The sequence below is a fragment of the Poromitra crassiceps genome, assembly GCF_964638095.1.
Source record: "Poromitra crassiceps genome assembly, chromosome: 30".
Taxonomy (NCBI): Eukaryota; Metazoa; Chordata; class Actinopteri; order Beryciformes; family Melamphaidae; genus Poromitra; species Poromitra crassiceps.
The window spans coordinates 11,054,097-11,169,096 of NC_139652.1; the positions used below are offsets into that span (position 1 = coordinate 11,054,097).

Below are 115,000 nucleotides of genomic sequence, written 5' to 3' on the forward strand. Positions count from 1 at the left end.
AAAATCGTATCAACTTGGGGGTCCGTGGTCTAATCTTTGTCGTTTTAGGGGTCCTTGATGTGAAAAGGCTTGAGGAGCACAGCTGTTAATCGTCCCCCTCTTGTGATAAGTAACCTTATTACGCAGAGGGCTGCTCTGTGCTCTTCACCTGCCCTCGGTAATGACGCCACTGTATAGCCGCATGTAGATGGGTCACATGGCTTACATGCATGTCTTAGTCAGGTAGTCACTGACCCGAGAGACAAAGGTGGCCTCCGAGAGACAAACAGAGCTGCACTCATCCTCCATAACTCTCAGGAATGTCCTCATGGAGACAAGAAAGAGGCTCTTTCACATGGCAAGCCGTCCTAATCAGAGTCATGCACCCTGCACTTAATTTGGGAGGACACTTGTTGAACAAGCGCCTTGTCTTCTTTTCAAACGGCTGCGTGGGCTCGGTGTCCTCTTCACCCCGGCACAACCCGTTACAGGACAATGTTTATTCACAGCCTCGACAGGCTTCCTCCTTTTCCCTCGCACGCCACGCCCGTTCGTTTACCGCTTTTATTAATCACCATAATATACAACATAACATTCAGTCAGAAATTTCAAAGTACTTTGTGGTTCCTAAGACGTAAAAATTGCGTTTTTATATATCGAATTTGGTTCATTTCGACTCAATGTGTTGGGACACCCAACACGTGATACCCGTGATACACGTGATACCCGACGACGTGCGATTTGACTCCGGATTCAGCGGGCAAATGAGAGAATAGTGTCGAGAAATAATGTTACGTGGTTCGTATCGATGGTTTTAAAATACAATTCTATCGAGGAGGGCGACGATAATATTAAATAACACAAAGTGAGTATGTCAATCGGTATTATGACGTTAGTGACTGTCTGAGGCAGCCTCGTTTTGCCTATGTTACTAATAATCCAGACAAACGGCATGCGATACTGACTTAACTGTGATTTGTGGGTTCAGATGTGCTCTGAGCCAGCTGCAGTAGTCATCATAGCATCCCTCCCAGTCGGGAGTCTGTAACAATTACTGTACCAAAGCTTCACAGCGTAGAAGTTGAGAATGAGGCCTCTGGCTGCCCTACAGGCCTGTAGCTCTCACTGTCGTGCAGCAGGGTATTACTGTAAATCTACAGTATGGGCCTTCTTGGCACAAGCCAAGAGTCGAGTCTATCTTTAACAACGTGACGGGTTGGCAAGTGGACTGACCAGGCATTAAACGCACATGTCGGATAATACACTTGTCTACGCACGTTTGCCAAGACCGCGTCCACGCGAGGGAGCTTCTCAAATGGTGGCGAGAATTTCCTGACGTTTCTCAAATCCTCGGATCTGGAATTAGCGTTTTTTCTTTCATATTCTATAACCGCTTTTGACTTTCTGATCTCGCCGAGGGGCTTGTGTCTCTTTGGTTTCGTAATGAGCCGTATTTTACAGACTTCAGCTCCTCTGGGGTGACTTTGATTTAGCCTGAGAATTAGCAGACTTGAAGTAATTTATGGAACTATTTGACTGCATCACAGTAAAGCTATGGAGCGGCGGGGCTATTTCAATTTCATTTCTCTTTAGTACAATGCCAGCCGGTTCCTGCCAAATTTGCATGAGCTCGGGGGCAGATTGACAGTAAACAGCTGTGTGAGTATGGGACTTAATGGGTCCACATGCAGGAGTAATCTTTCAGACCCGGAGGATGAGCTGTGTCACAATTTGGAGTCATTTCACAATCCTCTGTCACTGGCGTGTTTGAATTCAAGGCTTTTCTTCCTTCAGTTGTTGACGGTAGTCAAATATCCTTTTCTTCAGCATCGGGGGCAGCATCATCCGATACGTCTGCTGAGATGGTTTCGGGGCCTGTTGGAGAGGGCAAAATGTACCCAAAGCTGGATGTATATCACAGCAAAGGGATTTGTGGAAACTCTGCTCTCAGACAATAATAATTGGGATGTTTTTGTGAGGTTGAAGCCGGCCCAGTCTAAAGATAGTGAACTCACGTGGCAGACACACAAGACATGGCAGCAGCAACCGCTAAACCTGCTAAACGCATGGTTCCTGAAGTGTCCCGGACAATTAGGGTGGTGGGGTCCATACAGGGCTGCTCCTGGCCCAGAGGCCCGGGCGAGTCAGGGGCGCGTGATTTAGACTGAAAGGTAGCAGCTATGATGGAAGGTCACGGACAAAGGCTCCACTCACCACTGCGCTTTTTGCTTTACGCCTCAAACTCACGCGCACACTGGCCCTTCGATTGCTTATTGAGTTACATCCAATCATTCAATTAGAGTCACATGGAGGAGCAGCACAAGTTGTCTCCGCCAAGCCACCCGGCCCCCAGATAACGAGCGCTGTGTTGTTGTTGTCGGTGGGAAGTCTCAAAGCAAGATGTCTGACGTGTTAGTGCTGCGATGGGGTGTCTCAATCGCCATAGCCGACAACACGGGGGGAAAGCACCGGCAAGAATCTGGATAAAACATTGACATTTTGTTATACTACCAAAAAAAACACTTTACATATAACTTTACGAGATAGGTTTCCAAATATACACAATTTGATTACGTTCATTTACCGTAAATTCCGGACTATAAGCCGCGGCTTTTTCCCCGTTTTTTGGCCTTTTTTGGCCCCTGCGGCTTATATAACGGTGCGGCTTATCTATGGATTTTTTCAAAAAAAAAAAAAAAAATCTCTCTTTTTTAGCACTCTTTCTAACTATAAATCCACTTCTGTTTTAATTTCCTCTCTTGCCCTCTTTTAACAACATAACATAACATAACATAACACAACACAGGTAAGCAGAAAGAAAAAGACGAAGCAATCACCGCCATGAATGAGGAAATGACTCACCTGCTGGAGGCTGGAGATACACGGCTTGGGCTAAACTTTTACTCCGTGAAACACTATCGATTAAGTCCGACATCGCTCAGAGGTTTGAGCAGCTTGAAAACAAGTTTGAAAACGTGCAGAAGTCCATCCACTCAATCACTAAAGAAAATAAGGCGGAATAATGCGGAAAAGCGCATCAGCGCACTGGAGGACAAAAACAACACAGTGAGTCCGAAAGTGGATAAAATGCAAAAACAAATCGAAACCCTGCACACGCAGGTTGATGACTTAATCAGCAGGAGTAAAAGAAATAACATTCGCCTGATCAATGTAAAAGAGGGAGCTGAGATTGGTGACATGGACGCTTTCGTGGCAAAATCCTGTGTTACATCCTGGACCTGAAGGAAGGCGAGAAACCACCAGAGGTGGACAGGGCACACCGGGCGCCTCGGCCACGTCCAGACCCCGGTCTGCCACCGAGGGCCATCTTCATCTGCCTACTCCGCTGGCCCGACCGTCAACTCATCCTCCAGGCTGCGGGGAAGAAGCCCCTCACCTGGGAGGGTACGCGCTTTTTCGTCCGGCAGGACCTCTCCGCGTTGGTGCAACAGAAACGCGCAACATACAACAGCATCATCGAAAAGGTTAAAGTCAATGGATATCGCTTTGGCGTACTGTACCCAGCGAGACTCGTCATAACCATTGATGGACAGCGGCGGAACAAGAGCTCAAAGTGAAACTGCCGAATATCTTTTGAGTTGGACTGGTCAATAGTACTGTGAGTAACTAAAATAAAAAAATAAAAAACGGAATTCTCTCTTCTTTAGCACTCTTTCTAATTATAAATCCACTTCTGTTTTAATTTCCTCTCTTGCCCTCTTTTCACCACACCGCGGACACTGTGTGCACTGTAAAAAAAAACTAAAAATACCATTAAAACACCCGCGGCTTATAGTCCGGTGCGGCTTATATAAGAAAAAAATAGTCAACTTTGAAGGTGCGGCTTATACACCGGTGCGCCTTATAGTCCGGAATTTACGGTAAATATTTGGAGCAATAGAAATTAGGGGTGCACCGATCACGTTTTTTTGCCACCGATCACCGATTGCCGATCGCCTATGGGAAATATCTGCCCAACCGATCACCGATTACCGATCACCGATTACCGATCACCGATCACCGATATATAAACTCCTCAAAAAAAGTTTGGAAACGTTATTTCGGTCTATTATTTCTCCCCTTTAATAATACCAATTGGCATTGTATTTTATATCGTTGGAAAGCCTGATTAGTGATAGGGCTTTTTTTAATAATAAAAAAAAAAAAAAAAATATATATATATATCGGCAATCAGCTGAAATATTGGCAATCAGCCGATCGCATATTTGAGGTCAAAATCGGCCGATACAGATTGCTTGCCGATCGATCGGTGCACCCCTAATAGATATTTATCATATGTGCTGGTGACATAGACTCAGTAGCCACTTTAATAGGTACATCTCCAAGTTAACAGTTTTTCCTACAAATAAATAAATATAATGACTATAATACCTGCAAACTGGGTCAAGAGATTCAGCCACTATAACTTTTGCATGGGCAAGACATGATTTGAGTGCCTTTGAACGTGGCTTGTGTTCACTGGTTCCAGCATCTCCGAAACAGATGTCTTCCAGTGATTTTGACACTAGTGTCCAGACTAGAATAGTGCAATAAACTAGAAGTCAGCAGCGATTCTGTGTGTGTGAGAAATGCCATGACTCATTCAAGCCAACTGGTGGACAGAAGTTTGATAACGGCTCAGTATAATGGTGATGTGTGTGTAGAAGGCCATCTCAGAACGCACTAGTGGACGGGCCACGTCACAGCAGCAGTCAGAAGACCATGCCAGCTTCCACTGCAGTCCGCTAAGAACAAGAAGCTGAGGCTGCAGTGGACAAGTGACTGTGATAAGTGGATGACTCAAGAGTGGAAAAATGTCGCCTGGCCCAACAAATCCCTGGTTCTGTTACAACATCCAGATTGGAAGGGTCAGAATTTCCATGATGGAGCCGTCCTGCCCGGTGTCAGCAGCACAGACTGCTGCTGCTGCTGCTGCTGCTGCTGCTGCTGCTGCTGGTGTAACGGAGGGTGACATGTTTTCTTTCTTTCTTTTTCCTTTCTTTTGAAGGGGGCACGTTCCCCCTTCGTGGGGTAACATTAGATGAAAATGACGAGAGACAAGAAAGGAACGGGTGTAGCATGCGAGAAAGACCCACACATTAGGCCCTTTAATGCTGTACCGACCGAGCATTGTTTGAACACTGCCATCTTTGCTGTGTAGCCCAGAGGTTCTCAAATGTTTTTCAGCCAAGAAAATATACCGATTCTGATTTGTGATTTTGGGCTAAGCTTAATTGTTTCCACGGTAACGTGCTCGACTTTTAAATTGATAGGTTTGAGATTAATCCATGAGCCATTTTAGATTTAAAGCATACAATATTTTCGTTGAAATTATGAAGCTTTTGCACACAAAAAAAGGATTTTATTTTTTATTTTCCTGAAAACTTTTCACAGACCCCCTGGCAAAGTGCCACGGACCCCCATTTGAGAACCACTGGTCTAGCCTTTTCTTCTCATGGACACTTCCAGAGGACGGAAGTGGTATCACCTCAAGGTTGTCACAGGAACATAGAAGAGTGACATTAGTTCAGTCCCCAGATCTCAACCCAATAGAGTGCATTTGGGCTCTATTATGCTTTGTCACTATCAGGTTGACATAAACCAAGATGTATAACATTTCCAGCACCTCGTTGAATCCATGTTGTGAAAAATGTGCGACTATTTTGACCACCTAAATATTTCAAATGAATGTTATCTACACGAAGAAATGTAATTGGGGCATTTGTTTTGCATTATGTTAAAACAAATCAGAAGTATATGTGAAATTGTTGTTGTTGTTGTTGTTGTTGTTGTTGTTGTTGTTGTTGTTGTTGTTGTTGTTGTTATGATCATTTATTTATTCATCAGTGTTCTCAGTAGGATTTGGTCATTATAGTTGATACAGCAGTTTTGAATGTGATACCACATAAGAAAATGTGCAATGACATCAGGGTTCAGTCAAAGTTACTCCGTGCTATTATTCAAACTAAGTTAATATTCAGGAGAAAATGGTCATTTCTTGGCACCGTTCTCTGCGAGTGTCTAAGGCCTTGTGCAGGGTCACTTCAAGGTTCCCCCCCGATCCATACACGTGCCATGTGGAGATCTACTGTGTCTGGACGCCGTTGGTCCATACAAGTTCCATGTGGAGATCTACTGTGTCTGGACCCTTGTCGGGTGTTGAGAGGCAGCAGTGAGTGAGGAGGAAATGGGGTCTGGCATGTTGACTCAGGAGTAAATCCCCCTGGACCTCTCAAAAGGCTGCTATTAGAGTTTAATCACCCTGCTATCCTGGACACACTCTGGAGCTGTGAGGGGTGACTGATGAGCAAGCAGCACGGACCAAACTGTGTAAAAGCTCCCACTCCTCCAGAAGCTGCAATCAAAGGTTTGGCTGGAAGAGTGCAATTTAATGAGGACACAGAAAATGCTCTGAAAAAGACTAAATTTTACACTGCCGTTTCCACATCATGCTTTCCATTTTGTAAAAAAAAAACAAATTTTTTTTTTTTTTTTGGACAACTGGTTTCTGAAACCGCTAAATTACAAAGAGCTGTAAATGATAGCTGAATGGCCAACATAATTGACTCTTCCTCCGAGTTACATTTCGCTACCTCAGATTTCCCAAGGCGTCCGCAACGATCTTCTCAATTTCCCCCAACAAGCCAGGCTCTTTTGTTTCGCTTCTTCTCAGACAGAGGCCTCGTTCTGTTGTCTGCAGAGGAAAAAAGCAGAGCAGCAGAGAATTGTCTCAAGAAAATCTACATAATGCTAAGTGATGGAGGCTCTATTTTAAGCAGAATTCTTTCCAGACATGGCTGTTTGAGCTACCAGAGAAAAGGAAAAAGAACAAGTGTGGAGAGAAATGGACTATCAAAGGGAGGAACAGAGCTTTCATGTGAGGACACTTTGATTGTGTTACAGATTGGTTCCAGGTGAGGCAACTCCGGGAGAGAGGAAACCCAAAGGAAGAGAGACGTTCTTAAGTAAGGATGGCATCGCCAGGATTTAAACGTTAGCCAAGGATTTAGAACAGCAGGTGTAGGGACTCGACGAGGCTCAAATATTCTATATTGTGGTGGGTGGCAACACAGTGGTTAAAACAGTCTGGGCAAGTGTTTTCTTCTCATTTCAATCTTTGCGCAGACACAATCCATACAAGGTCTGAAAATGTTGTTATTTAAAATTAGGGATGCACCAATCCACATTTTTTCACTTCCGATCCGATTCCGATACCTGAATTTGGATATCTGCCGATACAGATATTATGCCGATACCAATATTTTTCTTGAATATACAGTAAGATTTGGCCAATTAAAGATTTTTTAAAAATATACCTTGCAAAAAGCAGACAAAATTAAGAAAATATACAAGGCAAAGAAGGATACTATTATACATGGGCAAATTACGGCCCGCGCTGGAATTGCATTATTTATTTATTTTTCCCGATTCCGATCCGATCCGTGAATTAGTGCCAATATCGGCACCGATACCGATATCGGATCGGATCGGCCCCATCCCTATTTAAAATCCCTACCCAGACAATCTTAAATGTAAAAGTGAAATGGATTTCTGTTTTGAAGTTCAGCACGATCCGTGTGTCACTTGTGGTCCAGCATCCTCCTGCCTGGCTTCCCATGCCGGTGTGTGCCGGCGCTGCCTCTGCCTCTCTGGACTGATTGGAAGCAGGCATTGCGTGGGAAGTCCAATTAGAGAGGGAAATTGCAGCGAGCCCAACACTCTGTAGCCAAGGCTTTCCGCCTGGTCACTTACCTGCACATCTGGCTTTCCGCCTGGTCACTTACCTGCAACATCTGCAGCGCTTTTTAAAAAGCACTAGCCACCTTTTTCCACCACCTTAATTGCAGTTTCCATCGTTGATTGCTCGAAGGAGAAATGCACTGCTACGGTCTGCTTCCTGGTAACGGTCTGGCTTTTCACTGATGTCTGACGAGAAAGGAGGGTGGGAGTCGAGGTTTAGATTTATACCGGCAACAGCTCCTTTTTATGCTCATCTAATTGGAACAGATCTGAACTTGTGTGAGATCCCCGTGATGTGTGGCGGTGCAGGAGGTTGAGATATAGTAGTGTGCTATTATTAATACAATGTCACTGGAACAATGTGATCAGATGAAATATCACATACATGATGATGGTATTGTCTTTTAATGAAAGAAATGGTGATACTTGGCTGGATGAAAAGATGCCTTAAGATGGTCTAAGTAATCACTTGTAGAGGAAGAATGAATCATATGAAAAATGGGCTCGGTTATGAAAATGATTTGTCTACTTTACTGGGACAGGTTTGGTCTTTATAATGTGTAGCCCCTCCCCCCCCCCCCCCTTTCAGTGCAGAAAGAAGTTGACCTTTTGACCTGTAACACAGTCTCCACTCGCTCACGGTCATACCCTACTCCCAGGAATGTTTTCTTCTGTCATGTAAGTTAATTTATTTCCTCTGTTCAGCGTGCGGAACAATAAGGCCGTGGTTTTGGGCCTTTAGAAAGCATATAATTCCCATGATTGCAGTTCCTAATCCATATTATGTGGTCTTGACATACGGCTACATTTATTATCCCGAGTGAAAGAAAGGAGTGGCTGGCGGGACGCAATATTGCTGTTTGCTCTTGTCAGTCTTAAGAGGACGGATGGTGCACCTCTCACCTCACCCCATCCCCATGGCCAGTAGTGCTGCAGCAGTCTGCCCCGTGTGTCTTTGAGCACAGCCTCCTGTCCAATCACAAGCCAGGAACACTGCTCAACATATGGGGATCATTTTAGGGGGGGGATGACTTATGGCCCAAGAAACATATGTAAAAGACATACAGTAGATTGGCTCAAAACAGATTTACTACACAGTTGCATCACAGATTTTCAGCCATCTATACTATTTTAGCCTTCACTAACTTCCAACTGATTTCGGTGACAGTGTGTGATCTGTACAATCAATCAATCCAAAAATATGACTTGGGATATGAGTCACTATAAAGTGTTGTCGTTTGAACTTTGTGTTACACACCTTCAGGCCCGGCTCCAGACCCAAGTTACAGAGGGGGCCTGCCCCTAGCTTGGGGGGGCCAAGCTACCCAAGGGGGGGGCGGGGGGATTCTCCCCCGGAAGAAGATTTTGTACATTTTAAAGTAAAATTTGTCAACCTGGTGCATTTGAGAGCAAAATGAAGAGGCTAAATCTATGAAGAACTACACACATTTCTAATGTGATGTGACTTTACAAATAATTAGGTCTAAACAATTAATATTAAATGTATTTACACATTGTGCACAAATTGCATTCATTGTGACAAATTTACAATAGTTCATATCCAGCCAGAATCATTGCAAATGGATGTTCAAAATAACAGTTAGCAATAGCATTCAGTTAATCAATGCCTAATGACAGCCAGATTCCGTTTTAAACTTTAAAACAGAAAAACGGAAAAACGTTTTTAGCCACACACAATTTTCTTTTTTTTTCTTTTCTTTTTTAATGGGGGGTGGGGGGCAGTTTAGGGAATGGGGGGGCCCGGCCCGGTCAGGCCCCCCCCAACGCCGGGCCTGCACACCGTGCAGGATAGTGTGTGTGGCGTGCGCGTGCGTGTCTGTGTGTCAGTATAAATTGCTTTGGTCCTCAGGCCCTGCAGCTATCTGGACGGGCAGCAGCAGCAATCATCATAATAATCACAGAATCCATCACGACACACATCCGTACACATGGCGGGGGCAGAGTGGACAATGAAAGGGGAGGAAAGCTTTGAAAGGCTGAGACGCAAAAGGAGTGGGAGTGCAAAAACAGATGGAAAGGTAGACAAGAAATAGGTGAGGGAGATTGTGTGTGAGGTAGAAAAATAACAGAAGTTGGGAGAGAAGTTGGGAGAGCGGTTGGGAGAGCGGTTGCAAGAGCGGGGGGGAGAGTGTTCGGCCCCCGGAGCCTCGCAGGCAGCCAGGGGGCGCCCCAGAGGTCTTCTGGCTAATAAATCCTCAGCACATATTTAATCCAGTCAGAAGAAGACATATGCCCGGAGAGAGTTAAAGGATGCACGCTTATTACTCACCTATCCACCTCTGAGTGTGCTGATGTGCCCCCCCCCCCTCCTCCTCCACGGCCCTCACCCCCCCCCCCCCCCCCCCCCCCCCCCTCACCTTCTACTCCCACAGCCTCTCCATCCCCCCCCCCCTCCCCCCCAGACTGCAGCCAGGCACTATCGGAGCATCGGGGCAGGAATGCGACTCCTGACAGACACATCTCTCAGAGGGACCGCAAGATGGAATATGTTCCCAATTAGCGGCATCTGATAGAGTGCGAGCGCGAGTGAAACCCAAAGCGGGCCCGGTGATCAATAGTGGTTTGACCGGGTTCCGTCAGACGCGGGTCTGACGTTGACGGGCCACCGCTGTGATTAATCACCGTTGTGCTGCAGATAATTGTCCGACCACATCTTCCTCTGTAGGTGTCGCTGAACTCCATTGTGTCATGATGTCTGTGTGGCGCTTTGAATCACTTTCAGCTCCGTCGATGCTCCAATCCATCTCTGCTGCTACAACTGATGCACCCGTGATGCAAAGCCTGCTGCCAGCTTGCACCTTCATCTGACTTTCAGCTATTTCACACTCACACATGCTCTCTCATCAGTGTTGGGGGTAACTCATTACAAAAGTAACATATTACATGTAATATATTACTTTTAGCAGTAACTCAGTAATATAACTTTATAGGATTTCAGTAATATTATACCAGTTACTTTGTCAAGTAACTCAAGTTACAAATTGAGTTACATTTTATTAAATCAAAGCACATATTTAAAAAAGATGCAATCATTTCCTAATCAAACTGTGTGTTTTTATGCAAATAACCACTATAGATGACAATAACAAAGGAAAAGGATAACATTTAGAATTTTGGGCGGTTTACACTGACCTCAAGGCGGTTTAAGTTATTTTTCGGGTTGATTCCGGGGCGGCGATGTCATTCTGCTGCTGCTGCTGTTTTGGTGAAAGTAATGCAAAAGTAGTGTAATAAGTAACGAGTTACTCTACACAGAAAGTAATATTGTAATGTAACTTATTACTTTCAAATGAAAGTAACTAGTAATATGTAGTATATTACATTTTGAAAGTAACTTGCCCAACACTGTCTCTCATACACACACGCACACACACATTCTGTTTTTTTTCTCTCGTCAATTTCCCCTGGGACAGTGATTCTCAATCTCAACCTTTTTTTATAGCCTATCAAGGATAGGCTATATCCTATAGCCATAGAGCCACAACCCCCATTTAATGAGATTCTGCCTCTCAGCCCCAGGTCTGAGACTATGTTTATTGTTAGACATGATTTGATCCAGAACTCTATGACTCTCTGCGTTGTATTTGGAGAGATAACAGTGGAGACTATGATCAAAACAGTCATTCTACAGCTAAAGCTGGCTGGTGAAGCTAGTCAACCACCATGGCCTATTGCTGGTGTATCAGCATCAGTGTTGGGGGTAGTAACTCATTACAAAAGTAACATATTACATGTCATATATTACTTTTAGCAGTAACTCAGTAATGTAACTTATTACCAATAGGATTTCAGTAATATTATAGTTAGTTAAGCAACACAAGTTACAAATTGAATTAAAATTTTTTTTAATCAAAGCATAATTTAAATTTAAAATGGATTAAAAAAATGGAAATTTAAAATTAAAAAATTCCTAATAAAATTGTGTGTTTTTATGCAAAAGAAACACTATAGATGGACTTAAAGAGGGTTTAAATTATTTTTCGGGATGTTCCGGGGCGTCATTCTGCTACTGCTGTTATTTTGGTGAAAGCAATGCAATAGTTTAATAGTTACTCTAAACAGACAGTAATACTGTAAAGTAACTTATTACTTTCTAATCAAAGTAACTAGTAATATGTAGTATATTACATCTGGAAAGTAACTTGCCCAACACTGATTAGCATAGGAAGAAGCTATGCTGGTGTATGCTGTTTTTTCAGCAGGGAAAATAATGGTGACGTTTAAAAAAATCATCAATTTGCTGGGGGACCTCTGGAACTGGAACCACCTTGGACCCTGCCTGTGTTGTTGAGAACCACTGCAGGCCTCGATCATCACCATAATAATGCATCTACCTGGACCATAATCGCCATCTGCTGTTCATATTGAGCACTGCACCATAGATGGAGTGAAGGGCGATGTGTGGCGGTCGTTTCAGTGGGGTGAGCTGTTTGATAAAAACAAGCTGCCACTCATTGCGGTTTCATCCTCCCCCCCAAAAAAGGTCTCCTTGGTTTCCATGCGCCCAGCTGGATGTTTTTAGGTCTACCCATACGGGACTGCTGTGACATGGGCACCAGGAGATGAAACAGGCCTCCCTCTGCACACAAACACAGCACTACACTCCCGGCCTTGTGTACAGCTGGTAGGGATGACACAAGAGGCACAGGGCTGTATTGAGTCCCTGCCGAGGCTGCTGTGCGAGTCGGGCCAGTGCTCTGGCAAAGCTCAGCCTGCGGGGGCGACAGAGGGGAGCGGAGCCCGATGGAACACAGGCCCGCTTGGCCGGGCCCAGGCTCTCTGTGGACCCGCTGTGTGCTGCTGTGGGGATGCCGTGAGATGAGACCTGGCCTCTCTTCTCGGCTCCGCTCTCATTAAACTCGCTGAACTTTTCAGAGGTAAAAGCACTTGCCTACCCGCCATGGAGACCCACCCGGGTTCAGTTCACAGTAGCAGAGTAGTGGCCTACTTCAGGTCAGACATTCCTATCGACACAATTGGCCATGTCTGCGGGGTGGGGAAAGCCGGTGTTATGCCGAGTTTTGCATCCCCGCCGCCAAATGCATCCCCACCTCACGGGAGCATAATTGTAAATGATTGATACGGAAACATAACTGTTTGAAAATGATATAATTGTCTGGGTAGACGTGACCGCCAGGCCAGGGGGTCTGTCCTGCTTCATGGAGACTGACTTTGATGCTTAAAATCTGGGTACAGGTGACCTCGAGGCCTGGGGGGGTCTCTCCTGGCTTTATGGAGGGGGATGCAAGTCTCGGCGGTTTGTACGTGCCGAGATTTGCATCCCTGTTTTTTGAGTTAAAACAGCTCCAAAATATGGTGGGGATGCAATTCTTGGCAGGGATGCAGAACTCTGCATAACACTGGTGTGGGGTATGAGTTCTGGTTGCTGCACTAGTTTTTCCTCCGGTCGGTCGGGGCGCCTGTTCGGGGGGAGGGGAACTGGAGGGAATAACGTGATCCCTGTCACGCGATACTTCCTGCCGGTGAAACTCCTCGCTGTCAGGTGAAAAGAAAAGAAGCGGCTGGCGACTGCACATGTAGGCCTATCGGAGGAAGCATGTGCTAGTCTACTACGGTACAACTCTCCCCAGATCAGCAGAGCAACAGCCGGGACCGCAGGGGGAATTGGCCAAGTGTAACCTGTGTTGTCTTGACGGCACTCAGGCTACAGCAATCCATGTTAAGGGCTTGCGCAGGGGAGGAGCGGGATTCAAACTGCTGACCTCCCACTTCCAAGAGGGCACACGCTAACCGCTCTACCAAGAGAGCTAGCTAGCTCCATCCTTGGTGGCGCTGAAGCTGATTAACCGGCCTTCCCATCGGGGTGAGTCCCAGGACTCACAGTCATTCAGTTACACACATGTACAATTGGGGAGAAATGGGAGAAAAATCGGAAAACAAAGAAGAAAAAAACTCTGTGAACTTCCTGTAGCAGAGGAGGCGCAGATGTCCAGCGCACACACCTTCGACCCTCCTTCCACTGTCCTATGTGACCATGGTGTGTGTGTGTGTGTGTGTGTGTGTGTTAGACGTCTACACTCCTAAAGCAGCCTGTAGTATTCTATATGTTTATGTAGTTTACATGTTGCTTATCCACACATCCTGGATCTGGCGTTCAATATGGAGCTGATTTGTCGGCCAGACCACCGCGTAGTCGACTTTTTCTATGGAGCCATTCCTCGAGTATTGCTCAATGCCGCACTGATGATTCTTCAATCTGCAGACCTCCACAAACGAGCAAAGGCCCAGCGTTGTTCTTTGTGCCGTATATATTCCCATCTCTATTGTGGGAAAACTCATTAGTCGTGCCATAAGTATCTCTTTCAGCAAGGCCGTCATCTCGGCATGGGTGGGTTTTTAACTCTGCTCCAATTCGTCTGTCGCCTCATCCCTCCCTCATCCATGAATAAACTACTGTCAGATCTGGCTAAAGACATCATCCTGGAGCTTCTGTGCTGTGCCTTTCCCCTGTATCCCTCTCTCCTCTCCCCTCCTCCTCCTCTGCCTTTACCATGTGTTGCAAATTGTTTCCCGATCACATTCTTTAAACCACTTTTTAATGTCAGTTAACGCCGCTTCTCTCACCCCTTAATACGGTGTGGTCAGGCGCCTTCGTTCCCGACCTCACACGCGAGCGGAATTCATGGATTCAATTATGTATGTTAGGCCTGTAAAGATAACTGGGGATGGCAGGAGGTTGCGGGATGGGCACCGGAGGAGCACGCCTTGTGGGCCCAGTTCAGAGTGAGCTGACAGCTGGGCAGACATGAAGAAGAGAGAGCACAACCACCACGATGGGCACCAGCTTTGAAGACAGACGGCAGGGAGAAAATAATTCCAGAAACATTGCATGTCACCAGCCTAGAACATCCTGACCTCATTACCATCAATCTCTCTCTCTCTCTGGGATTTATTCTTTCATTTTGCCTTCCCTAAAAGAGGGTTTATACAACGGAAAAAAGCTGTACCCCATAGATATGTAATAATCTATTTCTTATTTAGTGAACTCTCCTCGGTTTGACTTGGCAAAACCCTCCGATAGCTCACTGGGAGGTGACAGTTCTCAAACGGATGGCAAACTATGTCAATGATGACATATAGAAAAGCTCTAGTGACCTCTTGTGGCTACAAACAGGTATGAAGAATATCTACACATGACATGGAAAAACACCAGTGTGAGGAATTGTATCTACTATTCTTTTTAAAAGGCAGTTATTCACCTTATGTAGCCCCGCCCACTTGACCCAAAACTAGTTGGACTCACATATGAGTCAGACTAGGTTTATGAGTCACAGGAAGTGTAAACACAATCAGAACTTCCGATTGTGTTTACACTTCCCGTTAGTCTCACAAGCCAGACTGTCTCATCTACGGTGAATAGGCTACACTCAGAAGTGTCCCTTTGAATTTAAAGTGTTTCTTTGTGACTCCCAGGAACACACTCAAGAACAAAGAACATCAATGTTCCCCTCAATTATATTTTATTTAATAAATCTGACATGCAGATATCCAAAAAAATATTGGCTGCATGTATAAAGAATTGTTACAAAAAGGGGGGGGAAGAAAACATCTCCCAAGTCGGTACTATTTGAATTGCATGGATTTGCTCCTTCGCTAGAGGGCGCCACCAGTTCAACCTGGCAATACAGTGCAATCATTCTGAGTAGAGCTTCCTCAGAATTGACAGAATTGTGTCCGATAAAACATTTGTTCCATAGAAATATATTTAAAAAAATATGTCAAGCATGACTGAGGTGATGCAACAGTGTTTTGACTACAACAAACTTCACAAATATTTTGTATTTGTTCATTGCTAAAATTCTACAATTCCAGTAGGCCTATGTAGCTATAACAAAAATGACAATTATTGCAAGTCTACCTATTTCCAGTGTTTTTGCATTCAAGGAGGATGCCTTGGGTAAGAAGCTTTCACTCATTGCTGGTGCAGCCTTCGTTAGTCTCCAGCAGAGAGCAATGCAGAGATGAAACCCCCATCCACTCCCAAACACAATCCACCCACACCTGTGGTCAACATGATTCCATATGGATATGAGATGCATGATAAAGCCTGTGCCATGCTACAAAAAAAGTCTGTGTAACACTGAAGATTCATTCATCAACCCCCTGGGAAGAGACAGGGGAATGCTCCGTCAAGTTGTGGAGGAGGTTCTCCTAGAACCTAGACCATACTGTTACTGTTGAGTTTGGTCCACTCAAAGATGTCCTGCTCACACACAATGTCTGAGTTGATGAGCAGGTAGCGGTCACCCACACAGAAGTGCTTCTGGCAGGCGGCGCACTTGAAGCACTCCAGGTGGTACACCTTGTCCCGCACACGCATGGTCATCTCAAATGCACGGATCCTCTTCTCACAGGACGCACAGAGCCCATCCTGACCGAAAAGCCTGGGTGGACGAGAAGATGTTGCAGCATGTTACTGAGCGGAACAGGAAAAAAATGTTCTCTGAAACGGAACCCTAGGAGGAAGCTTAGGTTAGGTTAGGTTAGGTTAGCAGCCCTGACAGCGGGGCAGGGCTGCTATTGTTTTCACCTTGTGAGTCTGTGTGTGTGTGTCATCTCTAGGCAAAATGGGGTCCTGGAGACATCTACTGTAGCGGGATCTACCACAGAAGCCGTTTTGAATAGCCTACTTTGCCAGGTATTTATATATGTCTGTGGACAGATTTTTGTCACCACGGTAGCGTCAAAACGTGCAAGATGCAGCCACGAAAAACTTTACAGGTGTGGAGTTGACATCAAAATGAAGGCCGAGTTCGAAAATGGATCCAAGCAATTCATTAATTAAAATGACTCGAGCCTCATATTTTGACTGTTCGCAAGACATTTCTTTAATCACTTTTACACCCTTGTGACACTTCACTGGCCAACTGGTCTGTGTTTTATGAACAAACTGGTTGATTAAATCATGATTTTATGACAACATAACTGGTTGCACGAATCGCTGCCTGGTGTGTAAAACCAACCTGAGGTAGTCTCTCCGGCATAACTTTCTTCCCAGTTTATAGTAGAGGCGGCGGCCGACCTCTCCCAGCCGGCAGCCACACAGGTCACAGCTCAGGCAGTCCTCATGCCAATACTGCTCTATGGCCTTCAGGAAGAACCTGTCACTGATGCTCTGCTGGCATCCGCCACACATCAGGAGAGACGGTGGCATCTGAAGGACCTCATCTACTGGCTCCCTATAGGACAAATAACCAGATATCAGATCATTATCAACAATGCAAGGTTTTACTGAACATAATTAGTTGGTTCATACTGAGGTAGCCCACTGCGAAAATAAAATGCCCACGTTTGACAACATAAAGCCATAGCCCTGATTGATTGCTGTGAAGTGTGACTCTTTGTAACATGTCGATACTGTCCACTTGAGGGAGCCATTTCATGTTGTTAAAGTAGGCTACAGTAGCCAACCACAAAAGGGTAGAAAGTCACTTTACAGAGGGAAAGAAGCAGTCACTTGTTTGCAAGAAGGCTTCTGACATGTATTGGCATGTGAAAATGTGCAGACTTTAAAAAAAATGAAAGTAAAAAAAAAATGCGTATGTACACTGAGGTACAAAGCTATCCTATAACTTGATCCTTTTTGTTGTTGTTTTGTCTTGCTTAAGCATGATTGTTGTTGTTGTTTTTTATCATATTTCCTGTGAGTTTGGTTGTCATGCCACTTAGGGTCCTTCAAATGTCATTCTCTCTCTCTCAGAAATGGCATCTTAATAACCTATAACAACATAGCCAAAATGCTAGTACTTACTCATTAGGGTCCAAAGTCTTTCTCTCTATTGTGGATGACATTGCAAAAACACGATGTCCAAGCTGATGAGATGATCGGTTTGTTGTTTCAGTCCAGCAGCGCCCCAGTTCGCTCTTGTCAGGACAGTCGGCTCTATACTTGTGAAGTCTATGGACAGACTAGGCGCGCTGCACCTGTTCTGTTCCGACAGCCTACAAGACGCCAGCCACACGCAGGTTTGTCTTCTGGGTGATTATTGTTTTAATGGAAATTGAGTCCAGTCGAAATAGCCGCAACAATACAAGAAGTCTTAACGCCCTAACCTAAACGGTGATGGAGGAGGACACACTGTCATCATTTCCTGAGGCAATAAACCGCGGTGGTGACATTTCCACGTCTAAGTATATTTTATTATCCTGCACTGCAGCGAATTTGATGATGCCATTAATCCGATCAAAAGGTCACAACAATTGCGTTGCGTGTGTGTGTGTGTCCGTGCGTGCGTCCAGTCACCAGACGCGCTCCTCAAATGAAGCCGCGGTCATCACCGTTATTGTGCAGCATCGTGTTTAAATACAACATCACCAGGCCCCCCTTCGGTCCGCTTTCGCTTCCCTCTTCCTGCTCACGACTGTTTGACACAATGGGGGGAAATGGCTCTTAAAGCGACACCGCTAAACACGGCGCACAGCCTGCCTGCTCAGTCATGCATGGAGGCAGACAGTCGTGACTGCATGAGACTATAATGAGCTCCTTTACTATTTGCTTTGCTACACTAAATTGCAGATAGGAGGAGGCAAGATAAAGTGTGTGTGTGTGTGTGTGTGTGTGTGTGTGTGTGTGTGTGTGTGTGTGTGTGTGTGTGCGTGTGCGTGTGCGTGTGCGTGTGCGTGTGCGTGTGTGTGAGAGAGAGAGATAGGCTGTGTACTTGTCTTAATTTACAAAGGCTTAAAGGAACACTCTGCCCATTTTCAACCAGCTTTGTATCATTAGAACATCAGTAGTATATCGGAAAACTGTAAACTGTTTTGAAGTCTGTCATTTAATTTGACAGTTATTGGGTGTTAAAGTGTGGACCAGTGACATCACTGGTCCAACACTAACTCAAATTAATAACTCATTAACTCAAATCAACTCTCAATAACTGTCAAACTAGATGAATGACTTCAGTTTGACAGTTATTGAGAGTTGATTTGAGTTAATGAGTTATTAATTTGAGTTAGTGTGGACCAGTGATGTCACTGGTCCACACTTTAACACTCGTTAACTGTCAAATTAGATGACAGACTTCAAAACAGTTTACAGTTTTCCGATATACTACTGATGTTCTAATGATACAAAGCTGGTTGAAAATGGGCGGAGTGTTCCTTTAACATCAAGCTGGCTAGCTGTTATACTGGTGGAATAAAACTCGGGGCTAATCCAGCTCTTCTGAAGGTGTTATTTGAGAGAAATGAATGCAGTGATATTTCCACAGTTTGTATGCCCCCGGCCACAGCCATCCATCCTCTTATCTGCTGCCAGGGCCTGGGGGGCTGCCTGCCTGCAGGAGGGAGGATAGAGAGGCAGCCGTTGGACTGGGCAGGGAGATAAAGCGGTGGCCAGAATCACTTCTTCAGCCAGATGCAAGGAAGGTCGCGGTGGGGCAAACTCTAAAATGTAGGCTGAAGCTGAACGCACCCTTGGGGCGAGACTGTTGTCGCCAGGCTGTGTAGTAATAGGCTCAGTGGATAGATACCAAGCTGAGAAGGCCCAGGAGCAATGGTGCCGTTTTGTGCCAGCTGCATAGAAAACAGCGGCAGGATTACCGTATGATTGGTGTTATTGTATTCCTTTGTTTTCACCATAACAAAATGCAAGGGCCATTGGGGGTGTTTGTGTTTCTCATCATCGCTGACCCAAAAAAAGCCATTCATTTGACTTTACAGCTTGGTACAATCATGTCGCATAATACCTCAAACTTCTCAAAGCAGCTTATGACACAAACAAAGAGAAAGCCGGTGGTGGTGCTGCTGTTGACGATACCCAAGTCGTCCGCTACATCCTGTGGAGCTGACAGAGAAGTGACAGGATGTGCAGTTTGGCGAGCAGAGATGATGCTTTCCTGCATTCACTTCCTACCCCCCATGATGGCACCACTCTCATGGCTTTCCTGATAGGCCAGCCGTCTCCAGATGCTTCAGTGTGATAGGAGTAGCGAGGCTTGCGGCGGCGCACCATAAAAACGAGCTGCTTGTCATTAGGCGTTAAAAGGGCCTTATCTGTCTCTGAAGGCTTCCTAAATGTCATCAGAAGGGAGGTGTAGCTCCACACACGGTGCTCTTTACTGTCGACTTGACATTAACATGCGACCGCTCCTCTACAGCGGGAAAGGGGGGGGGGGAGAACACACTTCAATGGTGTCTTGATTTGAATTGTGCAATATTTTAGCCTTCGTACGATTTTCCGTTAGAAATTTGATCGTTGTTGTACTTCATACACAGCTATTTTTGTTGCCATCTTTATCCCTTTCTAACATGGCATTTGGGGAGCAAACAGTTAAGCATCTAGACAACCTCATGGGAAGTGGTGTCAGTCGTGTCATGCGCAGCTTCCTGTTGTGACTGTTTGGTATATTGAGCGCATTATGGAGTTGAAAGCAGAGTGGAATTTGAGGGCAAGTGGAAAATGAGGGTCAGTACTTAAGCAAACATACTAAAACAGCTATTGTTCCCCGCTCTCATTGTCCAGTGATAGATGTGAATTTATGCAGAACTGTTTGAACAGTTTGTGAGATTTTTAAAGGTTGTTCTGTTGCAGGATACAGTATGATGTCACTGATAGGCAAGTGAAACACCATCTAGTTGAATTATAAGGGTTTGAAATAGTAAAAAAAAAAAAAAAAAGTTTGCGCTCTCCTAATTAGAGGTAGAACAAAGATGGTCATCCATCACAGACTATCTAAACACAGACTTGCAGGCCCACTTCCTGAAGTAAGAGAGCTCTGGGACATGGTGTTGACTCTTTGATAGCACAAACTCTGGAATAGCAATAGCTAAAACTACCACTTCCCCTCTAATCTGCCGTGAAGCGATAATTAGCTACTGTTCTTCGGAGCCGTGTCCCTGATCCCCGCCACAACTCCACAAAGCTCGAGTTATTGTTCACTGTCACATGGGTGTGAGCAAGAGAGCTGTGCGTGTTGTTGGGACGTTTATGGCTATAGATACGAGGGTCAGGGGTCAAACGATGAACCGCCCTGACTCTCCTGGGAGAAATGGCTGCTGGTGGATCTGTGCTGTTGTTCGACTGAAATACAGCAGGCTGCGGAAATGAGTCACTCGTTGGAGAGGGAGCTTCACTCACCCTCGGGGTCCTCCCATAATCAGTATTATCCCTGAAAGAAAACACACGTTCAATGGAGCAGCGCAATCAAAAAGCAGTGCAGCCATGTTAACTGCTTCCTGTATTTGCCAAAGCAAAAGCTGGTTCCACATTCTTCAGACTTCTGGTTAGTTTGCTGTCTTTAGACACTGACGCAAACATACTGTATGTGCTGGACGCTGAAGTGAAAACAGAAGAAGGTGTGTGTGTGTGTGTGAGCAGTTCCAAAGATAAGTAAGATCACCACATGGAGCCAGATTGAAGCAATCAGGCATGGAAACAAAAGGCTAAACACAGATTATGGCTGATTGCATGCGCTGTTATTCATACTTGCTGCCAATGCAATAAAAAATACCAATAATGATATTATCCAAGAGAGTGCTGGTATTTTCCTCTACTATGGAAAAGGCCTCATCAAAAGAATAGTTCTGAATTGGGAAATTATTTTATGATTCATTTTGCATTGTGTGTGTGTGTGTGTGTGTGTGTGTGTGTGTGTGTGTGTGTGTGTGTGTGTGTGTGTGTGTGTGTGTGTGTGTGTGTGTGTGTGTGTGCCCCTGTGCCTGTATGTTTGTGTGAGAGAGGGTTATACAATTACATTAGCCAATATTGTACTTTTTTGGAGGTCAGTCTATCCAGAGAAATGGATGGTCAGCCGACACAGGACAGGGTAAGAGGAGGCTCATATAACCTGACATTTCTCTTCACCCATTTACTTCATCAGGGAGTGTTGATCACTCTGCTGTGCTTTACTGCCACCTGCTGATACAACTAAACAATGACATTTTCAAACATAAACCTGCGGGTGCAGTGGCATACTTTGTGATTTAACCTTGCATTTTCTCAATTACAGACAGAGATGGGAAAAGTACACACATTCTTTACTTAAGTAAAAGTACAGTTACTTGTGTAAATAAGACTATGGTAAAAGTAGAAGTATTTATACCGGCTGTTTCTGTGGAAACTAAAGCTAACTGAAACTCATGTCATTTAATATAATTCAAAGACTATTAAAATTAGAAGATCCCCTCCAAACATGTTTTAAGATGGATGAAGACTATACTTTGATTAGTCATTTGTGTGATATAGTTTTTCCACAAAAAAGGTGCAAAGAAAAAAGCTGGGAGAGCGCAAGACGAGAGAGACAAACGTTACAGCGTTTTTATCCATTGTGCATTAAAACTAAAGTAACTAGCCTGTTTTGAAAATGTAAGTAGTAGAAAGTACAGCTATTTGTGTTAAAAGGTAGGGAGTAAAAGTTAAAAGTTGTAAGAAAAATAAATACTTATAAAAGTACCTAAAAATCCTACTTAAGTACAGTAACAAAGTATTTGTACTTACTAGTTAGGATACTTCCCATCTCTGATTACAGAGTCTTTCCACTTGGGAGCTTATACCGTTTATATTTCATTTCATAACCCTAACCCAGGCGCGGAATCCTCAATCTCGCGTTGGTCCATCTGATGGACCTTAACGGGAATACTGTACTAATTTATAAATATTAATTTAAATTTTTAAATTTTTGACTGTTTATAATTCATTGGTAACTTCTTCCCTAATACCTCATACCAACATTTCATACATATTTGAATTTTAACCCCTCAAATGCCAGTGTACAGTAAGTACAGTAAAAAAAAAAAAGTACATAAAAAAAAAAAGTGATTTTTTTTTACATTTCCATAAAGACAAACTGGCTTTGGGTCTGATATTATGGGCAGGTTGGGGTGTTTTACAAAAGTCACCACTGCAAGATGCCTAGTATCAAAGATTCGCAGGCATGATGTCACAATAGCTATGACATCACTAGCCTATGACATCATCAGTGATGTCATGAGATGTTTTTTTGTCAATAATATGTCACTGATGACATTACTGATGATGTGTGACATCATCAGTGGGTTTTTGTATTTTTTGTGATTTTTTGTAAAAATAGTATTTTTTCATATTTTGAGCCAAAAATCCAAAAAGCTGTTCCAAATGTTTTGGACTACCAGCCATTTTCCCCAAAAAACACAAACGAGCTTTAGTCCAGCATCTATCCTGGTCTAAAGGCTTCAAATCAGTAGTGTGGACTGTCAAATTCAGTTTTATAATATTTTCCCATCTTTGGCATAGGAATCAGTTTTTTTTACATTTCATGTAAACTGTATGGAATTGATTGCTATGCCAAAACTGGGGGAATATGGGGAAATAGGCAAACACATTAGAAACTACAATTTTAACCGCTTGAGTCAAGGTGAGATGTGTAACATCAAGGAAATAATTATTTTTTGAAAAATTTGCTGGAAGTCAAAAGAAAATGTTCTTTTTGTGCAAAATTAACATTGAAATCAATGGGACAACTATGCAATGGACTTTGAGACCATGTAACTCTCCCAAAATTTCTACCAACTCCAAGGTTAGATATTAAGGTCAAAGTTCAAGGTATTTGGTCCAGGATGCCCGCTGAAATAAATGAAATAAATTAATTTTGTGAAAATTTGCTGGGAGTACCAATAGAGTGGTTTCAATGGAAGTCAATGGGTCCATCAGATGGACCAACGCGAGATTGAGGAGTATTTTTGAAAATAGGTCTTAGGATCGTATAAATTTGATAACTATGATTGATTTTTGTCAAATACCCCCAAAAAAATACCTAGCCTTAGTTTAAGACCATATACTCAAAAATTGTCGAAACGGCCCATACGCGAATGCAGGAAAAGTCCATCAGATGGACTAGGAGGGTACAAGGGTGTATTCTCAATGTGGCAAAACAGGATTGCATCTTTAAAATTACAGTCAGCAAAAATATCCATTCAAGTGTTTCTTGAGTATTACTGGGTATAATGGCATGCAGATGTCAAAACAAGGCCTCTCAACTGTAATTCAGCATAGGTCCATTTTACTCCAATTGTTACAGGTTTTGTCAATACAAAGAAGATGTTAGTCTGAATTATAATTTGTATGTCCGACTAATGTACGAATATGTTCACTTTCACTTCCCTAAAACAGATTCACTGGGTGGGCTTAGATTCAAACCAGTGACCTTCAGTCATAACTGGTTTCTTTATTTACAATTTGGTTAGCATCAAAAACAAGGCCTTAACCTGTTTTAGTAGCCAAATAAAGGGGTGTAGCTAGGAATGAATAAATGAATGTATGAATGAATTAAATAGATGCTGCAAACTTGCAATAACATTTATTCATATTCCTGGCAACAAAGTGCAACATGCAACAGCAGAGAAGTTTAAATCACAGAGCTGTAGCCTACTTGGAAAAATGCTACATATTCAGTGTTTCCCCTACCATTCTACAGGCCTGGCGGGCCCGCCAGGCCAACAGAGCCCCGCCAGGCCATAGAGTTTTTTTTCCTGCTCTCCCCAAAATTTCAATAAACCTTTATGCCATATTATTACAATACAGCAATACTGGTGTTGACAGTGGACCGTAATAGAAGATGCCAAATCATTCAAAACAATAAGCATTTTGCTTTTAGGAGCATTGTGCCAGCGTGCAGCGCTGTTCCAAAACGTGTCAATATGTGTCGTTGCCTGGGAAACGCACATCCCATAATACAACTGTTCGCATCGCATCCCATAATAGTATGATGATACTTGGGATGCCATTGCCAACATAGATGCGAACAGGTTAGCTAAAAGTTTAGCATCACCAGCGAGGGCCCCCACCGTTGCGGTCGGGGTACGTTTAGAAATCCCTCCAGGCCTGACATTTTTTCTAGGGCAAACACTGATATTCAAGAATAAAATACATTTGAGCAGCAAACACATTACAAATTTACAGATTATATCCCATTCATTCAAATATTGGCTAGCACATTTGTAACCAGTAAATTAATTTTGTGTTAGAGTGTAAACATGCAAGTTCAGTTTTGGGCAATACCCTGACTGTGCTAATCAGATGTCATAACCAAACTTTTACCAGTAGGCTAGTCCTCTGTTCGAAACCTGTCTAGTGAGGGGAGTTCTGTTTTATTCTGCACAGGAAACCTAGACAAGATTGTATTCCTGCTAGGCTGCTTGATTCAGACAACAACCAAACAGTTGTTTGTAGTTTGCTATTTCAGCCAAACCTTGTTTCAAAACCAGAGCAGTGTGGAATGAAAGTAGCTACAAAGCATGTACTTGAGGACCACAAAGGCATTTTAATCCAGATAGTTTGGGAGGCTCTGGGTAGTCAGGACCCTGATCCCCCCCTCTATGGCCCCCAGAAGAGCCTACAGGCGGGGGGGGGGGGGGGGGGGGGGGGGGGGCTGAAATAAGTTTCAGATGCTGCTGCCCACTTTCATGTTGAACTTGAACTTCATACTGATGTGAAATAATAGTAATAAAAAATATCCTCATGACTAATCAGTTGTGTAGCACCCATGCCAACACCAGCAGAGATGTGATAGTTCATGCACAGAAGATTATTGCATGGGGATCGGGATAAAATAGCCTAATCTGTCAAAGCAAATGATTTTGCAGATTTTCTGCCAAGAGGGTGTATACAATTCTGCCGGTCCACCAACAACAACTTCGAAATGCATTATTATTGCAAATGTACTGAAACATTAAACATATAAACTAGTATATTTGTCTTTGATATACAAACGAAATTGTTAATTAGCCTACACCGTTATTTTGGGGTTTTGTTTGTACTCCATTATTCGGGCATATCTTTGACAGCTAAAAAGGGACCTTCGCCTTTATAAAGAGTTTCTTCGCCTTTCGAACCGTCTCGGTCTCAGTTGTCGGTGAGGCCGGCGGGGCGGATCCCACACTAGAGTGAAAGAGAAAATAAAGCAACACAACAATAATAATACTTGGCTATTTCATTTATTACGCTAGCCAGCTCCCGTGTGGATATATCACATAAAGGTGGGTGAATCTGGAGGCGTGTAGCGACGGTAGCTTGCTGGCTGTCCGCTAGCACACACGCTGCTATACGTTAGTAAGCTAGCTGTGCGTGAAGATGCTAAGTCAAGGCTCTGTGCTAAACGTGTGGCCAGGGCCATTTTACCAACCGACTGACAACACAAGCTAACACACCTCTCTACTATCTGCTCTTTAAGTTAGTGGCTGTCCTGGGTGCCTTTTGGCAGTTGGCAACTATAATCGAAGTCGTAGTTACGCTACTTTCTGGGTCTTGCTAGAAATGTAGCTAACTAACGTTAGCTGTCTGAAGAAGTCGAGGCCCACTAACCTACATTGTGCTGTCTGACGTTTCCCTAAAATGCTGTTCCCCTTAATCACAGTGCAGACTAAAGTTATGATCGGCTGCACTCATACATACCCATACTGTATTTTGCAAACTATTGTGATGGTAAAACGAAATAGATAACGTCCCAGCTCTTCTACCAGAAGTTGATGTAACGTTACCATCATCAACCCTTTACTTTGATTCACAGATGCCCTCAGCTATGAACGGAAATAGGACAGTGCAATCCGCCAGCCCAGATGTGGGATCCGCTCCAGGATCAATGGGCCAAATTGGGTTTGGTGGACAGTCCGAAGTCTTGAAGCAAGTACTGGGTATTCTCGACAAGAAGGCTCGCAGCATGGAGAAGAAAAAGGTGAATATTAACACATTGTCTCCTATTCATAAACAAGTCGCACAAAGTAAAATGGAAACATCAACTACACAAAGTTCTCTGTTAAGTGTAAGAATGCGGCACCTCTTCATTCCACTTGAATGTTCTGCTACAGGGCAAACTGGATGATTATCAAGCCAAGAAGAATAAAGGAGAGAGTCTCAATCAGGACCAGCTGGTGGGTACACACAAGCCTTCATCTTACAAGTTATCGTGCATTAGATTGCAAACTGCAAGTCATGTAATTCCTCCTTCCTCTTTTCAGGAGGCCCTGTCCAAATACCAGGAAATCCAGAATAACTTGGAGTTTTCCCGGGAGTTGCAGAAGAGCTTCCTTGCATTGGGACAAGATGTAAGGATGACTCGGGTCTTCTAAAAATGCTCATTCAGAGTGGTGCCACTCTGGCTTTTAATGAACATGACTGTGTGTGGCCCCCTGTATGTCACCATCAGATGCAGAAGGCGGTGAAGAAGACTGCGCGACGGGAGCAGCTGCAGCGTGAGGAGGCAGAGCAGAAGAGGTTGAAGACGGTTCTGGAGCTCCAGTTCCTCCTGGACAGACTGGGCGATGACACTGTGCGACAGGACCTGAGGCAGGGAGTCGGGGGGTCTCCGCTACTTACAGATACAGACCTCACTGCTCTGGATGAGTTCTACAAGTTAGTGGGACCAGACCGTGACCAAAACATCAGGTTGGTCTAAGTAAGGCATTATTATCTGGATTGATTTGGGATGCAAAGGACCTTAAGAAAAATAACATGATGGATACAACTTATCTCTATCCTCACAGGTTGAATGACCAGTATGAAGAAGCATCTATACACCTTTGGGATCTTCTGGAAGGGAGGGACAAGGCTGTGGTAGGAACAACATGTAAGTCAAATGGAATTTGGATCAATATTTTCACGTGGTTGCAAGCTATGCTTGTGTTAAATTCTTGCAAATAAAGACAAACTGTCTTTATTTAGTTGCCCAGCTGGTGGTGACATTTCTGGCAGGAAGTAGAATCAGATGGCTGGTGTGACACGGCAACCAGAAGCCAAATCATTAATTTTTTAATTTTTTGTAGAAGCTGGCACTTTTTTCTCAATGATTTGTGCTGAGGCTGTGGTGCTTACTGCCATAGGGAATACGAGACAGATTTATTTTTAATTATGCCTTCAGGAGCCCTTATGATATACAGTATATGTCATAAAAACATTCCTATTGTGTTAGCGTAGCATATGCATTGGAATTATCAATGCCGTGTGCAGTGCTGCGATGTGAGTAATCGGGGCCTGGGGGATATAGGAGTGTTGCGTTCTCAGCGGTCTGGCCTTGGGACTCAGACTGCTGCATTGTGCTTGGGGGGGGCTGTGCGCTGTGGGCTTATCATGACTCAGCAGTGGGGCAGGGTGCCAGTGGCCTTGTCGCCTGTGGTTCCACTGGCCAGTTCTCTGGAGCCACCTAAGGATATTGGTGACCCAGTTCAGTGTAACGACACCAGCCAACGACTTCACCTCAGCCAGGAGCTCTCGCTGGGTGGCTCAGGGTGATATTTATTCAGGCAGCAGCGGACCTATTGGCTTGAGGCATTGGCAGCAAAGGGAAGAACGTGGACCTCCTTGTCTGAACCACCCAAAGTGAAAAGGCCTGGGCTAGCTCAAGGACTTTTCCAATGTTTTAGGACTTTTCCCTTCCAGTATTTTCACATACTGGCCAGTTTGGATTCCAGGGTATCATAATGATTATTGTAACATATTTTGAATCTAATCAGTCAATATGGAAGAAATTCAATCCACTGTAGGCCTTGAACTCTTTCAGCCATGATTCAAGATTCACACTCATGTTGTGGTACTTCTCTGAGTCAAGGAATGTTATACCAGTCTAGTATACACACATGATATTTGTGTAACTCTTCTATACTAAAAGGAAGCAAGTGGGCAATGTTTGTTTCAATTTTTGTTGGCCTGCCGCAGCTATGCCGTTTTACATTAGATCGAGCTGAAACTTTCAGGGGGTAAAGAGCATGCGTGCGGGTGACCTGACGGAGCCAGATTTTTTGTCATCCTTCCTGGCTGAGGCTATAAGTTCAGTGATGTCATCTGTGATGATGTCATCAGTGATGTCACAGAGCAGGCGATGCGCAGTGGGCGAACTGCAGGGCGGGCGAGGCCGCGGCCTAGGAATCGAGCGCATGAGATTGCTAGTTGTATAAGGTTTCCTTAAAATTGGAGTTTTTCTTTTAATCATCCATTTATTTGTTTTTCCTGCTATATATATATATATATATATATATATATATATATATATATATATATACACACGTGTGTGTGTGTGTATATATATATATATATATATATATACATGTGTGTGTGTGTGTGTGTGTGTGTATATATATATATATATATATATATATATAAAATTGATGGCTGTCTTATTCCTCTGCCAGACAAGACACTGAAAGAGACTTTGGACCAGGTTCTGCTTAGCGGATACTTTGACCGGGTTCCAGCTCACCAAAACGGAGTGTGTGAGGAGGAGGAGGAGGAGGAGGAGGAAGAGCCAGTCGCAGCAGCGGTAGTCGTCGATTCGTCGGAAGCAGAGGAGCAGGCTGCTGAAGCGGGTCATTATCCTTCTCCGAAATCCAACATGTTATTCCTAAATCCTAATTGAATCAAGCAATAAAGATGGTCGGTAAAGCGTTCTCTAAATTGTTTGTCTCTTCACAGAAGCTGAAATAATTGAGGAGTACATAGAGCCCATTGAGGTGGAAGCCACAGAGGTGAGATGAATTGCCCTCTCGTCACTGAACTCACGGGTCTGTTTTAGTTTAGTCCTTCTTGCCTTCAGCACTGTGCTGATTTGTGATGGGCCATACTTTAGCACTGTGCTGATTTGTGATTGGCTGTCCTTCAGCACTGTGCTGATTTGTGATTGGCTGTCCTTCAGCACTGTGCGGATTTGTGATTGGCCGTACTTTAGCACTGTGCTGATTTGTGATGGGCTGTCCTTCAGCACTGTGCGGATTTGTGATTGGCCGTACTTTTCTCCAGTTTGTAAACAGACAGTTCATTCCAGACGGCACATACAGTGGCAGTGAGAAGGAGCAGGGCGACGAGTGGACCACGGAAACAGAGGTATGCTGCAGGGATGTTATATTTCTATGATTTGAATGTGACTTTTTCTGTTTTGTGTTTCTGACCATTTGACCAATTCGTCTTGATTACCACATGTTTTGCATCCTATAGCTAAGTCAACTGCCTAGGAAGCTCCATTTGGGTTAGAGTGGTCACAGTGCATCAGTGCGTCGTAGCAACCTAAAATGTCCCCCCCCCCCCGACACCGAGCGTATCTTTCTCGTTCCTTCTCCCAGGCAGTCAGTGTGATGCAGCAGCCACCCGTGCAGCCTGCCCTGCCCCCCGCCGTCACCATGATGGATACCCACCCGTTGAGCTCGACCTCCCCCGTGCCCCCCGCTGACCCCCTGGTCAGGAAGCAGGTTGTGCAGGACTTAATGGCACAGATGCAGGGAACATACAACTTCATGCAGGTGAGGAGTTGTGCTATAGATGACTCTGTAGCATCATGCACCGTTTTGAGACCGTCGATGTTTGAAGCCCAGTGCGGCGTGTCGCCCTCTTGGGGTCGTTGCGCAGCTCACACAAGGACCAAAGGGTTTCCCAGAACCGCAGCTCCGTCTGCTATTGGGTCCGCGATCGGCAAGCTGCGCGATCACTGTGGACAGGTGACCTGTCAATCACGCCCCAAACAGTTTTTTCTGTCATCTATTTGACTCTAAACGGGGGTGAATTATAAATGATAAAAGTTCACGTGAAGTTGGCTATATAGACCAAAACTGTGTTTTTGAACCAGGCTGTTAGAGTTGGGAATTTTAACATGGGGGTGAACGGGGAATGATTTCCTTTTGGATTCTGCCTCAAGAGGCCATTCGAGGAACTATAGACCAAATCACCGTGACGTCACCATGTAAACAAATTTACTTCCGGGTACCACTTGGGGAAGGCGGCAGGTTTAAATGTGCGTGTTGTCAAATAAATGCTGTCAAACCCTCTCGCTGTTTTCGGCCGACTACTTTCAATTTAAATGGTTAAACGGTTGGTAAACATGCTTGTCCGACGTATCTAGCCTTTCTTCTGTGTTTGTTTTATGTAGTGTTAGCTAGCTAATAACGTTTGTTTGTCTGTCAAACTCGCTGTTTTTTTGCAGACTCGTTAACGTTACAAACAGAGCTACTGACGCCACGTTAATTTAATTTAGCGTCAAGTCTACTCTGGTCTGGTCCAACAGGTAAATTAGCTAGTCTGGTCTCCACTAACGTTAGTGAAAGTGTTGTTATGAATGATATTAAACAACAACACAACACGGACGAACCATTTTTGTCTTTGTCTGTTTTTGTCTTCAACACGTCAGTTAGTGCCGTCCACCGCCATTATAATGTGTGGACCTCAGGGGTACCCGGAGGTAAATGTAAACATCCCCGCTGATTTGGTCTATAGCTTTCAGTATTGTGTCCGCAGTTTCCTCTGTCAAACCCCGAGCTAGCCCACTGCTCTGTACTATGCTTAGCATGGTGCTACCCACATGCACTTTCTCACACGCATGGGATGATATGCTCATCTCATGATACGATTGGATATGGTATGGTATATGATATAGGTTTTACTATTCTATTCACCTTATGTAGCCCCACCCACTTGACCCGTTTGTGTTACGACTTCCTGTTCAAAATGCCGGCTGTTTTACCCGGTGAAACCAAAGATCGTCTCACTTCCTGTTCATTCTCTCAAGCCAGACTGTCTCTTCTAGGTGAATACAATCATGACAACAAAATGTGCCACAAGTCTTTCTAACAGTCGAATTGGCTTGCTAAATTTAGAATGTAAACAACAATTTAAAAATGTCAATACAAGGTCCAAATTATATAATTTGGATCGAGAGCTTGTGAAATTGTGATGGGCAAGCCGATTACTACAGTAGAATAAAATGGAGCTAATATCAACATTCCAATGAATGCCACGCGATACGTTTTTTTTTGTACATTTAAAAATAAAATAAAAATTGTACAGTTTTGTATTGCGATAATACATTATATTGAATTTGTATACATTGTCTCCTCCCTACTTTCTCAGGACTCCATGCTTGAGTTTGACGGACAGGCCATTGACCCAGCCATTGTATCAGCCCAGCCAATGAAACCCACTCAGAACTTGGATATGCCCCTGATGGTGTGTCCCCCAGGTAAGATTGACAAGTTGAACCTGTTAGTCCATAAACGACACATGTAAACTCAGTTTCATATAGGTGTCTTTTCGTAAATGTGGCATTTGACAGATTCAAATGGGTTTTCTAGTTCATAAGGGTGCGATGCTCGATCTCTTTTCAGTTCACCCGGAGTCTCGGCTATCGCAACCCAACACTGTTCCTGTCCAACCTGAGCCCACACAAGTGAGTATTCACACATGAATGAATTAGGGATACACCGATATGAAAATTTTGGCCGATAACCGATATTAACATTGCTGTTATGGCCGATAACCGATATTTACCGATGTCGATATGATCTGTATAAAACCACATTTTTATGATCATCACATTTTGTACATACTGAAAAACACATGTTAATACTGAATTTGAAAAAGTTATGCATTCCTTTATTTGCAAAGCCTTTGGAAAAGCCCATAAATCATAGATTTACTGCATTATTTCATATCAATGTGAAGAATTCGGCTGATAATGATAACCGATATTAACATTGCAACATCTGACCGATACCGATATGTTAAAAAAATGACTAACATCGGCCGATACCGATATGATTGCCGATATATCGTGCATCCCTAGAATGAATAGACAATATTGACACTCTAAATGATTTAATAAAAGAAAATGCTTTAATATTTACTCTTCCTATCCTCAGGTCCCTATCGTCTCTCCCACACCGCCCCCCATGTATCAGACCTCGCACACACCAGATCCTCGACCTTCAACAGAATCCATCGACCCCATCCAGGTAAACCATTTTGACCGAGACTCTTAGTGGGCTCATCACGTAGCGTTCTTAATTTTCATTCTCAATACACATTCTGAATGAATCACATTGAAATCGTTAATTCATGGTCGACACTCTTAACCATATTGTTAATACAAGAATGTTCTTTAGCTATAGAGTGATATAGTCTAGCTGCCAGTCATATTGCCCAGTCACAGCATACATCGTATTGAACACCAACCCAAATCTTCCAAACCAGAAAAAGTATTGAATTTTGAATTGGAAGTAGGAGGCCTGCACTTCATAATTGAAGTTTAAAAACATCTTACAAATCCATTGGTGTACATTTTTTGAATGAGATCTAAAGATTTGGTTGTGTATGTCAGTGGTTCTCAGATTTTTTCAAATGTAAGGACCCCTAAACTGACAAAGATTAGACCACGGACCCCCATTTGATAGGATTTTGACCACAGTCCCATATGATAATAAGATTGATGCTTTTAGATGTTTTATTACAGAACGTGTATAAAACCCTTGTCCAAAATAGTCATTGTGTTACTTATGAATGGAATTATAGGATGGAAAATGGAAAATAAATTACCTCCCTGGGGGTCCCCAGATCCCCATTTGAGAACCACTGGTGCATGTATCTAACATGCTGTGTCCCCTCTTCCTCAGACCTCCTTGTCCTTGTCGTCAGAGCAGCCCCCGCCCTCGACAGCGCCCCCTGCCTCCCAGACGCAGGTTTTCCAGCCGGTTTCCAAAGCTCCTCACAGCAGTGGCATCAATGTCAACGCAGCACCATTCCAGTCAATGCAGACAGTAAGACACCCGTCATAATAAAAGTCCCCATTTTGGTCAAACCAGCTCAACAAATACTACCAATTAAAAAATGAAAACCAGTGGTTTTAAGTTTGTTCTATTATTATTTGCATTGCAGCAGCAGAGCATTGACCCAAAATAGAAATGCATTACCCGGTCCTTAAATGCCCTGTGATAATATTAGCTTTGTAGTCAAGCGGGGGACATCCAAGAAGCAATGAGTAATGGATTTAACTTCTAACGAGCCTGTGACCTTTGCTCTGATTTGGGTTTGAATACAATGTGCCTCTTTGTTCGGCTCTCAGGTGTTCAACCTCAACGCCCCAGTCCCGCCAGCTGAGTCGGAGGCTTTGAACCAGGCCAACCAGTACCAGAACAGCTACAACCCGGGCTTCACTAGCCCGTCCCAGCATCCGGTGGAGCAGACGGAAATTCAGCCAGAACAACTGCAGTCTGGTGAGCACTAGTCTCACTTGGCCACTGCCAGACTAGCTCTACACTCCGTTTGAGGGTCTGGATCAACCCACTATTATTCTGGTATAGGGGGGGAAAACGTTCTGCCTTGTTTGCATTTTTTTTTTAAAACCAACCACAAATTTCACAATCATCTTGGGTGACGCCAAGTCCAGCGACGGTGTTCTGGCAAAATTGGGGGGGGGGGGCAGACTTATCTTGGTGGAACCAAATTGCAAAATCCCAGCTGCATATAACTGTAAAAAAAAAAAAAAAGTATGCAGAGCATGTAAAACATTTTCAGCATGTAGGTTGCTATCTCGCAGACTTTGTAAACATGCCGATAGCCGTCTGAAATGGATGGAAACGATGGCAGAGCTCATACCCCCAGCCTCCTTCCATTGAGGCAGACTACATGAGCACTGAGCAGGGATGGGGGAAGATTCCTTGTTAACAAAAAAGTAAAAGAATGCCCATCCGCCGAAGATTTTTTCAACCGATGCTGGTATCATAGACTTAAGTGAAAAAAGAGGTTACCGCACACGATTTATGATACTCCTACTGCTTTATTTCCCCCACCGCAAAAACGACGTTTCACCTGACACAGCCGGCTTCCTCAAGCATACAGGAGGTAGGAGGCAGTCCCATATAGACAAATAAGGGCTGTCCTCCAATAAGGATTAGGCTACCTCAGAACCTTTCCCAAACGTGGAAAATATACATAGAAAAATAAAAAAATTATAAACGATAGTAAATTGCATCATGCTCATAAACATACAACTATTAAGAAAGGTTAAGGTAATATAAAAAGATTATATGAAAATTATAAAAATGGTCTAATGTCAAATTTGTGTGCAGTAACCTCTTTTTTCAAGATTCCTTGTTAACCCATTTACATGTTAATTTGTTTGTTTACTTACTTGATTGCAACAGGCAGTCAAGGCAAGTTTATTTGTATAGCCCTAATTCACAAGCATGTCCCAGAGGGCTTCACAGAAAATATGTCTAGCTAATTCTAGCTGACACAACAGTAGCAAATTACAATAGTAATGATAACACATTGAACAATTGATAGAGAAATGTAGACATCGGATAGAGCAGAGGAGAGAGCAGGAGAAGGGAGGGAGAGCAGGGGGAATGTGAGAGAGGAGAGCGAGCAGGAAAGGGATGAGGTGGGGAGGGAATGGGAAATGTTGGGGAGTAGAGGAGGTGGGGAACGGGGAAAGAGGAGAGAGCAGGGGAGGGAGAGCGGGGGGAGGGAATGGGAAATGTGGGGGAGAGAACAGAGAATGGGTGCCATGCTTTAAAATAGAATGGATGCCATGCTTTAGAATGGTGGAAGGGGAGGAGGTGGGGAGGGAGAGCAGGGGGAGTATGAGAGCGTATGTGGAGATAATAGGGAAAGGAGGGCTAGCTGACAACAACAGTAGCAAATTACAGGCAGGTCTCCCTGAGATTAGGGGATTCCAGTTAGACTGCATTTTTAGAAATCTGTTAAAACTTCCATCACACTGTGCATGTTCTGCATTCCAGAGATTGACTTGCTCCTGTTGCACGGTACCTCCACCCCCATGTTTTTTTACAGTAGTCGGTGCCTTCCATTCCCAAGACCAATCGGGAGGCCATCCGCAGCCTTCCCAACAGGGCCCCGCCTTCGCCCGGCAGACTCAGTCCTTCTACAACAGCAGAGGCATGTCGCGCGGCGGGCCCCGCAACGCCAGAGGCATGATCAACGGCTACAGAGGCTCGTCTAACGGATTCAGAGGTCAGACCATCACAAAGCACAAAGCACAAATTCAATTGTTTTTTCGTTGCGATATTGAGCACTGAGCAGAAGTGTCACTTTAAACCCTTCCTGTTTTTGTTCAGGTGGTTATGACAGCTATCGCCCTCCCTTCGCCAACACTCCAAACTCTGGATATGGACAGACCCAGTTCAGCACGCCTCGGGATTACTCAAACGGGAATTATCAACGGGTAAAAAATACACTCTGACTTCTCGTTCCCTCTGCTCATGTGATGTTGTTGGGAGTAGTTTATGCAAATATTCTGTCTCTGTTGCTCCAGGACGGTTACCAACAGAACTACAAGCGAGGAGCTGGCCAGGGACCCAGAGGAGTGTCTCGAGGCAACACTCAGGCAATGCGATCCTGAAAGGCCTTTTATATTGACTGTGACTGACGAACTTGCACCACACTGAAAATTCAAAATACAAGAATGCATTTGCCCCCAGTTCACTTGTTCTCTCTTTTTGTTTGTTTTATCATCAGTGGTATTTTCCCTGGCTCTTAAATCAAAGTGTGTCTGCTTTGATATTTGGAAATATTAAAACTTTTAAGTCTGAACACAAGCTAAGCTGTAAATCCAATCATGGGTCTATGCAAGCATGTGTTAACAATGTTCCTGTAAACTTGAAAGATTTCATTTAAGTTATTTTTTGTATAAAATAAAACAACACCTGCCACTGCTGGTCCAATCCTTGGGAGTATTTTCCCTTTCTCAGCCATTTTCTTTTGTTTGTCATTTTGGTTCTAAAAAATGTTTTTATTTTAAACAAGCTCCCATTTTCTTGTTTGTAAATTGATGTTGCTTCAAGAGTTTCAATAAAGATGTGTTGCATAGCCATGCGTCAGCTTGAAGTTTGTACTGTACATTTTAAACTTGTCAAAAGCACACGCAGCTCTATGAAGGGAAAGGTGCAAAATGATCTGCTAAAACATGGGATGGACAATATGTAGATATTTATGTTCTGTTTTGTGTTGCTTGAAAGTACTCCATCAGAGGCTAGATCATTTTCCCAGTGCGAAATAAGCACGTTAGTCTAATTACATGAATCACAACGCGCATTGATTATTTTGTACTTTGATGCATGTGCGTATGGACCATGCATCTAAATGATCGGTATGGACCATACTGTAAGGACCCGAAAACTCTTAACTCAGGCGAAAGCGGAGACTGCTTATTTGGGGAACGTCGGCGTCGCGCAGGTTTGACGTCATATCAGGGGTCCTCCACTAACTGGTGTCTCCACGTGAGATAAACTTCTTCCCTCCCGTGCATTTCTAATGTTGGGATTTTTCCACAACAACGAATTTGTCTGTAACGCAAGGTAATTATTTTAAACGACTGAATCATTGAGCATTAATAGGTGACAGGAGTTCGTGTGGTTAACGTTATGAATGCAACTGTGCGGTTGTTTCACCTAACACGTGTATGTTGTTGTCAACGTTATTTGCCCTCCCAGTAACTCAATTTAAGGGACGATGGCGACATTTCGGAAGAAAGTGGACAATCGGATTCGTGTCCAGATAGAGAATGGTGTGGCTCTGCAACATCGCACCATGTTCGTGGTGGTGGGAGATCGAGGGAGAGACCAGGTAAATCCATATTCACCACTACCCTGGTTCCCCATGGATACATGTTTTTTTTATACCACCGTATCATTGTGCTTGTAAGAATGATTTCTTGTACTTACTGCTGTCACAGAGGAGTGTCAACGCAATTCTCAGCTATCGTCTCAATCACTTTCTCTCATCAAGGTTGTCATTCTGCATCATATGCTGTCTAAAGCTGCTGTCCGAGCACGGCCCTCTGTACTGTGGTGTTACAAGAAAGACCTTGGCTTTAGCAGGTGAATATACATACACACACCATACACTTTGTAGCTCGTAGTTCATCATATGAAAAGGAGAGGTAAGATTAGATAAGATAGTACTTTATTAATCCACATTGGGACTTTTAGGAGGGTTTGATGTCCTGTCACATGTGAATTAATTAACAGTAATCGAAAGAGGCGCATGAAACAGCTCCAGAAGAAGATTAAAACAGGCACTCTGAACCTGAAGCAGGACGACCCGTTTGAGCTCTTTGTCGCCGCGACCAACATCCGCTACTGTTACTACAATGAGACGCATAAGATCCTGGGAAACACTTTCGGCATGTGCGTCCTGCAGGTGAGCCTTATGGAAAGTCAATCTTCTCTCTCAGCCATCTCACGTGTTTATAAGCGGGTTCTCACGTGCTCCTTGTCGTTCAGGATTTTGAAGCTCTCACTCCCAATCTCCTGGCGAGAACAGTGGAGACTGTTGAAGGAGGTGGTATAGTGGTCATACTGCTCAGGACAATGAACTCCCTCAAGCAGCTGTACACAATGACTATGGTAAGTCCACACAACGCTGTTCCATCTACTGTATGCTTGTTGTCATCCTCTTTGGCTTCTCGTCTCTGTGCAAAACACTTAACCTGCTGTGGCTGCTTTTCCTCCAGGATGTGCACTCACGATACCGGACCGAGGCCCATCAGGACGTGGTGGGAAGATTCAATGAGCGGTGGGTTCTCTTTAGGCATTTATGGACACTTGGAATATTTATCAACTGGTAAAAGGGGAAGAAAATGTTTTAAGTTTGCCGTTGCTATTTCCAGGTTCATCCTTTCTCTCGCATCCTGCAAGACCTGCGTTGTCATTGATGATCAACTCAACATCCTGCCCGTCTCCAGCCACATGGCAAATATCAAGCCTGTTCCTCCAAAGACTCAGGTATTTACAGGCACACCTGGGCTCCATATCAACCGAAATAGAAGGCGATACACTTGTGTGCTTGTTGTATGCTCACTGAATCCCTGACCAGTTCTCTCATCTCCTTCAGGAGGAGGGTTTGTCTCCACGAGAGCAGGAGCTGAAGGATCTAAAGGAGTCCCTTCGGGACACTCAGCCTGTGGGCGTGTTGGTGGAGAGCTGCAGGACCATGGACCAGGTTAGAAGCCCTCAGATGAGTAGTGCGGCTAGATCTTACATTTTATATTTAAGCCATTCAGCTGATGCTCTTATCCAGACTGACAGTGAAACCAGTTAGAAAAAAAAACGTCCTAGATCACCATGATTACAAGCAACCAGTGCTACAGTCAGGGCAGTATTCTTGATGGGTTTGAAACTTCAAATATTGTTATATTTTGCAACAGTCTTGATAATGTAATTTGACCATGTCATTTTCTTGTCCTGTCCTCTAGGCCAAGGCGGTGCTGATGTTCATTGAGGCCATCTCGGAGAAAACCCTGAGGAGCACCGTGGCTCTGACCGCTGCCCGTGGACGAGGCAAATCCGCAGCACTAGGCCTGGCTGTGGCTGGAGCGGTGGCTTTTGGGTACAGATTTGTTTTAATGCATCTTTTAAGCTCACAGGAATGTCTCACATTTGTTCGATCATATTGTTGCTCATGATGCCCTGGCCATTACAGCTACTCCAATATCTTTGTGACCTCGCCGAGCCCAGACAACCTGCACACCATGTTTGAATTCATCTTCAAAGGCTTTGATGCCCTGCAGTACCAGGTAAGCTGACTTGAGTATCTTCTCTGTATCTGTCTTGTGTTAATGTCATGGACAACATCACACATGCCACTTCACATCCCGTCTGCATTTGTAGGAGCATCTTGACTATGAAATCATCCAGTCTTTGAATCCAGAATTCAACAAAGCAGTGGTGCGAGTGAACATTTTCAAAGAGCACAGGCAGACTATTCAGGTAAAAGACCCAGAACGACCTGAAGTCATCATGCACAGCAGTATAAAAAAACATGTCTGTGTAGTCTGTGTGTACGACCTTTGGTGACCTCAGATGACCTGTGACCAACAGTACATCCACCCAGGCGATGCAGTGAAACTGGGCCAGGCCGAGCTGCTGGTCATTGATGAGGCTGCAGCCATTCCTCTTCCTTTGGTTAAGAAGCTGCTGGGTCCTTATCTGGTTTTCATGGCTTCCACAATCAATGGGTTTGTCACTCTTTTTTTGTTCACAAATGTGGTTTGTGGTTATGCAAACCTGCCAATGATAATGAGGATGGTGTTTGTTTCTGACTCACCTGTGCAGGTATGAGGGCACCGGGCGTTCTCTGTCCCTCAAACTGCTTCAGCAGTTGAGACAGCAGAGTGCAGACAGCCAGCAGAGCATGTCAGCAGAGAACAGGAGCGCCAACACAGCTCGGCTAGCAGCAGGTAGGTGTTGCAGTCTTCCACAAATGGGGCGTCCGAATCATGCCCCCGGGTTGCCTCCGGCTTGGTCAGGCATCCGTACAGGCACAATTGGCCGTGTCTGCGGGTGGGAAGCCAGATTAAGGGTATGTGTCCTGGTCGCTGCACTAGTGCCTCCTCTGGTCAGTCGGGGCGCCTGTTCGGGAAGGGGGGGACTGGGGGGAATAGCGTGATCCTCCCATGTGCTGCGTGAAAAGAAGCAATTGGCGACTGCACATGTATCGGAGAAAGCATGTGCTAGTCTACAACTCTCCCCAGATCTGCAGAGGAGGTGGAGCAACGACCGGGACAGCGGGGGGAATTGGCCAAGTAAAATTCAGAAAATGGGGGAGGGGGGCGGGGGAATCTGAAAATACTTTATATTAAAAAAAAAAAAAGCAACAACTATCAGTGGTTTACGATGGAAGTGTATGAAGTATTTAACCACATCTGACTAACCAGTGTCTTCACCACACAGCTCGCTCTCTCCATGAGGCGTCACTGCACGAGGCCATCCGTTATGCCTCAGGAGACCCTGTAGAGAAGTGGCTGAATGACCTGCTCTGTCTGGACTGTCTCAACCTCCCTAGGCTGATTTCCGGTTGTCCCCTCCCTCAGTCCTGTGAACTGTATCCTTTATTTGCTTTAAAGGCTGTAGCAACGTTCTAGCGCAGACAGTATGTGATGTCCAAAGCCAGACAGTATGTGATGTCCAAAGCCAGACAGTATGTGATGTCCAAAGCCAGACAGTATGTGATGTCTAAAGCCAGACAGTATGTGATGTCCAAAGCCAGACAGTATGTGATGTCCAAAGCCAGACAGTATGTGATGTCTAAAGCCAGACAGTATGTGATGTCTAAAGCCACACAGTATGTGATGTCTAAAGCCACACAGTATGTGATGTCTAAAGCCACACAGTATGTGATGTCTAAAGCCACACAGTATGTGATGTCTAAAGCCACACAGTATGTGATGTCTAAAGCCAGACAGTATGTGATGTCTAAAGCCACACAGTATGTGATGTCCAAAGCCAGACAGTATGTGATGTCTAAAGCCAGACAGTATGTGATGTCCAATGCCAGACAGTATGTGATGTCCAAAGCCAGACAGTATGTGATGTCTAAAGCCAGACAGTATGTGATGTCTAAAGCCACACAGTATGTGATGTCTAAAGCCACACAGTAAGTGATGTCTAAAGCCAGACAGTATGTGATGTCTAAAGCCAGACAGTATGTGATGTCCAAAGCCAGACAGTATGTGATGTCTAAAGCCAGACAGTATGTGATGTCCAAAGCCACACAGTATGTGATGTCTAAAGCCAGACAGTATGTGATGTCTAAAGCCAGACAGTATGTGATGTCCAAAGCCAGACAGTATGTGATGTCCAAAGCCAGACAGTATGTGATGTCTAAAGCCAGACAGTATGTGATGTCTAAAGCCACACAGTATGTGATGTCTAAAGCCACACAGTATGTGATGTCTAAAGCCACACAGTATGTGATGTCTAAAGCCACACAGTATGTGATGTCTAAAGCCACACAGTATGTGATGTCTAAAGCCAGACATTATGTGATGTCTAAAGCCACACAGTATGTGATGTCTAAAGCCACACAGTATGTGATGTCTAAAGCCACACAGTATGTGATGTCTAAAGCCACACAGTATGTGATGTCTAAAGCCACACAGTATGTGATGTCTAAAGCCACACAGTATGTGATGTCTAAAGCCAGACAGTATGTGATGTCTAAAGCCACACAGTATGTGATGTCTAAAGCCACACAGTATGTGATGTCTAAAGCCACACAGTATGTGATGTCTAAAGCCACACAGTATGTGATGTCTAAAGCCAGACAGTTGCAGTTTCTTCTTGTGCTGTTGTCCTTAGCCCCGACTGTCCAGATATTATGTGAACAGAGACACACTGTTCTGTTACCACAAGGCATCGGAGGCCTTCCTGCAGAGGTTGATGGCTCTTTATGTGGCATCACACTACAAGGTGCCATCTTTTTTCATCCGTAATCAAAGACTTCATATTTCCTCTGGGATCATATTGTCAGACAACAGGGCTACATCCTCCTCAGCCTGTGATATTTGCTGACTCGATGCTTTCTTTGGCCCCAGAATTCACCCAACGACCTCCAGATGCTGTCGGACGCCCCGGCCCATCACCTCTTCTGCCTCCTGCCCCCCGTCCCTCCCACACAGAACTCACTACCAGAGGTCCTGGCTGTGGTGCAGGTAAGACACCTGTCCCTCCCACACAGAACTCACTACCTGAGGTCCTGGCTGTGGTGCAGGTAAGACACCTGTCCCTCCCACACAGAACTCACTACCTGAGGTCCTGGCTGTGGTGCAGGTAAGACACCACACAGAACTCACTACCTGAGGTCATGGCTGTGGTGCAGGTAAGACACCACGCAGAACTCACTACCTGAGGTCCTGGCTGTGGTGCAGGTAAGACACCACGCAGAACTCACTACCTGAGGTCCTGGCTGTGGTGCAGGTAAGACACCACACAGAACTCACTACCTGAGGTCCTGGCTGTGGTGCAGGTAAGACACCACACAGAACTCACTACCTGAGGTCCTGGCTGTGGTGCAGGTAAGACACCACACAGAACTCACTACCTGAGGTCCTGGCTGTGGTGCAGGTAAGACACCACACAGAACTCACTACCTGAGGTCCTGGCTGTGGTGCAGGTAAGACACCACGCAGAACTCACTACCTGAGGTCCTGGCTGTGGTGCAGGTAAGACACCACACAGAACTCACTACCTGAGGTCCTGGCTGTGGTGCAGGTAAGACACCACACAGAACTCACTACCTGAGGTCCTGGCTGTGGTGCAGGTAAGACACCACACAGAACTCACTACCTGAGGTCCTGGCTGTGGTGCAGGTAAGACACCACACAGAACTCACTACCTGAGGTCCTCCTGGCTGTGGTGCAGGTAAGACACCACACAGAACTCACTACCTGAGGTCCTGGCTGTGGTGCAGGTAAGACACCACACAGAACTCACTACCTGAGGTCCTGGCTGTGGTGCAGGTAAGACACCACACAGAACTCACTACCTGAGGTCCTGGCTGTGGTGCAGGTAAGACACCACACAGAACTCACTACCTGAGGTCCTCCTGGCTGTGGTGCAGGTAAGACACCACACAGAACTCACTACCTGAGGTCCTGGCTGTGGTGCAGGTAAGACACCACACAGAACTCACTACCTGAGGTCCTGGCTGTGGTGCAGGTAAGACACCCCGGGACTCCTCATGTCTGTGCGTGTGTCATTCCCTGCATTTGAAAACGCAGCTAGTGGGGAGCCTTCTCTTATAGCCCCTCCATTAAGTCCAAAATAAAGACCTTTTCATTCATCACATCCTGCAACCTTACCCCACTGTAACTCCCTATCAGCCATTCCTTTCTTTGTTTACTCCCCTACAGTCTGCCTCTGCCATTCACTTAATTCACACATACACAAGCTTTGGCCTCGTTTCTTGTTGTAGTTATTATTATGTTTTGTGTCTTCCTATATAGTACTTTGTGACAACAAACCTGTTTGTCTTGACTCGCATATATCAATATTCCTTCTTTGATCCTTCAGGTGTGTCTGGAGGGGGAGATATCCCGTCAATCCATCCTGAACAGTCTGTCTAGAGGAAAGAAGGCCTCTGGTGACCTCATCCCCTGGACTGTGTCAGAACAGGTACACATTGCTCACACTCATCAGGGGTGTCGCGTTACGTGTATTCGTCCCGTGAAGTCACGGTATGGGCGTCACGGTTCGGTGCGTGAAGCGACATGACGAATACGTCGAAATCCAGAAGGTGGTGGTAATCAGAATCAGAAAGACTTTAATGATCCCCGGGGGGAAATTGGGACAAGTTACAGTAGCTCGCTCACAGAACACACATAGCATAAAATAAACAGTAGTAAATGCGATAGTAAGCAAAATAAGCAGAATAAGAACACAACATAGCATAGAATAAACAGTAGTAAATGCAATGGAAGCAAAAATAAGTAGAATACGTCTAAAGTAAGCACAATACGTAGAGTAAGTATACATTCCGTGCCAATTATCTTTATTGCACACTGGACTTATATTAAGTCGGCTTGCCCTATACGTTACACGTGGCTCAGCCAGGCACAGTTAAACCTATCGGCTATAAAGCACCTAAACGCTGTTGGAACGCCATAAACGCCACAGAAGAAGACGCACCAAAACGACACACGGGCCATAGAAATCCGCGTTCACTGAATGGAACGTTTTGTGGAGAGGAAACATTACCGTGGGTCGCTCCAGTGTGTTTACAAGCCGTAGCTTCCGTGCTACTTCACAAAACCACAACAACATTAGTTGTGTTTCCATTACCCTCAGAAATGCGCAAAATCTAAATATCGCAATAGAAATTGGGTAATGGAAACACGTGAATTTCGAAAAACCTCCCAAATATCGCAAAAAGTTTTTTCGCTCTCATGAGGTGGTTTTTCAGACGTGTCGATATAGCAGTTTATCGCAAAAGTGTAATGGAAACACATTTTTCGCATTTGCACGTCATGTGACCCATATTATCCCTTGGAAAAGGAGCGGAAAATAAGTTTGGTAAGTAAGGTTCGATAGCCGTGTCAAAACCTCCGCAGCAAGTGGAAAACTTTGAAGCAACGCTACCTAGCAGAAAGACGAGTGTTGTGCAAAAGCGTAGCCGGGCAAATTAGATAATGTTTAATGGCAGAAATCGGTCCATGGTGACAGCAGGCTGCCTGTGTGCGCGCATTTGGCACAGCGGCGAGATGAGAGGATGAAAAGCACACACTGGTGCGGTGGTGCTGTCTGAAGTGAATACAGTGACTGTGAGTAGGCTAATACATTGCACACGTTTCAGGTGCAATTATAGAACCAAATCAGCCTTTTCCCCCCTCCATCTCTAAATCGGACCAGTTGTAGGCTATTAGGCTACCTTTTTTCCTCTGCCTGTCGCGCTGACTGCATTCACGCAGCCAGCAACATTTTGCGACTCATTTTCTTTTGAATTGATAATCAGGCTCGTTTATATGCATTGTAACTTCATGTTGGGATTTCCATTGACCATTGGTTGGATTTGAGCATGCAGGGGACGGGATATGGGGCAGATCCCCGTGCGTAATCACTGTGGCAGCTGCTGCAACGGGGAATCACTCAAACGCAACTTCAATGGAAACGCCTACAAGTCGCAATTGTACATTGTCGAAGTTGTAGAAATATCGCAATTCTTTTGCGAAAAACTGTAATGGAAACACAGCTATTGAAGCGTCCAGCTGCTCCCCCTTTACCGTCGTCAAAAAAGCGAGTGCAGAGCAGTATCCTAATGACTTTTATGACTCAGGCGATAAGCTGTTTTGCAAATTCTGTCAACATCAAGCCAATGAGGTAAGCTTGCTAATGTAACTTTACGTAGCCGCGACGTGAAACTATAAATTACTTTCCTTTAGTCCTTTATACTTGCGTGTCGCGGCTAAACGTTACATTACAAGTTGTTAACTTGTAAACGAGCAACTTACATCACGTGAGATGTCAAGCAAGATGCGGCGAGGAAGAGGGGGATGACTCCTTGTCATGTTCCAATAATCCACTATGATGACCGAACGTAATCATTATGGTAAAAAAAACTTGCATCCAATAACGTTAGCCTACTTAGTCGGGAAAGTGAACGCCACCCGGGGGAGGGGTGGGTGGGAGTATTAGGCTACTCCACATGCACTCTGTTTACAAACTTGTGTACAATAAAGATTTAAAGTGGAAGGAAATGCCTTTGCCCTGTCAAACAGCTGGAATACAGACATCTGAGAGGGAGGCGCACCCCACACTTTGAAAATGCTGCTCTAGAGTTAAACCTTTTTGTGTGGATTGCCTAGATCTTATTAAATTGTGGACATTTATTCATTCCCACTTATTACAAAACAGAATTCAGAAAAATTCGAAGGGAAAAAAACTGAATTTGGGATTTGTTGCTTTTTTCTCCGTTGTACCATATTCGCACCGAACGGTGACTTTTGTGTACTGTGACACCCCTACCACACATATACCGTAAATTCCGGACTATAAGCCGCACCGGAGTATAAGCCGCACCTGCAAAGTTGACTGTTTTTTACATATATAAGCCGCACCGGACTATAAGCCGCGGGTGTTTTAATGGTATTTTTTTTTTTTTTTTTTTTGTGTTTTAATGTTTAATTACCATATGTAAGGGTTCATGCACAGAGGTGATTGTCGGGAAAGAGATGGCTGTTTGAGGAAGCTCCCATTTATTAACATTTCAACAAAACAACATAACACAACACCACCTGTGTTTCTTTTTTACAGTGCACACAGTGTCATACAGTGTGGTGAAAAGAGGGCAAGAGAGGAAATTAAAACAGAAGTGGATTTATAGTTAGAAAGAGTGCTAAAGAAGAGAGAATTCCGTTTTTTTTTTTGTGTTTTTTTTCTGAAAAAATCCATAGATAAGCCGCACCGTTATATAAGCCGCAGGGGCCAAAAAAGCCCAAAAAACGGGGAAAAAGCCGCGGCTTATAGTCCGGAATTTACGGTAGATGTTTTTTACAAAATCGTCACGGCTGATGTTTCCACGTTGCTCTCATGGATCCTCCGCTCTTCTCTCCGCAGTTCCAAGACCCAGAGTTTGGCGGCCTCTCCGGAGCCAGAGTGGTGAGGATCGCCGTCAACCCAGACTACCAGGGGGTAAGTGTACATCTTGACCTCCAGCTTGTTTACCCCATTTGTTATTGAATCTGCATGTATGTAACTGGGTGTCAACATGTCCAACAGATGGGCTACGGCTCAAGAGCGCTCCAGCTGCTGCAGATGTACTACGAGGGCAAGTTTCCTACCATGGATGAAAACGCACATGCAACCAACAGCGAGATCACCTCCGTCAGCAGTGAGGTAAAGCACAGTCAGAGGCTTGAAATATACTGCTCTTTTGAGAGACAGCATCCCCCCTCCCCCATGAAGTGTAACTAGAGGAGAAATACAACTCCTGGCAAGTTACACACATTATTTTGAATGCTGATGGTAGCTCTCTTGTCATTGGTTGTCCAGGCTGTCAGTCTTCTGGAGGAGGTTCTCACTCCCAGAAAGGAGCTCCCTCCTCTACTGCTGAAGCTGAGCGAGAGACGGGCCGAGAGACTGGACTATCTAGGAGTTTCCTATGGCCTTACCGCACCGTTGCTCAAGTGAGTGTCCCTGGATATTTTTGGGGTGGCTGTGAGATTTCTGCAGATTTAGTTTGAAACGACAAATATTGCACGCTCATTTCTAGCGCGCTCTGCGCTCAACTGCACATACAAAGTTGAACCCCTCCGCCTTATTCTTAGCAGTGAGATCTCAACTCTTTTTTTGCAACATTGACAGGTTCTGGAAGAAAGCTGGTTATACCCCAGTCTACTTAAGGCAAACTCCTGTAAGTGTGAAACCTCTTATGTTTTGAGTGAAAAGTGTGTCGTCGTGTTGTTCTGTTGTCACACGTTGTGTGTTGCTTTGTGTGTAGAATGACCTGACAGGGGAGCACTCCTGTGTGATGCTGAAGGAGTTGAATACAGATGAAGACCCAGAGCAGGGCCAGTGGCTGTCCGCCTTCTGGAAAGGTGAACTACCACAACTGTCACAACCCTTTCTGGACTACATCAGGTCGAGATCTTGTTTGTTTGACACAGGGATACGTCCTGCTGAACAATTTCTATTTTCCTCAGATTTCCGCCGGCGCTTCCTGTCTCTGCTCTCCTACCAGTTCAGCAGCTTCAACCCGACCATGGCGCTCAACATCCTGCAGAACAAGAACACCAAGGAGCAGATGAGCAGTAAGACTCCTTTTACTTCCCGCTCGACACTGATCAACTATCCACAGCATCTTACCAGACTTCACCTGACTTCCTCTCTGACCTCCACAGCACTCGCTAGCGCTGAGCTTGCAGCCCACTTCAGCCCATACGACCTCAAACGCCTGGAGTTGTATTCAAGGAACATGGTGGACTACCACCTCATTATGGACCTGATCCCCACCGTGGCGCGCCTGTTCTTCCTCAAGCAGCTGGGAGACATCTCCCTCTCTGTAGCACAGCGTGTAAGTTTCACATTGTTTCGGGTCTCCCTTTGTTGCTGTGAACTAACAATTGGTTCCTAGATGTTAACGGTCTGTGTTCCTGTCCAGGCTTTGCTGTTGGGCGTGGGGCTGCAGCACAAGTCAGTGGATCAGTTGGAGAAGGAAATTGAGCTCCCAAGCTCACAGCTCATGGGCCTCTTCAACCGCCTCATCCGTAAATTTGTGCAGGTGAGTTAGCGGGCAATCATAATCTTTTGGCAAAGAGGACGTTCTAGTCAGAAAACCTACCATTAAAATCATAGTGCCCACTAGTATTCTTGCCTTTGCTATTATAGATCTTCAGCAGCATCCAAGAAAAAGCTATCGAGGCAGAGATGGTGGCCTCTAAAGATGTTGCCATGGAGCCTACTGCCCGAAGCCTTCATGATGATCTGGTATGCGTTCTCTCACCACTCTCAGGGACCTAATATTTTGCCTTTTTTCTTTGAGAGGTTATGACTTGACTTTTTCCCTCGCTCACCAGAATGATGCAGCGAAGGAGTTTGAGGAGAAGCACAAGCAGGACATCGAGAAAGTCAAGGAGATGGACCTTGATGAGTGAGTGTGAGGGAGGGCGTGTCTCGGTCATTATTTGTGGAGGTATTTTACATCGGAGTGACAGGCCGATGCTCTTGGTAGCTGTAACGTTTTGTTATGTTCTTACAGGTACAAGATCCGTGGAAACGACGAGGAATGGGACCAGGTGTTGAAGACGGCAGGGGGCACAGCTATCGTCAGCATCAAGAGGTGCAGTAACATCCAGAATCTTTGGCAACGATGCACGGTTATTGTAGGAATGTACGATTGTAATGTGACGTCCTACTCCCAACAGCGACAAGAAGAGGAAACTGGATGGTGGGAGCCACATAGCAAAACCAGGGGAAGCACAGCATGGGAAACTCAAAAAGAAGGACTCGCAACATGGCAAATTCAAGAAGAATAAGGACAAGCAAGGCAAATTTGGAAAGAAGCCATGACAATAAGAAGTGCTGCATATAGGACTGCATATGGCTACACAGCAGCACCAAGGTGGTCTGTAGTTTGGAGAAGCCCGAATATCTCCAAAGGAATAAATGAAGAGCACCCGACAGACTGTCGCAGGGACGGCGCTAGACCGGGGTAAGAGGGGCTAATGGCCTCCTCACAAATCACCTAAGCCCCAGTTAAGCCCCCTCAAGCGTTTTGGTATCTTTTTTTATTTTTAAATAAACAAATGTGTAAAGTTAATAACCAGCCATTCTTGATTGATTGAATATATTTGATCATTGATAAAAAAGATACTTATAAAACTGCCCAGATGGAATACATACATTAAAAAAAATCATTGAGGTTGAGAACACAAAACATCAGGGACCATGTTGGAAATAAGTGTTTACACTTTTACATGCTATCCCTTGGATCTTTTGTCTCTATAACCATGAATAAAGTCAATCAATCAAAATGCTTATTTCCATTGTGGACTTTTTCTTACTCTGATGATATTAACCTAACTAATCATCACTAATCATGCCTAAACCTAACCAATCATCACTCTGCATGCCTAAACCTAACCAATCACTCCTCATGCCTAAACCTTTGCATGTGAAAGTTTTTGTCATTGCCTTGTGGTCACTTATAGCTATATATTTTTCTATATTCTTTGGTCAAACATTTAAAGACAACATTTTGAATGTGCTGTGTGCCATATCTGGTTTTATTTGGGGGCAGGGGAGACTTAATTATAAAGTAACTGAAGTCATGAAAATCGACTATTTTCTTAGCACCGCCACATATTGGTCTAGCCTCCCCCAAGCCCCCTCTTAGAAAAAATCCTGGAGCCGTGCCTGCTGTCAGATCTTTATTTTTATGTTTCAGTTTATATATTGAGTGCCCCAAATTCACAGGAATTTTCTTTTACGTGTAAACAAACATGTTTGTTGTTCTGATTGTGTGCTACATTCTGTTTTGCCATACTGTCCAATACCACTCTGCCTCATGTAGTACATCAGAAAATAAATAAAACACAATTAGTGGTATTAAATAGGGATGGTTTACTTTCCATTAATTAAACACACTGTAAAGTAAACATCTGTAAAAAGTAACTTAGAATCCCTGAGGTATATAATTGGCTTTAGGCTCCAAAAAGTGAATATCCACGCATCAGCTGATGAGCCTTCCCTCTCGGAAAAGGGACTGAGTGATGTTATGACCCTGGGTCATATGTACTGTATATTTTGTCATGTGTTAACATCATCCCTTTCCTCCTCAGTCCAGTGTGTGTGTGCTTCAGTGTGATTGAGAAATGAGATGCAGGTGGTGTTCATCCTGATTGGCCTGGTCAGGGGTCTGGGATTGCTGCTGTCTGATTGGCTGGTGGAGATCATTTAAGCCAGCTGATGCCATCTTTCTGCCCCTTGCTCTTTCACTTCCAACAATGGCAGCCACCATCTTGAACCTTTGCTGCCTCTTAACTGAACCTCTGCTTTTTGTAAATGTGGTCTTCCTCTGTAGACGTAACTTAGTGTTTACAGACTTGAATGGCTTTGTGTCTAACAACCAGGTCTTAACTTATGTAAATGGTAAACTGCACTGCAAACTATTTATTTAAATAATAATTATTACTTAATTATTACCTGTCCATTAGTTAGTCTTTGTGTACCCTATTGTAAAGTGGTGCATCAGACTCAGTAGTTTGAGTACTGAATCATTACCTGTCCATTTGTTACTTTTTGTGTACCTTAATATAAAGTGAAATATATCCAAATAAATACTCGCTCCAGGTGATATTTTAACCCTCAGCCCCAAGATTGTTAAATTGTAAGTCTGGTTCTCTACCATCTGAGCTAACCAGCCTGTTAGTCGGTAGAGCCATACTATGGATCTGTAATGATTCAGTATTCATGAACTACGGAGTATGATGCACCACTTTACAATAGGGTACACAAAAAGAGTAACTAATGGACAGGTAATAATTAAGTAACGAGTAACTAACAATTAACTATATACTCAAACTGACCATTGACTAACCATTAACTAATGAGTAATTACTCTACTAAGGAACTAACAACTAATCATGAACTAATGATTACCTACTATACTCACAATGTGACCTCAACTAATGATTAACTATTCATGAGCTGACATTTAATAATCATTAAGTAATGATTAACTACTCTACTCAGGAACTAAGATACTAATCATTAACTAATGACTACCTACTCAATAACTAGTGATTGACTAATGACAAATTATTCATTAACTATTAGTTAATGATTAGTTTACTAGTAACTACTACATTATTTGTGTACGTTATTGTAAAGTGTTACCGTGAGAGAGCAAGGGGCAGAAGGATGGCATCAGCTGGCTTAAATGATCTCCACCAGCCAATCAGCCACCAGGCCAATCAGGATGCAGACCACCTGCATCTCATTTCTCAATCACACTGCAATAGAGACAGTCCGCATGTTTGGGAACGCCCACAATAGACACTGGGTTAGCCTGGGGGCGGGGTCAGGGTGGGGTAAATTCCCCCGTTCTATCCATTCAGCAAAGTTAGAATTTAGCTGATAGGCCAGCCCAGGCAGACACGATCGGGGATTTAGCCACCGCAGTAAACGCACATCTGCGCAGACGTCTTGTGTTCTGCTCTAGAACCCCCAAACATGTAGTTTAGAGCCGCAGCACCGTCTTTTGGTGAGTCAGCCCATTGAGATATATCGGCGGTTTTACCCCACTCGCACGCCAGCCGTTTAACATTTTGTGGGTGTTCCCTGGACATGCGGACTGTCTCTATACACACACTGAGGAGGAAAGGGATGATGCTAACACATGACAAAATATACAGTACATATGACCCAGGGTCATAACAAGTGATCAAAAATAAAGGATGAATTCTGGAGCACACGGTCGATTTAAGCAATGTATTGTGCCGCAAACAGACTTATATTTCAACACAAAAGTGTCTTTCTCAGAGTCAAACTCTGTCTGAGGACTTCCTCAGAGTCTAAACTCCTGTCAGTGAGGACTTCCTCAGAGTCTAAACTCCTGTCAGTGAGGACTTCCTCAAGAGTCTAAACTCTGTCAGTGAGGACTTCCTCAAGAGTCTAAACTCTGTCAGTGAGGACTTCCTCAAGAGTCTAAACTCTGTCAGTGAGGACTTCCTCAAGAGTCTAAACTCTGTCAGTGAGGACTTCCTCAAGAGTCTAAACTCTGTCAGTGAGGACTTCCTCAGAGTCTAAACTCTGTCAGTGAGGACTTCCTCAGAGTCTAAACTCTGTCAGTGAGGACTTCCTCAGAGTCTAAACTCTGTCAGTGAGGACTTCCTCAGAGAGTCAAAACTTGGTCTGTTTGCACCAGAAATAAATCGACCGTGTGCTCCGGAATTCACCCTCTTTGGCTTCAGGCTCCACTGGAAGTCACTGGAACACTTGGGACTGTAGTTCCATCCACCTCTGTTTCAGCTGCTGTTTCAGGGTATCTGGTGCGAAGGTACAGTCTATGGCCTGCTGGGAGAGCTTCCATATGGCTTCGTGGCTGAGACCAAATGTAGAAGCTGCCAGCTGATATTCCTGAGACAAGTCTGTGCAGAAGACTCCCTTATCATCAGTCTGTAACCCAGAAAACAAAACCATTTATTCCAGCTATTTAAATGTGTCCTAAAGTCCCAATGAACCTGCATTTTGAGAGCATCTTGCTTCCTTAATATGATGTATTTCCTGTTGAAACAGGATATTGGGGAGGGATCATTCAAGTGTAAGCCAATGGGATATCACTTAGGGATAGTTCAAAAATCTGTATTTGTTTTATTGGTTGGAATTTGTATATGCACCAGGTAAACAAAGTCAGCACTTCGTTTTCCTTAAAGTAACAATTAAAATTTAATATAAAAATACACTTTTTTGTTGACATTTTTGCGGGGCATAAATTGTCAAATACATGTATGGTATAATTGATAGAATGAGCTAAAAAGGAAAAAAAATATATATAATTATTTCATTATTACTGAAAAGTTCTATGTCAATATGATCATCAACAAACTGTATATTAAATGCTTCTAAAAGAACATCGGGAAGAGGCAGACAAGTGCACAGACAGGAAACTTACACAAATCACACATGGGTGTCCCAACTGGTACCAGTACTGGAAGTGATGTTGGGAATAACATGACACAGTTTGTCCTTTGACATTCGATGTCAAGCATAGTTCTACAATAAAGAAAAAAGGGTTTGGAAATCAAGAACCAGATGACACATGTAACATATCAATGCAACCCATAATGTGTTTTTCATTTTGATCTTACCCAGCGGAATGTTGTTCTTCACCACTTTGTCAACAAGGCTTTGAGACCCGCCCACTTCAGGATGTAAAAAGGTGCCATGACCGATCCGGTCTGGAGGAAGATTCAGCAGCAAGTCTGTCTCCTCCAACTGGGATGGGACCTGAAACCGTTTTTATTGTAATGTCAAAGCAATCTAATCGCAGATGATGTGAAGAGACAACTAATAATGTCACAGTGTTACGGTCATACCTCTGAGAGGTGCAGCGCTAGTTTCAGTCCACAGCTCTTGGCCCTCTGTAGGGCAGGAAGTAGATCTTTGCCATGCCCCACCTTAGGAATAAAAACCAAGTTAATTAGAATGTGATATATACGTGTGTTACGGCCTTAGGCCGTATTTGTATTGTATTCCCTTATGTTTCTTGTTAATTCCCTGTATGCATGTGGTTGTGCTGAGTGAGAGCTCACATTGTTGTGAGTGGATCTTTGTTCTACAGGTGATGGCAATCGGCAATGATTGGCCGGTGGTGGCTGTGGATTGGTCGACCCCGCAGCACACTGCCTTTAAAACTCCCTGGATTCTGCAAGATGGTGGGGGAGCCCAGCAGTAACTGAGGTGTGATTTCTATTCGCACATAGGTTACGCAACAACCACGCCCTGTGCCCGCCTACGCAGCAGTCAAGCACCGGGATTGGCCAGGCGCCCATGCTCACGGTGAGACTGACAAGGTGAAGCTGAAGGCCACAACAGACTCGTCCGCCTCGTATAAAGCTTAATAACAACTGATTCACTTGGACTTGTCTATTCATAGTATTCCCATGATGTCACATGCATTTCCCACCAATATGGCACTTTACACTACACACAGCTCATTGGCTGTGTGTGTAATTAGATTGTAATCACCTGTTAATTGATTACAATCAGACCAAGATGTCTGTGTGGTGATGTCACAGAATACTATCAATAAACCACTGGTCTACTTGTTGCTGTGAGTTTTGTATTGTTGTGCTACCATTCTGGTATGATAAACATGGACCTGGAACCATTCTGCCTATGTTTGAATCTGGTTTTCTATTTTGACACTTATGAGCACTCAGTGCAGACTCAGAGCAGTTAACTGTTTCTTTAATGATTAATACATGTCAGTTCGTGAATATATTAGTTCATCATTAGATAGTTGCTGATTAGTCGGTCAATTCCTGAATAGTGGTTAATGATTAGTAAATGTGAAAATAATATTAATAATTGAAAACAAAATATAAAAGATATATATATATACCCCCCCCCCCCCCCCCCCCCCCCCATATCAATTGGTTTAGGGTATGGTCGTGGTTAAGAAAACCATAATCTTAACCACATCTATTTGACTTGCTGCATGTTCTGTGTGTTTGAGCTGGGCTGTAGTCCAGTGGTGAAAGTCCATGCCTTCCAACCTAAAGGTTTGTGGTTTGAATCCCGGTACGGACACTAAAACCTTTTCAAGTCTTTCATTGGGAAAGCCATAACAAAACTGCCTAGAGATCCATTGTAAGTTACCTAGGCTGATGGTCTAGGGGTTAAGGCGGTCACCTTAACACACCGCATTGTATGCGGAGAAGTGCGATTCCTGCAGGGGATTTGAAGTCGTCCCTCTGCCCCCCCCCCCCCCTGGCCCCCTGCCATCTCCTGGCCTCCTTCCTTCACCCTGCTCCCCCACCCTCATCCCATCCCCCCACCCCTCCCTCCCCTGCCATCTCCCGGCCTCCTTCCTTCACCCTGCTCCCCCTCCCCCATCCCATCACCCCTCCCTCCTCCTCCCCCCCATCCCATCCCCCCACCCTCCCCCGCCATCTCCCTCCTTCCTCCTGGAAGCAGTCCTGGTGCCTTCCCCTGTCAGAAGCAGGGACATGAATCCCCCATTGAAGGATGCAGCCCCTCCTATGCAGAGACAAACATCATTAGTTTTCAATTAACCACACAATACAACAAGAGTCCCCTTCAACACAACTATTATTACATTGACTTTCCCATACGTCATCATTTATAATGACTCCAAGTAGTTTAACCCCTCAAAAATTGGTTTTACAGTTTTTCACAAAAGACTTGCTCCTGGCCAATCCCGGTGCTTGACTGCTGCGTAGGCGGGCACAGGGCGTGGTTATTGCGTAACCTATGTGCAAATAGAAATCACGCGTAACTGAGTGGTGTTGCTGCTGGTCTTCCCCCTCACGCCTCCAACCAGTGTGCTCTGGCGTGTTGTAAATAGCCTAGTCCTTAGCCACATAGCTTATCTGAAGCTGTAGGGGCCTTTTAATTTCAGTTTTCTCCTGGTTTTGGTTTAGTTGAGGGAGGTAGGTTTATTATTGTCTTTTCTTTCATTTGTTTAGTCCTTAGTTAGTTGGTGGGTGGTATTTAGTGTGGGTTTTGGCTAATGTTCACCCTGAGCCATTGCTTAAATCCGTTTTATCAAATTTGCACTGTTAACGTAACCCATGTTTGGTGCCTCGCAATAAAATTGTGCAGTTTGTTACATTTTACACCTGGTTTCTATGTGCATTTTATATTGCAGCCTGACCCTAGACCGGGTCGTAACATAAATACAATCCAGCAAAATGCCTTAAACTGTCTAACCGTTGGATCCCCGCTGAGGTCCAGTCCCACCACCAATCCATCAGTGGAAAGCATGAAGTCCTCAGCCAGCTTCACCGTCTCCATGGCAACTTCAGTCCCATTCCTGCGGTCAACAGCCACCAGGAACCTTGAAAACACATTTTTAGTATCAGCATTATTGTCAGTAGCATTCACGAATTGCATCAAAACATTGTGTAGTCTTGTGGTGGTGATCTTACTTCCTGTGTATCAGAATAACAGCAGATACCAGAGTTCCTACACATTTGCCATTTCAAAATTCCATACTTTTCCAGACTCAAAGACTAGACCAGACTACTGGTGATAAAGAAGCATCACTGCTGGCATCTTACAGCCGGCAGCTTATCATGTGAACATTTCTGAAGCCAGAGCCTGATGCAGGGATTGAATTCCATGCTTTCCATACTTGCGTATAGGAACCCTGAGATACCAACAAGATAAAAGTTCTGAAATAGCTATATTGAAAAATACAGGTGAAGCATTGCCAACTCACCTGACATCAATATCCACTCCCTCATTTTTACACTGGTGGATGGCTTTGATGACAGTTTCAACATATCTCCTTCTTGTCAATCCTGATAATTAGACAAGAAATGTGTAATCCTCTTAACTTCCATAAAACAACCACAAAGTCACAGTATATTGCTCTATCTTGGATTTCCTTGCCTGTGTTTTTCTCCTCCCTTGGTGTACTTCTCAGTTCTAAATATTTGACACCGTCTGCTGCAAACTCCCTGATAACATCAGTGGCTACCTGGAACAAAACACAGAAGCCCATATTGTGAATATGATGAACTTGGACAAAAAAAGAAAACGATAAGAAGCAGCTTTTTTCCCCAGACAGGCAATCCTTACCATCAGGATATCCTCCTCTGTATCCACCAACTGATGGATGACCTTGAAGACCTGAAAACACCTGCAGACACGCATAATGCTCACATTGTCCAGGAAGAACAAATCCACATTCTGCATAGGCCCATTCACTGAAGCCCCCTACTTTGTCAGCCTGCTTTTGTCTAGCCAAGTATTTGTTTACCATCTGAATACACAAAGAGCTTTTGTTTGTTTGGTGATCGAGTCTCCATCGTTGAACAAACGAATACATACACAAACAAATAAATCATGTAATACAGATACTACACGACGGACAGTAACGTTAGGTTTTCTATTGAGCTCGGATAGCAACTCCGATTCAAAAGCTATTTCACAAACCACAAAGCCAGACAGATAACGTTATTACGCACTCGTTCAGTGTCCTCCGCTGGCCGCTACGGATAGCGGTCATGCTGTGTTCAATATTGAGATGCGGTTTGCGGGCGAGTAGCTTCTCCATGGTCTGGAAGCTGACGGATCCATTGAGATGGGCATGTAGCTCCTGGACGACATTCAAAATGCTGGCGTTAGCATGTATTACAAATAATAACGTTAACTTATTAACGCTAAACTCCTACTTCTTCTTCTGGTATTTCCCCAGTACGTTTTGTTGACTTACCACTTTTGGAAGCTGCCGATAAAACTGATCAGCCTCATTTTCCATTACAAACCAAACCAAAGAATGAACACTAGTTACTAGCGAAGTCTTTCAGTGCTGAGTGGCTGCCTGGCGCTGCTGACACCGCGCTCAGCTCGTCACGTGTGCTGTGTTTTCAGTCTACATTTCGCCGTGGCACCGCGAAGTGCATCAAAGAAATACGTCCCCCTTTACAACTGGTTCTAGATAAAGGTTCCACTATTCAAAGTTACTTGCTGCACTAAAATACCTGGCTGGGGAAACACAAGGCCACAAAAAGGGAAAGACATACAAAGTCTCAATTTTTTTTAAAGGAGAAAATCTGTCGCAGCTCGGACAATTAAATACCTTTATTAGGTGCAGAGTATCAGACTTTAGTCTGACACTCTGCACTCTGTTTCTGCCCCGGACCTGCCTACTAATATAGCTGAAGCACGGTGGGACTCAATCCCTCTCTACTAAATACAAAGTATTGTTATTCCAAAATCCTTTTAAAGTTGAATGATTCATTGGAGATACTGGCAGCGGAGTAAAAATGAGCCATACAAAATCCTGACAGTTTGGCCAATCAAAAGATGGCCAAGATAAAGTTTATTCGTCTCAGGAGAGGAAATTCAGTACATGGAATGTTGTATACATGATTGAACTGAATACTTTCATTAATAAATCAATAGTCATAGAGCACCGATCTTCAGGGGAAAAGTGAATGGGGTTTTAGCATTAGGGATTTCACTTAAATGCATAAAATAAGGTCTGTAGTTAACAAAAGTTTATGGGAGTGGTAATTTGTGTTCAGCAGGATAATCTTCACAAACGTGAATCACTTTTATGACTTTTGAAATGTAAATGCGTTTTTTTTAAATGCGATGTTCAGAAAATGCTTCAAAAGTCAGAAAAGTGATTCACGTTTATATCCTGCTGAACAAAAATTACCACTCCCATAAACTTTTGTTAACCACAGTCCTTATTTTATGCATTGAAGTGAAATCCTCATTCTAAAACCCCATTCACTTTCCCGCTGAAGCACCAAAATGTCCAGGACTTCCGCCTTCCGCCTACAAAAATACATCATCCCTGCGGTTCTCTATAGAAAGTGGACATATGGCCGACATTAATTCTTCCCTTTTCAACTTAAATGTTTCAAAAGTAGGCATACCATCTTTAACAATAATAATGATGACAAACAAAGCTGTATACTTTTTAGTCATTTTAACTTAGCCATTAAAAAATATTTTAATAGTCCATAAATAATAGATGCACCTGCAAACAGGAAAAACATTTAATAATACAGTGAATGATAATGTGTATAAAAATGTATACCTACTTTTGAAATACCAGGTATGTCAATCATTCCTCTTTATAGATACCGTGGATTCAGTCAACTTAGTCAAATGATGTTATTTTCCAGAAGCTTATAAAATGAAATTATGCCAAGGATTGACCAAGGACATACACAACACAAGTACAAAATGTGACATAAGAACAGAAGATATATATATAAAAAAAGGTCAAGGCACTGTGGATCTGGGTCAAAACTGTGGTCTGAGGAACAACTCACCGATGTGGCAGTTAATCATTCACTCACGGCGCCCTAGTAGTACTACTAAAATAAGAGTTACTAGAGTTTAACTCTCACCTCAGACTGAGGTGAGAGACTCAGACGACATGTCATTTTGAACGTTATGTCAAATTTGGACACATTCTTAACAGACAGGATATTGATCTGTTAAACTACATTCAATGAACAGAATTTATTGTGAACTTTGCAAATTAGTGGTGGTGTGTTGGGGGGCGGGGGGGGGGGGGGGGTCACCGTCCGTGACAGCCATTTATTGTCCCACGGTGTGGTCCAGACGGGCACAATGAAGGAAGAGCCAGTTTCATTTCAGTGACCTCTCTCATTCTCTTTTTCCCTTCACCAGTAGGCCTTGGCTGATATGTTGTATTGTCTCGCTCAGCATATTGAAGCTCGGCCGAGCGACGGGACTCAGGTCCCAGCACTGTTTCATGAGGTTGTACACCGCCTCAGGACAGCCATCGGGACACTCCATTTTGTATCCCTTCTCCACACGAGGCACTACATCTTTCAACGGCTACGGAACAGATGAGAGGCACAGAATAGAGAGACGACAGAAAATAGAAATCGGAAGAAATTAGAATAACTAGAGTGATATCATACACTGCAATTTATACCCTATACCCAAGCTAGTAATTAATGTGTGTGTGTGTGTGTGTGTGTGTGTGCGCGCGTGTGTAGGGCCTAAATTAATTTTGCAAACTGGGGAGGGGGGGGGGGGATTCCCCCCTCATGTTCTTCAGATAGTTTTTTTTATAAACTTTGGGGGGGATTGAAACAGCTTTCAAGATTGTAAATGGACTGTTAATTCATTAACCTCTCTGCTTGCGCAATGCTATCCAACTAATCCCTCATTATGTAGCTCGCCAAAGTGATAAAATACTTACAATCCTTGGGTAAGGCACTCGGCCAAAGGAGTAAAGCTCCCACAGCAAAATACCAAAGCTCCACACATCTGATTTGGTGGAGAATTTCTATTGATCAAGAGGGAAAGATACACGCAAGGGTTTAAATACAGATATTTCTTTCATGCAATGGTGGCTGGCTATACGTGGCAAAGCACACTACTGAGCGAGGGTTTCGTTGTGAACCAAAGTGTACCTTTTCTCTGAGGGCCTCTGGTGCGGTCCACTTCACCGGCAGCTTAGCGGTGTCCTGAATGGAAGAGACCTCCTTGGTCAGACCGAAGTCACTGACCTTGGCGATGTTGTCTTCGGACACGAGAACGTTCCGGGCCGCCAAGTCTCGGTGGACAAAGTTATTGGCCTCCAGGTACTCCATGGCCTCACAGACATCTCTGTGCATGTGCAGAGAGAGAGAGAGAGAGGTCAAAAGCGGAAGAATATTTCCCTTCAAACTGACACACAATTATGGGCTCAAATATGGCCTTTCCTAATTGTTATTAAGAACACATGGGCAGTCTTCATGTAAATGATATGCAGGCATACGCACAGCGAGAAGTTAAGGAGAGAATCCAAGCCGATAACTGTCCGTCCTCTGGAGCGCAAGTAGTCCACCAAACTGCCCTGAAACAACAACAAGTAAACAACAACAAGTAGTCCACCAAACTGCCCTGAAACAACCACATGAGCAGATCTTCACAGTGTAGATGGAAACGGTCAGACACAAATGATCAGCATAGTCTGCCACCTACCTTGGCCATATACTCGGCAACTATAAACAGACTTCCCTTCTCCTCTAAAATCACTCCTAGCAGTTGCACCAGGTTATTGTGCCGTAGCTGCCTGCAGGAGAAGGGCACACAGTTTAGGGTTTATTCACACATTTGGCCAAGAATGCCAATATGCCAAAATATGTATTTTTTCTTACGTCATGACTGAAGCCTCCGCAATGAAGGCCTGAGCTGTAGCATCGTGTTTTATGCACTTCACAGCTACTTTAGTGCCTCTGTAGTCTCCCACCATGACATCTGGAAGAATCACAAAGAATACACGCTCTTTATATCAGTGAATCCAAATCTCTGACCTGAACCAACCAACTTGACTTGCTTCTTCTTCGTCGTCGATACAAGAATGAATTTGAACCTATATTTACGCCATACAGGACATGAGGGAATGTGGTATTGAAATGCATTCGAGTGATCTACGATGTCCATTCCCCAAGGGTGTTGAGGATGAAAACCTCTGACTCCATTCATACAAAAGGTGCATGTAGGCTACTTGCCTCCAAACTCTCCTTTTCCTATAGCCTGGAGGAGTGTGAGGTCCTTTCTGTTCAACGCCCAGCCACCTGTGGGCCAGACACAGAGGAGAAGATAAGCGACGGTTACGTTCATCAATCAAATCGATCAATCGTGATCAATCAATCAATCAATAAACAGGCTACAATAGCTTCATTGTATGAATCGTAATTTAAGGACTGAAACCGAGCCTTACTTCTGGAGAACTCATCCTGAGCATCCTGAGTTCCCTCCTCCACCTTTGGCTTGATTAATTTGGTGCACAGTCCATCCGCATCTTTGGTGTAGTGCTTAAAACAGACAGGAGGGAAGAGAAAAGCAAAGCCCAACAATAACCAAGATTACATTTCAGGGTGGAAACAAACACCCCACGCTTTGGAAACAACACAGCAGTACTCAACAGTGACCAATAGAGGGCTGTAGGGTCAAACGAGTCAAAGCCAAGCATGTGTGACTTTGATAAGGTTTCCTCACAAGCGGGTCACATTCAAAGATCGCCTATCTGTCGTGGAAGATTAGACGGGCATACGTTTTCAGAAAGACTCATTCGCACAGGAAAAGGAGCCATTTTGATAGTAAAGGCCTAGTTTCTTTCTGAGGTTAGAACCTCTAACCTCAGCATGCTGCTGCTCACTCTTCCTCTTTGACACTTCCTGTTCATTATTTGTTCCAGGAACTGTGTGTGGGTATGAGGTAGCACAGAGGCTCGAGGACTGTGAAGCAGGGAAATAAAGCGTGCGTTCACTAGACTAACGCTGAACACAGCAACAGAACAAACAACAGTAGTAGTAGTAGTAGTAGTAGTAGTAGTAGTAGTATTTAGGCAAACCTATTTGTATTCCTTACCTCCACCAGCTGCATGAGGTTGTCAAAGAACTCCTCGTCATCGATACTGAGCTTGCCGTTCTTGTAGATGATGCGGTAGTGCTCCACCTTGCCGTCGCAGCTCACACACAGGGTGTAGTCGCCGGGGTAGTTGGTGCTCTCCCGGACCAGGTACAGGCCCGTCTCAGGGGGGTACAGCAGCGCCTCCGCCTGCTCCCGGGTTATCTTCCCGTGGAACCACCTGGAGGGCCAGCGTGGCATCAATACAATCAAAGAGCACACCAACACCAATATATCACTGTGTATTATAACGGGTGGTTGGTACAGTATACGTATAGTGTGACATTCTTCAAATACTCAAGTGTATATATACAGATAAGCAGATAAACAGGCAGACATACACGCACACACGCACACACACACACACAGACACACACACACGCGGACACACACACACACACACACACACACACACACACACACACACACACACGGGGAGACTTGACATTTTCAGTCTGAGATAGAGAGGCAACAACAGGAAGCAGTGCAGAGTTCACACACAGCTGAGCTGGAAACAGACACGAGTGCACTGCAATTACAAGCCAGCCCGGCCCAACTGTGGTCTGCAGTCACATAACAACAGCGTCACTGTCATCTGCCTCCAGCAACCACATAGCTATAGGCAGAGGGCAAACTCTAACCCGTCTTTAGCCACATTCAGAGACAGCACAGAAAGCTGGCCTGTCAGGTGTGGACCTAGCAGATGTAATAAGCTATATATATATATATTAGGGCATTCACAACTATTTTTTACTAGTCGACTAGTCGTCCCTAAAGGTAGTCGACTAGTCGTTTTTAATAAATATATATATATACAGTATATATATATATATATATATATATATATATATATATATATATATATATATATATATATATATATACTGTATATATATATATATATATACTGTATATATATATATATATATATATATATATATATATATATATATCTCTTTAAGAAAGAACGAGGTATTTACACGACATGCATGGACTATCATATCCCATATCCCCCACAAAGAACATCAAAACACAACAAAACAAAACAAGAAAACTGAATAAGATGCACAATAATCCAAGAACAAACAAGACTATTGGACAAACAACCAAACAAAAACAATGCATTCAGCTCCTATCTTGATAAGCCCAATTGTAGTAAATGTTATCCAACGTATGGTAGCTTGAGAGTTCATTCCACCAGTGAACTACAGCTGGGGGATTGGATGCTTTCCAATTTAAAGCTATGCATTTCCTAGCTGCCAACAGGACAAGATCTATGTATTTACTTTGAATGCATTGTTTTTGTTTGGTTGTTTGTCCAATAGTCTTGTTTGTTCTTGGATTATTGTGTATCTTATGCAGTTTTCTTGTTTTGTTTTGTTGTGTTTTGATGTTCTTTGTGGGGGATATGGGATATGATAGTCCATGTATGTCGTGTAAATGCCTAAAAAAATAAAAATAAAAATAAAGGACTAGTCGACTACTAAGCACAGTGTCGACTAGTGGTTTTACTAGTCGACTAGTCTGTGAATGCCCTAATATATATATATATATATATATATATATATATATATATATATATAGGCTTCATTCTCAATTGATATACAAACAGGCCTTGGTGCAGAACAACATCTATATCGTTTTGTGTTAGTTGCCTGAGTTTTGGAGATATCAGCCACAGAGTTTCTGCCTTCTCCCCAATACAACGGAACTGGATGGCACTCGGCTTGTGGTGCTCAAAGTGCCAAAGAAATACATTTGATAAACTCAACAGCAATGTCTCTGTCCAGAAATCATGACCCCGTTACTCAAGATAATCCACAGACGTTGTTGTTATGAGCAGTTTCATGGAGGAACTATTTTCTTTTGACCGAACTGCACCTGCTAGCTAGTTCCTACAAAAGAAAAGTGTTCCTACATGAAACTGCTCACAACAAAGTCTGTGCATTATCTTCTTTTTTGTTGTTGGTGCTTCGAGCACCACAAGCCGAGTGCCCTCCAGTTCCATTGTATTGGAGAGAAGGCCGCCGTCTCTACTGCCGATATCTCCAAAACTCAGGCAACTAACACAAAAACGATATAGATGGATAAATAGCACTGCAGGTGAGAGGAAAAATATGTATTTTGGATTTTAGGGTGAGCTGTCTCTTTAATCTGCGTACTTAGATGAATCTAATGAGATGAATCTGTGTACTCACGGCATTAGACTCAGCTTGCCTCCAGATTTCACACCTTCCCTTTTCTGCACATAGTTGGCTGGTATGGTTCCCTCATGACCGGCAGTATTTTTAGCTTTGTACCAGTTTGGATCCTGAAAGCGAAAATGGCACCAGAGTCAAAAAACGGAATGATCATCAACACGGACTCGGCGACATTACCTAATCAAATCTTTCTCCGCAGACGATACATGTCAACATCAATTTCACATATTGCAACAAGAAATCAAATGCTAAATTCTATCTCTCTAAAAAAAGGACACAGATTTGGCATCCGACCATATTCAGAGCGACGCACGATTACCTTTGTGACAACGATGATAGTCAATACGTCTCCTTTGCTAAAGGGCAGGTCCTGTTCTGTGGTGCCCTTGAAGTTGTACCTGGCCACACACTCGGTGCCCTGTGGCCAGGGCGTCTGGGGGGGGAACACAGGCATGACCACTCATTAGTGAACGGATATTTGACAAACTATTAGTTGGACGTGTAGCCTATTGTGTGCTGTATGTATACTGGGTAGGGGTGTCACGATACACTAATTACACGATACGATACTGGGTTCACGATAACGATACGATACGATATTTTAACAATATTTTTTTTAACAAAAGTAAATAATTTCTATGTATTTATTTATCATTTATTTAACCATGTGAGTCCCGTTGAAATCGAAACCTCTTTTCAAGGGAGCCCTGGGAAAATACTGGAAAAATAGTCTTTCATTTGAAATACACAAAGTACAAAACAAAAGCTGTTTTTGGAAATTGTTATTATAATAACTAGAAAACAACATGGAAGATAATGCTTCTCTTGCAATAGAATGTGTCACACTGTCACAAACTAAATGTTTGTTGCATGGTGAAAGAAAAATAAAGTATACAATCTATTTCTTAAATAACTCATGCTCAATGGTCCCTAAACTTATGTAATCTTATGTACCCCTTGAGCTGTTTTGCCATGCCAGTAGTAGTCTACCCCCTCACTCATGCGTGTTGATTCTGCTAAATTTGTTCCATTATTATTCAGGAGCAAAAAAATTTTTTTTTTTTTTTTTTTTTTTTTTTTTTTTAACTACGGTATATAATTTTTTTCTGACGATATCGATATCGTGACGTTTCGATATCGCGATATATCGTGCGACGAAATATCGTGACACCCCTAATAATGTGTGTGTCTTAATGTGTAGAACGTATTATTGACCACTAACGGGTCTCTCTTACCTGGACCTCTGTCATGCTGAAGGTGGAGGCAGTACGATCCTCTCACAGGTCACACACAGCAGCTGCTATCATTAGAGCTGGGAAGCACACACACACACACACACACACACACACACACACACACACGCACACACACACACACCTGCAAAGAGAAAGGGGCAAAACACTCAGTAGGGGGCTCCATTACAGATGTCTCCTTTTAACCGCACAGGAATACACGGGAGACGCAATTAGTGGTTCCACCGTCATAAATGGACCACCATGGACCGCGGGGCGCTACGAAGAGTGAGGCGCGCGGCCCAGCACGTAACAGGATGTGAGCTGCCAGAACTGCAGGAACTGTATAACCAGCGGTGCCTCAGGACTCAGGAGGTCCCTGAAGATCATCAAAGACACAAACCATCCCCACAACAGCCTGTTCTCCCTGTTACCCTCAGGGAGGAGATACAGGGTCCCAAAAGCACGCACAAATCGCTTGAGGGACAGTTTCTTCCCGCAGGCCACGAGACTCCTTAACATACACAAATAGTGTAGTAGCTGTACTGTACCGTACTGTAGCTGCTACCATTATGTATGTCTAATGTTTAATTAGGTATATGCTATTTGCACCTGTACATCAAATACGTCGAATTTAAAATGTTTAAGCACGTCTAAAGTATGCACATGACATGTGCACCTACAGGGGCGGACTGGGATCATAATTCAGGCCGGGCATTAGATACCAAGCAGGCCAGGCTGATTCGGGCCAACGCGCGTGCCGGCGTCCGAAGGGCGGCGGCGAAAAATTTGGGCCGTTTGAAGCCCAATTTGGGCCATTTGAAGCCCAATTTGGGCCATTTGAAGCCAGATTTGGGGCGTTTGAAGCCCAATTTGGGTCGTTTGTAGCCAGATTTGGGCCGTTTGAAGCACAATTTGGGCCGTTTGAAGCCCAATTTGGGCCGAGTCCAATTTTACAATGAGATGCACCCACTTTAACCCTGAATAAAGTAATAAAACCACTAGTAAACCAGTAGGCGGTGCCTGGCCTGCTGTTCAGTGAGTGGCCTGACTGCGGGCACCAAAAAAAAAAAAAAAAAAAAAAAAAATCAGGCCAGGCCAGGCCACCGGGCATTTGCCCAACATGCCCGATTATGCAGTCCGTGCCTGTGCACCTATGTGCAGTGAATATGCCACTGTCTCTGACTTGTCTTATCACTGTACTGCCTTATTGCTTGTTGTGTCTCTTGGTGTTTTTGCACTCATATGCCCTGTTATATTTGTACTATGTTGTAAACGGAGTCCACAGCACAAGAATTTCACACGTGATACTTGTACTACGGAGTGACAATAAAATCTTGAATCTTGAATCTTAAACAAGCGCAAAACCTTGCGCCATCCTGCCTACTTCAAATCCCGACTCTCTAGCGCCTCCCTATCCCGAGCTACGGCCGTTATCTCGCCGTCCGCGAGTGAGTGAGTGACTGACTGACTCCCTGACGTTTCCATCTCATGACCGCGGTGGGACCTGCTGATCCAGCACCGCCGCTGCGGTCAAACGAGTGGGCAGGGCCCGTGTGTATTCTTAGCAGCAAACAAATCAACTATTATCAGAATGGCTTTGAGTAGTGTCAAGGCTGGAGTAAAAATAACCCTCTGATAGCCGACAGAAAGCAGAAGTAGAAGGTCTTCTTTTCTACCACACTTTCACAACTGTGGGAGAAGGTTTCCGTGACGTAGTGAGTAGGCCAACCGTCTGCACATGGAGCCTAGAGCTCAGCGTAGGGCCTGCGGGCGATGTGGACAAAATCAATTTTCACAACCTTCTTCAACAAATACCTCGATGTTGATATTGCGACAATAGTGATGACTGCTGTTGGTGCAGGGCCATGTGATTTCTGCAAAACTGAAAAAACTGACAGAAATCATGGAATTGGGTAATAAAAATGGAATCGACTGTAAAACACGGAACATTGCAGAATTTTCCATAATTTTGTCTGTAATTGATAAAAAAGTAGGCCTAAAATTAGCCAAATCAAAAGTAAACCTAATTATTGTAGTAACCTCAATGATTTCATCATTGTAAAATATGCCTTGAGAAATGATTCAGTTTTGGATTGGGGTGTTTTTAGAGGGGGATGGGTCGTGCGTGGGACCCTTACGTCACCTTACAACTTTGTTTTCACAACTTGGTGACTGAGAAGCATGTCGAAGAGGCTGTCTGAGAGAGCCAAGTCTATATATATATATATATATATATATATATATATATATATATATATACACACATATGGAAAAAACTTTATTTTCATATGGCCCTACTATTGGTGCTTTCACAAAATATTTACATAATTTTACATGATTTTCGATAAATAGTAATGTGTAGTAAAGTAATGTGGATGTAATGACTAAAGGCAAGTAATAGCACAGCTAGAAGAGTCTGGAAAGTTCCGAAAATGACATCACTTCACTGCAATGCAGCCTTTCAACACGTACGCCATATCACAATATCATCATACCCCAATCTAAGACGATGTATACTCTCATATCACGATATTAAGATAATATCTATATCATTTCCCTGCCCTATTTCAGCGTATGGATGGATAGACTCTTTTAATGGAGCGGTAATACACATTTTGAGACCCCATAATACGCTTCGGAGTGTCAACTACAACTTGAGATAATATTCCCGGGCTAAGGTTTTTTGTGGCGACGAATCGAAGAGAGAAAAAAACTCGATCGATTAGAGCACTTTGTATTCAGATGGAAAAGTCCATCCATTCGGAGCAAAAATGGGACACGCTAGCAAGGCCCCCCCGATGACTGACTGTCTGGGCCTGCAGGAATCAAGATGGCTCTCTTCCACGCCGGAATGCAAACGTGCGGTGAGACGTGACCAGGCCCCAAGTGGTTCATCCAGCCCAACATTTCTTTAAGTCAGTAGTAGTAGCCAGCTGCAGTCACGTTTCCATGAAGATACACAACAACTGTAAGCAGAAAGCATCATAGCGGATGCCCCCCCTCCCTCTCTCTGCGTGTGTCAGTTCCCATGGAGAGGTGAGTGGAAGCCAGCGGTCAAAGCTCAGGGATCATCCTGGCTCTGATAGTCTGACACATAAACATGAGGTCACTTCCTCTTACCGTGTGTCAGAGTCCATTACAATGCAGTGCACTTCCCGTAACCAGAGTCCAGATTTGGAAGAATCCAATATTAGGGTGGAGGGGGGGGGGGATGGTAAATGGTAAATGGCCTGCATTTATATAGCGCTTTTATCCAAAGCGCTTTACAATCAGTAGATAGTCTACATTCACCCATTCATACACCAATGGCGGCAGGCTGCCACGCAGGGTGCCTACACACCATCGGGAGCAAGGAGGGTTAAGTGTCTTGCCCAAGGACACAACGACAGCAGCTGGGAGGGAGCGAGGATCGAACCGCCAACCCTTGCGTCATTGGCCGACCCGCTCTACCTCCTGAGCTAAAGCCGCCCCGGGGGGGAACACGAGAGAGGCGAGGGACACGGCTGATATTGCTCTCTGACCACTTCCACCTCAAGTCCCATGCTTCCTCCGCCGTTATCACAGCTGCAGATTTTCACATAAAAAAGGTTTTCTTGTGCGATTTTTAGACTTCACATGATTCAAATATAAACGACATCCTCACAGACGCCAAAGCTGTATGAGACTAAAAACTCTACCGTCCTGGAGGTCGCTGTCAGCCCACACACACAGGGTTCATACACACGTTACAAAACTAAAGTCCGTTTTTTTTTCTCTTCATTTTCAAGGACTTCACGCAAATCAAATAATTGATTTTCAAATAGAAATTTGGCTCAAAGGGGCATCAAATTTGCATGATATTACATTTTGCCTTAGCAAGTTAATTCTACTATCAATCTTGTGAATGGGACGGGAAATATTTGTCTAAAGATTGCTTTGACTTTGAACAGATGCTCAGTAAGTTGTTAAAGGAACACTCTGCCAATTTTCAACCAGCTTTGTATCATTAGAACATCAGTAGTATATCAGAAAACTGTAAACGGTTTTGAAGTCTGTCATTTAATTTGACAGTTATTGAGTGTTAAAGTGTGGACCAGTGACATCACTGGTCCACATTAACTCAAATTAATAACTCATTAACTCAAATCAACTCTCAATAACTGTCAAACTAGATGAATGACTTCAAAACCGTTTACAGTTTGAGAGTTGATTTGAGTTAATGAGTTATTCATTTGAGTTAGTGTGGACCAGTGATGTCACTGGTCCACACTTTAACACTCAATAACTGTCAAATTAAATGACAGACTTCAAAACCGCTTACAGTTGTCTGATATACTACTGATGTTCTAATGATACAAAGCTGGTTGAAAATGGGCGGAGTGTTCCTTTAATACCAACTTTGGTCAAAATATAAGACATGGCGGTCACTGACAGAGAGCGTTATGTGGTTCATGTGAAATTCAAAGACTTTAATTGTTTCTCTCAAAATCCAAGCACTTCGAGCACCTTGGCAGAACCCTGCACACGTGTGGTTGGATGTCTTCCCCTATGGAGGTCACTGTCAGCACTCGCATCACGTGTGGTGGGACGTCTTCCACTATGGAGGTCACTGTCAGCACTCAGAGCGCTGCAGCTGTCTCCCTGTATGGAGGAACAATACTAGCTGGACCTAAATTCCCACGCCCATCGGCCCAGCCGTGACACTCCCCCCTTTGCCTCTGCTCATCCGTGGAATTTGCTCCTCTTCTTTCCTAAGGTGCTACGTGATGTTTAACACACACTCTACAAATGCATGAGGAAATAATCACGATCAAAACAAAAAAACGCACCTGAAATCTCCCAGCTGAAATGTGATCCACATCGTGATGAGTTATAACATGACGCAGAACGTGAACCGATGCTTTGACGATAACAAGAGGCAAAGCTGCACAACATGAATGTGATAGCAGCAAGAAGGGGATCTGTTTGGGCAAAGTCCTTGTCGAGCGAGTGGGTGATCTCAGCCAGTGAGGAATGGATGAACTAGGCCAAGGCTGGCACAAGAGCACTGCTGAATTCCTGGCTTTGGGGACAGTGAAAAGCGTCCCCAGTGGCAGCCAGGCCACCAGCAGCTGATTGAGTGGGACAGACAGCAGCCTGTCATGGTGTCACATAACAGATAAGGGCTTTGGCCATTTCCAGAGGGCTCTGCACAGAACCACAGCTTGGCTCTTTTCAGGAAGCGAGACAAGGCCGTCTTTGTGAGTCGCTCTGGTTTCTAACTGACCTCTGGGTTTCTACTACTGACCCGTGTCTCATTCAGAAGTCCATCACCAACCATCATCATCAGTCTGTCCAGTGAGCAGCAGCAGCAGCAGCAGCACTGCTTTCAGGTCACCGATGCTTCAATTCTGCAGGTTTGGAGATCTGAATCGCTGCTCGTTTTTTTTAAGCTACGACCAGCAGCTACTTATGGCTCATTTCCACCACATATAACAGCACAGTACAGCTCTACTCGATCTGGTCTTACTACTCGGCTCTACTTGATATAGACTCTGTTTCCATAGCAAGTTTACTCGCCTCCGCCCACACCTGGTCGTCATAGCGACCGCATATCTGCCCTCCGCCCATGGCCCAAGTAGGCTAGAACGTATAATGTTAAAATTAAATCCATACACGGAACTTTTAAACTGATTATGAAATACTGGTGCCTCTAAATGACCTACATGGGCAAATGTGACAATCGGCTAGGAGAATGGATATCACTTTGTTGTTACTCAAACTCGCATGCATGCGCTGCGCGGGGGTCGGGAGAGGCGCTACGGGGAGAAGGGAAGCCTCTACCCCGGCGGCCTCTCACCAGGCAAGACCGCGGCTTCGCTAAACCCCCGCCTGCGGCCTAGCGGAGCCAACTACACGATTTCAGACGGAAGCCCGTCTTTATTGTCACACGAACGAACACACTACAACACATGCATGCGGCCACAACACACACTCATGCTGACGGTGGCCGGTGAAATATGTCCTCTGCATTTGACCCATCCAGGCTTGTCCTTTCCTCCAGGGGGCAGGCCAGGAGCAGTGGTCGCTATTTCTTTCCAGCGCCCGGGGACCTTCATTGGACCATCATTGGACCAACTTCAGATGTTGTCGTCACTGGTCGGATGACGACCTTCTGCATGTTTTTAGTGGGGGGTTATGTACGGAGGAACCCCCTGGGGGGTACGGGGAGAACATGCAAACTCCACACAGAAAGGCCCTTTCGACGAGATAGCCCACCTGGGCAGTAGGCACTGAAGATATGGGGGGGTCACAACTCCAGCGCCCACAGCGTCCCAGGCGAGAATTGAACTCAGGACCTTCTAGCTGTGAGGCGACAGCGCTACCGACTGCGCCACTGTACCCCCCTACAAAAGGGCTTCCCGAGGAGCTGACTTTTTCTCTCTCAAAACAATTGAAACCCACCGTCATGTCAAAGCTGAGCAAGGAGATCGATTTTATTTCACCAGAGCCGAAGGCAGCAACACAAAAGAAATAACTTCTGGAAATAACAGAAGAGAAGGTAAGCCCCACTAAACTGGTATCCAGCATTGACAGTAGATGCCGACAGTAAACACGATTCTGCCGGACCAATCAGTCGTCTGCAGTGTTTTCACGTCACGCTATGGTACCGGGTCCACAGCCCTGGAACCTCAACAGAGCAGGGACCAAAAGCAGCACGACTCAACCCTGACTCAACCCGGGCTGTCCATGTTTTTGATCGGTGGAATGAGACAAAAAAGCGAGACGAGCTGTGCGGGGCCGCGCTGATACCAGCGGTGGAAATGGGCCATTCTACTGCAAGGCAGTGACGGTTAGTCGGCCGGCTGTTACAAAGCATACATGTGCCACACCAGAGATCCTGGATGGAGTCTAAACCTGAACGAGTCAATTTAGCGCCAAATTGGTTGCAGTTGAACACGACTTCCGTGCTCGTTTACACACCACAGTCACATCGAGTGCTTTCTGCTGCTCTGCTAGTGTCTTGAACAAATCCATTCTGCTTTAAAACATAAGGAAGAAACATAATATGAGAACTTTACAAATACCTCACAAATGTGTGCAAGAAGTGGTGAATCAGGACCTCAAAATGAGACATGCCGTCTGCTTTCGCCTGAAATCAGCCCAAAGCTATTGACACAACAGGAAGCCAGCAAACTGAATGACTGTTCAGACCTGAATGGAGCCACGGTATGCCCTGCAATTGACAACAAGAACTTGGGCTGGCTTTACACGGTGAAACTTTCACGCAACTAGTTGCAGGTTGCAAGTTGCATGCAACCCAATTTCCATGCAACTTCACAGTTACACAAAGCAATTCAAAAATAATCAAGTCTCGTGCAACTTGGCAGTTTCTTCCAGCAAAACTTGCTAGCTAGATTGGTCATTTTTCATCTATTGTATCGTTTTCTTCTTTTTTCAAGTGAGAATTGTCATTCTGCATCTTTGTATCGTATTTCATATCGTTTTCTCGCTGGAAAATATCAATTCGGACTCGGAGGTGTTGTATCGGTTTTTCAAGAGACCGTCTTCGGTTTTATTTGGTGCATTTTCGCTGCCTGTCCCGTCCTGCCATGGCATGTGTGTTTGTTGAGACTGCGAACAGCCAGAGCCTACGTGATCAGCTGACTGGTTCTCATCATTTTGATTGGCTGTTGCAGGAAACTAGTTCCACAAAGTTGAGCGCTTTGCAACTGTTGCGGCTGAGTTTCACAGAAGTTTCAAGTGAGTTGCAGAAGGATTTATACCATGCAATTCATTTGCAACTTGGTTTCACCTAAGTTTCATGCAACTAAAGTTGCGTGCAAGTTTCACCGTGTAAAGCCAGCCTAATTATTCTTTGCATTTGATCACTAATGAGTAAATATATGATACTAACATATCAAGTATGATAATTGCAGCCTACCGTTGCATAGTTACTCTTGACAACCATTGCTATCCTATAGGACGAATCAGCATGACGTCACAGCAACAACAAATCCCCCAGAAAAGCAGAAGCCCGCAGCAGTTAACTCGTATGAGTTGTGCCAAACACACATTCATCTCAAAAACTATACATGACATGATTGCTTATCGTTTGACATTCGGAGCGAGAGCAGAAGTAGCTCAAGAGTCTGACGCATACTATATGCATGTCGTGTTAAAGTTGTGTGAACTTGTCGCCGTTTTTTTTTTAAATGTAAACCGCACAGCCGGGGCTAGAGTGAGCACTAAAGGCTGGCTCCATAAGGTCCCATTGCCGTTTCCCCCCCCCCCCCCCCCCAGTGACACGGTTTGTTTACCAAAATGTTGCTCCGCTGATCCCTCGTATGGCTCAAAGCAAACCGGTTAATCAACATAGAACTCTTGTCTTGTGTAAAGTCAGTCTAGTCTAAACTGTACATATCAGTAGTAGCCTGATTGGACAGAGCAAGACAAGACAGGCATACTAGAAATACCTCTGTCAGCCTTGTTAAAATCTGCCACTCCCTCCTCAGTCTGCAGAGAAAACCTGGTGGTAAAAGAAATGCCGCTGGTGTGCGGCGCTGCTGTGAGACAGTGATCTGATTAGTGAGCAGTGTCGGGCAAGTTACTTTCAAAATGTAATATACTACAGTACATATTACTAGTTACTTTCATTTGAAAGTAATACGTTACTTTACAATATTACTTTCTGTGTAGAGTAACTCGTTACTTATTACACTACTTTTACATTACTTTTACCAAAACAACAGCAGCAGCAGAATGACATCACTGCCCCGGCCGGAACCATCCCGAAAAATAATTTCAACCGCCTTGAAGTCAGTGTAAACAATCCAAAATTCTAAATGTTATTCTTTTCCTTTGTTATTGTCATCTGTAGTGGTTATTTGCATAAAAACAAACAGTTTGATTAGGAAATGATTATATATATATTTTTTTTATGTGCTTTGATTTAATAAAATGTAACTAAATTTGTAACTTGAGTTACTTGACAAAGTAACTGGTATAATATTACTGAAATCCTATAAGTAATACGTTATATTACTCAGTTACTGCTAAAAGTAATATATTACATGTAATGTGTTACTTTTGTAATGAGTTTGCCCCCAACACTGTTAGTGAGGTGGGCTGGACGTCCTGTGGCAAAGATTCTCAACGCAATCAATGCATCACTCATAAACAACATCAACGACCGGTTTCTCAAATGCTATCCATTTGGTTCCTTATTAGTTCCCACGACGAAATCCCTCAATGAGATAGTATTAGCTTAGCTACTACCGCTAGGGTATAGTAGGCCAATAGCTGGCTATTGTAGGCTAGAGCAGTGAGGGGCTTTTGGGGGAGGGGGGGCTATAGATGGCCATGCATAAACACAAGCCCATAAGCACCGTGTCTGTAGAATTTAGGAGCTGTGTGCCCCCCCTGCCTGCCTGCAGGGGGCCACGCTCTGGCCTCAGGATGCTGCTTTGATGCTGTTGGCCTGTTATCGTCACCATTACAGCAGCAGGGTGACAGCAAGACACAAAGAGGGAGAAAGCTATTCTGTCCATATCTACTGAGCTTTCACACTGTCAAAAGTATCGATAGTATCGAAAAGTATCGATACTGAACATTTGAATCGGATACATTACTCATTTGCAACAGGTATCGATAGTATTGAAAGTATCAATACTACAAAAAATGAATGGATACAATACTCATTTGCAACAGTTTTGATACTATCAGTGCTTTCTTTTAATGAAAAATCACTGATTTTCCCCTCCCTATCATTGGTGGGTATCTGTTGCTTCAACAAGCTAAACGTGTTCTGGTGGCTAGAGTGGCGCTAATATGCTGTCCAAGTTCAAAGTTTGATCAGGTCTAGATTATGGAGAAGTGTGCGTCTGTCCGTCCATCTGTCTAATTTTATTTTTATGCCTCTTGATGTATCGTCATCCCCCCTTCCCGTGGTATCGAAAATGGTATCGAGTATCGATATTTTCCTGGGTATCGGTATCGAAGTAGAAATTCTAGTATCGTGACATCCCTAGTTGGTAGGTAGCACAAACTGACACGTGTGTGTGTGTGTGTGTGTGTGTGTGTGTGTGTGTGGCGTGCGCGCAGGGGCCGAAATTAATGTGCATGCGCAGTTGAGCAATTGTGGGTTGCCGCCGCCGCCGCGCCAACTTTTGCCCAATTACATTAGTAAGATTCTAAGTTAATGTGAACACAAAGTCACAAACACTCATTCTAATCATACTAACAGCACGAATACTAACAGTAACAGCTGCCACTAAAGACAACCATTCATTGTAAAACATTTATAGTAATAGGCTAAAAGTAATACTTTCCAACACTAGTGTGAAATACAAAACTACAGCTAATACAATACTGAGAGAGAGAGAGAGAGAGAGAGAGAGAGAGAGAGAGAGAGTTTTTAGACAACTAGTTTGGTACAATCATTTTTCTGGCCTGGGATTTACTAGCCAAATGCAAAACCTACTCGCCTTTGGCGGTTGGCTACTGTGGATTTCGGACTGTGTCTGTTTTGTGTGTGTGTGTGTGTGTGTGTGTGTGAGTGTGAGTGTGAGTGTGAGTGTGAGTGTGAGTGTGAGTGAGAGAGAGAGAGAGAGAGAGAGAGAGAGAGAGAGAGAGAGAGAGAGAATGCCAAAAGCTTGTCCAGCTGGGCCTGAGAGTCTGCAGATGTTCTTCAGAGGAGAGCAGCTCGGCCTCGGGGGACACAGCAGCTGCACTGTGGTGCTGTAACACACCACTCACTGAAACCACTGTGTGTGTTTATCTCCAAGAGGAAGCATGTGCCCAGTATGAGGCTATATGAGCCACTATGGCCACCGCTTTATTGACCAGCAGTTTGGCCTGTGGGAGCCTCTCTCTGTAATATGGGGGCAATAATGCAAATGAGTAGATATGCACCTAACACAACATGCTGACTGTTTTTATATGTCCAATATATAAGAGCACGTTCAAAAGCGAAACACGTCACATTAACACTGCCAAAATAGAGTCCTTTCCAAAGTAACAGGAAGAGGAAAATCTATGGTTGTTAAAGGAACACTCTGCCAATTTTCAACCAGCTTTGTATCATTAGAACATCAGTACTATATCAGAAAACTGTAAACGGTTTTGAAGTCTGTCATTTAATTTGACAGTTATTGAGTGTTAAAGTGTGGACCAGTGACATCACTGGTCCACACTAACTCAAATTAATAACTCATTAACTCAAATAAACTCTCAATAACTGTCAAACTAGATGAATGATGAATAGTTTGACAGTTATTGAGAGTTGATTTGAGTTCATGAGTTATTAATTTGAGTTTGTGTGCACTCAATAACTCTCAAATTAAATGACAGACTTCAAAACCGTTTACAGTTTTCTGATATACTACTGATGTTCTAATGATACAAAGCTGGTTGAAAATGGGCGGAGTGTTCCTTTAAGTTGAGGGGGGAAATCCATCTTAAATGTGCAGGGGGCTTGCAGACACGACAGCCAGACATTTGAGTGACCTTTGTATTTGAGTGCTAACCACAGTATAAAACCCACGCAATGGAGGTCATGACACCAAGGAGGGCCCTACAAAGAGCCGGCGTTGAAGATTTTTTACAAAGTATCGATATCAAAAATACCAAATAGACCACCAAAAACCCAATATAAACTATAAGACAAACTGACATCTCAGAGAAGTGGATATAATTATCGTCCCACTCATAAGGGACAGTGTGTGGGAAAGTGTACCCTGCCGTGATGCTGTGCAGAGTGTGCACGACGCGCTGCAGCATGAGGCTGCTGTGCTGCTGATGCAGCCATGCACCACCACCACACATGACAGACTACAGTTATGCTTTGGTGTGGTTTCATGAGCTCCTCCTGAGATTCACCAGGCAGGCAGCAGCGGGTTTTTTTCTTGTCACTGTTTTTCTGCTGATAGAAAAGAGCAGCCCTCTGTGATGAAAAAGGCTTCAGTCTCTCTCAGTCTCTCTCTCTCTCTCTCACCAAGTTACTGAACTTTGAGAGGGAATTCTTGCCTCGGCCGGAGGGACGTCACCCCAAAAACTGACCCCCAACAAGTCCCCAGTTCCTCTCTCCCACAAACACTGCTTTCAGTGTTTTTTTAGTTAGTTTGTTTGTTTGTTTACTCTTTGGCACTCTCTCTCAGTACACTGGTGGGTTTTCCAAGATTTTGATGAGTTGTTTCCTGAGAATGGCAGAATAAATTGAGATAGGGGGGGGGGGGGGGGGGACACCACACTGAGAGGAAGCACACTCCATCCGCAAGTCACTCGGTTCTTTAGCTGCTGCCAACTTAACCGTCACAGTGCAGAATTCAAACAACCACAACAGGAACATGGTCTCTCTACCCACACGTGTCCCTTCATTGAGTGGTTCTCAACGTAGGGTGGGGGTGGGGGGTCATCTGGGGTCCTTGAGGGGGTTCCAGGGGGGTTCCCCAGCAAATTGATGAATTGTTAAACTTCACGATTATTTAATTCCCAATGAGTCAACACAATTAGAATGTATTAGAACGACTAGCATAGTTTCACTTATCACTCTAGCTACAGACATGGCCCATGGGATTCTGGACAAAATCATAATAAAAAGATATGGTTAGAACAAGACAGACAAATGGGGGGGTCCATAGCACTAATTTGTGGGCTAAATTAGGGGTCCCTGACATGGGGTTAGGGTTAGTATGATGATCTGCTGTGTGTGTGTTTGCCTGGCATCATCTGCTGTGTGTGTGCGCCTGCGGCCTGCCTGCCTGCCTGCCTGGGTCTGATACAGCTGCTGCCCCCCAGGAGCCAGGGAGAGGGAGTGTCATGTCAGGAGGAGAGGGGCTACTCGCAGATCATGAACCCATATTATTTATTGAACCTCGGTGCCTTTATTGACTTGATACTTAAAGTTCTGTCTATCTCACACTGCATACTACAGCGCCCAAAACACCCAGCAGACTTTCTATACAGTTTAAAGCAGGAGGAGATTGTCTCCAGACATGCCAGGTCGCAGTAGCCCCAAAGTGCAGAAGTTAAAGTTGACTATTGGGTCGTGTTGCTGCTTCCTTCTCTCTGCCCTTGTTTACATTGAAACGAGGTTCCAGCGAAAGGTCTTCTTACCTGTGGATGCGGACGACCGAGTGATTTAAAACGAAAACAGGTGATTCCGATCCTGTCCGACGACGTCCGTTTTCATCCGAGCACAGCAGGCTGCGGAATCCCATTCACGAAATCAAGCCCCGATCCTCTTTGATTTCAAGGTGCGAGCAACGTAATCAAGTCCTGCTGTGTTGAGGAAGTGGAGGGTGTCTCCGCTCCGCTGCTGACGCGCAGCTTCGCCAGAACGTCAATAAATAACAGCGAACATTGATCTCGATGTGTCTGTTGTTGTCATCATCACTCACTTAAGCCAGAAAGCAATAGTCATTTCCTCCCGTATGTTTCAGCTATCCGGCGGCGCGGCATCGTACTAGGCTTGTCGGGTCTCTCTGTCCCAAAACAAAAGGAAAGGCGGGGCAGGTCGAGATTACTAGTATAAAAACTTTCAGTTGTGCGTAAAAGTTGCATTCAAAAATGCGTTTAGACTATTTTCAGATCCGTATACAACAGCCAAGACAGCCCACTCTTTTTTCCCCAGCAGCAGTAGAGAAACGTTTCAAGTTTTGCCCCACCTTGATTTTGCATTGCACATGCGCGTTGGTGATAAAATGGTGAAGTGAAAAATACCACTATACACCACTGCGTCGATTTCAGTCAAGTGGAGGAATTTGATCAATCAAAACAAAAGTTTTCGGATATGTTGGGGGAAGAAGAAAGAATAACTGCAGAGATGGCAGAGAAAACTTTTATTGTTCGATTGCAGACATAGCAAAGAGGATTGTAGTGTTTTGAACAGGAACTAACTTCAACCTGTAACATTAAGGAAACGGAATACAAATTTGGCCATGGGCTACTTCATTTAGCCGATAACAAGAAACGTGGTGTAGATTATTATTATTATTTTGGAAATCCAAGTTTTCAAGCAAATCTTGGTTGAGGGAAGAAAAAAAGCACCACCATGCTTCCCTCTCAAAAGTCAGATCACCTCATGGTTTCGTAAAGGAAGTACACTATTCATTGAGGCAACAGTGTGAAATATACAAAAAAGGGCTTGCCACTGTAGCAGAATAACGGAAGAGGTGGAGTCGGTGAGATTGCAAAAGTGTGGTTTCAGTGCCCCCTGGCGGCTGAGGAGACACACAACACTGAGTCCCTGTCCCGTCGTTATTCAGTAACAGCAGGTGACCTGCTTCTCAAGCTGGACTTGTCTGAACAGATGTGATGCGCACATCACGCCAGCGGAATGTTTGAAACGAGGCAGCAGCTTTTGTCCAAGGAAACTATTTTCACATATTTCAGTGCATTAACTGTGTGCCGGCTAGTGTGCACAGAAAAGATACACAACAGTTACAAAATGACAATACCATTTATTTATCCAGAAACTCTTGAGTGTTCAGTGTGGACATAACACCACAGAGTACACCATAATACTTGATTTGTAATCTGTATCATTCTTGATTGAAGTCAGGCAACACTGACCCAACAACGTTCTTCCTGTTGCAGTGTTTGCAAGTACAATAACTGACAGGACATACGCTAGCTTCCAAAATGTGATCACAATTCTGTGAAAACCACCTACACAAGATTAATCTCTCAAAACATTAGTTAACTTGTCCATTATTGGATCGGCTCTGGAAGCAAATCAACTTTCAACCTATGCGGTCTTGTAAAATAAGTAGCAGGGTCGCGGTTTCTACTAGTATGGGCAAAAACAAATCTGAGTGTGGAAAGGTATTCATAAAGAAGACACCTACAAGCCGTCCATCAAGGCATCAAAAGGCAACACAAAAAGAATCGGCTCCTCCCTTACTAGTTTAGATTCACGGTTATCATGGTCACATTCATAAGCATACATATCTCATCTATATCAGGACGGGAGGTGGTTATGAAAAGAAAACAAGCAAGAACTTACAAATTCTCATGACAAAGAACCAGACACATTTCTTGAAAGGAGGACAAACTTCAGTGCTATGAGTCATGTCATGAATTACGATTACAAGTCTGACATACAAGAGAGCAGTTATCCTTTGGAAAATGCTAGTCATTATTTGATTATCAACATTCACCTCAAAGGCAGTTACCTTCTAACCTACAAGGCTTAGTATGACATTTATTACTCATTCACTTGGTTTAAAACTTAACCAATACCGTGGTACCAAAATTAAGTTAGTAATCTATTTTTTTCTTATCAATATAATATCCTGGGGCCACATCAGCATTATGGTTGCCCTCAAAGGGCCGGTTGTAAATGTACCATGATACAAATGTATCAAGCCTAGTATGTGTTATCATCTCTTTCATAATTACCACTGATTCAATTATTGTTTTTAGTAATAACTTAACTCTGGCAGGACACATAAAATGAGGTGCCAGGCCGGTTGTTGTCCCTGGGCCTTGAGTTTGACACATCTAGGCTAGATGCTAGAGGTTTTGCTGTGTGTCATCAATGGAGCCAGTATCATCACAACAAAACTGGCGATATCTGGACAGGATTCTGTCTTATTAGCTGCCCCATACAACATTGGTTTAGTTTGCAAGTATACAATGTCACAAGAATAATAGCTATCTTAATAAACTGTCAGACATTAACTGGGTGTTTTAAAGTATGGCAGAATTTAAGCAAAGCCATCAACAATTTCAAGGATAACTCGAGCTGCATTTAGGTGTTGTAACCCAGATGAATGTAGTAACATTGTATGGACATGTATTGCATGGCAGTTTGCTGCCTGTTCACTTCACAGACTGCATTGCATTTGCAATTACACAATGCTAAGATTCAGAAATGTATCACTGCAAGTTTAAGTCAGAACGTTCAACATTATTCCATATAATGCAGTGAAACTGTGCTATATTATTTTTCAGCTGTTTTTGCTGAACTGTCAATGTAAAATAGATTGTAATATGTATGTAAATACAAAGAACTACTGCAGGCTGCAAAAAAGAAACAAAAAGAAAAGTGAGGCCATACCATACCATACCATACCATACGTTCAATAAAAATCCAGAATTGAATGCTCTTTCATCCCATCCACATTCACTTAGTCCAAACAATGGTCCTACAGTATGAGAGAAAAGTCCCATCCACACTCCACATGCAGCTGCTTTAGGAATGAAATGCATGATTGGTACAACACTTGAAGCTCTGCAATTCGGGCTGGGAGTTATGTTTGAAATCAATATAATGATAATCGGGATTTTTCTCAACGTCAATGTATGACGATATGGTTCATGCATGCAATATCACGTTGAATAATCAAATGAATGTTCATCTCATTGAACAGAATGGCAATGTTAGGTGTGATGTAAAAACAAAACAGAAATATTCGAATATTCCTACCATACTTCATTTGATGAGTTTTTAACTCAAATTTGCTTGTCATCAATTTCACAGCAGAAATGTGTGTCATGATATTAAATTATCTTCACATCATCACAATATGATTCCACTGAAAGAAAACAATAATATTGAATTTATCGCCCAGCCCGATCTGCAATATAAGGCCCAAAAACCCAAATGGTCAAGGATGGTGAAAAATTAAATCAGTCCTGTTACGCAGAGTGCAAGGGAATGACGAATTTGCAGCCAAAAGGAGAATGGTATTTGATCCCCACTTCCTGGAACACCTGGCGAGGAACCCCGATGTCGCACAGGTAAACCCTGCCCACCCCCTCAGCCAGGGGGAGGGGGAGGCAGAGAGAGAGGGACCACTTTGCCTCAACTGCCTGCCCTTGTCCGCTAACAGGAGGGTCTATGCTGAGCACTGGGGCTCGGTTCTGGTTGGCCCAGTCCACCGCTGCTCTATACCAAGGCTGATCCATCAGGAATGTGTTCTCATGGCAGTCCAGGCAGTTAATGATTAGGTCCACTGGGGTGTCTGGAAGGTCTGTGGAGTGACAGAATAACTGATTTGATATCTGATCTATTAATTGACCACCTACTGTAGAATCTTAAAAGTACATAAATCACACAAAAACAGAAGTCAGAATCACAGCTACTGGTCACGTAGAGTAAAAAAAAACATAAGCAAAATATGCCCACCTTTGATACTTGACACCTGTTTGCCCCCGGTCTTGGTAAAGAGTGTGAGCTCACTGGTGACCGAGTCGAGCATCTTGACAAAATTTGGCAGAAACAAGATGACCTCCACCTCGCGATTGGCCAGGTGACGACCACAGCTGATGCCCTGAGCCCCCTGAACATGAGGGCCGCACAGCAGGGCTACTGTGGGACGCTGGTGTACATTTTTGGGGGTGAGTCTGAAAGGAAAATAATAAAGTTAAGTAGATATACTCCTTTTCTTCATGATTCGAAGCACCCAATGCAAGTAAATCTCATGCTTGCCAGTGAAAACTCTCTGAGACAACAAGATTTTAATGCCTCGAGATAGTTTTTGGATTGTCAAACTCAAACTTTATCCTTGCTGGCCACTGTACACTCTCTCTGACCATTACCAAACCAAATCAAAATGCTCTCTTGGAAATTTGACTTGACTAGTACAAACCTGATCGATTGTAAGAGTGAGAAAGCAAGTGTTAAATTAACCACCCATACCAGTTCTATACACAAAATTGCAATGGTTTGCCAAAAAAGTTAATTTCTGAAACCATTTATGTAGTTTAGTGAGGACTAAATAACATATGGTGATTTGTGTTCTGCATACAGACGATAACTCACCTGTTGGGTCCACCCAGCAACGTCAGCGCCATCTGACTGGCGCACACACCTGTCATCTCTAGTCTCCGTTCCAGTGAGAGACCATGACGCTCCGCAACTGACAACAGACGCTTGTGTAGTTCATAGGATACACTGGGTACAACAAGCCCAGAGTCTGTTTGGAGTAAAGGAAGGAAATATGAATATATAATATCTGAGTTCCATTTGTATGTCCTCAGTGTTATTTGCTTCATGATCTGACTATGTGACATAGACACACTTACCAGTGCAGTATTCTTTGGCCCCAGGCTGCGGTACAGTAATCTGTCTATAAACAATGGGTTTTGCCTCCAGGATGTTTTCATCATGGCGGTAGCGTGCGGGCGTCTGGTCTTGCGGCGTGCCGCGTGACCGTACACCGTTACCACACCGCTCTGATGTGGCGATCTCTGAGAAAACTGCTGCTTTGTCAAAGAGAGCCAGGTTTCCTTCAAAATCAAAGTCTGTATCCAGCACACCATCCACGCCGTCCCCAAAACATTCGTCGTCTCTGTGTTTCATCTGGCTACCGCCATTCTTCACCCCGTTTTTCTTCGGAGTGACCTGGTTTGCACCTCGACTACTAGATGACCCTGATGAGACAAGAGAACGTAGTAAAGCGCTTCACCACAAGCAGCGAAAACAATAATATTTGGTATATCGTAGGGGTGTCACAATATATCGTCCCACGAAATTTTGCGATAGTAAAACGTCACGATATGTATCGTTGAGATGAAATCTCATATCGTGAAAAAAAAAAAAAAAATTTTTTTTTTTCAAAAGTAGACAAAGAAACGTCTTTGTTTGTTGAAGTTCAATGTGTGGAAAGTAGTTCAGTTGAACAAGTCTCTGAAGAGACACATGAGAAGTTATACAGGAGAGAAACCATTCAATTGAGTTTCTGGCAAAACTGTTTACTTGACAGGAAAAACTGAAGATGCATAAAAAATAGACTAAGAAAAGTCTTGTTGTTTGAGTTTGAAGAAAAACTGAAGATGCATAATGAGAATTTATACTGCTGAGAAACCTTTTAGTTCAAAGTAAATCTAAGTGACGGTGTAACTCATTCTATTTCAAGATAAGCCTTATCTCCAATCTCATGTTTTTTCTAGTTGTTATTGTAATAACAATTTCCCACAACAGCATGTTTTGTATTTGTGCATTTCAAATAAAATACTACTTTTCCAGTCAAATATTGTCATTATTCAAGTTTAAAAAAATATTGTTAAAATCGTATCGTATCGTATCGTTATCGTGAACCCAGTATCGTGATACGTATCGTATCGTGAACTGAGTGTATCGTGACACCCCTAGTATATCGTGATCCAAGTATACTATACTGCACTGGCTGGCACTTACAGGAGTTGTGTCTTTGACGGAATCCCTTAGGCTGACCAGGTATGTCCAAATGGCGGTCTCCATAACTTTGAGAGCAGTGCTGTGGAGAGTTGAGTTTTTCCTGAGACTTGGGGTCTCCCCTTGGGACTGCAACTGGAGCACTGCTCGCCTTCATAGCGGCGGAGCTGTTCCCAGCAGTGCCATTCCGGATGTCCAAAATCTTAAGTTCCCTGATGTCCATGGCACTGCAGAATAACAGGTGATTTTCAATGAGTCACTCGGTATTATTAGTCTCCAAGCCCAGTTAGGGAGCAAATGCTTTGACACTGAAGTGAACCTTACCTGAAAGTGACCTCGGGAACAGGGCACTTGACACCATTATGGAAAGGCTGCCTGAGGGAGATGGTCTGGCTGGACTGGTCCACAGATGATACTTCTCCTTGATAGACCCCCAGCGTTGGCCCACAGTTTATAGACACCAAACTACCCAACCAATCTGCAGCCATCCCGTCTACACTGCACAACATTAAAGAACATACAAAATCGCCAGAGAAGGTTACGGTTTTGTTCTGTGACTTTTGCAAAGGCCTATTTATTAAGCCTGTAGCCTAAAGCTAAGTTAACCTTTATGACAATGTGGACGTCGCTGACTTAATTGGTCGATGCTAACAGTTATGCTAACTAAAGTTAGCTTTGGCCTGTTTACCTAGCTAACTGTCTAATTTTAAGAGCCAAAATACTTTCTTTGACTGAAGACCGCTGTGTCATACCTTTTCAGAATTAATGCGATGTAGACTCTTTGTCCAAGAACACAAATAATGAATGAATTCACACACGGAAATTGTTGCGCCCTTGTTAGCTGCTTTTAGCTTCGTATTTCAAAGCGCTGCTGGCTTCTGGCCGCGTCGTCGTCACGTTACGTACGAGAAGAACGTACTTCAAAATAAGAGCTCGGACTTTTCGCGACAAGAATGAGAAGTGTGTTTGCAGTACATTACTTCACTGGTGCTGAGGGTGCTGAGCCATCGGCTATGAGTAATGAGAGTGGACCTTGTAGCCTACATGCGTGAGTTTTTTTCCAAGGTGTTTGTCTGACTAGCTTACTCATAACTTTGGATTTAGTCACGAGGATGCAGTATTTCACATTGAACTGTAGAGCAGCATGCTCATATAATTGTTTTTGGCAATTCATCATTGACTAAAATAGCCAAGTAGGATAGACCTATCTCAGGCTATCTGAAACATACATAGTTTGTGCCTATAGTTTTAAGCCTAACTGGTAACATTTTTTTTTTTTTTTTTTTTTTACTGGTAACACTTTATAATAACGTTCAGTCGTAAGTCATGTATAAGCCTTTAGTTAATGATGAACTAATCATTTACAAAACATGAATATACATTTGTAGATGATTAATAAATGCTATGTTAACATATCACAAATGTGTTGTAAGTCATCTATAAACTTTTAATAAATGAAGTGTTCCTCACCTGTTATAAATTATGTCATTTACAATTAATTTACAAGGCTTTCTGCATCCCCTAATCTAAAGTGTAAACCATTCATCACACATACATGTGTTACATACAAGGGGGTAGCTCTGTCAAAATTGAAGCCAATGCGGAAGTGCACTTAAACCTGCATTCTTTCGAATGGCCTGCAGGGGGTGGTGACCCATTGGTCTGTGGACTTCTGTTTTTTTGATGCCCCATCTTGGATCTCGACACAAGTCCAGGGGTTTCCCACAGAGCACGGCCTGCTATTGGTCCGTGATCGGCGAGCTGTGTGATCAGTGGACAAGCGACCTGTCAATCACGCCCCAAAACAGTCTGAATATAGCGATTGAGATCATAAACGCAATAGGAAAGTGTTTACTGAAGCCATACTTGAGGCTTCACAACAGAAGTCCACAAACAAACCAATGGGTCGTCCCCTGCAGGCAAAGGCGACACTTCCGCATTGCCTTCAATTTTGACAAACAGAGCTATACTCCCTTGTATGTAACACATTTATGTGTGATGAATGGTTTACACTTTAGATTAGGGGATGCAGAAAGCCTTGTAAATGAATTGTACATTATTTACACATTATTTACAACAGGTGAGGAACACTTCATTTACTAAAGGTTTATAGATGACTTGCAACACATTTGTATGTTAGCATAGTCAAGTCAAGTCAAGTGGTTTATTTGTATAGCACATTTCATACACAGAGGCAATTCAAAGTGCTTCACATAATACATAACATAACAACACAACATAACATTTATTAATCATCTACAAATGTATATTCATGTTTTGTAAATGGTTAGCTGTTCATCATTAACTAAAGGCTTATAAATGACTTACAACTGAACGTTATTATAAAGTGTTACCGCCTAACTTTAAAAGCAACCACAATCAATCTTGCCACATTCACTGCAATAATGACTTGCTAGAAGTGTGTTTTGCTTCCACTGTTTGAGAGATGTTGTTGTTAACAACTCACGTCAGTGGTCAGTAGACTGAGGCAGTGAGGTCATGTGGAGAGTATCCCAGCAGTGTGACTATATGGCACTCCCACCCAACAGCATCCTGTGTATGCAGGTTACCATGGATACTTAAGGGCTACACACTCCACAGCTTGCACTCAAAGCAGCAGGTTTGCAAGCAAAGCAAGTGAGCAGCATTGTCAAAGGACAGGAGAGGGCTTCTGCAGCCAGGTATGGCAGGAGACCGTGGCATTCAATGTAGACTAAAGGCTAGCTTATATCTAATATTTAGATATGGCTAAGGGTGTAATGAACAGATATAGAATAATTGTTCACAAAAGCAATAATAGGCCTACATCTGGTAGATTGTGAACAGTGTTATCGTGTGGTTAAAACTTGTTTTTTCTCACCAAGCAAACACCGGTGGTGGCTGGTGGTGATTCCATGACACACGATCTAAGAAAAGCCTCACACTTGAGCTGCCACGTTTGTGTGAAAATCCATCCCCGTCCCTTCTCGCACTTGGCAGAGTCAGTGGACAGACATGTGGGAAGATGAAGACTGGAGCCTCTCCTCTACAAAGAACAGCGATGACTGGGATTCAGGAGGCTACTCCAAGATCTTAAGACAATCGTTCAGACCTACACGTCCACTTTCTCTCACGGATCTCAACATGTGGGACACCAGATCTTGCTTCACAGCTCAGGTAAGAAACAGTTTTTCCTTTTTTGCAGAGCCACCTCCTCACGGGGTAATATACTATTTCTCAAATTTTGTGTTTTTCTTTCTTAGTCCTCAGCATGGTGTGGCATGGCAAGTGTTTCTGGATCAGGCTTTCTGTCCAAAGTCAGCACTAGGTGAGAGGAGAAGAATGATAAGAATGATACCGTTTTTCAAGCTTTATTATCGACAGTACACAGTGATATTCTCTGGTTCTTCAAATTTGATAGATTTCTCTGATAGATGGGGTTTGAACATGATCAAATATGCAGTATGTCTTCCAGCACACCTGGCAGCACTGGTGGCTTCAGACAGCACGACCCAGGTATGAGGCGATGGAACTCAATGTCCCGTCTGGCACCCGAGGGTGCTCCGCGACCCTTCAATCCATCCCCAGGGGCTGAGCTGCGGGCGGCCCGGGCGGGGCTGGTGCAAAGGCTGCGGGAGGCTCATGAGCGCCTGGACAGCCAGACAGACCTGGTGAAGACCAAAGACACCCAGATGCACCACAGCATCACTACGGCACAGCTGCTGGAAATGAAACACAAGGTAAGAGGGGGGGGAAACTGAATAAAAGAATTAAATATACTGTATAGGAAAAGTTAGATCTCCTTTTTCCTGATATTCCTGAGAGGGGTCGTGTTATAGTTCTCCTGCTTATTATGATAGATTTGGTGCTGTGCTTTGCGTGGCAAACAGCATCCCTCTCATCCCACACTACTCTTGAACAGGAGAAGGAGGCAGCAGAGTTATCCCGATTTGAAGAGAGCCGCCAGCGCGGAGAGCTTCATGAAAAGTGAGGAAATCAATGTGCAATTGCTTTTGTTAGAGACAGCTGAGATGAACCGATTATCAAACCGTCTTTCTGGGCTTTTGTTGTGAAATCCACTTCCAAGGATCCTACAGCTGGAGATGGACATGTTGCGTATGAGGTCAACTTTGGAGAGAGGAAGTATTGTCCAACCTGTTTCAACTGAAAGAACTCCCAACCCACTTAGCAGAACACTACCTGTAAGTAACTCAAGAAGACCTTTACCAACAGGTGTGTACAGTAAATGTATACTATCCGGCAACCTTTACCGTCTAGCATGCAACATCTCATGATCAAATGTGTGTCTTAACAGATTAATTCCCCTGTTTTGCCCATGACATGTATTACTGTACTGTACATGGCTGTATATACTGTATGCAGTGTTGGGTGTAACTCATTACAAAAGTAACATATTACATGTAATATATTACTTTTAGCAGTAACTCAGTAATATAACTTATTACTTATAGGATGTCAGTAATATTATCCCAGTTACTTTCTCAAGTAACTCAAGTTACAAATTGAGTTACATTTTATTAAATCTAAGCACATATTTAAAAAAGATACAATAATTTCCTAATCAAACTTGTTTGTTTTTATGCAAATAACCACTACAGATGACAATAACAAAGGAAAAGAATAACATTTAGAATTTTGGATGGTTTACACTGACTTCAAGGCGGTTTAAATTATTTTTCAGGATGGTTCCGGGGCAGCAATGTCATTCTGCTTCTGCTATTGTTTTGGTAAAAGTAATGCAAAAGTAGTGTACTAAGTAATGAGTTACTCTACACAGAAAGTAATATTGTAACTAGTAAAGTAATTGTAATTACTTTCAAACGAAAGTAACTAGTAATATGTAGTATATTACATTTTGAAAGTACCTTGCCCAACACTGACTGTATGTGACATGTACTGTAGATAGATTTCACTCAGCAGAAAGCTGATGTGGAGCTGAGCAAGCTGAGAGAAGCTCTGAGAGAGGCTGAGGCCAGGGCAAACACACAGGACAAAGAGCGATGCCATGCCCTCCAGCATGCTCATCACTTCTACAGAGATCATTTGAACAATATTCAAGGGAAATCTAAAAAGACCAATGTGAACTATTTTTTTGTGCAATCACAAATCAGCTACCCTGCAGGTGTCGTCTACCTGTCAAATGATTCCCCCATTTAACCCCTAGCGTTTTCAATTCACTATCTAGATCTTCAGGCCAGGTGTTTGTTTGCCCACTCTTCTACCTAGGCACAGAGGACACTGTTGGAGGAGCAGAACCAGAGGCTTCTCCACAACATGCAGGGCCACACTGAAGTGCAGCAACAGCTGAGCGAGGTGAACAGCAAGCTCAGCCAAGCCTGCCTGGTCAGTGGCCTGTCTCTGATTCAATATTACACTATTAAATACGATAGAAAAGTGTCTTACTTATCATACCACGTGCATGGCATATACAGTAGTATAGTACACACAATAAATTCTACAACAAATGTTCATTAATTCATTCATAAATATCCATTTTCACCAAGACAATTGTCTTTATAACTCCAGGAAAAAGCCGTCTTGTCCACTCAGGTCCTTAAGCTGGAGGACAATATAAAGGACCTGAAGGCAAAACTGTCAGACAAGGACCGCCTGATCCAGGTATCATAGAGGCTAAAACAAGTTGTGGACAGTTTAATCTACAATGTCTGAGATATCTGAAGCCCTCTCGTTGTATGGGACTATATATGAGCACGCTCTCGTGCATGTATCTTCTATAGGAGAAAGCAGAGCTACACCAGAGGGCCCAGGGCCTGGAGCTGCCGCTGGAGGGGGCCTCCCACAACAACAAACAGGACCAGGAGACTGTCCCGACGAAGGGAGATGTGATGTCTGTCAGAGAGGTGGGAATCTTCGAATGCACAACCAATTGATGTCCTTTGATAAGTTGGAGATCGCCATCTCTCATCACTGCCTGTCCAGCTTTGTTAGAAATGAGCTGTTGTGTCTTTACACCAGGGAAATGAAAAGCTGGCCTGTGAGCTTGGAGTGGTGGAGCAGAGACTGGAGACCTCACAGTCTGAGCTACATGAGGTAACAGCGGAGAAAGAGGAACTGCTGGGCAAGATGAATGAACAAGGACAAGCAGAGCTCACAGAGCTGAGGGAGAAGTGCTGTGAGCTCAGGTGAGATACTGACATTATTATTATTCGTAATCACTTGAAGATGAGCTTATTATCTTATTATCAACTATGCATAAAAGAAATGTGTAATTATTTTTTATTTTTTTATCATGTCTATGGCTTAGCTGAAATGTTCCACCTGTTTCCCCAGGAAATCTTGGGATGCTTTAGAAGTGTCAAACCAGAAACTGCAGAATCGTTGCCTGTGTTTGGAGTCTGAGGTCCTTGAGAAGGAGGAGAAGCTCCACCTACAGATGGTGGAGTATCAGAAACTAGAAGCAGAGCGAGTCCAGTCCACAGAGGAGCTGAGAGCTGTGGCCTCACACTGGAATGAGAAATGGCAGGGGGTGGCTTTGACCCTGCGCTCCACACAGGCGGTGCTAGAGGAACTCGAGAAGAATGACACCAGAAATAAGGTAAGACTGTCCATCTACCATTCCTTTAGAGAATGACTTTGCATTTGTTTTGATCGCAGTCTAAGATGCACCTAAAACTCTGTTAATTTCAGCTCCAAGATGAAGCTGCACGGCTGGGAACTAAGGTTGAAAAACTGCAGAGAGAGAGGCAGGAAGACAAGTGAGTGGCAACTCATTACCATATGTTTTTTTTAGAGTTTGGGTCCCAGGGAGACACAAAGTCTATCTTTTGGGCCCCAAGATGAAAAGGTGTGGCAACCCCCTGCTGTACATCATACAAACCTAATCAATTACAACAATTGACAAGATATATTTTCCTCCTCAGAGAAGAAATTGAGAGTCTGCTGCAGCACAAAGCTAACATGGAGACTGTGCTGAACAGAGTCAAGGTAGTGTTTCCCTGAAAGCCTTGTGCCATAGCTTTAACATTAGGGCTCAGAAATCAAACTAGACGATGAAGCAGTGATAGATTTGTGTTGGTTATATAATATAACTATACATTTCTTTCCTCCTTCTCCCCTACAGAAGGAATCTGACTCACTGCTAAGGGTGGAGCTTGACGCATGTAAACAAGAGCTGGAGCTGGAGAGGAGCAGGAGTCAGGCGCTGATCCTCAGATGTAAAGGTAAATGTGTCCATCAGTGTGCTCCAGTCCCTCCTTCGTTTCCTGGAGGTAAATGTATTCCTCGTATTCCGTCTGAGCAGTCTGTGGCAACTGTGGAATAGAACTGTTGAAGCAGGCGTCCAACTGAGGAGTATACCTGTTGTTTTCATAATCAAACACAAGGGGGCATTAAAGGATAAATGCACCCCCAAAATAAAAATTCTGTCATACTCAGCCAGCCCCAAGCCTAAGTTGTTGTTTTTTTACCCCACAAAACATTTGTGGAGTTTCACAGCAAAACACTGTTGCAGCATTCACCTAAACAATTGAAGTGATCAACTTTAAAATGTAAAAAAATAAAAATAAATGGGGGGGGGGATGGCGAGATGGCGAGTTGACTTTAAAAAAGACATGATTTGCGCCCTGCTTAATAGCTGAAATTTTCGTGTGCGCGTGTGTGTGTGTGTGTGTGTGTGTGTGTGTGGCCGGCCGCGTGCGTGTTCTGTTGTTCGTTGTCGTGTGACAAATAAAGACGGTTCTTCTTCTTTTTCTTCATGACGACTACATTTTCATTTTTGGGTGAACTTCGTTTAAACTCCTGTGACACTCTTCCATGTGTGTATTTGCAGGCGGGGAAGGTGCGCAGACTCAAGACAAAGAGACAGTGACAGAGTGAGTGAGGCTTATGATGAGCAGAATTTCACATGCATGGTCAGCAAATGTTGAAAATAAAAGTATCTTCTGTCTGTCTGACTGTCTGTCTGTCTGTCCCTCCTTCCTGTTATCTGTCTGAACAGACTCAGTATACCATCCCAGACATCTACAGGATCTATATTATGGCAGACACCTTCAGACTCCAACAGCAGCCAAAACAATATCTCCCAGGTAACAATCAGCTGAAATTTCTTGTTAAACGGCAAAGTGCAGTGAAGAAGAAATTAAGTATCTGAAATACATAATTTCTTCTTCGCCGCACTTCACAACACTGTGCATCTCATACATACATATTATTTTTAATGGACTCGGTAGCATTTTTCATGTGTATGTTACCTATTTCATGCTTAGGTGTGTTTGCAAAGCAGTGAAGTTCAAAGACTGAAGCAGCAACTGGCAGAGAGAGACAAGGAGCTCAAGGGAAAGTATGTCTCTCCTTGACCTATAGCACGATGAATCAGTGTGTCATCTGACCAAGCTATCAAGGATGAAGATGGGTACGGGGGTACGGTGGTGCAGTGGTATGCGCTGTCGCCTCACAGCTCGAAGGTCCTGGGTTTGATTCCCACCTGGGACGCCGTGAACGCTGAAGGAATGCGTGCCCGTCCGCATGTCCCCGAGTGCCCACCGCCCGGGTGGGGTCGTCAAAAGGGCCTTTCTGTGTGGAGTTTGCATGTTCTCCCCGTGCCTCCCGGGGGTTTCCTTCATATAGGAACCCCCTTCACCAAAACATGCAATATCCTGGTTGCTAATGTGGTTCCTCCTCTGGTCGTTAAGGGCGCCTGTTCAGAGGGAGGGGAACTGGTTGGAATAGCGTGAACCTCCCACGTGCTATGTCCTACCGGTGAAGCTTCCTCTGTCAGGTGAAAAGAAGCGGCTGGCTAACTGCTGTCAGGTGAAAAGAAGCGGCTGGCTAACTGCCCATGTCTGGGAGGAAGCATGGGCACACCCTTTCCCCAGATCGGCAGAGGGTGGAGTAGCAACCAGGATAAATAAATTAAGTTAGCACTAATTGGGGGGGGGGGGGTGAAGATGAATGTATGAACTGTAATATAGGAGTATCTAACAGGTTGTCATGCTTACTGTGATGTCATGCGTACTGTGATGTCATGCTTACTGTGATAGGGAACACGCTTTGAAGAGTCTAGAAAGGCTGAGAGAGGTGGAAAAAACGGAGGCACGAGCCAAGATTTCTGCACTGGAGCTCAAGGTACAGTAGCTACAACCTGAACCTGCAGTCGTATTTAGCTATGAATCAAATAGACCAGTGGTTCTCATCGTGGGGTCTGGGGACCACCGGGGGTGGTCCTGGCGGGGATTCCAGGAGGTCCCCAGCAAAATGAATTGTTCAACTTCTTCTTGTAAATTTCATTTACAAGAGAGAATATAGAAGAATTGACTGTTTTGATCATAGTTATTATTTCGTTACCTACAATTACAGATTAGTCATGGATTATTAGATTAGCCATTCATTATGCTATAAATCTTATAAGATATCCTCTCAAAGGCCGCCACCTTGCCCAATTCTGAGATCCAATCCTGAAATGATGGGCCGCCATATTCTATCCCTGCAATCTCTATGATGTCTTCATGGACTTTAGACCAGAAGGTTTGCACCTTTGAGCATGACCACAATGCATGGACCAAGTAGCCTACCTCTCCATCACATATGACTGATCTATTTCTAACCCTCTGTGCACTCTGTCTGATGAGAAGATAATTTATCCAGTACAACAATATCTCCCCTTGCTTTTTTCTCTCTGCCTCTCCCGGTGCAGCTTGTGAAGAGAAAGACCTCTGGAGATGGTCAGGATGATGGGGGTCAAGCAGAGGTCCTGACCACTGACTCACTGAGGGCGCAGCTAGAAGGTAGGAAGTGAGCCTGCTTTGGAAACAAGCTGATGATTGTATTGAGCGGCTGAGGTCTGAAATGATTTCTTCTATCTGGTCTCAGAGAGCAGGAGGAGGACCAACCAGCTGCAGCAGGAGAAGAACCTGGCAATTCCGAGGTTGCAAACACTACGGCAGCTTTACCTGGTAAACGCAATAAACAAACAAAAACAGTTGAACGGTTTAAAGATGGCCTTCTATGGTAGTGAAAACAATAAATTGTAGCCTTTCTTGTCCACAGGGTAAAGATGAGAAAACATGTCCTGAAAGCAAGACCGATAAAACTGTCTGTCTACTTAATCCAGAGCAGGATAAACAGAGGAGGCTGCTCACGGAGCAGGTATACTGTAGCTACAGTGCATACCAAAACAAGTTGATTTTATTATCTGTTGAAAATGTCAAGAGAAATGCTTCATATGAGGAATCTATTTTAAACACGTCTGTAGCTAAAGAGCCTGTTTAAGGTCCGAGAAGTAGGAGGACAGGAGCTGGAAGAGGTGGATGACAGATCGGCAGCAGCAGCAGCTCAGACCGGCTCACTGCAAGACTGGGCCCTCAAGACTAAAGTTATCAAGGTAAGAAGGCGATTGTTTTATTTGGGTAAATCTAAAGTGAAAAATGTGAGGGTCATGACCAACAAACATTGATAGCTATGCAAAATCATGTGCCATAACGTGCAAGTCCCCCCCCCATTCAGGATGCACTGGACAGCCAGAGGTGTCGACAGCAGCTGCTGGAAACAGGAGGGAGGAACCGACAGCAGAGGGCAGGTTTGATGACGGTGTCCGAGGAGGAAGAGGACACAGACCAGCCAGAAGGCGAGGAGGGAGAAGACACAGACCAGCCAGAAGGAGAGGAGGACACAGACCAGCCAGAAGGGAGGAGAGAAGAGGAGGGAGAGCTGCAGGAACGAGCTCACCCAAAGCAGGACTTCCACAACCACCAGGTTAGAAACGTAAAGTGGGCGGCCTAAGAGAAAGGCCGCAGATTCACGCTCCTAAAATAGCCAGTGTGTACATCAGTACTCCGTTGTCCCATTGAACTTGGCATTTAGCAACCCATCAAACCTACACACCAGCCTGTATCTACCTGCACACACTCATACCTGCAACCCCCACATCCACCACACATTCGTCAGAAACATCCTTATTTGTCCAATGGCATGTCTAAATAATAACTTCATGTCTGCACCTCATTAATGGCATGATTGTGGCATACTCTGATTATATTCAGAAATGAACAGAGGCACTGGGGGCTCACCTGGAAGAACGTGTACCACAAAGGCTTAGCCCTTCGCGCGGCCGCCCCGAGGTTCGAATCTGACCCGTGGTCCTCTGCCGCATGTCATCCCCTCTCTCTCTCTCCACCTCTCCCATCTGCCCACTGTCCCATCAATAAAGGCAAAATGGTCAAAAAAATGATCTTTAAAAAAAGAGGCCCTCATTCATCAGGATTGTGTTTCACATGCAAAACACACATGTGCAGCCAGCACACTAATCCCAGCTTCCGCTTTATTCAAAGAGTGCATGACTCCATCAGTTCTATGACTCTAATCTCACATTATATGACTCTTTCTACTCTGTCAATAAGCGGATTTGAAGCGGAGGAGTGACATGCTCAAAAAGCACGGCTGGAACACACGCAAGAGAGATAGATAGGCATATGACTTACAGTACATTACAGTAATTACAGCCCAGACCCCGTCCTTACCACATGATGACATACAAAACAAAGTTTCAAATAGACATGTCGGTAACATCCGGTCACAACATGATACGGGCTGTCTCAAAGTCCTCAAGAAGTCAATTCAAGCACATGCTTCCTCCGATACATGTGCAGTGGCTTCCTCCGATACATGTGCAGTAGTCGCCAGCCGCTTCTGTTCAACCTGACAGCGAAGAGTTTCACTGGCAGGACGTAGCACGTGGGAGGATCACGCTATCCCCCCCGACACGGCCAATTGTGCCTGTATGGACACCCGACCAAGCCGGAGGTAACACAGGGGCTCGAACCTACGACCCTCGTGTTGGTAGGCAGGGAATCTACCACTGCACTACCCGGCCGCCCTTCATTTCCCTTTATCTACCTGTGCTTTCCATCTCTCACATGTGTAAGAATACCTAGAATCCATTTGGGTACACAATTTTAGTTTTTTCCCCCATTTACACAGCTTCATCTAGCTATGTTGTAACTATGTTCCACTTGTTGTTTCTCACGATTTAGGCAAGTTAAGGTTCCTGCAGCCCATCCAGGGCTTTCACACTGCTGCTCCACAGCTGCCTGCAGAAAGAGCACCAGAGAAGTCTTCAGGTCCATCACACCGTCCAGGGGATAAGTCTTCAGGTCCATCACACTGTCCAGGGGATAAGTCTTCAGGTCCATCACACTGTCCAGGGGATAAGTCTTCAGGTCCATCACACTGTCCAGGGGATAAGTCTTCAGGTCCATCACACTGTCCAGGGGATAAGTCTTCAGGTCCATCACACTGTCCAGGGGATAAGTCTTCAGGTCCATCACACTGTCCAGGGGAGAAGTCTTCGGGTCCATCACACTGTCCAGGGGATAAGTCTTCGGGTCCATCACACTGTCCAGGGGATAAGTCTTCAGGTCCATCACACTGTCCAGGGGAGAAGTCTTCGGGTCCATCACACTGTCCAGGGGATAAGTCTTCAGGTCCATCACACTGTCCAGGGGATAAGTCTTCAGGTCCATCACACTGTCCAGGGGATAAGTCTTCAGGTCCATCACACTGTCCAGGGGATAAGTCTTCAGGTCCATCACACTGTCCAGGGGATAAGTCTTCAGGTCCATCACACTGTCCAGGGGATAAGTCTTCAGGTCCATCACACTGTCCAGGGGATAAGTCTTCAGGTCCATCACACTGTCCAGGGGATAAGTCTTCAGGTCCATCACACTGTCCAGGGGATAAGTCTTCAGGTCCATCACACTGTCCAGGGGATAAGTCTTCAGGTCCATCACACTGTCCAGGGGATATGTCTTCGGGTCCATCACACTGTCCAGGGGATAAGTCTTCAGGTCCATCACACTGTCCAGGGGAGAAGTCTTCGGGTCCATCACACTGTCCAGGGGATAAGTCTTCAGGTCCATCACACTGTCCAGAGGAGGCTGACTGGCAGGGGAAGCTGCCCTCCCTCGGTCCAGATGGAACATTCCTGGTTCGGCTTGTAGATATCTGTAGCCCGGATGAAGATGATGAGGAGGAAGAGGATAAGCCAGGCACATCCTGAAGACTCCAGACAAAAGTGTGGAGGCCTCTGCTATAGATAAGCCCATACACAGGCAGCTCACAAGGGGGCGTTGAAGCAGCCAGCTTGGTGGCTTTTAGAATATAAACATAAGAATCAGGCAGAGATTTTTTAAACATCAAAGGCACATTGGGGACTAACCAAATTCACATTAATCATCTGATAACATATGACATTTGATGGATGTTTTTAAACCATAAGTCAATGTGATGTTTTTGTACTCATGTCAATCTAACAGCCTTAAGAGAAAATCACACAGTGATGCAAAATAAAATGCAATGACAACAGTTTTATTTCAGATGGTAGTCTGAAATAAATCACCAAGCTATGAAAAAGACTTTAGGCAGAACCTAAAGAAGTGTGTTTTATTGATATAACATGATACAGTTATCATAATTTGGAATATGCCTTTTTCACAGCAGCCATTTTGTGTCTAAAGGGCAGGGTAAACACAGGTGCAACCAAAACATGAATGAGAACCCCAGCACTGAAACACCCAAATGGATTGGAAGTTGAAAGCCCTCAATGTTTTTGGTTGCACCTGTGTTTACCCTGCCTTTTAGACACAAAATGGCTGCTGTGAAAAGGGATTGAACTAGCGCAATCGTGTTCAATAGGATATTTCTGGATGCAGACCATATCACTAACCTTTATGCTTTTCTTCTGTAAATATATACTGGAAGAGACCGAATGCTTCTTGTTCCATCTAGTCACCATCATTAGTAATGACCCATTTTTGCTTGAAAAGTGACATGCAGAATTGTGCACAGTAGTCCAGTGGGTTTGCAATGGCAATGTTTTATAACAACCTTATTCCAGTGTAGGCCTACTAACCCGTGTTTTATGGAAATGTACTGCATAGCACATACAGGTAAATAAAATTGTATTTTATAATGTAAATTATATTTACGTTCTATTGTCCCACCTTTCTAAGCACTTTATATGTGCATTTACAATACTTTCCCATAAGCTGGAATAAAGCCATTGTAAAGTATCCACCTCTAAATGCTTAGATAGCCACCCACCATCAGATGGGCAGCACCACTAAAGTCTGTCACTTGATATAGCTGAGCACAGCCCCCAGGATTCCCAGGCTTTATATGCTACAGCGCATGACCCATTTTGGATTTGGGCCATTCCAGTGCCCACAGAGTCAGACTGGGTTCACCTCTCTCACCCACTGGGGCACAAACCAGGTTTGACAGCACAGATGTCCCGGTCTAAAGAGGTTCTGGTTGCACAGGGTGCCAACGTGCCCGCTCCACCTGGCCCTGGCTGCACACGTCGGTCCAGTGTGCACGTCCTGCCTCTGGAGCCTCCGAGTCCGAACCGATGAGGACGCGACCGAGCACGTGGCTCTTTGACCGGACCCGATTCTGTCACACAAGAGAGGAGCCGGAATGATGAGTTATGTTCTTTTAATTTGCTCGGTAGGGCAATTAAAATGCAGATATTCATCTGACTATTTACTGAATACATTATGCTTGCAATAAAGTCGTAATCTGAAGTCTAAAGATAATATGCTGTTTGTAATATCTAGTCAAATGTGTAGTATGGATATATGATGTATGTAACCTATGTTGTGTGTAGATATTATGATGTAGTATAGTGATGATGATGCTATGTAAACCCCTTTGAGACATGTCTGTGTGATAAGGGGCTATAAAGATAACTGAACTGCAAATGCAAACTTCCAAAGCAATTCTTACCTGCATGATGATGAACTCCAGCATCAGGGGCAGATGGCTAATGCCCCCTGGAGGAAGGTCAAAGAAGAAAGGAGTATTCCACACACTGCTGGACATTGCATTTGTTTCTCTCCTGCCAATCAGCACTCCCTCATGACGCAGATTGATCAGCAGCTGGTAATCTGTAGACAGGTACACAGACATCCTACAACTCCATTGATTGAACAACATTCAAACCAGAGCCGTATAGATAGAAGAGTCCCGACATCTCCATTCACTCCAATGGACCAGTTTTTTACTCTCAAGAGTTCCAGGAAGTAAGGTCCTGGATTAAGCAGCACTGTCGAGTTGCAGCAAAATAGACAGTTTGTGTTGTACTCTGAAAGGGTTCCCTCCCCCCCCTTGAATCAAATTGTACATTATCAGCTTTATTTTAGCATGCAAAAGTAGCACGAGACCCATTCCTGGCTGTTCATTGGCTAATGAGTCTCGCATTTTGGTCCTCCATGAATCATTTTAGATTTAAAGCATACAATATTTCCGTTGAACTATGAAGTTTTTGCACACACAAAAAGTTTTTTTTTTCTCCACTGCTCTAGAGGACACTAATTCAAACATGAACATTTCAAACTGTTCATATGGCAGATGTCAAAGATAAAAAAAACAAAAACAAGACTTGACCTTAATACCATGAGCTCAAGCTATGTCTTTAACTGTGGTCAGTTAGTTCTACAGCAATTTATCCCCAAATATACATTGAGTTATTTGATCAAATTTCAGATGGAGGAAGTGTTGAAAAATTACTTGATATAAGGCTAACAAAAATATAAATCACACACACACCACCTATTCTCACGTACATACTGATACAGTATCGGGTATAAACTGGACAAAGGATGTGTAAAAGAAGAAGATAATACCATTTCCAATACATAAACCCAGAATTTTATGACCAGAAACATGAAGAATGTGATAAATATGTGGCCAAGTCATGTCGATGTGACATACTGAAAAAGAAATAGATCATGTAATGGCCGTGCATTATGTAAGATCTGCTTGTCTGAAGAAAAAAAATCTGCATAGACAGGCAAATGCAGAGCATGAGCAGAGATCTAGACGCTGGAGAGGATTGGAACATTTTCTGGGGGATTGTGAATAGTAAGGGATTAAATCACAATGTCATTAAAAAAGAGGATGATCTCCTGGCGCATTCAGATCCTGTAAGACATCATTTAATCCTCCAACATTAAAAGCAAACATGGGGACTTGCTTTGAAAAGCAAAAGTCAGTTCTGCCCAGGCAGCTTATATAATGTATCTATGTCCTTAACCCATTGATACCTGATGCAGCATTTGTGTGTGTATCCCTTTAAGACCGCGAACCGCGTTAACGCGGTTCACGGTCTTAAAGGGATACGCACACAAATGAGGGATATACACGCAAATGCTGCATCAGGTATCAATGGGTTAAGGGATCCTTTGGTAAACATACTGTACAGTTTGTCTCCTGGTTGCCATACATACTGATGACATCAAAAGTTGCTTTTACCTGATGCTGCTGGCATATGAGTGAGGGTGGCTAGGTTATCTGCTCTGAGGACCATGGCTTTGATGCGGTGGGCCAGAGTCTGATACTGAAGCAAAATGAAGAGCTGACCTAAGATCTGTGGTGGGCAGCTAAGCCCCCTGCTCATCAGTGCATCCTGCGAGTTCAGACGCTGGAGTCAAAGGGCACACGTTCAGAGCAGAGAGAACATGTTCAATCAGGAGATGAAGAATGAAGAGGCTGGTGCTTTGAAATGTGCCAAGTATACTATACTAAGTATACTAAAGAAAATACTCTTCACTACAGGATACTAGCAAAACAAAAAACAAAAAAATAATTTTCTCCCTTATCTTCTGCTTTCAAAACGGTTTCCATGGTAATGGTCTTTTCAGCACATTACCCTAAATCTCCGTGCATCTTCATCATAAAATAATCTCCCCCGCACAGATGTGAATTCAGTCCAGCATTACCTTTTTGAGCATCCTCTTGCTCGGACTAAGCTCTTTAGTGAAGTGAAATGGATGATCTGCTCTCCAGTCTGTTCCTCCACACTGGGCCTCCAGCTCGCCCAGTGTGGAGCCTCTCTGGCTCAGCACTTCCTGTGTGTATAGAGCTATTCTGAGGACGCACTTTTGGAGCTCCCTAACAGAGCTCACCTTCAGAACCAGCACCAGGCTGTGGGACTCGGGGCCGCTTTGGACGGAGGAGGCCCGCATAGGACAGGGGTACAGAGGGGGCAGGCTTCCCAGCACAGACACTTCCTCCAGGCTGTGGGGCGTCCCAGCGAGGCCGAGGACAGTCACAGTCAGAGTTTGCTGCTCCGCAGAGAAGGCCACAGTGAAGTGGAGGCAGGGGTTCGGTGAGGTCGGCTGTCTGCAGCCGGCAACTGAGCCATACCACAGTGGAGCCAGTGGGATGGGTTCCTCGGCCACAGCAGGGCCGGTGAGTCTGCTCTGCTCGCTGTGAGAGATACCGTCACCAGTCACCGTGCAGCGTCTCTCTAGGACCCTGCGCGTTTTGGACAACAGTCCCAGTTTGGGAAATACGGGCAAGGAGTGCTTCCTCGTTCCTTGGCTGTGACCTATGGGTTTATAGAGGGGGGGCGTCGGCGGCGGGGTGCTGAGGCGGCGCAGGGAAAAGTAGGACTTGGGGTGCTCCTTCCATCCAGAGGACGCACAGGCACGAGAAGGACACGACAGAGGGGTTAATTCACCCTCAGAAGGGGCGGGGCTGCTGAACGTGGAGGGAAACTCCACCATATCTCCATCCAGCGCTGCCTCGTATCGCTGCCCGGCCGCCGTTGTGTCCGCCGAGAGGGGCGAGTTCTGGGCGAGGGCGATGGGTTCGGCGGCGGGAGCTGCTGGTGACGTCACAGGCTCTTTGTCATTCGATGGACAAATGTCGCTGTTCCTCCAGCACAGAATACATCCCAGGATCAAACACAGGCAAAAAACTATCAGGCCAACGAAAAGCAGAATCTGGAGATGAACTGGAGACATAAGAATTAGAATTTTATGCCAGTTAGATACCAACAGTTTAAAAACACTGATATAATTAATTCTCATGCAACACCTGGATTACATGAGAACACAGCATATTGCTACTATATTTAATTAAATTACAAATGAGTTAACAATTTGGACACACCACCATTTCCTGTATTACCATTTTCTACATTTAATTTTTAGAATAATGGAAAAGACATCAAAACGATTAAATAACACAAATTTAATTCACAAATGGACGATGGAAAGGCATTTAAGAAATTCATACATAGGCATAAACATCAATATTGATATGCCTAAGAATCCGATTTCAAGCATTTTTAAGCATAAGCCTGTAGAACAAAATGGCTTTAAGGTCATGGAAAACATAGTATATTCTATCGGTGTCCAAACTTTTGACTGGTAGTGTACTTGTGCATATGAACCAGATGAGCTTCACATTTCGAAATTGTAAAACCATACCTTCTAATTGTTTGGTGAAAAGAACCTGCACCAGAAGCCAGAAGAACAGTATGACCATGATGCCCTCGATCATGCCCTTACAGCAGAACAGCAGCACAGACTGCCAGAGCGGCTGACCAGGGTACTCGTCATCATGGTACGGCATGGTGCTGCCAGGGTGTCTGTCTGAGCTTCTCCTGAGGGTAGATCCACAGAAACACACAGGAGCGAGGACAGTTCACTCCATCTCCAAATCCCTCTACAGAGGATCATTTGCTCGGCCGATGAAAATGCATTCTGGCTGAAAGACGCTGAAAAGACCCCGTAGTTTCAATCCAGTTTCCGCATATATTGGTGCTTCAGAGGATCAGTGTAAGCCATTGTTTTTGGGAGAACGCCACACAGGCGCACAAACCAAACGTCCGCACGCGCTCCCATCAAAACACTGTGCATATTTAGCATCACAAGGTTCCACTTTTGTCTTAGCAACAAAGTCAAACGATGAGTAAGATGGAACCTGCACATTACGTGGAGTTCATTTCTTTCTCATATAGGATGATGGAGCGGCTCCCCACAAGGTTATAGTCAAGCACCCAGTAGCAGCTGAAGCGTTTCTTCCTGGTTGAAGGCTGGAAGATGATCGTCTTGCAGGGTCCCAACTCTCCTCTGTGTGGTTCCTTTCGGTCTTGTGCCAGGACAGTGATGCCCCTCATCTACAGACAGACCAAGTCATCTTTCGCCCTGGGAGGGGCGGGGCCTGTGGGCAGCGACGCCCATCTCATAATACTTTACATGCCTGCAGCATCTTCCCTCTCTACTGTCCCAGATGCCAATCCAGCAGAGTCACTATAGAATGTCTATCCCAACAGTAAATCCTGTGGCCCATCCCCCGCCCACAAGCTGTTTCTCCCATTAGTATAGGCTACGTCAATGGGTCTGCTGCACACCAGAGAGTTCAGGAATTAACTCGGTACAGACTCTCACTTCCTCTCCCAATGATTCACTATATAGCTTTTGCTCTTGATCCGCTTGATTTCGCTTGGGCGTGAAATATGAAGAACGTGAAAACTATTAGATCAGGATTGTTATCCATTCAACTCTCAGAAACCATTTCTATATAGTCGCTAGCTTTGTTCCTCACTGCTCACTCAGTTTAGGTTCCTGGAGATTAGTTCAACAGGTTTGACATCAAGATGATGGTCAATAATGGAAATCAATTAGCAAAAAGTTGCAAATGTATGAATGTTAAATAGCCCTGAACTTGAAATGGCTTCTGCACAGGAGGCAATGCTACCCCCATCTGGCCATGCCCATACTGGACATGTTTTTCTATGACATTTCATGCCACACATGTTCGAGCCTCAACACTCCAATGAAAATGATGATAAGACATAAGAAATTAAAGGGGGAGTAAGCATGCCACATAAAATCCTGATCGTCCTTTAAATATTCCAACTGCATAAATATCTAGATTTCTTAGATAAATTTTATCCTTCAGCCAATTTCCATAAATGCAAAAGCAGTAAAGATCTACCAACAACACCAACACTGACTCCGTGGAAATCATTACACACAAGTTGTTTTTTATTCCTCATGGCCATGTCCATATAGGAAATACATTAAGCAAAGACCAAAACAGGCTTTAACATCAAGACTTGTCGAGTTCAGAGACATTTGTTTGCATTGAGAGATATGATAATGTCTACTTGATTGTCCAAATGTTCTTCAGCACAAATTATGCAGATTATGCTGCATTAAGTCTTACATATCTCTGTAAAAGAGTGAGGTAGCGCTGTTTCAGTGTTCAAATGTCAACATGCTCTTCGGATCAAAACTTGAGGTCATTAATTAAAGATACATTCTCTGTGTTTGGGTACAGTATAAAATACAACACAACACAGCAATACAGTATACAGTACAACAGTGATGAGCGAACACACAGTGCGGAGTCCACCCTGGTCCAGAGAAAATTCCTGAGAAAAGTTACTTCCCACTATGGAAAGTCAAATGAGGTAACTGTTCTATCACTTCCACTTCAGATACGTTTCCAGCAGAAACCTTGCATTTCAAATTTTGCTGTAATGAGGATGGATGTAATGAGTTTCATAGCTTGCCTTTGAGACCAAGCCAAATCATTAAAGGATGGGTTTACCGATGGGGAATATGAATATATATTAATTCTTAAAAAATCTTAAATTTCGAATCCGTTGAAATTTTTGAAATTGCTTGTTCACAGCCAGAGAAAAAAATAAATGAAAAAAAAAAAAAAAAAAAAAAAAAAAAAATTGGGCCAGGTGACGCGTTTCGCGTCGAAACGCGTCACCTGGCCCATTTTTTTTTTTTTTTTTTTTTCATTTTTTTTTCCCTCTGGCTGTGAACAAGCAATTTCAAAAATTTCAACGGATTCGAAATTTAAGATTTTTTAAGAATTAATATATATTCATATTCCCCATCGGTAAACCCATCCTTTAATTGTGCAGTGTAAAATGTCCAAATCAAAGAAAAGAATCCAACCAAATCCTGTTCGATATTTTTCCGAATTCCGAGATACAAGCTTTCTGCGGAACACTGAAAACATAATCCTATCCCAAATGTTCCAAACCAAATGTTCACTAGGCGGGATACAAAATGGCTGCTGCAAAATGGTCACAGATGGGAGCTATCACATCAAGCCATGGCCTTTCTTTTGGTCTTCATTAGCTGCACTTTGACAACTAAGTTGTTTTGTTGATGGCTATGGAAAGTGATGGATGCTATTATATTGTAGATAGCTAGAGAGCATTGACACTCACCATGCTCTTTTCTGCTCTAAAGACGCTTTTGAACAAGCCTTTCGAAGCAAAGCCCTTTAGACATGAATATATGGCTACATCTCAAAATAGCTTCCAACAGGCACTAAGGTAAACTGTTAACCTGAATCTCCATTTAATTCATTTGAAAAGCCTTTAAGGTCAAATATATCAATGTCCTCCTGATAAGATTCTCATTTAAAGCACATTATGTTGTCAAAAATAATGGGAAAAACAACACAACAGAGTTCTAACTGCTTTGTGTGTTCGCTGATTTCCCCAAATGACTGCATTGCTTAAGTGTACAAATGGGAAGCCAAATGTGTACAACTAATTTAGATATCAATAGACAGTCCTTAGTTGTTGTCTGTCAAGAGAGGTATGTGTATATATATATAGCACTCAATTATTTCACTAAGGACAGATTTAAATGCCAGGAGTGAGCCTTAACTTGGTCCCTTTGAGGAAGAGGAGGATGAAGAGGAGGGGCTATGTGAGGAGAGGGCGCTGAACCCGCTTGTTCCTGCAGGGGTGATGGTGTGCGACGCCACAGCAGCAGCAGCAGGTGACTTCTGGGCAAACAGCGTTCCTGCAGTGGAAGAAGAAGAAGAATGCCTTCATTGAATAGTTGGACAATGAAATGTCGTCACTCCAGGGAGAGCCAATCCGCTGTGTGTGCCAAAAAACTAGGGGTGCCAAAAATAATCGATTCACAAATGTCAAAAATCGATTATTTAAAAATAATAATAATAATATATATATATTTTTTAATAATCAAATAAAATATAATGGAAGTACATGCAGTTGTTTATTTTAATTATGGATCATAATACAATGCAATTCCAAATGCACTTTTATTTTAAAAGTAGCCACACAGTGAGAAAAAAGAAAGTGAGAAAAAATAAATCATGTTTTGTGGAAAAAAGTGATGCATCGATTTAAGATGCATCGAGATGCATCGATAATCGTAATCGAATCGAATCGTAGCCCTCTGAATCGTAATCGAATCGAATCGTGAGGCCAGTGAAGATTCACAGCCCTAGCACGCACCACCATGTTTCAGGAGTGCTGCTAACCCTAACATACATGTCTTAGTGCTGCTAACCCTAACATACATGTCTTAGTGCTGCTAACCCTAACATACATGTCTTAGTGCTGCCGTTATGCAGTTGTGCGGTGGTAGCATGGAGGGGGGTGTTTCCAGGACGCTGGATTACACCGTTAAGCCTTCTTGAGGTGTCGTGGGCCTAACTTAACGAAACGTCGGTGAAGGAAGGTGCCCACTTGAAAACCCCAATGACATGCTTCATACTGCTGTTGGCTAGGGTAGGTAACTGGTGATTTGTGTCTTGTTTATTGGTTTGTTAGCCTGTTAGCTTGTTTTATTCTGGATTGGGCTTCTAAATGTGTTTTTCCTCGGATTTTGGCACATGGGATAGTAACATCTTGTCCTGTGTATTACGGTAATTAATAATAATACTAACCCTAACATACATGTCTTTGTTGGGGGATAAGAGTATAGTGAAAAGCAGAGGCAAACTAGCTGTTATTATCAGGGATGCAAGGTCACAGAGAGTGAAAAAGCTGACAGATACCAGGGCAGACATAAAACCACTTAGACATTCTCCTATTTTGGGATGAAAAAGGTGACCATCACCTAAAGGTGACTAGTTTGCATCCCTGATTATGCATATGACTAGCTTGTCACTTTTTGCAGAATTTGCACAATTGATTGCTCGTTTTATTTCTCCCTTTGGAATTTTGAGGAAATCGTATTGTCTATTTTTGTCCCATCTACCACCATTAGATGTGACCGTTTCTGCTCATGCACTGGTTTCTGCCAACATGCCCAAAGACACTTGCTTACTACCAGCTGTCAAACCAAACACAGAGGCCATATTTGCATTAACAATTGACTCACCTGAGTAAAGGGTGCCGTTGACTTCCACAGATACGCTGATACTGGCAGCTCCGTTGGTGGAGATGCTCAGCGACAAGTCCTGTTTGCTTTCTGTGGCTGAAGGGAGAAAACACTCCGTGTCATGGACTTTCCCCAACATCATGGTCGGTAATGTTGAGGGGACCAAAGAGAGCCAAAGTGAGCCAAAGTGAAACGTCACTCCCTGCTTTCTCCCTGTACCAGCCAGCGCTGCGAAAAATGTGAATGGCGGTGGACGGAGAATAAGGTTACTTTTTTGATCCCGTTTGAATTGTGCCATGGGGGTGCCAACGTTAATTTTGATCATTTAAAACATAACTTTGCATGTCAAGAAAGTCGCAGTTTGTCGCCAAACTGTTGCACTAGAAGTTATCAATCAGAAAGACTAACTACATACACTGTCGCCTAAGTGACGTCACTTTCTCTACCGGCAAAGCTGAAGACCGGCGACATGCCACGAGCTTCCACGAGCTGTCGTTTTTATACGAAACTAACCCCTACGTTTCAGTTTGACGACAAACTGTGACTTTCTTGACATGCAAAGTTATGTTTTAAATGGACAAAATTAGCGTCCCCCCCCCCCCCCCCCCGTGGCACAATTCAAAAGTGACCTTATTCTCCATCCACCGGCGTTCATATTTTTTCGCAGCGCTGGGTACAGCGAGAAAGCAGGAAGTGACGTTTCACTTTTGGCTCTCGGCGTCTGTGTAGTCAGAGTGACTGAGTGCTAAACCCACCGTGGCCGTTGTTCAGTTTGAGGTTCATCGGGTTGAAGTGAGAGGCCATGGCCAGGAGGTTCTGCTGGAAGGCCTGCTGCATAAGACGCTGCTGCTCCTCTGCCAGCCGGGCCATGTTCTTCCTGTCCGGCCCGTCGGCCGCGTGGACCACCCCGGCGCCGCTGCGCTCCAGCTTCTCCCGGAGATGCTCCAGGGTGGCAGCTTGTGCCAGCTGCTGCTGCTGTCCCAGTGCCAGCGCCATGGGCAGCCGGCTGGGTAACATGGGCATGGACATGTCATCTGATGGGAGCAAATCAGAGAGACAACTGTTACAAATGTCATAAGAAAATGTGCAGGACACAGGAAAGCAACATTGGAAAAAACAGTGGGAAAAAAACAGGAATCTTCTTTTAGAAATAAACAACACTGTATAAACCTGAAAATCCTGGGACAGACAAAAAACAACATCTGTCTCAATTTACATTTTCGCAGAGTTTGTACCGAGTCGTTATCGATCTTCTAAACGTGTGGGGGGCGGGACGTTTACAGCACATGTACTGTACCCCACTGTACCCCACTGCACCCCACGTCCACTTGGTTCATCACAAAGTAGTCACACTGAACAGACGTAAGGCAGCAGGCAGCTCAATCATGGCTCAATAATATGAGCAAGTTGAAAGCTGCTTTAAGAATCGTAAGCATCGTCTAATGTACTGTTTAGATGTACAACGTTGGAACAAACATTTTGAAACTCATCGATTCATATTAGGCAAAAATAATAATAATAAGATTGAGAGTGCCACTAATTTTGAGATGCAACAGAAAATACGACAGATTTCAGATCTGTACCACTAAGGCCATGTTCAGACTAGGAGGCCAAATCTGATTTGTGAACTTTAGTGACCTATTAACTCATTAAGTGCCATAGACGACCTAACTCGTCTTACATAATCCAGCGCTTAAGTGCCAAGGACGAGCTAACTCGTCTTACATAAACATTTATTTTTTTTGACGGTGGGACATCAATCAACCCCTTTTACATCTTCGAGATAACTATTTGGAGCAAGAGCATGTGTGTAATCTATTTTACCGACCACTAAGTGGCGACAGAGACAGAGAGAAGCCACAGCCACGGGACCCAAAAGCCACGGGACCAAAAGCAGCCGCCTCCCGCGGAAATGGCTTGGCGATTTTACAGTCAGAAGCCCGGAGACACACACACAGAACGGACAGAGATCCCTTCCCCCCAGAGCCGCGGAGCAACGCGCGAACACACACACACACACACACACACACACACACACACCGCGGGAGCAAGCCATTCAAGGAAATGGCGACGCGATTTTACAGTAATCCATTTCAGACTCGTCTTGCCCGACAGGCAGACAGGCAGGCAGGCAGCAGCAACGCGCTTCTGACACGCCCGCTGTTAGAGCCAGGAGGAAGGAGGAGAAGACACACGGAGGGAGGAGTTTGAATGAGAGGGGTGTTTCCTGTTGTTATGGAGGAAATTACTGTTCAAAACTATTGTTTAGAATGTCTGACGGTCTTACTGATGCCAAAAATGAATGGTTAAAGTGACTGTTTCACAAAAAGCCATTTATCTCTGAATAAATTTCCAGACGCTGAAACCATGCTGTACTCAACGGCTAATATCTACATAACTACTAACTCTGCAAACTAACTCTTTTAGACAGAGAAAGCACACATTCTATTAGTTATTTTTAGATGATTGGTGTTCATGAATTCTTAACAGAAAAGAATCCTCGGCTGTTCTAAAATGAGCCAGAATCGTCAAAAACACCCCTGGCACAACTTACCTACAGGAATGAAAACATGGCTGGCACTCAATGTGTTAATGATTCTATCCAGATTGGCTTTATGAGTCTGGACGCTCCAAGTCTGATTTGTGTCACTTGTCCCAAACCACATATGGAGGTCTGGATACACAGATCCGACTTGAAAATCAGATTTGTGGCAGTGCGGACACACTCCCAAATCAGATTTGGGAAACCAATCAAGATAATGATGATGAATGACTTTATCAGCAAATCAGATTTGCCTGTAATGTGAACATGGCCTAAGTTTTGAAGGTCAATTAGACCCCCTTCCCCCCCGCTTTTTGGTTTTGTTTTTGCTTTTTGGCTAGGGAGACAATCAAATTCAAATCCAATACAAATTGCAACATGGATGCGCACACTTCCACATACCTGCATTTCTCTTGAAAGATGGGCTGAGGGATGAACTGAGACCGTTGTGCCGGGCGGAGGAGCTTTGCATCTTGGGGGAAGACAGCAGGGAGTGGGGGGCGGAGCTGGGGGAGGGAGAGAGCAGGGAGTGGGGGGCGGAGCTGGGGGAGGGAGAGTAGCGGTACAGGGTGCTGCTGTAGGTCGGGCGCCGGCCCTCTCTGCGGTTGCTGTCGATGGCCGCCTGGAGCTCACCTGGAGAACTCAGCCCCTTCTTCTCACACTCAAATCCGTACAGGTACTTCATATACCTACATGGAACGGTTTCATAATCATCTTGACTGACATAGCACTTCTCAAACACAGTTACAAAACACTGTAGAAGAGACATAGCACTTCTCAAACACAGTTACAAAACTGTCATAAAAAGTCATCATTAGACAATAGCAAGTCTATTAAAAATGTGTTTTAGAAGAGATTTAGGGGCACTTTACACGAGGACGGTTTCCTATGGTGACGGGGAATTATTGTATCGTTAGTGCCTCCCTTTTAGACGGCGACGGCGAATTTGGGCTTAGGAAACGACACATTTTGAAACCACCCTCCAGAGTGAAATTCTTGAGGACGCTTCCCGCTGATCGCTCCATGTGATCGCTTGAAGACGGCTCATTTCAGGAACTCTGACGTGCCTGCACACGCGACACACGCGATTACGTCATAGCCGTGCGCGAGTTGGCAACCATTTTCAAAATAAAACGTCAGTATGAATGAAGTTTGGCAACATTCAGAATTAAGCTACACTGCGGCCAACTTCAGTTACATGTTCAGAACGTTACTGCTGCGAGGAGCCGATGGCTGTACCCGGTCGGCATTTAACGTTAGTTACAAAAGCACGTCGACAGTGTTTTCTCACTACCAGTAGCAGTAGGGTTTGACAAGTCACAGTCAGCGCTCCCGGTCCTCGCTGCTCGTTAAAGATTTCCAATAGGCGTTATTCTGATCAACTGGTCACATATGTGTTACGTTCTCACCCGACAAATATTAAAACTTTAAACAGTTTGGGGTTTATTTTAGCTTGAAAACAGCTTTTTGGCAAGTCTAAATGACTGTGGTAGGCGTACTCTACTTCCGGGTTTAAAACCGGAAAAACGATTACGAAATGACGTCATGCAGAAGCGTCCTTGTATGGGCAAAGAATAAGGTGATCACACTGCCACCTAGTGACCTGGCATGTACATTATGGCGTTTTAAAAATTCAACAGCGCTCATGTAAACGGGGAGAAGGTGTGAAGGAAAAGGTGTGAAGGAAACGCTATTGTGTCGTTTCTTCCAGAAACTGTCCTCGTGTAAAGGGCCCCTTAAAAGACCATGCTTTGGAAACCACTTGAATACTGCTGAGGGGTTTTATCACTTATCAAAATGTCACCCCCTCTATCTCAATTAGACTTGCACACATAGCGTGAATGACTCTAAACTAATCTGAGAGCGAGAAAAAATGGTGGGTTTATTGATCTATTCTATATGATCAAATTACTTTGCAAAATTATTGTAAAGGTGTAAAGGTTTTGTCTCAGTAAGCAGTGAGGAAAGTTCTAGAAAAACATTAAGATTTCAGCTCATGCATCTACTGCCTGCCATGCTGCTATGAGTGCATAATCAATTCAAACGTTACAAAAATTAAGAATAAAGTCACTGAGGTTGTGAAATTAAACGTATAACATTACCAGAGGAGCTTCTGCACTTCACAAGGTATTTGTTCTAGCGGTGGGAGCATTGTTCATAATATATATATATTTTTTTGCCCAGCTGAATTCTGTCCAGCCGCTTCTTTTCACCCGACAGCGGGGAGCTTCACCGGCAGGACGTAGCAGGTGGGAGGATCACGCTATTCCCACCAGTTCCCTTCCGCCCCAAACAGACGCCCCGACCGACCAGAGGAGGCGCTAGCGCAATGACCAGGACACATGCCCTTAATCCGTCTTCCAACCCGCAGACACCGCCAATCGTGCCTGTATGGATGCCCCACCAAGCCGGAGGTACGGTAACACGGGGGCGCGAACCTGCGACCCTCATGTCGGTAGGCAGGGAATCTACCGCTACACTACCCGAACGCCCAAGCTGAATTCTGTTTGAAGGTGGATCCCTTTTCTTAAAAAAAAAGAAAAAACAGCACCAACAATTGCAGAGAGACACCTACTGAGTGCGCAGGGTGAAGGCGGCACTGGTGATGGAGGTGGGGAGGTTGAGACCCTTGGTGATCTCTCTCCAGATCTTCTTGTTGATGACCTCCACCAGGCCCCCCTTGTCCGTCACGAGCTTGTAGAGCCTGTACAGGTCCAGCACCTGTTTGGCCATGATGGGGATGCGGTTCACAGGAGTTCCTGAATGAATGCAATGAAATATATATATATTCATCTAAAGTCCAACTTCATCTTAGCATATTCATTTCAGACATAGTATGGCAGAGTGGGACCCATGCCTAATGTAATGTAATCTTTCAAACAGTCTAGTCTACTATGTGGACATAAGGGGGCTAATAAGATATTGGCTGTATGCAAATGTAAACCGAGTGCACAGAGCATTGAATAATATGTGCACCCGTTTTCATATTTTCCATAAGCTTAGGGTCCCGAATCAACACAACTCCCGTGTTCTAAACGCAGAAGTTGAGAAAAACAAGGGTCCCCTGCAACAACATCACGGACAGGAACCTGTACAATGAGGAAGCGCGGGGGATGCAGCCATACGTGATTGTGACTTGTCCACCTCGGGGTCAGAGGTTAAGATTAGGTAAAGTGGGACAGCATGTAATCTGTGTGAATAGACCCGTCTAATGAAGCTTATTTCAAATGGATGGGGGGCGGGGATAAATCCACACAACTGCTCTATTATTGCGTTGCTCTGAGAGGGGTGGGGGAGGGGTGGTTTTAGGGCCAGCAGTGCCTCTGCCGGACTAAAGATTGACAGCTAACCCTTCCAATCCTGCTTTGGAATAAAGCCAATTAATGAAGGGGGCTCAAAAGCAGTTGCAGAACTAAGATTACTTCTTAGTTTAGAATATGAACACATGGTGCAAAACACACGTGCTTAAACCAGCCATGACCTCTTTCTCCCAAATGAGTCAATATTGCTGATAGGGTGGTGACCGACTGCATCTACTTTTGACACAGGGATTTGTGTTCATCTAAAAGAAGTAGAGTTAGATTCAATCATAGTGGTTAAAGAATTCAGCATCCCTAGTGCACTAGGACCCTTGCTAGACAACATGACTACTAGACCATTATATCTGAATTAAATCAAAACAAGATTACCGTAAATTCCGGACTATAAGCCGCACCTTTTTTCCCGTTTTTTGCCCTTTTTTGGCCCCTGCGGCTTATATAACGGTGCGGCTTATCTATGGATTAAAAAAAAAAAAAAAAAAAAAAACTTTTTTTTTAGCACTCTTTCTAACTTTAAATCCACTTCTGTTTTAATTTCCTCTCTTGCCCTCTTTTCACCACACTGTATGACACTGTATGACACTGTATGACACTGTGTGCACTGTAAATAACAACACAGGTGGTGTTGTGTTATGTTGTTTTGTTGAAATGTTAATAAATGGGAGCTTCCATTTATTACATATGGTAATTAAACATTAAAACACAAAAAAAAAAAAAAAAAAAATACCATTAAAACACCCGCGGCTTATAGTCCGGTGCGGCTTATATAAGAAAAAAATAGTCAACTTTGCAGGTGCGGCTTATACACCGGTGCGGCTTATAGTCCGGAATTTACGGTACATTTTGTTTTTAACCTATATTACATACTAGACCAGAGGTTTTCAAAGTGGGAGGCGGGCCTCCCCGGGGGGGGGGGGGGGGGGTTGCTCCAAGCAGTTTCAGGGGAGGCTCAGTGAATGGAAATGGGACATTTTTACATGAGTTATTACATTAGTAATCAAAATAAATGTGTGTGATTTGGTTAAAGAGGTCGTTCAGAGATAGTCTTTTGGGGGGAATTTGACAGTTTTTCCAACTTTCCCAGAGTCAGAGACAAACAAATGCTTTCAGACAGACCTTTTTTATGTATTTGGTGTATTCTGAAGTATGTGAAACAGCAACATCAAGCTATCTTGGCTCAATTGTTGAGTGTCTATGGGATCAAATAACATAATCATGATCCCATAGGCATCCAGGAATTGAGCGAGGGGGGGGGGGGCAACTTTTTCCCAGCTTGGTCTGGGGGGAGGCCCACAGTCTCAGACTTTGAAAACCCCTGTACTGGACAGTTAAATGAAGGTCTTGATTGTATTCACTCACTTAACATTCTTCACATTTTGTTGTATTTCTGCCGTATTTCAAAATATTTTTTATCCAAAGCACTTTACAATGTGCCTACATTCACCCATTCACACACCGAGGGCGGCAAGCTGCCACGCAGGGTGCTGGCACAGCCATCGGGGGAGCAAATTTGGGGTTCAGTGTCTTGCCCAAGGACACTTCGACGTGCGGACTGGAGGAGCCGGGGGGGATCGAACCACCGACCTTCTGGTTGCTGGACGACACGCTCTACATCCTGAGCCACAGCCGCTAACTAAACTAGCAATTGATATGATAATAAATATAAAAGATCTGAATGGATTTACAAACTCGAATTTTATGTGACTTAACCCATTTTAGACTTTGAATTAAGATTATAAAACAAACCTTGAATCTTTTTTTTTTATATATATATAGCGGCAGAAGAGCAATAATTAGTGGGTGCAAAAAAAAATCTTATGA

General features: G+C 44.0%; 7 protein-coding genes across 10 annotated transcripts in view; 2 read left to right on the forward strand and 5 right to left on the reverse strand.

Moving 5' to 3' along the window:
- Positions 1 to 15,215: 15,215 nt before the first annotated feature.
- Positions 15,216 to 18,138, reverse strand: lmo2 (LIM domain only 2 (rhombotin-like 1)). The gene is made up of 3 exons (XM_083663220.1): positions 17,513 to 18,138; positions 16,725 to 16,940; positions 15,216 to 16,145 (listed from the first exon to the last, which is right to left on the reverse strand). Exons 1-3 carry the CDS (start codon positions 17,551 to 17,553, stop codon positions 15,920 to 15,922), a joined length of 483 nt encoding a protein of 160 aa, XP_083519346.1. The 5' UTR covers positions 17,554 to 18,138; the 3' UTR covers positions 15,216 to 15,919.
- Positions 18,139 to 25,573: 7,435 nt separating this feature from the next.
- caprin1b (cell cycle associated protein 1b) lies at positions 25,574 to 36,310 on the forward strand. Of its 2 annotated transcripts, none has more exons than XM_083663199.1 (18): positions 25,574 to 25,710; positions 26,241 to 26,405; positions 26,539 to 26,601; positions 26,689 to 26,775; positions 26,877 to 27,115; positions 27,214 to 27,296; positions 28,855 to 29,028; positions 29,135 to 29,187; positions 29,459 to 29,542; positions 29,779 to 29,955; positions 31,556 to 31,664; positions 31,810 to 31,871; positions 32,344 to 32,436; positions 33,094 to 33,237; positions 33,543 to 33,693; positions 35,276 to 35,455; positions 35,560 to 35,666; positions 35,757 to 36,310. In XM_083663199.1, the coding sequence occupies exons 2-18, from the start codon at positions 26,241 to 26,243 to the stop codon at positions 35,841 to 35,843; spliced, it is 2,058 nt and encodes a 685-aa protein (XP_083519325.1). In that variant the 5' UTR covers positions 25,574 to 25,710; the 3' UTR covers positions 35,844 to 36,310. The 2 variants fall into 2 exon arrangements, with proteins under 2 accessions (XP_083519325.1, XP_083519326.1); XM_083663200.1 differs by having other exon boundaries at positions 35,279 to 35,455.
- Positions 36,311 to 36,730: 420 nt separating this feature from the next.
- Positions 36,731 to 51,259, forward strand: nat10 (N-acetyltransferase 10). 2 transcript variants are annotated; one of them, XR_014553886.1, is made up of 30 exons: positions 36,731 to 36,798; positions 36,934 to 37,066; positions 37,229 to 37,320; positions 37,471 to 37,642; positions 37,726 to 37,848; positions 37,956 to 38,017; positions 38,112 to 38,226; positions 38,336 to 38,443; positions 38,697 to 38,830; positions 38,924 to 39,017; positions 39,112 to 39,210; positions 39,322 to 39,458; positions 39,556 to 39,680; positions 40,174 to 40,324; positions 41,595 to 41,691; positions 41,817 to 41,933; positions 43,294 to 43,395; positions 46,333 to 46,407; positions 46,495 to 46,611; positions 46,768 to 46,901; positions 47,080 to 47,128; positions 47,216 to 47,312; positions 47,418 to 47,525; positions 47,616 to 47,788; positions 47,876 to 47,995; positions 48,103 to 48,201; positions 48,291 to 48,364; positions 48,473 to 48,553; positions 48,639 to 50,066; positions 50,128 to 51,259. XR_014553886.1 is itself a non-coding variant. In XM_083663198.1 (29 exons), the coding sequence occupies exons 2-29, from the start codon at positions 36,953 to 36,955 to the stop codon at positions 48,781 to 48,783; spliced, it is 3,114 nt and encodes a 1,037-aa protein (XP_083519324.1). In that variant the 5' UTR covers positions 36,731 to 36,798; positions 36,934 to 36,952; the 3' UTR covers positions 48,784 to 51,259. The 2 variants fall into 2 exon arrangements, 1 of the variants encoding a protein (XP_083519324.1); XM_083663198.1 differs by having other exon boundaries at positions 48,639 to 51,259.
- Positions 51,260 to 51,998: 739 nt separating this feature from the next.
- Positions 51,999 to 57,269, reverse strand: mapda (N6-Methyl-AMP deaminase). The gene is made up of 10 exons (XM_083663222.1): positions 57,182 to 57,269; positions 56,934 to 57,064; positions 56,545 to 56,605; positions 56,356 to 56,443; positions 56,183 to 56,264; positions 55,672 to 55,798; positions 53,313 to 53,393; positions 53,085 to 53,223; positions 52,889 to 52,989; positions 51,999 to 52,392 (listed from the first exon to the last, which is right to left on the reverse strand). Exons 1-10 carry the CDS (start codon positions 57,224 to 57,226, stop codon positions 52,201 to 52,203), a joined length of 1,047 nt encoding a protein of 348 aa, XP_083519348.1. The 5' UTR covers positions 57,227 to 57,269; the 3' UTR covers positions 51,999 to 52,200.
- A 489-nt stretch (positions 57,270 to 57,758) lies between these two features.
- csk (C-terminal Src kinase) lies at positions 57,759 to 78,899 on the reverse strand. Its single transcript, XM_083663208.1, has 13 exons — positions 78,371 to 78,899; positions 65,297 to 65,438; positions 64,381 to 64,494; positions 64,059 to 64,171; positions 61,822 to 62,041; positions 61,172 to 61,265; positions 60,960 to 61,025; positions 60,606 to 60,705; positions 60,430 to 60,520; positions 60,228 to 60,301; positions 59,877 to 60,072; positions 59,663 to 59,749; positions 57,759 to 59,292 (listed from the first exon to the last, which is right to left on the reverse strand). Exons 2-13 carry the CDS (start codon positions 65,309 to 65,311, stop codon positions 59,098 to 59,100), a joined length of 1,365 nt encoding a protein of 454 aa, XP_083519334.1. The 5' UTR covers positions 65,312 to 65,438; positions 78,371 to 78,899; the 3' UTR covers positions 57,759 to 59,097.
- Positions 78,900 to 79,696: 797 nt separating this feature from the next.
- On the reverse strand, positions 79,697 to 85,267 carry edc3 (enhancer of mRNA decapping 3 homolog). Of its 2 annotated transcripts, XM_083663207.1 has the most exons (7): positions 85,151 to 85,267; positions 84,723 to 84,896; positions 84,402 to 84,625; positions 83,288 to 83,635; positions 83,025 to 83,178; positions 82,389 to 82,606; positions 79,697 to 82,233 (listed from the first exon to the last, which is right to left on the reverse strand). In XM_083663207.1, the coding sequence occupies exons 2-7, from the start codon at positions 84,884 to 84,886 to the stop codon at positions 81,899 to 81,901; spliced, it is 1,443 nt and encodes a 480-aa protein (XP_083519333.1). In that variant the 5' UTR covers positions 84,887 to 84,896; positions 85,151 to 85,267; the 3' UTR covers positions 79,697 to 81,898. The 2 variants fall into 2 exon arrangements, with proteins under 2 accessions (XP_083519333.1, XP_083519332.1); XM_083663206.1 differs by lacking the exon at positions 85,151 to 85,267 and having other exon boundaries at positions 84,723 to 84,941.
- A 20,575-nt stretch (positions 85,268 to 105,842) lies between these two features.
- LOC310800386 (AT-rich interactive domain-containing protein 3B-like) overlaps positions 105,843 to 115,000 on the reverse strand; it is a gene marked incomplete at both ends in the record, with an annotated part of 19,912 nt that continues 10,754 nt past the window's right edge. The window contains 5 exons of the mRNA XM_083662987.1: positions 105,843 to 105,985; positions 107,318 to 107,407; positions 108,073 to 108,351; positions 110,262 to 110,548; positions 112,435 to 112,618. Coding sequence (XP_083519113.1) covers positions 105,843 to 105,985; positions 107,318 to 107,407; positions 108,073 to 108,351; positions 110,262 to 110,548; positions 112,435 to 112,618 — 983 coding nt within the window. The remainder of the gene's footprint in view (positions 105,986 to 107,317; positions 107,408 to 108,072; positions 108,352 to 110,261; positions 110,549 to 112,434; positions 112,619 to 115,000) is intronic.

Bases quoted from the DNA above. Each gene is read 5' to 3' on its own strand.
- mapda (XM_083663222.1), bottom strand. From the start codon at position 57,226: ATGGAAAATGAGGCTGATCAGTTTTATCGGCAGCTTCCAAAAGTG. The intron at 55,799-56,182 runs GTGAGTTGGCAA...TGTGTTTTCAAG, and splicing joins GGAGTGGATATTGATGTCAG to GTTCCTGGTGGCTGTTGACC. The intron at 52,990-53,084 runs GTAAGATCAAAA...TCTTTATTGTAG, and splicing joins GAAGAACAACATTCCGCTGG to AACTATGCTTGACATCGAAT.
- edc3 (XM_083663206.1), bottom strand. From the start codon at position 84,907: ATGTTGTGCAGTGTAGACGGGATGGCTGCAGATTGGTTGGGTAGTTTG. The intron at 83,179-83,287 runs GTAAGTGTGTCT...TACTCCAAACAG, and splicing joins GGCCAAAGAATACTGCACTG to ACTCTGGGCTTGTTGTACCC. The intron at 82,607-83,024 runs GTGAGTTATCGT...TTTTCCTTTCAG, and splicing joins TTGCTGGGTGGACCCAACAG to ACTCACCCCCAAAAATGTAC.
- caprin1b (XM_083663199.1), top strand. From the start codon at position 26,241: ATGCCCTCAGCTATGAACGGAAATAGGACAGTGCAATCCGCCAGCCCA. The intron at 29,188-29,458 runs GTGAGATGAATT...ACTTTTCTCCAG, and splicing joins TTGAGGTGGAAGCCACAGAG to TTTGTAAACAGACAGTTCAT. The intron at 29,956-31,555 runs GTGAGGAGTTGT...CTACTTTCTCAG, and splicing joins GAACATACAACTTCATGCAG to GACTCCATGCTTGAGTTTGA.
- lmo2 (XM_083663220.1), bottom strand. From the start codon at position 17,553: ATGTCATCCACAATAGAGAGAAAGACTTTGGACCCTAATGA. The intron at 16,941-17,512 runs GTAAGTACTAGC...TTTGTCCTATAG, and splicing joins AAGACTTTGGACCCTAATGA to GGAGCCAGTAGATGAGGTCC. The intron at 16,146-16,724 runs GTTGGTTTTACA...TCGTCCACCCAG, and splicing joins TGCCGGAGAGACTACCTCAG to GCTTTTCGGTCAGGATGGGC.
- csk (XM_083663208.1), bottom strand. The intron at 60,706-60,959 runs GCAAGTAGCCTA...TGATTCTTCCAG, and splicing joins AGGAAAAGGAGAGTTTGGAG to ATGTCATGGTGGGAGACTAC. The intron at 59,750-59,876 runs GTACACTTTGGT...CTTGATCAATAG, and splicing joins CAGAGGCCCTCAGAGAAAAG to AAATTCTCCACCAAATCAGA.
- nat10 (XM_083663198.1), top strand. From the start codon at position 36,953: ATGGCGACATTTCGGAAGAAAGTGGACAATCGGATTCGTGTCCAGATA. The intron at 39,681-40,173 runs GTAGGTGTTGCA...TTCACCACACAG, and splicing joins CACAGCTCGGCTAGCAGCAG to CTCGCTCTCTCCATGAGGCG. The intron at 47,129-47,215 runs GTAAGTGTGAAA...CTTTGTGTGTAG, and splicing joins TCTACTTAAGGCAAACTCCT to AATGACCTGACAGGGGAGCA.